This window comes from Neofelis nebulosa, chromosome 16 (genome assembly GCF_028018385.1).
Source record: "Neofelis nebulosa isolate mNeoNeb1 chromosome 16, mNeoNeb1.pri, whole genome shotgun sequence".
NCBI classification, from domain to species: domain Eukaryota; kingdom Metazoa; phylum Chordata; class Mammalia; order Carnivora; family Felidae; genus Neofelis; species Neofelis nebulosa.
This window is the reverse complement of record NC_080797.1, coordinates 12499645-12621196: the sequence shown is the minus strand read 5'-3', so window position 1 is coordinate 12621196 and position 121552 is coordinate 12499645. Positions and strand designations below refer to the sequence as shown.

Sequence of the window (121552 nt, the reverse complement as noted above, 5' to 3'; positions counted from 1 at the left end):
TTCTCCACCCGATGCATTCCTACCCTCCTTCAAGGCCCAGGTGTGAAATCGAAAGGGGAGGCTTTCCCTGACACACACCCCCTGCACCTCCACCCCAGCCCTCTCATCAAGGACCCTGGCTCTGCCAGTGGCTGCACCCCCATCTGCCTCTCCACTGGACTTGCGCTCCTCCAAAGTGGGAGCTGGGACTGGGTCCTTCAGGCCCAGCACAGCGCCAGCGGGTGCTTCAAGGCCGTAGGAAGGTCCCCGGGAAGAGTAGGGCAGCAGGTGGGAGCCTGTTACTCAGGATCAGGCTCTGAAGTTACAGTGTACAGAGGAGAATAGTGAGGGGAAGGCAGGGGCTCACCTCCCTTGTTTACATTGTCACCACTCTCAAGTATCAGAAGGTGAACTCCTACAAGCTCAATGACTCTGCTAGCGAAACAGCAGGTACTATTTTTAGAGCACCTACTGTGTGCTAATCCCTCAAAGCACATCATCTCGTGGACTCACTATGATGCAAGACGCGTGAGGGCAGTGACTTTGCTTTGGCCCCTGCACTGTCCCCAGCCACACAGGCGCTCAGTGAACGACTGTGGAATGGAGAAAGGCTCACAACACGCCAGCAAGATGCATACTAGCATCACCATCTCTATTTAACAGAAAGGAAAACCGAGGCTCAGGGAGATGCCTAAAGCAGCTAGTAATGGCAGACCTATTGTTGAAACGGGCAGATGGAGACAGGGTCTCCCTGCCTTTTCTGCCCAAGCTCCCATTAAATGGGTTGCAACATCCTCCTCCTGAGCAAAACAGTTGTCCTTGAGCTCTCGCTACTGCTTTCTGGAAAAATGCCGAGCTCTTTGCTCCTGACGGAGCACTTGGGTCCATCCAAGCCAGTATTCTGCAGGGAGGGACGTCCCAGGAACATGTCAAGGTGCTCAGGGGCTCTGGACACCCAGGAGCCTCAGTCCAGAGCCTGTGTGTCCCCAGGTCCTCAAAAGTGGCACTTCCTGCCCAGGAGGCAGGGACAGGTGTTGAGGGACACCCATCACACTCCAAGGCTGAGACTTTAAACCTTTTTTTTTTTTTTTAACGTTTTATTTATTTTTGAGACAGGGAGAGACAGAGCATGAACGGGGGAGGGTCAGAGAGAGGGAGACACAGAATCTGAAACAGGCTCCAGCACAGAGCCTGACGCGGGGCTCGAACTCACGGACGGTGAGATCATGACCTGAGCCGAAGTCGGCCGCTTAACCGACTGAGCCACCCAGGCGCCCCATCCAAGGCTGAGACTTAACGTGACCCAGCGAGGTCAGCACGGTTAGACTTCATCTCACAGACAAAGAAACAGAGGCCCAAGGCTTCCAGCAGCTTCCTGATTCTCAGTGCCAGGAAGAATGAAACCAGACGTTTACCCAGATCATCAGGACAGCCTACTGTGTATCAGGCATTTTACTAGAAGGTTCATGCTTGTTATCTAAAATCCAGGACGTCGGAGTTGTCCTTATCACCAGGGTATGGGAGAGGAGTGCAAACATAGAGACAAGCAAGTTGCCCAGCCTGACCAAGGAGGAGAGAGGCAAGCTGCATCCAGATCAGGCCAACTCCATGACCTGGGAACACCCCAATATCCGCCTGCAAAGACTGCTTCTGAATCTAAAGGGCGTCCTAACTCCCCCGGGAAGGAGCTGAGTGACCTTGAGCCAACCACGTGTCTCAGGCCTTGAAGATTAGCGCACCTGTTCTCTTCAATGCTTCTGTGCCCTTTCAGCCATCCCCAAGCCTAGACTTACATCCTTCCTACGACAAGGGTCTCATGCCCTCACTGGGAGTGTCTTCTGTTTCTAGAAACTTCTGACCATTACCATCTTCTTCCTTAAGTCATGCTGAACTTTGCCTCTTGGAGATTCCAAACTTAAATCCATCCATCCATTTGACATATATTTACTGAGCATCTACTTTGGCCTGACCCCACGTTCAGGACTGAGGAGACAGGAAAGAACAAGATATACAAGGTCCCTGCCTTCATGGAGCATAGCTCTGGGAGAGGTTGAGAAGGAAGGCAATACATTAATGAAAGTAAATACATAAAATAATTTCAAATAGTGGGGCTATGAACAAAAAGTAAAGCAGGGTGATGTGGCAGAGAGGCACCATTAGACAGAGTGGTCAAGGAGGCCTTCCTGGAGGAAGTACCTTCTGAGCTCAGACTTGGGGATAAAAAAAAAAAAGCCATGTGAAACTGAGGGTGGGAGCTGATTTAAAATGGTCCATGGTACACAGTAGGAGCTCAGAGAAAGGTGAAGGGGACTTCTAGTTAATCATGAACTGAATGGGGATATTTTTCTCTTTTCTCTCCCAAAACCCCTCTAAAAGGACAATAAAATAAAATGAAATAAAATAAATAAATCCTTAAGGCACAAATTCACAAGGACAAAGAGAATAAGAAAGTCAATGACAGGGACAAGAGGAATCCACAACATTTTTGAAGCTAAAAAATGAATAGACAAATAGCAACCAACTTAGAGAGTGGAGGAGAGTAAAATCAGGGGTTTCAGAGGAGGGGGCCAATCCGAAACCAGACCACGGACATGACAGACTCTTAGAAACACTCAGCCTGAGAGGCACCAGGTCCTTCTGGAGGTGGAGGGGCAGGTGGGAATGGAAACAAACTAAGTTAAGAGTTCGTGAAAGGAGGGACGCCCGAGTGGCTCAGTTGGTTGAGCGTCCGACTCTTGGTTTCGGCTCAGGCCATGATCTCATGGTTCGTGGGATCAAGCCCCACGTTGGCCTCTATGCTGATGGAGCGGAGCCTGCTTGGGATTCTCTCCCTCTCTCTCTCTCTCTCTCTCTTTCTCTCTCTCCCTCTCCCTCTCTCTGACCCTCCCCCACTCGTCACCCTCCCTCTCTGTCTCTCTCTCAAAATAAACATCAAAAACAAAAAAAAGTTTGTAAAAGGAGCAGTTGTGCCTCCCAACTTCCCAGAGACAAAGGTCATGAGCCTCCAGCTTGAAAGGACCCCCTGAGCACCCACCTTGACACAAAAAGGAAAAACAGTCAATTGTTAACTCCTGGCAACACAAATAACACAAAATAGAAAATGTAGTCATAATGGGCTACAGCAGCTCAGCTGGAAACAATGTTGACTTAATCGCAACATTGTAAACACCACACACTGTTGTATCCAAAAATTTTGAGGAGGTGAGATTGGGTGCTTGGGGGAGGAGAAGTACACGGATCCATATGTAAAAGAACGAAACCCTTGGAAGCTATCAGATACTGTCTAAAATTGAAGAGAAAAAGAAATAGCAATATAAGCATGTCATGGAGAGATGAGGAAGAGCTAAAGGGGTTGGAGGCAGTCTCGCTAGAATATCAACTGTGGCCGGAAGGGACTTGGTCTGTTTGGGACGCCGCTGTGTCCTCAGTGCCCAGAACAGAGCCTGGCACACGGTCCACGCTCACTTCCCCACTTCCCGTTTGTCAGGGGCGGGAGCAGGCAGCTCCTGGGTTTCTGTTGTCCTTCCTACAAGCCTCGTAATGCCGTTTAACTTTTAACCCTAGGTATATGTGTTGCTTTAATAAAAATTAAACGGAAACCTTCAGGAAAAATAAAAAGGCCCGTGGGTCTAGAGCATAGTAGCAGCAGGAGTGGGGTAGAGGACTGGAAGGGCACGAGGTTAGGGGTCAGCAGGCCCAGGCTGTGGAAGGCCAAAAGGGAATCATTTTGGAGGATCATCAGTCATTCAGGGACGCTGAGGCCTGCCAGCCACACGCTCCCCAGAAAAGCCACAAGTGCCTCGCCAGAGCCCTGGGGATAAAGACCCCACACCCTCCTCTGCAGCTGGGCCAGTGCTGCAGCCGCGCCCCCGCTGAAGGGCCAGCTGACCCCCGTTCTGACCGCTGCCTGCTTTCTGCGTGGAGTCGGGGCAGGCCATCCGATGCCCTGTGCCCGGGTACGGGGCCCCTTGGCAGGCTGGGCCACCAGGGTCTGGTGGTCTCCAGCGTCTCCCGGGAAGGTGGCTCTGCCTGGGAGGAGGGGGTGCGGTGGAGACCCCGGGCCAGGGTCTGCTGTGGGAGGGCCAAAAAGGGACATACGTGCCCACCAGAGGGGACCCCGGGCAGGGGAGGCCGCTGTGTGGTGGCTCAGTCTCGGCTGGGGCGTGACCTCAGAGCCCAGGGTTGCTCTGAGGGGCCTGCCGTGGAGATCACTGGGGCGGCACAGCCAGCCAAGCCAAGCCAAGCCCGGGGTCTGTCCCTGACAGCACCCTGCGTGGTGCTGAGCGCTTCCCACCTCCCCACGCTAAGAGGCCTCAGGAGGGATCTCCTCGGGACCGGCTGTGCCCTTCCAGGCCTAGAGTCAGGGCGCTGCCTGCAGTCCTGTGCTGGGGAAGCGCCCCTGCCTAAAATGCCCTTGGCCGCCACCCCCAGCCTGCCCCTGCTCCGAGTCAAAGACCCAGCCATCCCATCCTTCCAAATGTTCTGTTTCCGGCAACCACACATCTTCCCGGTATAAGGGGAGACAGGGTGTTCAGGTTGTCCATCCCGGGAAAACTGTCCTTTGGAGGGTTGCAGACGTTCTTTGGTGGAAAGAATCTGTCCCGGGGGGAGGCCCCAGTGAAGGACGGAGATTGATTCAGACATCTGGTGGGCAGGCGGCCACCGTGCCCCCGGCGTGCTTAGACAAGTGGCTTCCTCAGCCCTCCTCCTAGGGATGAATTTCCACTGCCCCGGCTTTGGAGGTTAGTGCATGTGCTTGGGGACTGGGAGAACCCAGAAATGGCAGGAAGGATGTTTGGTCTCACACACTCGAGGTGCTCCCCCAGCCACGGCGTTGTTCTGTGAATGGCTCAGATCTGGGTCCACTGCAGGGGTGGCTGCTGTGACCTTGTCCTTAGACACTGTGCAGAGGCAGGGAGCAAGGGCACTGTCGTGGTAGGAACTCTCCCTTCTGCCGGCTGTTTTCTGCCTTGCTCGAGCCATTGGGAAAGTTCGCCAAAAGTTGCTGCCTGGTTCACGTTGCTCAGTAGGAATGTAGGAAATACTCCCAGGGCGCCTGGGTGGCACAGTTGGTTAAGCATCTGACTCTTGATCTCGGCTCAGGTCATGATCTCGTGGTTTGTGAGTTCGAGCCCTGCATTGGGCTCTGCGCTGACAGTGTGGAGCCTGCTTGGGATTCTCTCCCTCCCTCTCTCTCTGCCCCTCCCCGAGTCACTCTCTCTGTCTCTCTCAAAATAAATAAGAAAACTTTAAAAAAAATTAAAAAAGGAAATATTCCCAACAGCTTGGCCATGGCAACTTGTGGGCAAAGAGGAATGTGTTGCCTTATTTATGCTTTTCTGTCAAACATTTCTGTAGGAACCAGGTGTTATTTTTCACGTGTATTCAATATGTCACGGTTTAATATGTCCCCAAAGCCAATGTTTATCTGATATTTTAATGTAAACAAACAGAATGTCATCATTGTTTGTAACTCTGCCTGTTCTTTACAGCTCAAATCCCACCTCTTACGAGCAGCCTTCCCGCAATACCCAGACCGAGAGCCTCACAGGACCTGACAGCACCTAGTGTCCCCAAACTCCAGAATCTAGTGGTATCAGAGGCTGTGTGTGTGTAGCAGCGTGTGGGAGGCAAAGGGGGACACAGCAAAACTTCCTTGGTTCTAAGCCAGCCCCGCCGTTTCACGGAGGAGTGGAAAACAGTGCCTCTAGGGTTTGACCCTGAGCCGAGTTCTAAGCCGGCATGGCCTCCCCAGCCCCCAGCCCCTCCTAAGTCCCAGCAGATATGTGTTGAGAAAGGAATGACGGTCAGAGACAGGGAAAGCCACAAAATCCACCCCGTCTGCTTATTTCCTGCTAAAATCATCCCCCTTAAACTCAGTTCCAATGCCCCCTAAACTCAGTGGTGTCAAATAACTGTTTTATCACGCTCAGGGCACAGCAGGGGTGGCCTGTGTGTGACCCACCACATCCGTGGCCTCAGCCGGATTCACCACGAGGCCCCATTCACTTCCATGTTGGGCACCCGGGCCAGGAGGACTCCAGGGCTGGGCCCGGCTTGGTCTTTGAACAGGAGCACCTACACATAGCCTCTTCCTGTGGCCACGGCTTCCTCCCCGCCTGGCAGATGGAGACCCACGTGGAAGTTGCGTGACCCTTTCTGATGCAGTGTGAGAAGTCGCACAGGGTCACCTTTGCCTTACTCGTTTTAAGGACCGGAGACATAGACTCTGGCTCACCATGGGAAGAATGTCAGAGAACTTGCAGCCATTTTTATAAAACCTCCACAGCCCTTCTGCAGTCTACTGTGGACGGTGACCATCCACAGAGCCACCTACCACACTTCCCAGTGTGTCAGCCACTCCTAGGGCAGGGCCCCTGGTGGGGACTTCCTTCTCCAGTGAGGAGCTGAGACAAGTCCAGATAGGACAGGAGTGAGGGACATGGTGGCAGAATCTGAGAAAGATCCAGAGGCCTCAGTGGCTGGCAGGAAGAAGGTGGAGGCCGAGGGAGGAGGCCAGAGTGATGAGGCTTCGGGCCTCCCACAGGTGCAGGGGAAGGGTGCCAATCACAGAGATAACACCGGGCTGGGCAGCAGGTGTGGGAAGAGAAGATAGTGAACTTGGTGGGAAACATGTGGAGTTGAAGGGTTTGACAGCCATCTCGTCCTTCTCGGCTGAGCGCCAGTCCACCTCCCCCAGGCCTTCTCGGCCGCTCCAGGAGGAATTACTGCTCCCTCCTCTGGGTTCCCGAAAACCCTGTGCTTATCTTCATCATGCTGGATTGGAGCCCACAAACCCAGGCCTAATGCATCTTGGGTCCCCAGTCTCATTCAAGGGCAAGAGAAAGGCACCCCCCAGGGTGGAAAAACCACGGATGGTCGGTCTCCCTCAAGAGGCTGCCAAGAGTCCCTCCATTCACCAGTGCATGACCCCAGGCGAGTTCTGGGGTTTTGTTAACTGTTCAGTGAGCCTCAGTTTCCTCCTCTGTAAAGAGGAGGTTTTACTGGTACTCATTTTAAAGAGTCAGGGAGGACTAGAATGTGTTTAGCACATACTGCTCAATAGAGGCTTGGCTGTAGAATCAGCCCATTCCTGAGGCCCAGGGGCAGGAGGAGACCTCAGGATCTGGGCCAATTCAGTGGCCTCCTAGGGTCTTGAGCTGGACATGTGGGTTCCCCTGAAGGATGTACCTCGGCCAGGACTTCCCTCAGGGGTGTCTGGTCTGACCCAAAGACAGACAAGCGATGAGTGGATGGGAGGCACTTCCCAAGAACCGGTGGGGCAGCCAGATTTAGAAAAGGGGGGAGGCCTATCCTGACCCCTAAGTTACTCAACACACCTCAGTTCGTGGAATGAGAGGTGGCTTCCCAGAGGAGGGGGAAATTTCAGTTCAAAATCCAAAAGGGCAAAGGTGTGAGAGTGAATCGTGTCTCCACCTCTGTCCCCCAGCCACCTGGGCACCCTCCAGGGACTCCGTGTTCCCGCATCCTTGCACAGACAAGGCAATATCTGGGCTTTCCTCAGGATCCTGCACGTCTCTTTGAGACTTAACATCCCCCTTCGGTGCTGCGTGCCCCTTCATCTCAGCACATGGAGAGCATCCTTATCCGTTTTGCAGCTGCAAAGAATCCACCGCATGTCGCCCATAATGCACTTAGCAGGCCCCCTGCTGACTGGCATTTGGGTGCCTTCTAATACTTCCCATTTACAACGAACGTCCTCACGCAAACACCTTTCCCCACCGTGCCAGGATATCTGAGGCTGGCAGTCCCAGAGAGGGGGTGGCCGGGGCAAAGGGCACCTGCGTCTTAACACAGCCAGATCATGCCTGCCACGTGGCCTCCCACCCCCCACCCGGGGGCCCCAGCAGGGTGTCTGAGTCCGCCTGCTCCCGCCAGGAAGATTTTAATGAATAAAGCCATTTTTATAAACTGCTTGGGTGGGGAGGGCAGCCGGAGAAGCATCACGGCATGGAGGAGGGTCTGGAGACGGAGCATATCAGTCAACAAGCTTGACGGGCATGTCAAGGTGAAGCGGGGGAGGGCATGAGGGACTGCCCAGCGGTATCGTGCTGGTCAGTGAGGATGCGCACATACTGCGCCCAGCAGCACAGAACAGCTGGCCACACAGGTTGGGGCGGGCCCCACGGAAGGGACAGAGCTGTGGGCCCGGTGGGGCCCAGCAGTCCAGCACTCAGGCCGAGGTGACAGCGTGCCTGCGTGCAAAGCCTGCTCTGCCACTCTGACGAGTGAGTCACTTGGTCTCTCCAAGCCTCAGTTTCCTCATCTGTAAAATGGGCCAACAGCCACTCCCCCGAGTGAGATAACTCCCTCAGGCCCAGGGCTCGGCGCCCGCGAGGTGCTCAGGAAACAGTCACCGTTTGCCTCCAGGTGTTCTCGGCCCAGCCTGGCAGTGTGCACGAGCTGGGTGAACGCTGAACACGAGTGCCCGCACACGCCGATGTCCGTGCAAGAGAGCCCGCGGTGGTGTCTCAGTGCCACCCTTCTTGGGCTGCAGGACTTGGGGCGGCCGCATGGGCTCTCCAAGCCTCAGGGGCCTCCCTTGGCAAATGAAATCAGATACCGGGTGCGGTGGTGACGCTCGAAGGAGGGAGCATGTCCGAGCATGCCCGGCACACCAGAGTCTTGGAGGCGGGCGGGAGACGGGAATGGATGTGGCTCTGCGTCATGGGCAGGGCAGGGCGGGCGAGGGTATCTCTGAGGTCTCTTCTGGGCCACCCTCCCCTCCCAGGAGCAGCCCAGCCAAGCAGCCTAGGCCAGCTGGTTGGTTTTGATAAGTGAATTTTATAAGCAACAAACAACACAGAGACGCCTGGGCTCGAGTAGAGGTTATGTCTCCCTCCGGGAGTTGCAGCCCGAGGGGACCTGAGTGTTGGGTTTGGGGGCCCTGGGGAGCTTCCGTTGGCCGGTGCCACTGGGAGTTCCAACCCGAGAGGCATGAGGTTTTGTTCTATCCACAAGGACAAAATAGAGTAATAAAGTAGTCATAAGTAGTCATAAGAATAGTAATGATAAAACCCCCACTCACTGAGCATTTACGATGTTATTTAATCCTCAGAACAAGCCCAAAAGAAAATATTTGCAAAACACATTTCTGATAGAGGGCTCATACCCAGAAGATACACAGAATTCTTACAATTCAAAAATAAGAAAACAAACAACCCAATAAAAAATGTGCAAAAGATCCAAACAGACACTTCACCAAAGAAGATACACGAATGGCAAATAAACACGTGGAAAGGTGGTCAGCGTCATTAGTCACTAGGGGAAGGCAAATTAAAACCACAATGACGTTCTACTACACACCCATTCGAATGGCTAAAATTTAAAACACTGACAATTCCAAGTGTTGACCAGGATCCGCAGAAACCTTGCTGGCAGGGATGCACAATGGTATGGCCACCCTAGAAAACAGCTTGTCAGTCTCTTATAAAATTGAATATACACCTATCTACGAGCCATTCCACTCCAAAAGAAAGGAAAACCTTTCTTTACACACACACACACACACACACACACACCCCTCTTGTATGTAAATATCAATAGCATATTTTTGCATTATAATTAAAACCCAACTGTCCATGAACTTGTGAATGGAAGAACAAATTATGGCATATCCGTCCATGGAATACTAGGCAGCAACTGAAAAGGAATGGGCTACAGATACAGGCAGCAACGTGGCTGAGTCTCAAGCGCATTATGCTGAGTCAAAGAAGCCACACTACAAAAGGTGACATTGGATACAATTCCATTTGTATGCCATCCGGAAAGGTAAAACTACAGTGACGCAAAACAGATCAGTGGTTGCCAGGGACTTGGGGTGGGAGGATTAGCTGCAAAAGGACGTGAGGAAAATTGGGGAGTGAAGACAATATTCTACAGGATGCTCGTGATGGTAGTAAAGGAGCTGTGCGCTTTTGTCAAAAATCATCAAAATTACACTTACGTGTATTAATTTTATGGGGTGTCAACTACACCTTAAAAGCTTGGGGAGGAGGAGGAAAGGCAGTCCATAAATTAAAAAAAAAAAAAAAAAAGCTTTGAGCAGCACAGAGCGGGGGGCGGGAGTGGGGAGATGCGGGGAGACTCAATGCTCAGAAGGGTGACATCATGGGTCCAAGCCCTGATAGGAGCCAACACACAGAGAGTGACGATGAGGCTGGGGGGTGGGGAGGAATAGCAGCTGGGTAGGTCTGGACTTGGGGAAGGGAAGGACTAGAGGAGGCGGCCAATGGCCCTTTGGGGCAGGCTGGGTGGGCCTAGCAGCTGGGGATTCTGAGATTTCAAGGACTGCAGGGGAGGGGGACATATGACAGCTCTAACCGTTCACAGGCCAGCAGGCCAGGAGCCTTCTCACCCCAAACTATAGCTCAGAGAAGTTAGGTCAGCCCTCAGGTCACACAGCAAAGCTGGAGGCAGAGCCTGGCCTCTTGACTCGAAAGTGAGTGCTCTTGCTCTAGGGACAGAAGGAACCTGTCTAGGGACAGAAGGAAGACAGGAATCCCTGAGGACCAGCTTCCCCTGCCCAACTTGATGTGCAACTCAGTCAAGTCACTTCCCCTCTCTAGGCCTCAGTTTCCACCTCTGTAAGATGGGACTCTAACAGAACCCATCAGGAAGAAAGAAAAGGCCAAGACAGAGGAAGTGACTTATCTCCACCAGCCCAAACACCCACTCGCACACTGGATAAGGAAAATCAATTAGGAAGGTAAATCAGCGGCAAAAAGAGGAGGCTCCTTCCTTCTCCCTAGGCCTCAGTTTCCCCATTTGGCATGGGGGTTAATTGAGCTAAATGACAGGTGGCAAACAGGGGGCCATGTTGAGCACCCACATACATTTTGTTTTCCCCCCATGGTCGCTTTCTCCATCTTTACCCCCAACTTTTTTATGAAAAACCTCGGGCACACAAGAAGTTGGAGGCTCAGATGGCCATTGCTAACGCCTGGCCCACGTAGTCTCCTCTCTCGCCACCTCTCTCTCCCACACATAAGTCTCCGTTGTCTTCTGGATCACTTGAGGGTCAGTTATTGCCATCGTAACCTTTTGCTCCTAACCCTTCAGCATGTGTGCCCCGGGAACAAGAATAGTCTCACTTGTAGCCACACTATGATCATCCCACCTGAGAGAAAAGCTGCAATTCCATTTGATACGCAATTCACATTCCAGTCACTCCATTGCCTCCGAGATATCTTTTATGGCTGAATTTCTTTGTTTGAATCAGGATCTAGCCCAGATTCACTTATTCTATTTGGTTTTACCTACACGCCACCCTCCCCCCCGCCCCGCTAATTTTTTATTTTGAAAAAGTTTTCATCCCTGGGGTGGGGGGCGGTGGAAATGGCCAGAGTGGCTCAACAGATGCACACATGGTCTTCACCTGGATACGTCGATTCTCAGGATCTCTCGCTCTCCACCAACCATGTAAGGCTTAGCAGCAGACACACGTAATTGTGTTTGCTAATCAGCTGCCATCAGGTAAACATAAGAACAGCTCAATTTATTATTGATTTCCAGCTTCTGTTGAAACCCCAGGACAGGGGCCGCCTGGGTGGCTCAGTCGGTTCAGCGTCCGACTTCGGCTCAGGTCATGATCTCACGGTCCGTGAGTTCGAGCCCCGCGTCGGGCTCTGTGCTGACAGCTCAGAGCCTGGAGCCTGTTTCGGATTCTGTGTCTCCCTCTCTCTCTACCCCTCCCCTGCTCATGCTCTGTCTCTCTCTCAAAAAAAAAAAAAAAAAAAAAATAGGGGCGCCTGGGTGGCGCTGTCGGTTAAGCGTCCGACTTCAGCCAGGTCACGATCTCGCGGTCCGTGAGTTCGAGCCCCGCGTCAGGCTCTGGGCTGATGGCTCGGAGCCTGGAGCCTGTTTCCGATTCTGTGTCTCCCTCTCTCTCTGCCCCTCCCCCGTTCATGCTCTGTCTCTCTCTGTCCCAAAATAAATAAAAAATGTTAAAAAAAAAAAATAAATAAATAAATAAATGTTTTAAAAGAACAAAGAAAACTTGGGACAGGCTTCCCACATGGCACAGTCAGCTGGAGCGAGCAGCAGCTGCCCCTCTGGACAGGGCAGGAGTCCCCACTCTGCCACAATCCCCATCGCTCCCTTTTGTCTGACACCCAACCTGTCTCCCTCAATCATCCGACCTGCCTAGACTCTGCAGACACAGCTCTTCCTGCTCAATCTCCTCCAGATGATCTCTGAGAGACTGGGTCTTCTCAGGAGGGAGCCATCCTTGTCCTTGGAAAGGTCCCGTCAGGTCCACCTGGTGGCTTGTCCCCTGCTTGGGATACCAGACTGGGGACTCAGCCTCACCTGGGTTCAAATCCCAGCGCACTACCTTACCGCTGGGGACACTATGAACGGTGCTGTCTCTCCAAAGTCCCGTCCCCTCATCTGGATGATCCCTGCTTCACACCCAGGGAGAGCGGGATCACCCACATGCAGCACAGCACTCAGCACGGCGCCTGGCAGAGAAGGAGCTCTCGAGAGACGCTGTTGGTAGCACAAGGCTTTTTGAGAAGACAATTGCAAAGGTAGGCGACAACATCTGTACAAACATTCATCTCCAGGCAGCGAAACATTGGAAGTTGACCTAAACGCCCCACAACAGGGAACTGGTTAATTACAGTATCCATAAAATGGAAGAATCAGCAGCTGAGACAAAGATGTTATATTTAGACGTGACCCAAAGAGCCATCAATAAAGGACTGTGTCTAGGAGGACGGTTAGGGTCTCGTCATCTGTTAATGACATCATGATATTCATCAATGGAAAACGACGCAGCTGGAGCGTGAGGGTACCCACGATGTGCTCATACAGCAGAATCTCTGGGACATACTGGTAAGTGACACAGCACACTTAGCAGCTACCTGCTATCTGGGGGATCAAAATGGGAAGAGAGAGGGGCACCCGAGTGGCTCAGTCGGGTAAGCCTGACTCTTGATCTCAGCCCAGGTCTTGATCTCAGGGTCATGGATTCGAGACTCCACACCGGACGTGGAGCTTACTGTAAAAAAGGGCGTGGGGGGATATACACGTGTATTTACCTAGCGTGTGGAAAAGTCTGAAAAATGCATAAGAAAGAAGAAAAACCGCTTCCCTGTGTGTGGTGGGGAACTGAGGACACAGAAGACGTGGTCATGAGGTAGGTTGTTCTCAGTTACCCGCATTTATTCTGCCTTGGTTTTTGAAACATGTGAACTCATTACCTAGGCAAAAATTAACTTTAAAAATGTTCTCCAAGAGAGGTTGCAGGCTGGCTTAGTCAGTTAGCTCAGGCCATGGTCTCACGGTTTGCGAGTTTGAACCCCGTGTTGGCCCGACACTGTAGACAGTGTAGACAGCCTGCTTAGAATTCTCTCTCTCTGCCTCCCCCCTCCCCCCGCCCCACTCATGCTCTCTCTCTCTCTCTCTGTCTCTCAAAAATAAATTTTAAAAAATTCTTAAAGAATGCTGTGTGACTTCCATATATTAACAAAGAAAAATGCTCACAGTGTATTGTTAAAAGGAAAAAAAGAAACAGTATGAAACAGCGAATATGATTTGATTACATTTGTAAAATATTTCTTTATTTTGGGGTAGACCGCAGGTTGGAGAGGGGCAGAGAGAGGACAGAGGATCTGAAGAGGGCTCTGTGCTGACAGCAGGTGTGGGGCTTGAACTCACGAACCGTGAGATCGTGACCTGAGCCACCCAGGTGCCCCTGACGCTTTTGTTGGAAAAAACACTCTGTGTACAGACCTCCATGAGAGCAGGGGTTTTGTCCACCTTATTTATTCGTTGGGATGTTCTCAGAATCCAGAGTGGCTCCATAAACAGTGGCTCCATAAACACTGAATGAGCAAGCGAATAAGTGAATGAGTGAATGAGTGAATGAATGAATGAATGGCTACAAGAGCAGGATGTCTAGAAGGACATGTGGCCGAACCATGACCCGTGGTGGGCTTTGGAGGTAGGTTTGTGAGGGACTTTTACTGTGTTGATATTTTTGTGTCTCTTCTGAAATTTCTAAACGAGCACCCCTTGTGCATCTAATCAGGAAAGAAGAACAGTAAAGGCATTAAGAGGAAAAGTGAAGGGGCGTCTGGGTGGCTCAGTCGGTTAAGCGTCCGACTTCAGCTCACGTCATGATCTCATGATTCATGAGTTCAAGCCCCGCATCAGGCTCTGTGCTGACAGCTCAGGTCCTGGAGCCTGCTTCGGACTCTGTGTCTCCCTCTCTCTCTGCCCCTTCCCTGCTCGCTCTCTCGCTTTCTCTCTCTCTCAAAAATGAATAAACATTAAAAAAATAAAAAAGGAAAAGTGAAGGCTCTGTCCAGGGACCTGGGAGGTGGCTGGAGTCCAGATGAGGTAAGGGGATGAGGGCTGGCCGGGAAGAATGTTGGGCTGGTGACCAGGACAGGCATCCCCCCACATCCTACCCACACTCATTCCATGCAGGCTTGGTGGAGCTGAGGTACTGGGCGGGGGGGGGGGGGAGAGGTAAGGCCCAGAGAAGGCCGGTGACTGACCTGGGTCTCACAGCAGAGCCAGGATGGACAATCCAAGCCTGTTTGGGTCTCAGCCTCCAACCTCAGGAAGTTGGACACTTGGTGAGGTTATTCACACCCCTTAACTATTTCACAGATGAGGAAACTGAGGCCCAGGGGTATAGAGCTAGAGAGGCTAAGAGCACAGGTCTGGAGACTAACAGGCTCAAATTCTAAATCCGTCACTTTACTCTCCAAGGAGCCTCCTTCTCATGAGGCTTCAGTCCCCCTGTCCCAGGGGAGGCGGGGTGGGGGGGGCAGTGTGGGTGCCGCACCCATGAGCTACCTTCAACTCGGCATTTCTGTGAGAACCACAGAGCTGAGGACAATGGGCATTGGCCACTGTTGTCGCTGTTTGTTTGGACTGCTGCAGGGGTCCCCTGCTTCTCTGCTTCCCTTCCCATGGTCCATCCCCCACGAAGGAGGCAAAGGGATTCTCACAATGGAGGTCATTATACAGTGCCATGGAATGCTATGGAACCACGGAAAGGAACAGGCTGCTGGCAGGCACAGCACCCTGGACTCATCACAAAGACATCATGCTGACTGAAGGAGGCTAACGTAGGTGGCCACGTGCTATGCGTGATTCCATTTATAGGATATGCTGAAAAAGGTAAAAGGATGGGGACAGAAAACAAATCAGAGGTGGGGTGGGGGAGTGGTTAAAGGGGTTCGGGGAGGGGCGCGTGTGTGGCTCAGTCAGTTGGGCATCCGACTTCAGCTCGGGTCATGATCTCGCAGTTTGTGCATTCAAGCCCCGCGTCAGGCTCTGTGCTAACGGCTCAGAGCCTGGAGCCTGTTTCGGATTCTGTGTCTTCCTCTCTCCCTGTCCCTCCCCTGCTTTTGCTCTCTCTCAAAAATAAATAAACATTAAAAACATTTTTAAAAGGGGTTCAGGGGATTTGGGGGAATGGTAAAACTTTTATAACTTGTTTGGGAGTTTTGCTACATGAGGGTATACATTTGTCAAAACCATACGCTGAGGGGCGCCTGGGTGGCTCAGTTGGTTAAGGTCTGACTTTGGCTCAGGTCGTGATCTTACAGTTTGTGAGTTCGAGCCCCGCAACAAGCTCTGTGCTGGCAGTGCGGAGCCTGCTTGGGATTCTCTTTCTCTCCCTCTCTCTCTGCCCCTCACCCACTTGCACTCTCTCTCAAAATAAATACACAAACTTAAACAAAAAAAACTCTATACCCTGAAAAGGGTCGTTTTTATTGTATGTAAATACTACCTGAATTTTTTTAATTAAATTTTTTTTAAATTTTTTAATTTTTAATTAAAAAATTTTTTTAATTAAAAAAACTCCCACAAACAAAAACCTCAACTATGATGGGTACATTGGGCCTCATCTTACTATTCAATGTATTTATATATACTGTATGTTTGAAATTTTCCAATATTAAAAAGAAAAACAAAAACCCTAAGATTGTATCTCTCATCTGCTCAAAACCTTCCCATAGCTCTCTACTGGCTCAGAGTAAAGGCCAAAGTCTTCACTGTGGCCAGCAAGGACCCTCAATCTATCCCTCAGGCCCCTCAGCATCACCCCTCTCCCCTGGCTCCCTATGCTCCCGCCCCACTGGCCTCAGTGGGTTCTTTAAACATACCTCAGGGCCTTTGCATTGGCTGTTGTCTCTGCCTGGATTGCTTTTCCCCTTGCAACATCTCTTGACTCACTTTCTTATCTCCTTCAAATCTTTCATTAAAAGACCTCAAGTCAGTTGAGGTGGGTCCTGGCAACCTTGTCTGAAACTTCCCCCAATAACATGGCCCACATCCCTCCTGGCAGAATCTCTGGGACATTCGTCCCCATGAGATGGAACAACTATTTCTTTCTTTCTTTGCTTATTGTCTCTCCCTCTCCTAGAATGTAAGCTCCTGGAGGGCAGGGAGTTTGGCCTGTTTTGTGTGTCCCCTTAGAATAGTGCTTGGCGCACGTCGGTACTCAATACATGTTTGCTAAATGAAGTAATGAAATGACTAAATAAATGATATCCTTATACATAGGACCGGGTCTCCATGTAGCCCCCCCAGCCCCCAGTCATAGGGGCTTTAAGCAGTCAGGGCTCATCGACCCCAAGACTATTGGGACCCGGCTTTGCTTTCTAACTTCTGGAGTCACACATTCATTCAGCAACCCATCCGCAAGTTCTCCTTCGTGGCCAGCATGCTCTGGGGTCAAAAGATAAAGCAAATCCATTCAACCTGGTATATATTAATTACTCACTTCATCTTTTATTGATCTGCTGCCTTGTTTCCCAAATGATTTCTGCACATTTTAAACACCCCAGCAAGCTACTACATTAAAAAGTAGGAGAAAAAGAAAGGAATCTAAAACAGGTTGGGGCGGGGGGAGGGGGTGGAGGGGGTTGGGGGAGCGCCTGAGTGACTCAGTCAGTTGAGCGGTAGACTCTTGATTTCAGCTCAGGTCATGAGCTCATGGTTTATGAGTTCGAGCCCTGAGTTGGGCTCTGCACTCACAGAGCCTGTTTCGGATCCCCTCTCTCTCTCTCCTGCTCCTCCCCGACTCATACTCTCTTTCAAAAATAAACATTAAAAAAATTCAAAAAAAAAAAAAAAACCAGGGAGGATCTTGGGCTCTTCTGCTAGGCTTGGTGTGCACTGGGACTTGGTGTGCCAGGGACTTATTCAGAGAGGAATCTCCCCTGGACTGAGGCTGGTTGGGAAGCATCAGTGAGGGCTTCCTGGAGTAGGTGATATTTGACTAATAGCACAAGCAAAGGCCCAGATGGGAAACAGCATGGCCTGTTCATGGAATTTCCAGAAGCAAGTGCTTTGGAGACAAAGAAGTCACCTGAGACATATAAAGGTCACATCTTGCTTGCACAGGATTACAGTCAACCCTGACTCAGCTGAGGTCAAGGCCCCGTCTGACCCCAGAATCTCTTTCTGTCTCCTTGTACATAATGACTCACTCCTCGGCCTTGTTTTTATTTCCAAACTCCATGATACAATGTACACTTGTTAAAAAAAAAAAAAAATCCTGCTAGGATATTCTCAATAAATACATCTGACAAAGGACTTACAACCAAACTATAAAAAGAAAAGTCTCCAATAAATCAAAAAGAAGAACAGTAAACGGGCAAAATCCTTAAACAGGCTCTTCACAAAATTGGATATCCAAATGGCTAAGAGTCTTTCGAAGAAGGCTCAACATCATCAGTCATCGGGCAAATGCAACTTAAAGCCACTGAAAGACCACTTGACAGTCACTCATCAGAATGGCTAAAGTTAAAAGATGCCAACACCAAATGGAACTCTCAAAATTACTATTAGGAGCATAAAATAGTATGGCCATCTTGGAAAAAGGTCTGACAGTGTCTCATAATTTGGTCTCATAAAAGGCAATTTCTCTTACACCTTCCATAAGACACAGCATTCTTGGTAAAGACCCAGCAGGAGTGCTACAATACAGACACTGACAGAGGTGTTCAAGAATGTGTTCAAAAGAGGTGTTCAAGATTTATTTGTAATGGTCAAAACCCGAAAGCAACCCGAGAGCAGATAAATAAATTACAGTGTGTGCCCACAATGGAATACCATTCAGTGATGACAAGATAACATGGATGAATCTCACAGATAATGTTGAACAAAAGACATTAGACACTAAAAAGTGCATACTATGATTCTGTTTATGTGAAATTCCAGAAAAATCAAACTAGTCAATGATGCTGGAAGTCAAGGACAGTCCTTACTTGAAAGCGTGGGCCACTGATTGGAAGAGCTGTGAGGGAACCATAAGTGTTCTCTGCCGTGACTTGGGTAGTGGTCATGTGGCAGTGACCTTCAAGCTTGCACCTTAATTAACAAACTAGTAAAGGGTAACCTGTAGTTCATGTGATTCATAAACAGCAGTGGGTGGGAGGGAGCACAGCTTCAAGTGTGAACACGATGAGGGTCGGTCGGAGGCAGGCTGGTCAAGTCCCCCTTTCGGAAAAGAAGTTTGCCACCACTGCCACCATTCCCACAGTCTTGTGAGTCCCTGCCCCTTTTCTGGGACTCAGTTTCCCCAGCTGTGGAGTGGATCCAGAGATCTCCACGGCTTCTTACTCTTCTGTCTCTTTTGGGGTGAGGCGGTATTTCACCCCTATCCCGAACAGTCTTCTCAGGATTGTCCCTCCTCACCAGCCATACCTGCATAAGGGTCGGATACGAAGCACCAAGCCTCCCAAGGTCCCAGCTGTGTGACCTCAAGGTCTTTCGGTGCCTCGGGCCTCTATTTCCTCATCTGTAAAATAGAGTCAAGCATACCTACTTTTCAGGCTTGTGATGAGAATTTTCACTGAGTGCAGGGAGTCGTTACTGAGCGCTCCCTGTAGCTTACCAGGGCTTTGCTATGCACACGCTGTGCACACAGCAAATGCTTAATAAATGGTGGCTTCGAGAGGACGATTAGATTCCCCACGGGTTGTTACATCTTTTTGAGAAGGGGTCCGTGTGGGGGGCCCAAAGTTGCTTGCGGGTCAAACGCAAGAGGGGAAAGGGGTCCTGGTGCAGACGGGGAGCGCGTTGTTTTGTTTGCGGCGGCGAGTGGAACGCGGCCAGCGAGGCGCACGGCCCCTTTAAGAGTCGAGTGGAATGTATCAAAACAAAAAGGTCGCGCGCCCACTGGCTGCGCGCCGCACGTGACCTCACAGCTGATTTCCTGGCCCCCCTCCTTTTTTTTGTTGCTGCCGCCGCCGCGGCCGCCGCCGAGTGTCAGTTTCTGCGCCGCCGCCTGCGGTCTCCCGGCTGCGGGCTGCCGGCCGTCCCGAGTCTCCGTCCCCGCCGCAGCCGCCGCCGCCGCCGCCGCCGCGGGCCCGCGCACCGCTCCGCGCGCCCGGCCCTGCCGAGCAGGCGCGGGCCGCGGGTCCCAGCGGCCGCTGCCCGGCGCGCAGATGGCGCACTCGGCGGCCGCCGCGCCGCTGGGCGCGCTGGAGCAGGGCTGCCCCATCCGCGTGGAGCACGACCGCCGGCGCCGCCAGTTCACCGTCCGGCTCAACGGTAACGCGGCGTCCGGCCCGCCCCCGCCTTTTGTCTGCGAGCAAGCGGGGCCCGCCGAGGCCGCCCCCTAGCTGGGGCGCGCGCCCCCGGCCCGCGGCCCGGGAGGGGCGTCGCGAGCGCGCGCCGCGGGGTGGCCTCCGGCGGCCGCCGCTCGGGTGCTGCTCCGCCCGGCGCCCCGGGATCAGGCCGGGGGCTGCGCTCGCGGGCTTGGTGGGGGCGCGGCCGACTCGCGGGCTGGGGAGGAGCGGGCTGCCCGGGAGAGGCGCGCCCACGCGGAGCGCCCCGGGCAGGCGGGCAGGGGACTCCCCCTTCCCCCGGGAAGGCAAACGTAGAAGTAGGGCCAGCTCGGGTGTTCTGCGGCCGGCACCCTGCTTCAGCCACTCGGGACCCTCACCTGCTCGAGCGCGGCTGTTTCCCGGTGTTGGACACCCCCTGAGGGCTGCCGTCAGTGGTCCTGGAGTGTGGGTCAATGGGGACGTCTCCCCTTTCCCTGGGTGCTAAATGGCTTCTTGCCGCCCCCCGGACTTTAGCTTTCCTGCACCGACAGAGTTGGGAGAATCTTCTGAGCAGATCTAGGGCGGAGGGAGAGAGTGAACTGTCTGCCCCGGTGGGGACGATGGAGGGGAAGGTGTCACCGTCACCGTCAGCCCCATTGGCTCTCAGGCTTTGGCCAAGTTGCCTCATCTGTGTGCCCCAGTTCCATCTTTGCAATGGTAATACCACCAGAGCACTCCTCTCCGCTGGTTGTAGGGATGAAATACAATAATGAGAGTGAAGAAGGCTTAGGATAGCGCCGGCAGCATAGAGCAAGTGCTGATCAGCGTGGCCTGATCACTGTTTTTAAAACCAGAAAGTAAAGTCGAGTCTTCATTTCCTGTAAAGAAAGTTTCCACCACTTACTAACCCATACTCCCTCCTCGCTAAGAGGTCTGGGGGATTGAAAAAAGAATTTTAAAATCCAGGACCATGAACTCCTTGTGCACCGCATTAATAACTTTTTCTTCCCTCCCAGCTGGGCCCCTCGAGGCAGTGTCCAAGCCGGAAGGGCCCTTAGGGGCCATTGTGCCCATTTCTGAGAAAGGAAGGCAGGGGATCAGAAAAGGGAAAGGCTTGCCTGAGGTCAGGCAGTAAGTTAGGGCAGAGCTGGGATAGAATCCTACCTGGTGTGACTCCTGGAATGGGCTTGTCCAGCCTGCCCTTGGAAGCAGTCAGGAAAGGCTGGGGCTGGGGCTGGGGCCTGGACATTTCTCAGGCCCTACCACATCCCTATTACACTATCCCGGTGGTGTGGGCACTATCACCTCCACGTTATGGATGAGTAAACTGAGGTTTGAACCACAGGGACAGTGATTTGCCCCGCATTACCAAGTGCCAGAGCTCAAACCCAACTGACCCTACGCAGCCTTCTTTCCTTGTGGACCTAAGGCCTTTCACCGCCGTGGTGCTCGCTGTGGCCTAGCTGGCCATGACACTCAGGGCTGGCCATTCCTGTGTGGAGGGTCCTTGGGGTTTTTCAGATCCTCTTTTCTGAGGTTCCAGAGAGGCCTCTGGTTCCCTTGGGGGCTTAAGAGGCTCCTCTATACATTCATAGAGACAGAAGAAAAAGGGAACCTTTGGGGTTTTCCTTTTTTTTTTTGCAAATCAGTACAGCCGAAGGACACCCCTCTAGAATTGGCTGTGGTCAAGGCTGGATGTGGGCCTGGCTTTCTTTCTAAACTTGCCTCCTTCCCTTCCCCAGATGGCTAAGTATAAAATGGCCTGGGCTCCCCGGCCAAGCCCCGGGAGGAGTGGGAGGCGGCCAGCTTCTCTCCAGCCTGCAAGGTGGGGTCTGGGTGTGTATATGGGGAGGGGATGGAGATCATCTCTCTCTGGGCCCAGTCCTGCCTCGGCTGCCGAGGGGAAACAGCCTGTCATGGCGGCTCCCGAACCGCAGAGCAAGCCCTGGAGACTGGCTCCTTGTGCCCCTTGAGAGACGTGAATGCCTAGGCGGACAGCCAGAGCAGCCCCAGGGCTCCTGGTGCAGGCTCTGGGGCCATCCCCCCTGGCAGAGCTGTGCTGATAAGCTTCCAGCAAGCTCTGGTTCTGGGTGACGGAAGAGACTGAGCAGCTGCATTCAAGTCCTCGCGGTCCACGAAGGCCCTGGGCATGTGAGGGACGGGGGGAGGGGACACTGCTCTTCCCGTTTTGCAGATGAGGATGCTGAGATACAGGGAAGCGACCGACTTGCTCGAGGTCTTGTACCTGGGAAGGGAAGAGTTGGGATTCCTTCCAGAAGTCCTTATCGAGCACCTACCGGGTGCCGAGCATCATTCTAGATGCTGAGTCCTCATGGGGCTGACAGTCTAAAGGGGTAGTGAACAGTAAAGAAAGCTTAACGTGTCCTAGAAACCAAGGGCCTGGTGAGGAATAAAGCAGGGCAGCAGGAAGGTGTGTTGGGAAAGGGCCGCTGTTTAGAATCAGATGTCCAGAAGGGCCACTCTGGGAAGGTGCCATTTAAGTAAAGACATAAAGGAGGCAGGGAAGGGGGTTCTGAGTGGAAGAAGCAGCAAGAACGGGGGCCCTGCGTTGCCTGGTGTGTATCCAGAGAAATAGGGAGTGGAGTAACGGAGAGGAGGATTTGGGGATCGCAGCAGATAAGATCAAGAGGTCACGGGGTGGGGGTGGGGGGGTGCCAGGGCCACAGAAGCCACTGAGGGCTTGGCTTTGACTCTGAGTGAGGTGGGTGCCTGGGAAGGTCCTGAGCGGAGGAGGCTAGACGGGATGTTCTGGGCTCCTTCCAGCTGCTCCCAGGGGACCAGACTGTGTGGGGCAAGATAGGAGCAGGGAGGTAGCTACTGCACTAGTCCGGACATCGCGAGGAGAGAATGTCTGGGGAGAAATGGCTGGGTCCTGAAGAGACGAAGAAGGAGGCGTGGGTAGAGCATGAGATGATGCCGGAGCTCAGGCTTGTCCCCCACATCCAAGTTCTGAAACACTAGCTTGCGCATCCCCATTTCCCAGGAAACAAGGGCACACGGCCAGTGGGCATCTAAGCCAGAATTGAGCCCCCATCCCTGGCAGGTCCCTTCCTTGACCTCTCCTCTCCCCTCCCAGCCAGGGCCGAGTTTCCCACATGCTGCAAGTAGGAGGGTCATCTGGGGGGTCCTAGAATCCTGGTGCTTTCCACATCCTCTCTGACCCCCATTTTGCAGATGGAAAGACTAAGTCTCCAGAGAGTTGGCAGGTACCTAGAGCAGGGAGGACGGAGAGGATGCCTGCATTGGTGAGAGGACTAACCCAGTCTGTGGACGGACTCGCCTGGGGGACCCGCAGGCTCTGGCCTCATGTGCCTCCTGGCTGTGCTGGGTTCTGCCCCTCGCACTTCTCTGGGTCACAGCCCCGATGTCTGACCCGCCTCGAGCCACTGATGTGTAGCCCCTCCCCAAACCAGCCTCTGTATGTGCAGATGCCCAGAAAAGCCAGCCAGGTGCTTCTTGGGCCTGCCCCCCTGCTCTGGCACCCACTTGTCCTAAGTCTGCTACTTAGGCTCCCAGAGGGAGCAGAGGGCCCGGGTTCCGGCTTTGCCTCTGCTTCAGTTTCCTGACCTGTACAATGGGTGTTTGGATCCACCGGCCCCCGACTCAGCAGGGTTGGTGGCTCTCTCCAAAAGTCCCACATCTCCAACCCTGAATCCTCGCTCCTCCTTCCGGCTCCTCCTTCCGGCTCCTTCCGGCTCCTCCTTCCTCGCTCCTCCTTCCGGCCTGCCAGGGAAAAGAATTCCTCGGTGACCACTTCCCCTGATGGCTTCCCGGGGACCTCGGTCCTCAGTGGGGCCGGATGGAGGGTGCCAGAGTGGAGACACCCAGGGCAGGGCCCCATTAGCAGAACAGCTGTAACTTTCCTCAGAATTAGTTACAGTTCATGATCTCGATGTGATTCTGCGGTCCGGGAGGGTGGTACTGATTGTCCCAAGCAGGAGAGGTAAGGTCTTGGCCACAGAGGTCTCAGGATTGGCCTGAGGTCACCTGGCAAAGCTGGGACTGGAACTCAGGGCCCCACTCTGCCCTGGGCTTGTTCCTGTGGCCCCCCAATGGCGAGCACTGACCCCCTTGCTAGTGAGGCTTGGAGTTCTTGGCGGTTCATGGGACCTGGCCCAGATAAGGGTCTGGGGCCCAAACAGGCGGCAAGAACAGTTCAACAAAGGCTGGGGGGGGTCAAGAGCTGGGTGTGTGTAAGGAGCCGCAAGGCCAGTGTGGCTGGACCAGGGCCCCACCAGGTGAGAGAAAGGATCCAGTGGGCGGACTCAGGGAAGCTGGTAAGGCAGCCGGAAGAGGGTGCCTGTGGACACGTGAGCACTGTCCAGATTCCAGGCACATTTTGAAGGTTATGTCCATGGACCTGCTGAAGGATCAGGTCAGAGTTTGAGAGGAAAGCAGGGCACAGAGGGCCCTGAGGATCTTGGCCTGAGCCACGGGAAGGTGGCCGTTTTCTGGGGCTCTCCAGGCGTCAGGTGTGGGTGGTTGGGACCAGGTGACCTTTGCTGCCTCTCTAAGGCCCAGGTGCCAGGCCACGGGCCAGGCTCCCCAAGACTGTTCACTAGGGGTCTCTGGGTCCTCCCCAGCCTGGAGTCCTGGGTCTGGCCAGGGGGAGAATTCAGTACAGAGCTTTTCCCTCACACATAGCCCACCCACCCTGGTGGCCCCAGATGCCTTTTTGTACCTCTTTCAGGTAGAAAACTCTCCTAAGTGAACTCAGCCCCACATGCTGCCAGCCTGTGTGACTGCCTCTTGGAGCCTCAGTTTCCCCATCTGTAAATGGGGCTGTAAGAACCTTACCCATTTTGTAAGACCGTGGAGAGGATTGGTGTGTGAAGAGAGCTGACACGGGGCTGCCCGTGGCAGGGCCCCACAGATGTGAGCTGCCTCTCATCTCCCTGAAGGCCAGCCTGGGAAAGCCAGGACCCCAAAGCACCTTCCTACTGCTCTCCCTCCTTCATTCGGTTTGCCCCCTCCCCAGCCACTGGTCCGAGAACGTTCCACCTCAGGGCCTTTGCACATGCTGTTCTTAACCACCTGGATAACTCAGCCCCCGCATCTCCTCTTGGATGGTTTGCCTCCTCCAGGTCTTTGCTCCAAAGAGGCCTCCCTGTATACTCTGTTTAAAATGGTAGGCCTTCCCTCTTTGCTGTCCAACTGCTGGCCTCGAGTCTTTTATTACGGTGGTTTTGTTTCTCTGTCTTCCTCCACGAAGGCAGGGTCAGTCCGTTTTCTTCACTGCTGCATGCATAGCATTCAAAACCCTGCCTGACACATAGTAGACCCTCTGTGAGTTTTGGGGTAATTAAGTGGCCAGGACAGGCAGACAGCTCCTCCAGTGACTGGTGACCAGCTCGGGCCCAAAATAGCCTCCTGGTCTCTGCTCTCCTGTACTGGGTGAGCTGGAGTAACTCCAACAGATGCAGGAGCCGAGAACCAAGTCCCTTGCGACACAGCTGGGGCAGGCTGCCGTGGAGGCCACAGCTGGATCCTGGCCACAGCTCAGCCGGCAGAGCCACAGTTGGGACACAAGGAGGAGATGTTGGGGGTCTGGAGGTGGGGGGGGGGAGCAGAACTGGGGCCACCATCACTGGGTCTGAGAAGGGGAAAGGGTGTTCCAGGCAGAAGGAACTGCCAAGGCAAAGGCCCGGCGGCAGGAGGCAGGAGGCATGTTGGGGGCTGGGGAGGGGGGGGCAGGAAGAGAACTGGGCTGAGGCTCCGGAGGCCTGGGTGGCAGTTTCCCCTGGCACTTGCTGTGGTACTTGGATCTCGGGAGCTCAGTTTCCCCATCTGGAAGATGAATTGTAGCCTCCCTCCTGGAGCTCTGGGGAGAAACAGAAAGCCTCCCGCATGGGATCGGGCCCTGGTGCAGTGTCCGACTTGCTGCAAGACCCTGGTCTGGTCATTTCTATCTCTAGGCCTGTCCGTCTTCCACACCCGCCATAGACGGGGAGCCCAGACGGCACTAGGGGTGAATTCTCTGGGATGCTTTAAAGTTAAAACACATGGAAGACAATTCGCTTTTAAAAATTAGAAAGATAGGGGTGCCTGGGTGGCTCAGTGGGTTGAGCGTCCAAGTTTGGCTCAGGTCATGATCTCACGGTTTATGGGTTCGAGCCCCACATTGGGCTGTGTGCTGTCAGCATGGAGCCGGCTTTGAATCTTCTGTCCCCACCCCTTCACCCTCTCGTGCTCACTCTATCTCAAAAATAAAATTTTAAAAACGTTACAAAAATTAGAGAAAGACACTTGGCACTGACATGTTTTCTTTTAGGGGCAGCGATTTGTGTTTTCTAATCTCAGGGCCTTTGCATTGACTGCACCCTCTGCCTGTCCCTCCCTCAAGCACCCCCTCGACTCAGAGGTTTTCTTGGAGGGATCTCCCCAGACTGCCCCCCTGGCTAAATGGCCCCATCTTGCCCCCAACCCACTTTACTTTTTCCTTCGCACACTTGAAACTGTCTGAAATGATAAACCGTGGAGTTGTTCTCAACTCTTGTTTCTCTCACTTACCACGTCCGAGTCATCGGCACATCCTGCTGGCTACACCTGCAAAACACCCTCAGACTCTGATCCCTTCTCGCACCCCCACCGCCCCCACCCGGGTCTGTGTCCCCATCATCACTCACCTGGACTAGCGCAGCAGCCGCCTCAGCTGTCTCCCTGCTCCTGCCCCCCGGTCTGTTCTCCTGTTCTCGAGGCTGCCGGACGGATTCCACGAAGTCATGAGTCACCTCCTGCCCCTCCTCTGCCCACGACCCTCCTATGGCTCACAGCTCACAGAGATCTAAGAGGCTCTGCGGGACCCGTTCCTGTCACCTCCCTATTCTCACCTTCTCCCGCTTTGCCCACACTGCTCCAGCCACCCCAGCCTCCTCACTGTCCCTCAAACACACCACACCCACTCCTGCTTCAGAGCCTTTACGCCAGCTGTTCCCTCCGCCAAAACACTGTTCCCCCAGACGACCCAGGGCTGACTCCCTCTGCTCCTTCCTGTCTCTACCAAACACTCCCTCTGCCCCACCCTCTGCCACGCTACACATTAACTTGTTTTCCTTGTTTATTCTCTGTCTCCCCTTCTAGCCATTTCCACTAGGGCAGGGCTCTTTGTCTGGCTTGCTTGTGGGTGAGTCCCAGTATCAGAAACAGTGCCTGGGGCTCAGTAAACACGTGTTGAGTGGAATGGATGGATACATGGTTGAATGGACAGATGGACCGATAGGACGGCTGGGGACTAGATGGGTGGCTGCATGGCTGAGATGGCTGTGTAGGTGGATGAGTGGGTAGATGGACGGCTGGTGCTGAGGTTGCTACTCAGAGCGTTTTGTAGAGACGACCTCGCTTAGTCGTCCAACTACGTGTGAGGAGTGCTTTCTCATATCCCCACTTTATGGATGAGGAAACTGAGGCACAGAGACATTATTCAGGATCCGACTCTAGCAGCGTGCCTCCAAATGCCCGTCCCTCCACCATTTGCCTGAGTCAGGCCCTGAGAGTCGTCACAGCCTCACCTGTTCACCACCCTCCGTCTGCAGGATGTCACGACCGGGCCGTCCTGCTGTATGAGTACGTGGGCAAGCGGATCGTGGACCTACAGCACACGGAGGTCCCCGACGCCTACCGCGGGCGCGGCATTGCCAAGCACCTCGCCAAGGTAGGGGACGCGGAGGGTGAAGGGTGGGGAGAGGGAGCCGCCCCCGCATTCAGCTAAACCATGGTCCCCGGGGGCTGATCGGGGCCTGTGTCTTGGCTGACGTGTAGATGGGTGCCCCCCGCCCCGGCCAACAGGTTACAGCTGGGAGTATGCAGGCGTCAGGCAGCACACTTTGCCTTCCCCCAGCTCCTCTGGGGCCCGGGTTTCTGTAGAGCTAAGCCTCCTGGCCACTGATGCCTGCCGTGCGTCAGGAGCTCACTGGCTGGGGCCCCAGCACCCGGCATATAGTCCATAGGCGCTCAGTAAATCCTTCCTGAACAAGTGGATAAATGAACGTTCGAGTACATTGGCTTGTGCCGCAACCCCCAACCCCAGCCCCTTCATCCAAAAGCCCCTCGGACCCCAGGCCGGCTGGAGAGCACGTTTGGGCTTCATGCGGGGAACTGCAGCCTGGAACGGAACGGCCTTCCGTTCGTTCTCCCGAGGGCCACTCCAGGCCCACGTTCCCTCCACCCGTCCTTCGAACCTCCACCCCGACCTCGGGCCTCTGTTCCTCCTCCAGCCTCTGCCCTGGTTTAGTTGCTGACCGGGGCCAGCGGCTTGTGCCTGAGTATTTCAGACATGGCTGTCTTCTTCCTTTAAGTGGGACAAGCTGTGAGTTGGTGTGGGGGGGCTGTCCCGTGTTACTGAGGAGGAAACCCCGGGAGTTACCCACCTGGGTAGAGGGGAGGTGGGCCTTGGAGCGGGGTGCACCCCTCCCTCACGGCCTCGGCCAGCCATGGGACCTGCTGGAGGCCCCGTCCGGGACTCCCCTGAGCTGTGCCTGCCGAGGGCACCAAGTGTTCACCGTGTGGCCTCTGACGGGTACCTTGTTGGGGCTTCGGTTTCTTTTTCTGCGAAACGGGAGCAGAGACTGGCGTCTTGTCTCTTGAGGGTCTCAGGTAGTGAGTCCTGAGACGGGGTGTGGACGGTGAGATGCACCAAGGCCTGCTCGGGCACGTGGGGCTGGAGGGTCACGCTGGCCAACCTGGAAGCACGGGGTCCCTGGTAGGTGCTCAGTAAATGCTGCTCCCCTTTCATCAGACCAGCCAACCCCACCCGGGCTGTCTTCCACTTTGTTTCAGCAAACGTTTATTAAACACCAGCCGTGTGCAGCATCCTGCCAGGCACCAGAGGCAGGGCGTGCACCAGACAGGCCCTCGTTCTCCGTCTCGTGAGCTCGTTGGTGCACACAACCACAGCCACAGATGAAGGCCACACACTGGCACCCTCATCGCTTCCCCCACGATTGGCTTTGGGAGCCCTGTAAGAACTAAGCGTGACCTCTGCTGGGTGCGGGGGGCCCTGGGGCGCCCCTGACCCAGCCTGAGGGTAAGGTTCCAGAAGGAGGCATCAAATGAGTGGCCACGTGGAGATGAGGGAAAAGGCGCTGTAGGCGGCAGGTGCCTTGGGAGCACAGAGGCCCTGAGCTCAGCCGGGGCAGGTGCATTGGGTGACAGGTGTCCTGGTGGCTGGGGGGGGGGGGGGGGGGGGGGAGGGGCGGGGAAGGAGGGGACGGGCCAGACCGGCCACGGGGAGGGGGTTCTCCTGCTCCATGTCCACCCGATGCCGTTCACGAGCGCAGAGCTGTGCCCGCGTGGCTGCCTGGGTAGAGACTCCCTCCCAGGGCGGTTTTGAGCGGGGCCTCTGGACCAAGTCCTGGCCTGTTCACTTCACTGCCGTGTGGCCTCGGGCAGCGTACCAAAGCTTTCTGCCTCGGTTGCCCCAACTGGAAGAGGAGGGTGGCGGCAGCACCTCCCACCTTCCGTTGCAGACCAGGCAGAGCATCGGCCGCGGCAGCCAGCTCCCGCCCTCGGGGTCGGGGAGCGGCCCGGGAAGCGCGGCGGCAGGGGTGCGGGCTCCGGGCACTGACCGCCTTTCTCTCCGCCCCGCCTGCCAGGCCGCTCTGGACTTCGTAGTGGAGGAGGACCTGCGGGCCCATCTCACGTGCTGGTACATCCAGAAGTACGTCAAGGAGAACCCCCTGCCGCAGTACCTGGAGCGCCTGCAGCCATAACCCCGGCCCCGCAGGGCGGGAGCCCTCCTTGCCAGACCTCTCCTCACGGCCTTCGCCCTGGCCCTCCGCGTGCTCTCAGGAAACCCGCCCCCGCCCCGGGGGACAGACTCAGAGTTATTTTTGTAAGGACACTCACCTGTGGCCCCTGGAGGCCGCTGGCCGAGGATGGGCAGTGGTCCAGCTACCCCGGTGAAGGGGAGGCCGGGCAGCCGAGGGTCCGGCCGCTCCCCCTCCTCAGACGCTGGCTGGCTTCTCAGAAGGCCACCCGGGCCGTTTGCGGGCAGGCCTGCGAGGGCCTGCCGCCAGGACCGGAGTGTGCTCAGGGGCGTCCCGCGGCCAGTCTGGCTCCCCCCTGCTGTTCCCAGCTCTGTGATTGGCAGTAGGGCCAATTTGGGGCCCCATCTGCCACCACTTACGTCTGTGTCCTTTCTGCAGATGAGGAGGGTGTCCCCCCGAGTGGAGAGGTGCAATAAGAAACCTCGTGTGCCAACTTCCCGGGGGCGTAGCACCGAGCCACGGCTGCCACCAGCACTGCCCCTTCTCTTCCTCCAGCTCGTGTGCCCTGGCGCGGGGGGGCATGCCAGGGTGAGGGGCGAGCCTCCTTCATGTGCAGAGCCCGGAATGGGTGCACACGTGAGCACACATGCACACGCACACACATGCACGCACACACACGCATATGCGCACACACACAGGACACTATGTGCAGGGCTGTGCGTCAGCGGAGGGAGCGCTGGGTGTTCTCTCCGTGGTACCTGTTCCCTTCACTCCTTGCCCCCTGGCCTGTCAGCTCTGCAGGAAATCGACACCCACCCGCTACCCGCCCCCACCCTCCATTTGCCCCATCTGCCTGGAGCCAGCTCCGGGTGTGGCCCGAGCAACCAAGCACTGGGAAGCCCCCCTTCACCAGCCCCTTGGCCACCCGCAGGGTGGGCTTTCTCAGAGATGACCCTTTGGAGCTCGAATGGGAGGGAGGCGAACTGTCCTCAAGGAACCGTCCTCAGCACCCAATGGCAAGAAACATTTCTGCAGAGGGATTTCCTTCATGGCCGCTGGATGTCAGAGCTGCTTTTCTCTTTCTTGGCAAGCTGGTGGCCGGGCACGTTCTGTGGCCTGGCTAGAATTCCGGGGTTCCTCCCAGACCAACTTTCCTGGCCTGGGAAGTGCACACCAGCACCCTTTGTTCTGCCGGCCTTGTGAGCTGGTTAGAGCTCGGGGTCCTGACCTGTGCCCTACTTCCCACAAGGTCAAATCCATGCCCGCTCCTCTGTGGGGCTGGAGGGCGACCCTGGGGTCAGAGTCCCTCTGGGGCTGAGATGTCAGTTAACAGCACATCTGGAGGGGTATCCTGTCCCCTTCGGGCCTCCGACTGGGGGAGGGTTTGGGGAGGTGTGTGTGTTCGGGGTACTGGTTGCCAGGTGACCGCTCCCTTTTCTGTGACTCGCCATGGCATCCACTGGCCTGCGGTCGGCCTTTTCCACTCACCTCTTCGCTTCTAGTCTCTGCACCAAGCTCACCGCTACCACCGCAGCAGCTCAGGGGCCACCTCAGACATTTGCACAGACACCTTCTCACCCAGTGGCAGGAACGTCTAGATCAGCAGGTGCACAGAGGCCCGACAGCCTGCCCACTGGGGGTCCCTGAGCCCCAGAGAGGCACTGCCCTTAGCATCCCCCACCCACTCCACGTGCCAGCCCCCAACCCCACTCTGGCCTCCAAGAACTCCCCGAGGGCTGAGGACACCCCTCACTTTCCCACCGTGCTCCTCAGCTCTGTTTGCGAAGGGCTACCGCGAGGAGTCAGAGAATCGCCTAGGCCTCCCCTGGGCTGGGAGTCCCTGGACAGGAAGAACCCAGCAGGAAGTAGGCTCGGCTGCCGAGTCCCCTCCGAGGCTGGGGGTATCGCATCCCTGGTGCGGTCTGAGGAAAGAGCAGGCTGTAGGCCCAAGAATGGACAGGTGGGCCAGTCCAGGAGCTGGGCCTTCTCCCTCTGACTCCTGAGGCAATGGGGTTGGGGGTCCCCTCCCACTCCCCACCCACACATGCCTTCCCAAGGTCAAGCACAGACTCAGTCATGAAAACTCCTCCCCAGTAGCTCAGCAAGCTGGTGCTGCTTCCCTCCCTGGTCTGCAGGGTGATGTGGGTACCAGGAGGGTACTTGGCCCCAGGGTCCCCCCGGCCCATCCACGGGAGGGTGCCCTGCAGCAGTGGCACACGGGACCCCAGGGCCTACAGGAGCAGAGAGCCAGGTGGCATCAGGAGGGAGCAGCCCTGTTCCAGTCCCCAGTGTGTCCCAGCCCGAACCTGTGTTCTTACAGCAGGTGACGTGCTACACTGGCCAGCACACACACAAAACACTTAGTACTTGAACCAGGGGAAATGCAGGGTCTCGGGGGCCGTGTACAGCCCTGGGCCCAGGAACGGCTCGTCCCCAGTTCCTGCAGGAGCAACCTGGAGCCTCCTCAACTCCGGCTGCCTTAAAGGACCATTGCCCCCACTACGGGGCCCTCAGCCTTCAGCGGAGTCTCAAAGCAACAGCCTGCTCTCTGAGGCTGGGACCCCGCGGTCTGCAGCAGACGTGGGCCCTGGAGCCCCCAGCCCACCTCCACCGGCCTGCCCCGGTGCTACTCAGTCTGTTCCAGCCTCACCCCCACCCATCCGGGGAGTTCCAGGAGCCCTTCCTCAGGAGGCGGGTCACGCGGGCCAGTCCTTGCACCACCCTGCAGGGGCAGGGGGACGCTTAGGGATCCCACCTGGGCCCCCCTTCCAGCAGATCTCCCCCAAAGGCCCCGCGCTGTCCTGCCGTGTCTCACTTTGTGGGTTTTTCTTGCCCAGTCAAAATAGGGGGTAACTCATGTGCCTTTCCTACTCAGGACCTGTTCCATGTGGTGTCTGGGCCAAGGCTGGTCTCCAGACCTGCTCCCTTTTGTTATTTTTCAAGCTCCCGAACAGATTGCATGGCATACATTTCAATAAAAGGTGTGATGTGGCGTGCGGGCCCCAGGACTGCTAGATGCGACAGCGTGGGTGCTCACAGGCCAGGGTGGGGGGCGGCATCTTGCACCTTCCCCATAGCAGTCTGATCCCTGGCCCCCTTCTACCTATTCGATTCGGGAGCCATGGGGTGTGAGGAAGGAAGGGAGAGCAGGCCTGGCAGGCGGTCTCCATTCTGTCCCTGGTCCCTGGCGTTCAGTCGCTTATTTAATGAGCAGCAAAGCCCCCATTTTCAGGTAAGGAGCTCGCGACCGGCACCAGGGCTTGGCTAAGGTCTCCCGGCCAGACACCGGTGGTGTCAGGATCCGGGGACTTTGTCATCCTTTCCCGTGCCGCAGCTCCCACCTCCTGAGGCCACGGCCGTGCTCTCAACACGGCCAGCAGGGCAGCTGGACGGGGGTTACCAGGAAAAGGCTGTGAGGTCCCGTCACCTCATGTCAGCTACTGCTCTTAGGCATGGCCCTCTCCCTGCCAAAGAGCCTTGTCAGGAAATCCTCGTCCAGTGGTACGGGCCCCTGGGGTAAGCCGGGCACTGTGCCCGAGGACTGTGTGGCCCCGTCGTATGTGTGTCCCGCTCCCTACCCACGATGCCACTGCCTGGGGAGGGCGGGACCCTCGAGTGGGAAGTTTTTCTCCTAGTCCTCACTCGGAATTACGGTGCTAGTCCGAACAAAACGGGAAGGCACCACGATCACCAGGCCCTTCAGAGTTTCCGTCTGGCTTCGTCGTCACAGCCATGCCGTGAGATGCCGGTTCTTAGGCCTGTTTTACGGACGAGGAAACTGAGGCTCAGAAGGGGGGAGTCACTAGGCTGCAGCCCACATAGCTAGAGAGCAGGGGAACCAGGATCCACACCTAGCTCCTGCCCTCCTTATGCTACTGTGCTTGTGTGTCATGAGATCTTACTTTAGGTGACAAATGGTAACCGAGGGCAATACACAGATAACTCTTCTGGCAGCTTCTCTGCTCGTTTGGAAGGCCGAGGATGGTTCCGTGCTGAGCTACGAGGGGCATCACTGATCGGGGGGCCCAGCGGGCGTGAGAAGACATCACGTGCAGCTGGGGCATGACGTTCAAGCATTCGCTCACATTGTTCCTTCCTCAGTTCAGGATTCTCTAATCTGCTCAAGTCCAGCCAAGTGTCCCTTGTGCTGTTCTCAGGGCCCCGCTCCTTCCGAGTCAGCACCGTAAAGTGCACGTCAGAGTCTGGCGAGGCTGTGAACGCGACAGACTTGTCACCACAACCAGCGAGATCCCATCCGGGGTTCTGTTTGCAGTCGTATCCGGCCGACAGCTACACGATATCAAAGACGGGCTTTTCTGGCCTCGGATGCTTTGTGGTTTGGTACCTGCGCCTCAAGCCGAGCCCTGGGTTTTCCTCCCTCTGACTCCGGCGCAGCCCCCGCTGCCAGCCCATACCAGAGCATCTGCGCCTGTGGTCCCCATCACGGTGACTGGGGACAGCAGCCAGGGGGGCTCCAGGCCCCGCTTTCCGGCAGCGAGGTCATGCCTGCGCTCCAGCGCAGCCGGGGCCCGGCTCCCCGATCCTTGGAGGCCGTAGCCTGTCCCAAGAACAACAGCGGTCAGTGGAGAGTCAGCAAAACTGACTCTAGGTGCTTCAGACAGAGGGGATTTCGTGCGGGGACTGATTACCAAACCATAGGAAGGATGAGAGGAGCCAGCGTGAGAAGATGACCCAGTGACCCGAAGAGTAGCAAGTGTGGGAAGCTACCGGTGGGAGCCGGTGACGGAGTGTCGCCGCAAGCTGCGATCACTGGGCCCCTGGAAGGGCTTCGCTGCCCAAACAAAACCCCGGAGTACAGGCCCGCAGGTCCCTGCTGCCACCGCCGCTAAAAACACCCCCCACATCCAGAAACTCTTTCACTGCCTTCTAGTCTCCTGCCAGCGCCTCCCTGGGGCAGAAATGACCGGGCAGCCCAATGCTAAGGGCTCTGGGAAGTGGGGCTTGCAGGCGTGACCTCCCTGCGTGATCCAGGGGAGGAAGGGACGTGGATGCACGCAGACAAGTAGCCGGGATAAAATATTCTTGCCAGCTCGGGACGGGGCACCTGCCATCACGCCAGGCCATCTAGACGCCAAGGGCTGAAGGCGGCATGATCGAGAATGACAGGTCCCAATGCCAAGCCGACGCAGAAAGGCTGTTCGAATGGCCACTCCCATGCGGAGGCCCTCAGTCCTCACGACGGTGGTGCCCCAGGGGCTGGCGTGTCATGAGCCTGTAGGAGGTGAAGGGGGACGCTGGCAGGCCGCGAATCAGGGAGTTGGATGGGAGACCTGGGGGTTGAGGTCCGGCAACCTCCTGGATCAGGGAGAGGCTGGAAGGCAGGAGGTCACGGGAGGATCCTTCAAGAGGCTTCTTTCTACAGACTGTCCAGATGTGAGAGGCACTCCACGATGAAGTCACACGTTAGATGTGGGAAGATGCCGAGACAGGACAGGAATAAGCCTCTCCGTGGTCGTTCTGGAATCTAGAATAAAAAGAGTCGGGGAATAAGAATTCACTGGTGTTTCATCTGCTAAGACAAAACGGCCAACTAAAGATAAGAGCCACTTGCCCTCGTTGAAATTTCCCAAGACGCCCGTGAAGGGACAGTCCTCCTTTTCCACGTGGAGACCCCACAGTTCAGAATGCCAGTCCCATTCCCACGTGGAGTAGCCGTTATGTGTCCCCTGAGGACATAAGGGTGAGCAAGGCAGATGGGGCTCCATCTTCAGGGGACCCACAGTGCGTGGCAGAGGGCCCTGGAAGGCTCTCTTGAAGAAGGAATATCTAGCTTAAAAGCTAAAAGAGGTGGGCTTTGTGAAGGGATCAGCGCACAGGCCCCACACGACATGGTCCCCACGGCCTCTGACCTCATCCCCCCCACTCTGTAAGCCACACGGGCTCCCCCACCACCGCTGTTCCTCATGCCTGCGAAGTCACTCCCACCTCAGGGCCTTTGCACATGCTGTTCCGTGTGCATGGAATGCTCTTCCCCCAGACATCCTCAGGTGTCCCTCCCTTGCCTCCTTCAGGTCTGTGCCCAACCGTCACCTTTTCAGTGAGGCCTCCTTTCCTAGAGCCTACCCTGCCTTTCATGTTGCTACCTACCCATCCTGACTCCCTTACCCCTTCTCCACTTTTCCCGGTCATCGCTCACCTCTTACATTGCATACATACCCGCTTTGTTTGGGATTGTTTGTTATTTTCTGTCTGCATCTCGCTGCAAAATACAAGCCCCGCGAAGACAGTATTGTTTGTTTTCCATGTTGCTCGTTTTGGTATGCTCGTTTGGAGATCAGATCAGTGCCTGGCACATGTTTAAGGCTCAACGATACTTGCTGGATGGTTGGATGGATGGATGGCTGGATGGACAGATGGGCAGACAGATGGAACAGTCGGGAGAGAAAGCTCCGAGTAGACCAAACAGCATGAGCAAAGGCCCAACAGCGAGGTGGCTTAGGGCATCTTTTGAAGTTGCCGGAAGTGAGGGAGTGATGGAAGGAGCCTGGGGAGGTGGGCGGGCCAGATGATGGAGAGCCTTGAGGTGTGGCGGAGGCTGCTCGCAACTGAATCTGTCTCCACTCGTGGACACACAGCTGCTGCACCTACCGGCCTCCGTGTGGCTGGCGTGTCCCTGGGCCTGAGTCCTGGCCAATGGAACATGTGTGGAAACGAGCTGGGCTCCTCCCAGGCTCTGTCCTTCTCATTCCACTGCTGGGTGCAGTCGATGGCAAGGCTTCGGGGACAGTGAATCCACTCGTAAAGACCACAGGTCCCTGAACTGCTGCATGGAGACGAGGCCCCTGCCAAAACCAAACTCTTATTTGGGCTTGGGCCGAGCTGCATTTGGGGGCGTGTTTGTTATACCAAATAGTGCGCCAAAGGCGTCTTCAAGTAGGGCGCCTCCAGGATCTACAGCCGGAAATTCGTAGCACGGGCTTAGTGGTCAGGCAGCGGGGACATATTACTGCAGAGTGGGAAGCTGAGGACTCATGTTCTGCAGGGGCCAAATGTTTGTGAACACCGTCCCCTGCGGTGCCTTGGGGGGCAGACCGGGCACCCACCCTGTGGCTCCGGGGCGGGGGGGTGTCCGGTGAAACAAGCTGGATACCCACGCATGCGGCTTTTTCCTTCAGCTCGAGGCGAGACGTGAGGGATACAGGTCTGCAGCCAGAAGAAAGGTGGGTGAAAGCGTTGGAGGCCTTGCAGTTGGAAAAGGCACCTGCTACCGGCCCCAAATAGCAGGGAATAAAACCGAAAACGTTTGAGCCAACAACCTTCTCGGTTCTGTGGGCAAAGGCCTCAGCCGCAGGCCAAGCTCAGGGGAAGTGTTGACTTGGCCTGCTCGCTAATTGTCTGAGAGGCTCGGGAGGTGAAGCATCAGTAAACTGAGACAGAGACAGACGAGTGATTAGAGAGCAAAGCAAAGAAGCCTCCAGAAAGCTATGTTAAAAAGAGAACCTCAGGTGTAGTCCCCTGGAACTTCCTGAAAGGAGAGCTCCCTACATTTTGGAGGAAATCGCTCTTGCCAAAGAAGCCACGAGCCTGCGGTTTGACCCCCGAGCCACGCCTGTGTGGGCAGGCTGCACAAAGTGTACAGACTCCTCCTCGGAGAAAACGGGCCTGGGAGGGTCCTCCCAGAGAGCAGAGCCGGGGCGGGGGGACCCCCGATGCCTGCTCCCTGGATCCCACCGTCGCTGGCCTGGTGCTGCCGCGTGCTCTCCCTTGTTCTGATGAGTTTTACCCACATTCATCCCGTCCCTGTCCCACATCTCATTCTGGTTCAGAGCAGGTAGTAACTTGGCTCTTACTTCTAGATCCCGGGCTGCCGCAGGTGGAGAACACGGTGCATCCCTAAGAGATAGGAGGCCTCGAGCGGAAACGGGGTGTGGCGTGAGGGTGGGCCCCTGGTGGCGGGTGGTGCCAGCCGAGAAGGGGGACGCTACCTCTGGGTGGCCAGAGGGCAGATTGTTGCGGGGACTCAGTAATTCACCAAAACTCCATTTCCTACCCTTCCTGGACAGACTGCACTTCCCGGCCTCCTAGGTGGTTAATGGCAGAAGTGGACGGAGGCTTTCAGAAGGTGGGGCTTCCCCCCACCCCCCCGCCCCACCTTCCCCTTCAGGAAGCAGCTGGCTGCGGGGAGGGAGAACCCAGCTTGTACATCTGATCTCTGAGGCATCGTGCAGTGTCTCTGTTAGACTAACAGAGAGGCCCGGTCCGCTCAGGCATTTCGATTTGTTGCTGAGGCTTATGGGGAGTCATCGAAGGGTTGTAAGCAGGGAAGTGCCATGTTCATTTTTATCTTATGTTAGTTTTAATGTTTATTTATTTTTTAGACAGAGATAGAGCGTGAGCGGGGAGGGGAAGAGAGAGGGAGACACAGAACCCGAAGCAGGCTCCGGGCTCCGAGCTGTCAGCACAGAGCCCGACGCGGGGCTCGAACCCACGGACCGGGAGATCAGGACGTGGTGAGCCGAAGTCAGAGGCTTCACCGACTGAGCCACCCAGGCGCCCCAGCCATGTTCATATTTATTTTAAAGGAATCTTGGCGGCTGCAGTGTGGAGAAAGGATTGCAAGGTGAAGGCTGTGGGTAGGAAGGCAGCTTAGGAGGGCAGGACAGAACCTAGGCCACAACAGGGGCGGTAAGACAGAAACTAGTGGGTTCGGAGTGTTTCGGTCACCTGTCCCAGAATCCCACAGCTGACGAGTGGCAGGGTCGGGATTCAAAATGGAGTCTGTGTGGGCAGAAGAGGGCCCCATGTGGTGTGTGTGCGTGTGTATGTGTGTGTGTGTACACATGGCCCCCAGATTCCATCTGCACTACAGCCAGCCTAGGCCGGAGCCCAGCATCCCTTGCCTGACCATATGGTCTCCCAGCCAGAAAGATCTTTCTAAGACCTCAGTCAGATCACGTCTCTGTCCTGCTCCAAACACTCCACTGCCCTCCCGCTGCGCGAAGGGTACCATCCGAGGGACCCGAAGCAGCCCCTGCTCCCCCCGTGTCCCTCACGTTCCTCCCACTTCAGCCGCACTGGCCTCGTTTCAGTTCTTCAGATCCTTCGAGTCTGTCCTTGCCTCAGGGCCTTTGTACTTCTGTCCCCTCTACCTGAGAGCTTCTTCCTCCACACAGTACCATAATTTAATCTTCTCATTTAGATCTGTTGCCATTAGACAGGTGTTCAGCTGTTAGGAAAACCCAACTCACAGGGGCATTTCCTTTGTCTTATGTACTACAAAGTCTGGAGGAGGAAGGTCCGGGGCTTGTGCGGTGGTGCTGTGAGGTTACTGAAGGCCCAGGCTCTTTTCGTCGTCTACATCCCCTTTCTATGTTGACTTTTGCCCTCCTGATTGTTGCTTCCTGGCCACAAAATGGCTCCCGTACCTGCAGGCATCACAGCCATATTCTAGGCAAGAGGAAAGGTGGATGCTGCCCTTCCTGACCTCGCCATCTAATGGTGCCTCCCTGGGCACCCTTCACCTCATTTTCCCCATCTTATTCTGATCCTGCACCACTACTTGGAGTTTTCTTCCTTGTGTCCTTGCTTGTTGACCAACTCTTGCCACTGAAATAAAAGCTCTCAAAGAATAGGACTGCACCCACCTTGTGCATTGCCAGCCCCCCCCCGCCCCCCGCTGCCGCACAGTCTTTGGAGCGTAGGAATGTTTGTCGAATGAGCGAACAGTTAAGTCCCCTCTAGGGGCCAGAGTCAGGACGCAAACCCAGGTCTCCCACTTCACGGGCTCGGACATCTCACGGAGTGTCTCTGGGACCCTCTCTGTGAGGAATCCAGGCAGCCCAGTCTATTTGCAGGTCCAGGCATATGAACAAGGAGCCTGTGTTTTCAGGCCTGGAGAGAGAGAGAGAGAGAGAGAGAGAGAGAGAGAGGGAAATCCTCCCCTGCTCCCCACTGGGATTTGGGGAGTGCTCCTTACTTAGTGTGAGGCTGTATTTCCTCAAAGGCTGGCTGGCCAGCAAGGTGGTCCTGGGTCGTACGGAGCCCAGAGTTAAATGGCAACATCTCACCTAGGGGGCAAGTGCCCCCCTTTCTGAGGGAGCTTTAGGGGAGCGACAATATCTAACTAGAATCTAATAACCTTTTTTTGTTGTTTTTATTGTATTTATTTTTGTAAGGTCCTGCATATGATACAGACATTACATTTGGATAGTCACATAGAGTTTCCCATTTAAATAAATATATTTCAGTGCTCAAAGAGTGAACCCATCAAGGAGCACTAGTGTGGGTGGACTAAGGGTCTGGCACAAATGCCGATCATCACTTCTACCTGCTTCCAGAACATTTTCATCCCACTGTTTTAATGGCCAAATAATACTCCATCGTGTGGGTTTATCCATTCATCCGTGGGTAGTTCCATCGTTTGGTGACTGTGAATAGTGCTGGCGAGAGCACGGGTGCCCTTTAGACAGCTTTGCGCGCAGCCATCCACCAGCCCACAGCAGCCCAACCCACGGGACCCAGGGCAAGTGTCGTCACCCCACACGTCCTTGTCCCGAGTCAATGTTCCTTTGGATCTCCAACTTCTTTTAGGCTGGATGTTGGCAACGGTCACCGCAGGGCACAGAGACTTGCTACATACGGTGGCCTCAGTCCAAACTAGGCAACAGTGTGTTTCTGGGCAGAGTTGTGTCACCCCAAAATTCATATGTTGAAGTCCGGGACCTCAGAATGGGGCTGTATTTGGAGATAGTCTTCAAAGAGGCAAGTGAGGTGAAATGAGGTCACATGGGTGGCCCTGACCCGATCTGACTGGCTACTTCAGAAGAAGAGAAAATCTGGACCCACAAGGAGACACTAGGAGAGTGTGTGTGTGTGTGTGTGTGTGTGTGTGTGTGCGCGTGGACAGAGGGTCATGTGAGGACCGGTCTGTAGTACTTTGTTGTGGCAGCCCTAGCGAATGAATACACAGTATGTTTCAATGTCCTGGGAATATATCCTGAATCGCCTCCCTTCCCCTGCCATCCCCCAGCCCCAGCCCGGCTGTGAAATCAACATGCGAACGGATGTCTCGCCTACCTCACGCTCCCGAGGGAGGTGCAGGCCATACGATGCACTGCAAAAAGGCACCATTATTAGCAAACCATCTTGGCCCAGTTTGCCTATTTCCTCCTCATATCAACACGGGAACGTTCCCATAGGGGCGCCTGGGTGGCCCAGTTGGTTCAGCATCCGACTCAGGTCAGGATTACACGGTTCACGGGATCAAGCCCCACACCGGGCTCTGTGGTGACAGCACAGAGTCTGCTTGGGATTCTCTCTTTCCCTCCCCCCTCCCCCGCTCACATGTGCGCTCGCTCTCTCTAAATGAATTAACGAACTTCAAAAACCAACACTGGAATGTCACCCGTTTGCGTCACCCTTCGGTATCCTTGCCCCATCTGCCCCAGCCCTGAACTAGGGCTGATGGAAGGCAGCGGCCTCATCCATTTATTCCTCTGTCTCCAGGGCTTTTTCACAACCTGGCACAGAGCAGGTGCTCAGCAAGGATTAGGTGACAAATGAGCGAGTGACATACCTCCCATGGATCACAACTGCTGAGTAGGCTCACCGCTCATGCTGACCGCTATCAGTCTCCACCAAGAAGATAAATTAGGAGCGATCTGTGCCTTTCCCAGACTCGCTGCGTGAAGCTGTGGCAACTGTTTTATCTTAACGGGCGTGAATGGCATGTGCCGGGGGTTCCCGAAGAGTGCGGTTTCTGCACACACACCAGGGCCTTTTCTGCATCCGAGGTGGCCTGCCGATGGGTGGGATGACGGAGGCTCCCCAGGAATATCCTGGAAGGACACTGGCCAGCTGCAGTTGGGCTAACGACTGGGCTTTTGCAGCAGGGAGCACAGGTAGGCCCGCTTTTGTCTCACCAAGTGGAGAGCTGTGCCAAAAGGAGTTTAGGAAGGGGCTGTTCCAGCTGCCTACTGCTGTGTAACCAGCCACTTCACGGAGGCATACAGCAGCAGCCATTTGATCCTGCTCACGCAGTCTGTGGGTCAGGAATCCAGACAGGGCACAGCAGGGAGGGCTTATCTCTGTCCCTCCACGTCTGGGGCCTCCATGGGGGCGGTGTGAAGAGGGTGCCGGTGACGCTTCGGGAAAACAGCCCCCGCTGGTGGGAGCGGAGGGCGGTCGGGCCGTATTTATCACAGTGACAAGCGCCCACAGCCTTTGACCCAGCAAGTTCCCTTTCGGAAATGATCCCACAGGAAGACATGCGCACGGGCACTAGGAAGTTGTGCAAGCGTGCGCACCGCAGCCCTCTCGGAAACAGTAAAAAGACTCCGGGAGGCTGGCTAGGAAAAGCATGGTTCTGGTAAAACAAAGTGGTGTGTGCTGAGAGCGACCTCCAAGATTCGGTGGAGAGAGAAACGCGAGTCCCGGAGCTGTGTGCGTGGCACGCACCCTGTGGGTCAAAGAAAACAGTTGTTTTGAATAGACGTATACCCTTGCCCCGGTCTGGACGATCCGTAGACACAGAAGAAAGGGACCAGCGATAGCTTTAGGAGGAGTCAAGGATGAGGCAATGAGAAGACAGGATACGAGAAACTTATTTTCGCCGCACATTGCTTTGCAATTTGAATTCGATGGGTGAATACATGACCCATTCGGAATGCTCATTTTTGATGCCTCACATCAGAAGTTCAGACCTTCACGTTAAAATATTATACTAAAGGTGTTTATATAAAGGTGTTTAGTATAATATATTATACCAAAGGTGTTTCTGTTTGCCTTTCCCACATGCCTACTACGTGCTATGAAGCATCCGTGCAGTAATTTGTTGAACACATACTTGTTTACCTCCTCGTACAGAAGTGTGCAGTGGCTGGTGTGGGAATGGCGTCTGTGGTTCCCATCCTGCACTTGCCTGTTTAGGCTCTTCTTCGCAGCCAGGACCGGGAGCCTGCAAACCTCATTTCCCAGATGCCCTGGTCAGGTGACCCTGCCTCCAGGAGGCACCAGCAGGGCTTCAGAAGACAGGAGGGAGGGAGGAGCCATCCCAGCCCAGGATTCTGGCGGCCCCTCAGGCCCTGGTGGTGACAGCAGCTGTGTGACAGTAGCACCCCTGAGGGTGTGGCTCTCAATTCCTGCTCGAGCAAGCAGGAATCACGGTTCTGGGAAACGTTATTTCTCCTTTTGCTCCTCTGGTCTTAGGGGCCACAGCCACTCCCTCCAGTTACTAATCTGTGGGTGTCCTCGTTGTTCCCTGGCTCCTCCTGCCCTCCCAACACCTCTGTAAACAATGCCCTGTATTACATTCCTTCTGCCTGAAATACCTAGGGTGGCTTTCCCCACCCCCTAACTAGACACTAACACACAGGTAAAATTATGCCCATTTTACAGATGAGAACACTGAAATTCAGAGAGAGGAAGTGACTTAACCAAAGGCAAACCCAGCACCTCTCCTCTCTCACCATGCTCCAGGTATCCTCATCTCATTTCTGGAAGACATCAAGCTTGCTCACACTCCAGAGCCTTCACACCTCTTCTCTTGTGCGGAACATTCTGTCGCTAGTTCTACATGTGCACACGGTTTCTCTTCATTCAGGTCCTGTGCAAACGTCACCTCTTGAGAGAGAGATCCTGTAGCCACCCACAATCCCCAAGCCACTCTACATCACCCTGCTTGATTTCTTCTTAGAAATTCTCTGAAAATATTTACTCACACTGGAAAGCCCATGAGACCAGGAACGGTGCTTACCTTACTAAATGCTGTCTCTGGTGCCTGAGAGTACCCAGCACTGAATGTGCACTCAATACTTGTTGGCTCTAAGAATGAATGAGTGAAAAGGGTGCACGAGAAGTGCCATTATTTTTGAGCACCAGCGAGGCCCCGCCTTTCCCACCGGCTGGTTGTCTGCTAGCAGTTCAGGGGTCTCTTCAGGAGGCTCCACTGCGCGGGAGGCCACAGGAATTTCAATTCCCACCATTCAGGATGTACCCTCAGTAACTGGGTGCTCAGGTGCTACGAGCTGAGTGAACCAGCCTCCCTATGAACCTTCCCGAAGATGTCTGTGCACTATCAGTGATCAAGAGGCAACATTCTGGGGGTGAGGGCAGGATCTCAGCTCAAGTCAGCAGATTGGAAGCAGATGGCCTGCCAGGAGTTAAGCGCAAGAGCCAGGGAGATGGGAAGATCATGCTAGGTCCACAGCTGTTGGAGCACTTAACATTTCCTCTGTGCTTTAGACGCTGGCCTGGGACCGGTCCTCGTTGACGAAGGTGGCGTTTCCAGAGCTTTTCCTGAGAGGCGCCATAGCGTGGTGTGATCTCTGCAATCAGACAGCTTGGGTTCAATTCCTGGCACCATTCTTGACCCGGCAGGCAGGGTGACCTTGGAAAGTCACTTGGGCGGTTCCCTCATTTGCACAATGAGAATGCTGATAACACCTTCACAAGGCTGTTGTGAAGATGAGAAGAGTTAAAACACTCACCATGTGACACTTGGAACACATAACACTTAGAACAGGGCTGGGCACACATAGCCATCAGCTGTTCTTGTCACCTTAGCTAACATTTATGGATAAGTTCCACACACGTATCATCCTATATCGTGTCCATAGCAGTCGTGTGAGGAGAGCCTACTAATCTCACCGCTGCCTGGCCAACAAGGAAGCTGTGAGAAGCAGGTTATAGAAGCAGCCCCGGATCCAGAATGGGGAGCCATGCTTCAAACCCAGCTGTTCTAGAATCCCCAGAAACCCTCTTAATCACCACACCGGGCTGGAGAAAACGGGCCTATCTGTATAATTGCTCAGAGGTCTCCAGCAGCGTGTTACACATCGGGACTCTGAGGCAAGGTTGTGTGACCCAACGAGAAGAGCAGATAGTTCTGAGGGACCAGACTCAAGTCTAAAGGATAGTTGGCGGGGGGAGGGGGGGGGGGACAAAGGATTGTTGGCTGGGAGAGAAAGACTTTTAGGGGAAACATGAAACAACTAGGGACCTACAAATGTTCTGAATTCGCCAGCCTGGCAAGTTCCAGGCAAGGAGAGGCAGTCGAACCTGGTCAGTTAGACAACCTCCAAACCACGAAGGGGCTTCCAGATTGTGCTAAGGAGCTTGAATTTCATCGCATAGGTGATGAGGGACTGTGAGAGGATTTCAAGCATTTAAATCTACCGCAGAATGTGAGCTGGAAGGAAATACTGATGAATCCTCAGTGGTAAAAGTGCCTTCTACACCTGCCAACCCCCTGCCCAGGCTTGCTGAGCTCCGCCAGAGTTGGATGCTGGGAGCGCTGTGCTTCTTCCTGTCTCTGAATCTGGACATTCTGACATATTAAGAGGTGCTCAAGTATTTATGGAGCCCCCTAATGTGTCTGGCAACGTTGTCTGTGGAAAGCAGGAGAGGGACTGTAAGTTCAAACACTGCAAAGGTTCCGCCCAAATAGCCCAAAGGTTCACGGGAGCCGCATCTAGGAATCCGTGGTTTCCATTTAGTCTCTCCTGACTTTACAGCAGCCTCCAGGCAGGGAAATGCCAGGTGCTGTGCAGGGATCCCGTCGGGGGCGGCGGGGGTGTTGCCCCCCATATACCTTCAAAGACACGGAAATATGCGATTATGCTCACGTCCCCGCACCAAGACACGAGTGGGAGGCGTGGTGGAGACCAAAGGGCCTAAGTTGGCCCACCTAAAATCGGCTTTTCTCTCTACGGGACCATGTTTCTTTCATAGCAATGATCGCGTGTTGTAGTTCTTCCTCTTCTCTGCTTTGAGATTCTCAATTCCAACAGTCTGCAAGCAGGGACTTTCGTGGCAGCAGGGACCGCGTCCGTCCTGTCCCCAGAGCATCCCGGGAGTCCAGAGCATTTGGGGGAATGGAGCGGGAGGAGCGAGGGCCTCCGAGAAGGGCCGGTGGCGCCTCGGGCCCCTCGGTGACCTTAGTGGACAGAGGCGACTGTGAAGGGCAGATCGGGCCACCTTCGCGGAGGGCGAGACCAAGGCGCCGGCTGGACGCGCCGGCTGCGGGGCGGGCGCGAGGGCGGCGAGCGCGGGTAGGACCGACAAGCGACAGGCGGGCCTCACAGCAAGCGCGGCGCCGCTCGGCGACTGCAGCGGGCAGCGCCGGGACGCCTCCCGCGTGGCGCTCTGGGAGTTGTAGGCACTTTCCTTTCCACTCTCCTTCCGCGCTTTGCTCTTGAAGCCCAAGGCCGTACTAACGGGTGGGCGCCTGTAACTCCTAGCCTGTGAATTTTGGGAATTTTAATTTCTAAAAAGGTGTCCTGAATAGAACTCCTCCCAGAGTGCCTCCTTCTACTGGAAGGTTTGAGGACTACATTTCCCAGGCGACGTCAAGGAGGCGGTGCTTCCGGCGCGCGCGATGCATTGTGGACATTGTAGTCCCGTGGGGCTCGATTTTCACCTCCCGGGCAGTCCGGGGATGTGGCCCGGACTACATTTCCCTTCAGTCCGCCCGCTATCCCGAGGCCGTCTTGGCGCGAGACATTTGCGAGCAGAGTGTCTCCAAGATGGCCGCTTGGGGAAGGAGGCGTCTTGGCCCGGGCAGCAGTGGCGGCAGCGCCCGAGAGAGGTGAGATCCGGGGGCCTGTTGCTCTCCCAGGACGAGTGGCTTAGGAGCCGGGGAGCCAGTAAAGCCTCCTGGAGCCGCACCGCTGTCCCTGCCTTCGTACCCGGGCTCCCCCTTCTCGCCCACTCGCCCTCCTCGTACCCCTGCGGGGCACGCGGGGTTCCTGCTCGGGCCGACCCAGGATCTGGGTGGGAGCCGGCGCCCCCTCTAGCTGGGCTGAGGCGGTCTCCATGGAGGGTTCAGGGGAGGTGACGATGGCGGGGCCGGGCGAAGTGGGCCGCGGCCGTACAGGGTCGGGCCGGGGATCGAGGCCGGGCCACGCGGGAAGGATCCGGAGCCCCGCGCAGGCCCGAGGGACCCGCCTAGCATCCCGCGGCCGAGCGGCGACCGAAGCTCCCGTCCCACCTGGCCACGAGCGTGGTCATATTGGCCGCGACCCCTGACGTGGCGAGGAATAGCTCGGGGAAGGGAGAAGGAAGGGGAAACCTTCACTAAGTGGGCCAGCTGCGGGCAGGGCAGTGCAGTCTGCACGTTTATCAGGGGAGCCTTAACCTTCCCCAGTTTGTCTCCCGGGCCGAGAACTGGCCGCTTCCTCGAACCCTCGATGTTTGCGACTTTTCGCGGGTTCTCTGCAAGCGCCCCTGCCGTGGAAGTCCTTTGAAGTGACCTTTCCTAATGAATGGTGTGTGGATACGGAGCTAGGGACTTGTGTCTTCCAAGGTGGATCTCGATTTGTAGAACTGACTTGTAGAAGATGAGATTGGAATAGTTTTCGTGTTTCGTGTTGAATTTACAGTTTTTGCTTCAGGAAAGCAGTGTCACCTAGTAGAAGCCACTAGAAGCTAGCTGTTCAGCTACCAGAAATTTGGGAAAGGATGTGTATTGGTGGAATCACCTGGATTCGACTGCTCAGTCCATTTTGTTATGGCTTGGTTGGTATAGCAGAGGTCAGCAGGAAAGTTTTGTGTTTGCTTTTTTTTTGTCTTTTTGGAGAGGCTTATTAAACAGAAAAGTTGTCTTTCTCTCTCTCCCCTCATCCCCCCCACCCCCTCTTTCTCTCAACTACCCTCCTTTTCCTTTTCTTTGATTCTATCACATTCATTGCTGTTTAGTGCAGATGGCTTTCTCAGCTCAGAAGATTCCTTTTTGATAGTTGTGATAAACCAGCTTGCATTTTATTCTTAAGCTCAGAGTTATCCAATGTTATCAGTTCTGCATTTCCTCTTCCGTGGAAAAGCAGTGAATGGCAAGCAGATATTTTTGTTTTTCCAACTCTCATCTGGTATTTCTTAGATCAGACCATAGGAAGAAGTTAAAGGTTTCCAGATGGTCTTTAAACCTGGCAAACGTCTTCAAGGTCTTCAATCTGAACATTAATCCTTTAGTAATAGGAAGTAACCTGTTGAGAAAACTCAAGAGTATCTGAAAGGCATTTGTCCTTACTGGACAAAAACAATTGAAAGGGCCAAGTGGGGATGCCCCAGACATCATCCAAGGGCCGTGCCAGTACAAGTTAAGCTTTTATTGATCTAAGAAATCAGATACTGGGGATTTTTTTCTCCTTGGTTGGAGACCAGCATTAATTCAAAACTGAGTTTGCAAACCAGCAGCCCAGTGGCTGAATCCAGCCCTTGACTGTTGACCATCAGTTTTAAAAAAGAATTTAAGTTAGTTGCCAGTACTTAGGAGCTGAAAGATTTCACATAAAACTCTCCTCGAAAAGCTGAGTGGTGGCCAACATTTTTGGCCAAGGCAAGTACTCTCTAGTTCATTACTCACCTGACAGCTCGACTCACTGCAGTTACCTGCCTAGTCTCCTTAGGTGTTCAGATTGCAACCTTTGGCCTGGAACTACTCACTCATGCAGATGCTGTATGTGAGCCAGGGTTGGGGTGTCAGGTTTTGTGATTCGGGTGGTACCATCTCTCTTTCTTCCAGATAACGTGGTGTGGCTGGGGGGAGCCCCTCTGTTTGCCTTTGCTGCGAGGCCCTACCCGGGCTCTGTTGGAGGGGACATTTGCCGGAGCCCGGTTTCCCAAAGATCCTCCCACGCTGAGCAGGGGATGGAAACATAACCCGCTGCTGGGCCAGCTAGCTAACTTCTGGGCACACCTCCATCCCTGCTCAGTGGGCGGAAAGAGTGTTCGGGTGGGGCAGGCTGGATTAATTGATTGCCCAGCGCCGCAGATTAAGAGGCCCAAGCATATTATTGGCTCCAGCGTCGGAAATAGGCTGTTTATGGCCCTCTTAAATGAGTTTGTTCCATGTCACATTCATGCTGACTCAAATCTCAGCTTCACATTGTAAGGCCACTTTCTAGAATTGCTTGACACACCTAGTTGGAGTCTGCTTTATGCTGAAACTGAAGGACACATTGCCTGGTTTGGGGCAGGGGCTGGAGCAGAGCAACACTTTGGGCAAACTTTCCAGATTCGCCAGGGCCTGCAAACTCCAAAGCATGACTTGTATTTAAAGGCCCTGCCTAGTGCCAGACTGTCCACAAGACAGCGTTAATGATGGTCCACTTTAGAATACCCAATGTGTGAATTCTTTACCTGGTTCTTGAGTCTAGAGCTGTGTTCATTCAGTAGCCACTAGTCACATGTGGCAATTAAATTTAAAGTAATTAAAAACAGGAGCTCCTGGCTGGCTCAGTCGGTAAAGCATGCAACTCTTGATCTCGGGGCTGTGAGTTCAAGCCCCACGTCGGGTGTAGAGATTCCTTAAAAAAATAAAAGTAAAAAGTGATTCAAAATTCGGCTCCTCAGTCACACTAGTCACATTTCATGTGCTCAGTAGCCACATGTGGCTTGGGACTACCACACTGGACAGCACAGATAGAGAACACATCCATCACTGCAGAAAGTTCTGTTGATACAACAATACTGGTCTAGACTAAAATAGGAGAGGGGTAAGAAATAGCAAAATGATAGCTGCTTGCATGTTGATTTTTCTCTCCACTCCATTAAATCCAGGGAATCAACAGTGTTTGTAATGAAGAACATCACACTCTGAGCTGTAACCTGAATTCTTGTCCAAAATTCAGCACCCTGGCAGCGAGCACACGACACAGATTGCCACTTGTCCCGTCGGCGTCTTTGAGACACGCTTGCCCATCTAGGAAGGCACAGTGCAGGCATCTGTGTGTTCTGCCACTCGGGTGCCAACGTGGACCAGCTCACAGACGGTCCCTCCTGTCCCACTCGGGCTGCTTCTCTTCACTCCCTCAGGGCCTCTGAGCATCCCTGAGTTCTCCGTGATTGTTGGAATGGGAGTATAGCCACGTGCTGTCAGTTCCTGTTTTTTTCATCATGTGAAGAAGTCCTTGATCTGATTCTGACCATGGTGCGAGGCAGCGGCGCTGTCTGAAGACCTGGGGTGTTCAGAGGGCCGTGCAAACTGGACTAAATGCTCAGGTTGTAGTGTGAGATCACCTTTCGCGGCCCTCCTCTCCCCTGGCTTGTGCAGCCGTCGGCGTGTCTAGGCGGCCCGTGCCACGGGACTGCTTCCCCATCTTTGTGTACCACACCTTATTCCCCAGGACTTGGGCCTCCTTTCTGCCGCTTTGTTTCGTATGTGAATTGGACAGACGTGCTCCCGGATGGCTGGTGAAGGGCGCAGTTCCCAGGCCAGCCGAACAGATGGGCCACAAGCCACGTGGGCAGGTGGCTCACATTCCGGGAGTGACATTCTCCTCATTCTGGTCTGATCCTTTCCTTTTAGACCTGAGGCACCTTAGGGGTCTGGGGTATTTTATTTCTCTTGGAAAACTGCCGTTCTGGCTCTAGCGTGTGGTAAAAATGTTTCTCTCCTCCTGGTCTGGATGAGCCGTGTGGGTACGGCATCCGCCCCCAAGTCTCTGGGTGTGCGGCCCTTGACGGTTGTGGGTCCTCCTCAGCTGGCTGCCAGAAGGTGGAGCCCGGCACGGCTGGGCCACACGTTCTGCTCCCAGAAATTGGATGTTGTGTGTTAAGATCATCCGCTGGGGTTCATCCTGTTAGGCACGAGTTTCCATTTTCCTTGATTTACGTGAGCAGTCTGGATTCCGGCAGTGCTGACTTGTGCCTCAGTGGTTCAGTCCCGTAGGCCGCGTTCCGGCGCGGACCCGACTTTCTGAAGAACGGAGGGGCAACTTTGTACCCAGGGACGGGAGGAGGCGGCTGAAGCCAGGCCTGAGTTTAGCTTCTGTGTCCTGGGCCTCAGTGAGCAGGGGCCGCGGGAGGAGGCGGGAGGTGCTCCATAGAGCCGGCACAGGGGAACCTCCCGGCTGCCACTGTGCTCGGTCCCCGGTGCCAGCAGCAGCCACTGGACGGGCCACAGAGTTCTTGGGAAAGCCAGTAATCACTTAGTAGCCATAAGAGTTCTCTAGCTCAGGGCTGTTCAGTAGGATTTTCTGCCACGACAGAAGCGTTGCCGATCTGTTCTGTCCGTGAGGGTAGCCGTTAGCCACGTGTGCGTGAGCATTGGAAGTGTGGCTCCCGCGTCTGAGCAACTGGATTTTTTATTTCACGGTTTTCTTTTTAAGATTATTTATGTATTTATTTATTTTGAGGGAGAGAGAGCACGTGCACGAGTGGGGGAGGGACAGAGAGAATCCCAAGCAGGCTCAGCAGCGCAGAGCCCGACGCGGGGCTTGAACCCACGAGCCAGGAGATCGTGACCTGGGCCAAAGCTGAGCCACCCGGGCACCTTTTTATTGTAGTTTTAATTAATTTAAATGTAAACAGCCGCCTGGGCCTCACATGGGGGCAGTGCTTTGCGGCCTTCGCTTTGGCGTGCACGCCTGACCCCTGCTCCACCTTCACCGCGGCCCTGGGGGAGAGGTAAGGCCTCTGCCCTAGTTGACGCGGGGCGGCCCGGCTCGAAACGGCCGGGTGTCTTGCCCTTGGATACAAAGCCGGTGAGTAACCAGAGGGAACCTGAATCCAGGTCTCTTGACTCCCACCCTTGGTGCGCTGTGTTCTTCCCACGGCAGAGAGCTGCTCGGTTTCCAGAGTACAGAGGAGGAAAGTGTGGTCTCGCGTGGGGCTTCCTTTGAGACAGATGATAATGTCAGGTGCCTGTGGAAGTTCCTCGGCCCGTTTGGAACCGTCCTCAATATTTGGGGCTACCTGCCTGTGTCTTCCTGTACTAATTGCCCCCACTCTTTTCGTTTGTTTTTTTTTTTAATTTTCCAACTTTTTTTTTTTTTAAGTTTTTGTATTTGTTTTGAGATAGACTGTGAGCGGGGGAGGGGCAGAGAGAGCGAGAGACAGCCCCAAGCAGGCTCCACGCTGTCAGCGCAGAGCCCGACGCAGGGCTCAACCCCACGAACCCTGAGATCATGACCTGAGCCAAAACCAGGAGTCGGATGCTTAGCTGCTGAGCCACCTGGGCGCCCTCTTGTTGGGCTTCCAATCCACAATGTACAGTCCTACTGCCTCTCTGGCTCCTACTCCCTCTCTGAGGGAGCAGTTGCTCCTTTTGGTTAGCCAAAAGTGCGTTCTCCTCGATCTGGGGGCTAGAGGGACAGTCCGGCACCTCACAGAGCATAGGTGACCACGTGCTTATTAGGCGGAGAGCAACCTGACATATGGACCTAGTTTCATGTAATTTTCTCCTGTCAGTTATTTCAAATGAGTTTCCACTGTCTTTTTTTTTTTTTTAAGTTTATTTATTTTGAGAGAAAGAGCGTAAATAAGTGGGGGAGGGGCAGAGAGAGGGGGAGGGAGAGTCCCTAGCAGGCTCCGCACCAGCAGCATGGAGCCCGATGTGGGGCCCGAACCCATGGACGGTGAGATCATGACCTGAGATAGAAGTCAGACGCTTAACCGACTGAAGCACCCGGGCGCCCCGCCCTGCCGATGCATTTAGGTGACCCGTCACATTCAGGCCCAGTGCAGGGGATACCGTGACGAAAACACACTCTGCCTTCACAGAGCTCAGGATTGACATCCTCTGTATGTCACGTGGGAGGGAGCGCGTGCCTGGGCCCTGCCTGTGAGCCGCAGGCCCGCTCCGGGACGTAGGCCTGAAGCAGGCGCTTCCGCCACAGTTCGATTAGGTTCTTCTGGTTCTGCCACGACCAGAAGGTGATGGGGGCTTGCGTGAGAGAACAGGGAAGTGGAATTTTCTTCCTCCTCCCTGGCAGGACCGCACGGGTGTGACCCCGGCAGGACACCGCAGCCACGAGATGCTGCCTGTGCCCAGGCTCGCGGTGGCGGGGTGCTTCCCTGGTAGCGTGGGCTTCTCCGCGGGCACAGAGACGCTGCTGGAGCCGGAACTGGGCCCCCTCCCGCTGCCGAGGGCCCGTGGCTGTCTGCCCTCGTCACCCCAAGGGATATGGGCTGTTGAACAAGACTTTTCTTTTTAAGAAAATGCGTGCAGTGAATTTTCCCACTGTTAGAAACCCATGATTCTTTGTTTTCTTTTTTGAAGAATACAGATAACGTCTGAAGGAAAATTAAATCTCAGTCACCTGTTAGGCCACCATCCGGGGAAAACCATTGTTGACCGTTTTCCACGTATTGCATCTTTGATACTTCCCTCCAGGTGTTTTGTCTTGGATTTTTAAAAATTGTATATTAAACAGACCCAAAGTATGTTTCTAATATGTGGAAAGTCATAAACTTGCTACCATACGTCTGGCCTTTGAGAACCTTATGCTAAATGAAAGAAGCCAGTCACAAAAGACCACAAACATAATTGCATTTATATGAAACGTGCAGAATAGGTGAGTCCATCGAGTCAGGAAGGGGACGGGTGCTTGCCGGGGGCTGGGGAGGGGTGGGGGAAATAGGGAGCCGTGGGTTTCTCTTTGGGGTGATGGAAATATTCTAGTATCGATTGTGCTGTTTGTTACACAACTTGGTGCAAGTGCTGAGCCACCGAATTGTACACTCCAAATGGGTGAGTTGTGTGGCCCGTGACTTCTGTCTCAGTAACGCTGTCATTAAAAAGTACAAATCAGAGGCGCCTGGGTGGCTCAGTCGGTTAAGCAGCCGACTTCGGCTCAGGCCACGATCTCCCGGTCCGTGAGTTCGAGCCGCGCGTCAGGCTCTGTGCTGACAGGTCAGAGCCCAGAGCCTGTTTCGGATTCTATGTCTCCCTCTCTCTCTGACCCTCCCCCGTTCATGCTCTCTCTCTCTCTCTGTCTCAAAAATAAATAAACGTTAAAAAAAAAATTTTTTTTAAGTACAAATCAAAAGCACAGTGAGATACAGAAACACCTGGGTGGCTCCGTCGGTTGAGTGTCCGACTTCGGCTCAGGTCGTGATCTCGTGGTTTGTGAGTTCGAGCCCCGCGTCAGGCTCACTGCCGTCAGCGTGTCAGCACAGAGCCGCTTCAGATCCTCTGTCCACCGTCCACCCCACCCCCCGCCCTTTCCCTGTTTACGTGCTCTCTCAAAAGATAAATAAAACATTTTTTAAAAAACAAAATAATAACTTCTGGTGAGGATGTGGAGCAGTTGGAACCCTCATGTTCTTTTGGTGGGAGTATAAAATGACGCAGCCGTGGGGCATGCGGGTGACTCAGTCGGTTAAGTGGCTGACCCTTGATTTTGGCTCAGGTCATGATCTCATGGCTTCACGAGTTAAAGCTCCGCATCGGACTCTGCACTGACAGTGCAGAGCATGCTTGGGATTCTCTCTCTCCCCCTCCCCCCATTCGTGCTCGTGTTCTCTCTCCCTCAAAGTAAATAAATTTAAAAAAATAAAATGATGCACCCACTGTGGAAGACGGTGTGGTGGTTCCTCAAAAATGAAAAGAATTAGGGGCGCTTGGGTGGCTTAGTCAGTTAAGTGTCTGATTCTTGATTTCGGCTCAGGTCATGATCTCAGAGTCACGAGATTGAGTCCCGAGTCAGGCTCTGCACCGAGCTGAGAGTCTGTATCCTTAACATTCTCTCTGCCTGCCCTTCCCCTGCTCACACACCTGCACGCGGATCCGTCTCTCTAAAAAAATCTAAAAAATGAAAAGAATGACCACATGATCCAACAGTCCTTCTAGATACGTATCCAGAAGGATTAAAAGCGGAGAGTTGAGCAGGTAGGTTTATACCACGTTCGCCACATTCCTAATAGCTAGAAGGTGGAAGTGGCCCAAGCATCATGGATGGATGATGGATAGACAAGTGAGGTGTATACATATGATGGAACATTGTTTATTCGTCCTTAAACAGAAAGGAAGTTCTGACTCATGCTGCATAACCTGAATGAACCTTAACATTACGTTAAGTAAGCCAGCCACAAAAGGACAAATACTATATGATTTCACTTGCGTGTGGTACCTAAGGTTATCAGATTCACAGAGACGCAGAGTAGAAGGTGGGGAGTGGGGGCTGGGAGCTGTCGTTTAATGGGGACAGAGTTTTAGTTTCGCAAGATGAAACCGTCCTGGAGATTGGTTGCCCAGCAATGTGCCCTAACGCTACTGAGCTGCACACTTACAAATGGTTAGGACAGGAAATTTCATCTGTATTTCCCCGTGATTTGAAGATAGTTAAACCTGCGTGCTCACCGCTCAGCCTGAGAAGTAGAAAACTAGCATTACCCTGGCGCACATGTCCCTTCTTGCAGGCAGAGGCCACCTCGCTCCTGAATTGTCCTTTCCTTGTTTTTCTTCCTAGTTACCACACATGAAAACGTTCCTAAATGCCGTATCCTTGCGTTCTGTGTGCTTCCGAATGTGTCTGTCCATCTGCGTGTGTTCTGAACCTGCTTTCTCCTTCGCTTTGCATGGGAGGGATTCAGCTGTACCTCTGGTTTCCCTCTCGTGGAGGAACAGCTCAATTTATCGATCCCTTCCCATCAGTTCTGCTCTTCTCGGACAGTGCCACTCAGAACTTTTTTGCGCAGCTCTGACTTTTGGGGAGGTATCTGCAGACTTTGGGGATCCCATGTTTGAGACTACTTCTGTAATTTCAGATCCCTCTGAGAGAAGCTTCCCAGTGGTGCAGGGGACCCCAGGGCCACATGCCGGGCAGGCTGCCAGCTGTGCAGAGACGGTACCCGCACCCAGGGAATGGAGTTTGTCAGGTTGCTTCTTCATTACGGCCACCTTCTCACCACAAAGCCAGTGTTTCCAAGGGATCCCTCTGATGCGAGCACAGATTCAGAGGAGGAGAGCGGAGGGTCTCGGGCCCACTGTGGTTAAAGGCAGAGGGAGGGAGGCGGATCCAAGAGCCCCGGTCACAAGTGCCCGTGACCCTGAGGCCACATCTGTAGCAGCCACCCCAGCTCAGATGGGTTGATGTTCTGCTCCACAGGCTGGTTAAGGGCTCAACGTGCGCATCGATCTCAGCACTGGCAGAGAGGGTGTGCAAGAGCGTAACCCTTACCTCGTGGTAAGTACCACGGAACGTGCTGAATTCGAGAGGTTCAGAAGCCATTTGGTAAACGGGACTCTCCTTTCTGGAGCCACTCCATGCCCCTCCCCAAGTGATAGAATTCTCAGGTCTTTGTACTTCCAGAAATGCGTGTAAAAGCAAGCATGTGCACTAAAGTTCGCATACTCTAATCACTGTCCTGGATTTGGCCTTTTTCACTGATCTCGTAGATACTTTTCCATCACTGCTCTTTCCCTCTCACACTCTTCCTCTTTTTTTTACATGAACTCTTTATTAGGACTCTTACTGGTCATTACACACCTGCCATGGAAAGCACAAATGAAGTCCCTTAAGCCCCAGAGACTCCCAGTTAGCTTTTTTTTTTTTTTTTTTTTTCCCCCATATGCACTTGTGTACCAGGGTTCAAGTTGGGGGTTGGCTGGTAATGCTCTGAAATTATTCAGGGCAACCTTCTAACTAGGCTCCTTCTTTAGTTGGGTTACATTTGACCCGGAAGCAAGCAAGGCACACGTGGGTGGGCCCTGGGGTACCTGGGTGGTGATGGACATGCCTCTCTCCTGGGAGTAGTCAGCCACCAGGTTTCTGAAGTAACTGCCCATGGCAGCCATGTGAACTGAATCCTGTGGTCCAGGCAGCTTTTAACACCTATGTTTGCAGGCACATAGGGCACCCCAGCTGCCACAGCCAGGTGGAAGTTGAGTACTTGATGGGGTGGCCTCTAACAGAGGGGGGCCCCAACGTGTGTGTGTGTGTGTGTGTGTGTGTGTGTGTGTGTTTCGAACCTTGCTATCTCCTTGTATATGTTGGAAATCTCCTTCTCCAGACTTCAGATTATATCCTTTGGCAATGAAACAAGAACAAGAATCCCTTTCCTGAATTTGGGCCGAGTAGTTTGGCTTTGAGAGGATTCGAGAGGGTCAGGGCAGTGGTGTGGCAGTGCCTGCCTGCTGGACTGGCTGCAGAGGGTGCCTTGTTTGAAGGCCCCTGGGATGTTACTTCAGTGTGGCTTACGCTCTTTTGTTTTTGCACTGTGGGCGACTGGTGATGGGTAGGAGTGGGGTGGCCGGCCCACAGAAAGCCGCGGCGGCTTTAGGAAGCTGGCGTGCTCTGGATGTGTATATTGGGGGAGCAAACCCATGCCCACACACACTCCTCTGAGCTGTGGTGTTTGTGACTTGCCGGCAGCTGGAAGGCAGAGGGTGGACGGCCGTCCATGTCCCCTCACTGTCCGTTCCTGTGCCGTCGGGCCTGACGCAGGCACACGTGACAGCAGCGGTGAGACAGGAACCCGGAGGGTACAGGGTCAGGCTCAAAGGGACCCGGAGACACACCTACTCATCTGTGTCAACAAAGGACAGGAGAGTACCGTGCCCACCACGCCCGCCCCTGGGACGGGCTGGGAAAAGGCAGGCGGTGTGGATAAGGATGCCGGCGGGGCTTGCAGAAGCTGGGGGAGGGCGAGGTGGGATCTCCCTGCTGACGGGCCTCCAGAATGGAGCAGTCTGTTCTAGGTCGGTGGGGTTTCAACAGGCATTTCTTATTGGGCCTCACGGTACTTTTTTTCCACCATGTTCAGGATGGCTACAATCTGCTGGGCAGAGAGGGCACCGTACTGAGGTCGAGTTGGGTTTGGTCAGGAACATTCTGTAATCCCAGTCTTGACACCCACGTTCGGCTTTGAACATTCTAGAGGAACCTTGTGGCCAGAAAGGCATCCCTGGACTCGCTCTGATAGTCAGCAGGACACACGGCCTTGGAAGTGTCTCCTCTCCACCACCTGAACGCGCGGCCCGGGAGCAAGCCCTCTCCCTGCCCCTGCACGCACGCGCACAGTCAGCCCCTTACCAGTGACTTACCCGACCAGCGTGAAACCCTGCCTCTCAGGTTGGCGTGTTTGCTAACTGGCTTCTAAAGTGCTGAGTCCTGCCTGGGAGGAAGGACTGAAACAGCCCCATCTCCTCTCTCTGAACGAAAACCAAGTGGAGGCCTTGAAAGGGCAAACCCCACTTTTCCTGTTTTCTCAACTTCCGGTGGACTCTTGTGGAAACAGCTCATTGACCCATCGTGGAGAGGCAGACCTGACTACTGGTGAGCTGCTTTGGCAACGTCCCATGTTTAGGAGGCTTCTTGTCCGACCCCCAGGGAACAACTTCTCCCCAGTGCACTCCGGTTAATTAGGGCCTGTGATTTAATTAGGAGGCTTCCTTGAGCCCAGCTTAATTACAGTTACCTTTTCAGGATAAAGACTTCCCTCTGCCCGAGTCCCAGCCCGTGCCTTTTTTTTTTTTTTTTTTTTTTTTGAGACAGAGAGAGACAGAGCATGAACGGGGGAGGGGCAGAGAGAGAGGGAGACACAGAATCGGAAACAGGCTCCAGGCTCTGAGCCATCAGCCCAGAGCCTGACGCGGGGCTCGAACTCACGGACCGCGAGATCGTGACCTGAGCCGAAGTAGGAGGCTTAACCGACTGAGCCACCCAGGCGCCCCCCAGCCCGTGCCTTTTGCTACAGTGCTTCCCACCCGGATCGGAGGCCCCTCCTGGAGGATGCCCTTCCCCCTGCCCCTGGGGGCACGGTCAGCCTGTTACCAGTGACTTTTCCTTTCTTGTTTTGTTTTTTTTTTTTAATGTTTTATTTGTTTTTTTGAGAGGGAGAGACAGTATGAGCGGGGGAGGGGCAGAGAGAGACAGAGACACCAAATCTGAAGCAGGCTCCAGGCTCTGAGCTGTCAGCACAGAGCCCGACACGGGGCTCGAACTCACGGACCGCGAGCTCATGACCTGAGCTGAAGTCGGTTGCTCAACCGACTGAGCCACCCAGGCGCCCCTAAGTGACTTTTCCTTTCTGATGTGCCCGCAGGAGAGTATTGATCAGGCATTTTCCTAACAGAGTGAAACTGCCTCTTAGGTTTGCTTATTTGTTGGCTGAAAGTAGTTTCTACTGTGCTGAATCCTGCCTGGGGGTAGCAACTGGAAGGAGTGCTCAGGGGTCTGTCTCTGTGGTCTCAGGCTCTGATCGCCCGGCCTTTGTCCTTGAAGTGCGCCCATGACAACCTGATTTTCACCACATCTAACATGTAATTGCTTTCATCTCTGAAGGAGGGCCAAGACCTAGAGCTTCTGGGGGTGACCTTGTTTCACAGCCGCTGAGGCATATGTGAGAGGTGCTCTGCACTGCCTGTGACAGGGGTTAAGTGACTTGATCCAGCCTTGAGCTGTGTCTAGCAGTGCCCTCTCAGAGGCTGGTATAAAGAAGGCTTTTTACCAGATGAACAGAGAACACAAAACTAGGAGAAGCAGTATATGCTAGACAGCAGTATGGAGATTTGGAAAGATCTGGACAGGCTGAAACAAGCCAAATGGAAATGACAAGGCACGTACAGGTCTATATTTAGGTTTGCCCATCAGGGGGTGTGGAAAGACTCTGCTTTGGATGCAAAGTCTGCACTGGAGGGACCTCACATAGGATCCCGAAACTGCCTGCGATGCCCCGTGGCCCACGGTCACAGCCAGCTATCTGGCCTTGACCCAGAGCTGAGTTGTCTGTAAGCATCCAGATTTGTCTTCCGCTGATGAGGGTCAGGCCGCCCGTCCCTAGTCCCAGGGGGACGTCGGATCAGCTCAGCCACTTGAAGTGGGTCTTTGTGAAGTGTTTCTTATACGAACGAGAGGAGGATTTACTGGCAGTAAACACCTACAGAGTCCTGGAGGACCAGGGTCAGAATGGGCCAGAACCTCTGGGGCCCTTTGTGTCGTCCGTACACTAAATTTCAGAGTCACTGCTGTTCTTGAGGCTGCTGGCTTTGGGAAGGGCCGTTGGGGGCTTTGTGCAGCTTGTCCTCTGTTGACGGCCGGAGGAGTTTTGTGCTCCATCATCCAAGGCGAAGGCGACCCTATCTATCTATCTTTTGTCCCACAGGGCAGGGCTGACTCCTTCTAAACTTTGCAAAGGGCAGAGTGTTTGGCTTTGTCGGTCTTAGGTCTGTTGGTTTCCATCAAAGAAGCCTCCTCCTGCAATCGCCCTGATTAACCAAGAGCACGTGTCACTCTGCCGACCTTGGGCCTCTGTGTTGATAAGAATCCGGGCTGAAACCATTCTTTCTTCCTTGGGGCTCCTTAGGGAACTTGGATCTATCCACTGCCTCAGGCTATCTCCCGGGCCCAGTACACATCATAGGCTGTCATCTTCTGGAGAGCTGGGTACCCCTTCTTTCCTGTGTCTTTTCTACATTTCACTAGTAATCATTCTCTCAGAAAAACAATAAAATCTTTCCTATCTTACATATTGGGTTCCAGGGAGGATTAACTCCTAAGTGAGATGTGGTGCCCTCAGGAGCTCAGGCTCTCTGCTGAGCGCCAGGCCCAGACTTGAGTCACGAACCTCTCGCGGCGTCTCAGCGCCGAAGCGTGGTGTGTGTGCCCCTCAGCCTAACTATCTCCTCTCTCTCCCCCCCCCCCCCCCCACTCCAAGGGTGAGCTTGTCGGCCACAGACTGTTACATCGTGCACGAGATCTACAATGGGGAGAACGCCCAAGACCAGTTTGAGTACGAGCTGGAGCAGGCCCTGGAAGCCCAGTACAAGTACATCGTGATCGAGCCCACACGCATCGGCGACGAGACTGCCCGCTGGATCACCGTGGGCAACTGCCTGCACAAGACCACCGTGCTGGCGGGCACCGCCTGCCTCTTCACCCCGTTGGCGCTGCCCTTAGATTACTCCCACTACATCTCCCTGCCCGCAGGCGTGCTCAGCCTGGCCTGCTGCACCCTCTACGGCATCTCCTGGCAGTTTGACCCTTGCTGCAAGTACCAAGTGGAGTACGACGCCTATAAACTGTCCCGCCTGCCCCTGCACACACTCACTTCGTCCACCCCGGTGGTGCTGGTCCGGAAGGACGACCTGCACAGAAAGAGACTGCACAACACGATAGCACTCGCCGCCCTGGTGTACTGTGTAAAGAAGATTTACGAACTCTATGCCGTATGATTTCAGTAGAACAGGGAGAGAAGCAATCGGCCCGGCCCACGAGAGACCACAGAGTGTTCAGATTTGCCACAGTAACAGGTTTTTGCTCTGTGAGGCAGCGGCGGAGCCTGGGAAGGTGTTTGGTTTAATATCTGTTATTTTAAAAAAATAACACAGGTCACAGGCGTACCAAGGGTTTTTCAACTCCTTACACTAAGATATGGATTTCCATAACCCGCAGGGGGTCCGAGCGGTGGAAGTCTGGGAAGACCGGGCGGTGCGCGTTGGCGGCACGGCTGCCGAGGGGATGTGAATGCGCTTGCGGGGGGCGGGGGGAGGTCTTTAAGTATATTGTTTAACTGTACCATCCAGAGCCAACCAGAAGCTATTGACCATTAAAATTATGAGAATTTCAACTTCGGGTGTCTTCTCTTTCCATGACTGCCTAGCTGCTGCCCACAGTCTGCTCTGGGTGGTAGCTCGCCCGGGGCAGCGGTGGGCACCTGGTGTCGCCATCCACAGCAAGGACGGGCCTCGGAACAAGGCAGGCCCAGACCCTTCCCAGAGCGGTTCACCTCTGACGGCGGCCTCGTTCTCAAGGCCAGCACAGCTGAATGCTGCTGGGGCCACGTGGTAGGATCAGGTGACGAGGTCCAGAGGTCACTGGGTTTCCGTTTGGGTCCACGTGGAGAACTGAGGCCTGGGATCCCCTGTCCAGAGCTTTTGATTTTGAAGGACACACAAATGAACATCCGGCACCTGAGCTGTTCCTGAGGCGGACCCTGAGTTCAAGCCCACTGCCCTAGGCTGAGGAAGCACCCTCCCCTCGGCGCCCGTCTCAGTGTTCCCATTCCATAGCAGTCAGGTCCCGTGTCCCCCTCACAGCAAAGGGCAGATTGCACACCATCCTCCATATCCCTGTAAGGTTTCGGATAAATGAAACCGGCCTTTCCACAAAGACACTGGGTTCCCCGCCTTAACTGCAACCTTCCTAAGGCCTGCTCAGTCCTCCCTGAAGAGCTACATGGTACTTCTTTCTGAAGGGTCCATCTTCAAGAAGCAACCTAGTTTTAAAGGCTCTACCAGGAAGAGCTGATACCAGAGAATAACGAAGGGGTGCATGCGGAGGTGTTCAGAGCTCAAAGGGAGGGACTGGGCTATTTATTGTAAGGGAGATTCAGAGCTTTTAAAAGCTTTCAAAATGGACCGTCCATCATCCACAAAGAGTTTGAAAAACTGTAACTCCGAGGAGCCTAGAAATACTAATCACTCATTCGAATGCCGGGTGGCAAAATGGTGTTGGCTACACACTGTCGTTTACGGGGCAGTCGGGCCGTCTGGAGCAAAAGGATAAATTGGTAGCGATCCCAGACAAATAGACCTGGTCTCAATTGTACAGTGCCTGCGGTCCCTTGGGCGTCTGGCTGCCGGCTCTCGAGCCTGCTGGGCCGGAATGGTAGGTGTTTTTGTAATAAACGGCCCAGGTTCGGAAAGGGAGCCCCATGCTCTGCCTGCACATCAGCTTTCCTGGGGCAGGAGGCTAGAAGTGGACAAGTAGCCATCTCGGTGGGTTGAGGGCTGAGCAGAAGCCCTCACCAGGAGAAGAGGCCAAGTGCGAACAAGGTGCCTGAGGCTGCGCTCAACAAACTGATTCTTGTCGGGTGGACTAGCCCAGGTTCTGAGACACCACTTCACTTACAGGTCTCCTGCCAGGGTGAGGGCTTGGCACTGCTGGGGAGCGCGGGGCAGGACTCTCATGTTCCAGGCCTCTACGCGAGCGGCGCCCCAAACTGGCTAGGAAGGGGAGCGGCAGGATCACACCTCCTGCAGCTGGAAGGATTCCCTTCTGTGGGCGCCGGCTTCTCTGTTCCCGTCGCCTTCCCACTTCGACATCGCTGACAAGTGGGTTGTGCTCCTCTGTGACGTGCCACGATGCTCTGGAAGAAACAGCAATTTTTAAGTCACTGCCAACTGAGAAACAAAGGCCAAGTCGGCCGGGCCCTTCTCTGCAAAGTCCACACACGAGCCTTGTGCGTGCCATTTCTGTGAATGCATCGTGCAGTTAACCTAATTACGTGAGTCTTGTTGGAACTGCCCAGTCTCACCCCAGTTTCAGAGGAGAGCAGAGAGCCTTTGTAAAGGTCAACCCGTCAAGAATGCGGGGGGAGCAGACCCTGGCAAGCGCTCAGGGACGGTCTCTCTTCGTTAGTCTATCTGCGCCCTCCAAAGTGTTCACATCTGCTTCAGCAGCTGTCAGGCCCCACTGAAGGGGAGGGAGACTCCTTCCACGGAGCCTGCGAGGAGCCGGGCAGTGCGCCCAGGCAGCTGCGCGCTCACCATTCCATCCAGTCCCTCGCGAGCCGTGGCCGCTCAGCAGTGCGCAGATGTGTGGTGCTGCCATCTGGAAACTCACTTGGTTGTACTTTCCATGCTCTGATTTGGGCACGAAACACAGGCGCGCCTGCTTCTGCCCTCGGACCGGTGAAACACCAGGAGACCCGAAGAGCAAAGTGGAAAGTGCCTTTGAACTTCATCTGCAGGCAGAAGCAATCCAGAACTGAGCTTTTCAACCATACCCAGAATCCCAGGATGAAAGAGAGAGAGGAGAACAAAGCTTTGAGGACAGAAAGGAGAAACTGGAACAGCACCACCACCACCCCAGGCGGCAGATGTTCGTATTCAGACACCGATCTGAAAGCAAGAGTGACATTATCAGGGAAACACAAATCAAAACCACAGTGAGATACCACCTCACACCTGCCAAACGGCCACGATGAACAACCCAGGCGACAACAGATGTTGGTGCAGATAGAGAGGAACCCTTTTGCGCTGCTGGTGGGAATGCAAACTGGTGCAGCCACTGTGGAAAACAGTATGGAGGTTCCTCCAAAAACTGAAAATAGAACTACCCTGCGACCCAGCAATTGCACTATTAGGAATTTATCTAAAGGACACAGGAGTGCTGATTCGAAGGGGCACATGCACCCCAATGTTTATAGCAGCACTATTGACAGTAGCCAAAGTATAGAAAGAGCCCAATGTCCACTGCCCGGTGAATGGATAAAGAAGATGTGGTATACACATTCAATGGAATAACTGTATTCCAATCATGATTTCACTCACATGTGGAATTTAAGATAAAAAACAAATGAACATAAGGGGAGGGAAGAAAAAATAATATAAGAACAGAGAGGGAGACAAACCGTAAGAGACTCTTAAATACAGAGAACAAACTGAGGGTTGCTCTCGGGGGTTGGGTGGGGAGATGGGCTAAAGGAGCGACGGGCACTAAGGGCACTTGCTGGGAGGAGGACCAGGTGTTACACGTACGTGATGAGCCACTAGATTCTATTCCTGAAATCATTAGCACACTATGTGTTAAGTAACTAGGATCTACATTTTTAAAAAATTTTTAAAAAGAGATGCCAAGTTGGGGTCCTGGTCCCCAGGAAAGGGGCCGCGGCCGCCATCCCAGTGGAGACAGCAAGCCCCGCCTTTACCAGGCAGTGCTGTCTCCGGGGAGCCGCGCCCAACTCCAGAGGCCCCCCAACATGGCTTGACGTGCCACACGGACTTTTGAAGAACCCTGAATCGCTTCCCTTTTAGTCCTCTGCGTAGTTTCCAAGGCCGGAGAGAGCATGTGCTGCGGTGCGAGTGGATCTTCAGTACCTCTCTGACCTTGCCAACCTCCTCAAGGGCAGCTGGGCCTCAGCCTTTGGCAGACAGCCAGATCCAGCTAAATTTAATGGTTGTTTGTATTACATTATTCACTATTCATACGGTAGAATATAAGGTTTCTAAAGCTTTAGCAAGTGAGTTGGTTGAGTCTTCAAGAATGTACGGTAAAGACACATCCAGTGGTTTGGGATCTGGCTCAAGTGTTGTATCTAGGTTGAGACCCTGCACGTCTGCTCCAAGTTCTGCGTGCCACCTGCACCCCAGTCAGGGCTTGGGGGGCTCCCAGCCACTGTCACAGTGGCCCCCAAAGCAACCACCTCAACAGTGCGTTTGACGTCTTTTGATGACAGACCGTGTGGCTGCTAAACGTGTGTTCTTTTGAGGGCAGGAGATCGCATCGGCCTCCAGGTGCTGCCCGTTTTGTTTATCGGAGAGAAAAGGGCAGCACTTGGATACGGGCCCTGTTGAAAGTGCCCATCAACAAATGTCCAAGGAGAGATGTTCTCTCATTCCCATTTAGAGGAAAAGCTTTCTTTGTCACTGCCTTTTCCTGAGCACCTGCTGTGCCCTTGGCCATTTAACTCAATGTCACGCTAGGCTTTAGAGTGGCTGCTACTGCTGTCTTGGGTCCGGCTCTTCCCTGGCTCTAAGAGCCCTGATGTGAACAGTAAGGTCTCTCTGTTCCATGTCTGGAGGGAAGTAGATGGTTTATTCGGAAGATGAAGAGACAACCCATATGTCTATATGCACATTTCAACCAGGGGCCCTTGGAATGTTCAGGCCCATGGTGGGAGCTGGGGAAGATCACCAGATCTAACGCCCCACTCTTCATGCTCCTGCTCTCAGGAAACTTGACGGCCTCAAACACTAACCACAGGCTGTGGCTTTGGCCATTTTTATTTCAGGGATAGCTTTTAAAACACAAGCTCCATAGGACCAGAGTTGGGACACAGTGCGAGGTGCCGGTATGATATGCAAGATTTTTATTCCAAGTTGGGAAAGTCATACAATACACCCACAATTTCCACTTTCAGCCTCAATAATAGGAAAAGTTTCATCCTAAACTTTCAATATGAAGTTGATTCACTCATTGAACCTCAACCATGTATTTTTAAGAAATCAAAAAGGTGGAAGCAGGCATCCAACAGGCACAGCTAGCAAATGACTGCTCTCACCAGGGACCAGATGCCGCTTTACAATCCCTCCCCACCTGACCAGGCTTCTGAGTCTTCTTTCCTAGAGGATACACGGGACCATGTGGGGTTTTCCTCTCCCTTTTGCCTGTTTCCTTAATAAATTCGTCTTCTGCTTGGAGTGGGGCCTGGTCTACGGGGCTTGAGGTGAGAGTTTACAGGGGAAACAGGGAATTCCTTTTAGGAACTAAAGCCGGCATCACTTGGGTTATGCTGGAAGACAGAAGGCGTATTAGCCCATTGGTCATGTTGGATGATGGACTGTAGAGCCCTGAAAATGGATATGGATGATGGCTTCTTACGACAGCCTTCTCCCTTGAGTGCTACAGGTGCCTCTGCCAAAACAATTAGGCACGTGGTCCAGATAAGTCAAATATGAGAACTGGGTCAGGTGATGTCAGGATGTCTTCTGTTTTCAAGGCTGAAACACTTTCTAGGAGCTGGCGGAGGCTGGAATTCAAAGGAGGCATAGTTTTTCCAGCCCTTGAGGACTACACCTCTGACTGCTCATTCATTTATTTCAGGTCCTTACTTTAAAATGAGCTCCACATTTGTTCCGTAAGGTTTACCCCTCATCCCTGGGAAGAAGGTTGTTGCCTTTTTGGTTTTCATTCTATTAGCAGAGGCCTAGCCAGGGATCTTCAGTTCAGGACAAGTGTATGTATGTTCCATCTTTCCCACTCGTAAGACAAACATCCAGTAAAGTCTCAACAAACACAGCTGTCCCTTGTCCAGCACCTGTACCCAGGCAGGTGCTGCTTCCCTATCCCACCTCGGACGCGCGACTAGGAGTTCTTGGATTTCCGCTCCTTTCTGGCCCTGGAGGCCATGAGGCTGAAGAAGAGCCCAGGAGCCAGAGTTCGCAGATAAATGGCCAAGGAAGGCAGGAGGTCGGCCAGGATCACATCTTTCTTTTTCTTCCCCACCGCAGCCAGAACATCTCGGGCCACCTCCACGGGGCTTCGGCCTTGGGCTGTGGTCTTGTCCATAACTAAAATAAACAAAACCAAAGAAACACATGAACTTAGAAGCAGAAGTCTCTCTCCGCAGGACTTGAGCTGACATGAACCGATGTCGGCTGAATTTCCCATCATGGGGCCCTTGCCACAGTCTGTCAGGAGGCAAGGGGTTTGCCACCATCCCTGACCATTCCGTACTCCAAAGAAATGAGGAAGCCGTCAGCAGCTCAGTGTGTGTGAGGGGGGAAAGGGGACTGTGGGTGAGATGTGGAAACGAGGTAGATGGGTGACCTTGTAAGTGCTTACAACTGGTGGCTCATGACACAGGCCAAAGGCCAGCCCAGATGGGGTCTCAAAGAGCAATCACACACACACCGATTCCCGACCTTGGGAACTGTTGTCTACCGGAACGCACAACTAAGGGTGTTGCAGCACTGATTTGTCTGGGGTAGCTTGGCCTGAGGTCTGCCAGACAGGTGATAGGAGGAGACTATGACCCCTCATGTGCACGACAAGCTGGCCAGACTGAGAGTGAGGTGGGTCAGGAAGAGATGTCCCAGTTCCCCACATCATGTGGTGACCGGTAAGGAACAGGAAGAAATCCTTGGTTCGTTTTCGGTGTCAGAGGCAGCTCAGGGAGGTTAGGAGGTGTTAGGCTGGTTGACGCCAACTGATGTTCCTTCTTTCCTAGTGATGTGACAATGTTGCCGACCAAGCAGAACCAGTTGGCAGCCAGAGAGGAGAGGCCACTAGCGCAGACCATTTGAAACTATTTGTAAGTTGTCCAAACCGTGTGAGCCTCCTCACTGATATCTGTTCTCGTTGGGTTTTTGTCAACACAGAATTGATTTCTGATAGTTGCTTCTTTTTAAAGGCCATAGAGGGAATTTTTTTAAAAAGATTCTTCTAGGGGCACCCGGGTGGCTCAGCGGCTTAAGCATCTGACTTTGCTTAGATCATGATCTCACGGTTCGTGAGTTTGAGCCCTGCATCAGGCTCTCTGCTGTCTGTCAGCTTGGAGCCCACTTAGGATCCTCCGTCCTCTTCTCCCTCTGACCTTCCCCTGCTCATGTGCACACGCACACACTCTCTCTCTCTCTCTCTCAGAATAAATAAATAAACTGGAAAAAAAAAAAAAAAGGAAAAGAGCTTTACATTAAAAAGAAAAAAAACATTCCTCTAGGGGTTCCTGGGTGGCTCAGTTGGAAAAGATTCTTCTAGGGGCAACTTTGGCTCAGGTCATGATCTCGCAGTCCACAAGTTCAAGCACTGGACTGGGCTCTGGGCTGTCACTGTGGAGCCCACTTCCGGTCCTCTGTCTCCCTCTCTCTCTGTCCCTCCCCTGCTTGCTCTCTCTCTCTCTCAAAAATAAACACTTAAGGGGCGCCTGGGTGGCGCAGTTGGTTAAGCGTCCGACTTCAGCCAGGTCACGATCTCGCGGTCTGTGAGTTCGAGCCCCGCGTCAGGCTCTGGGCTGATGGCTCGGAGCCTGGAGCCTGTTTCCAATTCTGTGTGTCTCCCTCTCTCTCTGCCCCTTCCCCGTTCATGCTCTGTCTCTCTCTGTCCCAAAAATAAATAAAAAACGTTGAAAAAAAAATTAAAAAAATAAAATAAAATAAACACTTAAAAAAAAGAGATTCTTCTAGGTATAAATAAGTATGAACCTCTCTAGCTCTATGCCTCTATATGGTTTCCGCTGACTTGCTGAGTGAGCGCCTATCCAGGGCATGTGCAGTTCAGGTCTGGCCGAGGTGGGGTGCAAGAACAGGAGGCCCCTGGTGAACACCATAGCATAGGCCCAAAAGGTCACATCCAGGGAGGCAGGACAGGCAGGTCAGTACTTAAGAGGGAGGCAGGCCCCACGCAAGTGTGGGAAAGCAACTCAGTTCCCAGGGCAATAGCGTGCATGGGTCACCTGACCCGGGAGGCTGGCCTGAGCCTGCACGCTGGGGCCGGGCCATTCAGCCCACTAGTGGTGACTGCAGGTCAGCTCACCACATCTTCGGCTGAAGCGAGATGGGAGATCTGAGACCGGTACACCCAGCGTCACCCCAGAAGACTGTGCTCTTTCCTTTGAGTATCCTGAAATCAGTCATTTCTCAAGCACACTGAGTGGGGAATCTTTTGGGGCAAGCAACCCATACTTTCCATGCGATTAATCCACTTTAATTCTACTTTAATTCACTGAGGATGGGTTAGCGGAAAGTCTGGCAGCATTTCAGCTTGGCCCTCAAAGTCCTTTAAGGACTGAGTCCTGGCCAACAGGGACCCTGTTCCAACAGCTGCAATGGTGATGCTCAGGCTAAGGATGGCTCGTGGTAAATGACCATTATTCAACAGTATATATAACCAACACCCATACATCAAGTTTTTTAGTTTTAAAAATTATATTCCAGGGGCGCCTGGGTGGCTCCATCAGTTAAGCATCCGACTTTGGCTCAGGTCATGATCTTGCGGTTCCTGAGTTCGAGCCCTCCATCCTTCTGATAGTTCAGGGCCTGGAGCCTGCTTCAGATTCTGTGTCTCCCTCTCTCTGTCCCTACCCTGCTCACACTTTGTCTCTCTCTCTCTCTCTCTCTCTCTCTCTCTCAAAAATAAGTAAACATTTTTAAAAAAGGTTTTTTTAAATTATATTCCAGGGGCACCCTGGGTGGTTCAGGAAGTTAAGTGCCCCACTCTTGGTTTAGGTTCAGGTCATGATCTCATGGTTCGTGGCATGGAGCCCCACATTGGGCTCTGTGCTGACAGCATGGATTCTCTCTCTCTCTCTGCCCCTCCCCCACTCATTCTCTCTCTCTCTCTCTCTCTCCCCCTCTCCCTCTTTCTGTCTCTCTCAAATAAATAAACTTAAAAAAATTACATTCCAAATGAAAAAGAATCAAAGAATCATCAGGTGAGAGAAGCACATCTCGCTATCGCCAGCCGACAGCTTTTCACCGAAGAAAAGAGAAACTAGGGCCTCACCTCCGTATTTGGACCCATCAGCAGTGACAGCATTTACAGAGAGGTTGGTGTGGATGTAGCCAGGGCTGATGACAGTCACCTCGATCTCATACTGTTCCATCTCGGCACGAAGACAGTCAAAGAATGCCTGGGTTGCATGTTTGGAGGCCGCATCTGCAAAGGTTTGTGGCCAGAGATGCAGGTGAGGGCGAGGGCCTGAGACAGGCCCACATATTCGTTCCCATTCATTCGCTTTTACTTAAAAACTGATATTGCAATTTAAGATTACAGTATTACAGCCGTGTTCCTTTCCTGACTTAGGGAAGTGCAGTGTATACGTGTTCTTAGGAAATACCCTGCTGTGTAGGAGTAAAGGAGCATCATATTCCTCACCCTCTTTCAAATGATTCAGGAAAAAAATTATAAATCATATATACACACCTACATGCATATATACACACAACACACACAGAGTATGATAAAGCAAATATGGTCAGATGTTAACAACTGGGGAATCTACATGAAGGCGACACGGGAGTTCCTTGTACTGTTCCTGCAACTTTTAAGTCTGAAATTATTCTAACATTAAGAGTTAAAACATATATATATATATATCACAACTCAATGTCTAATGAGTGAAACATTTAAGTGGGACAGAGGATATAAGAGTCAAAGTCTTCCTTCTGTCTTCCAATTCCATTCTCCAGAGATAACCTATGCTAATGGTTTCTCAGCATTTACTTTTGAGATACTCTATGTACATATATGTGATTTTACACTTAATTTTTTTTTTAACAGAAGTGAGCTCTACTGTTTATATTATTCCTGCCAGTAGCTTTTTCCCCCTGGTGATACAGACCATATAGCCTCTGTGGCACCCGTGCAGGCCCACCATGCTCTCCACGGGCCACCAGACTTCAGGGGTTGGAACTTCCGGGCTTGTCTCCAGGTCTCGTCACTGAACAGAGCTGCCAGTGAGCATCCTTGCATGCACGGGAGTGTGTGTATAAAATCCATGCTTAGCTTTCTTATGTATTTTGTTTGACAAACTTCCATGAGGTGGCTTCATCTGGAAGAGCCATCGATCCTGCTCCACTTGGGAGAAGTCGAGCCACGGCAGCTTGTCGGCCACGGCTCCACAGTGTGGTGAAAGGTGCTCTGAGGGGGGACAACAGTGACCTGACAATGACATTCTTGGGAAACACACAGCATCTCCATTGAAAATCAGTTTCCTCCAATTCAGAGTTCTAAGTAGCTTAGCCATGGGAAAGGGGCATCCATCAGCCGAAATGGCAGGAAGGGAAAAAGCATGGAAGTGTCCCGGCAAGGCACGTGAGAGAGTCCGGCGTCGGCCCTCCCTGTGGTGCCTTTCTCAGGCCAGCACCTTTGGTGTGGGCCGAGCTGCTGGGGGCTGGACGAGGGGTTTGCGGGTAGGTGGGTGGAGAGAGCTGCTCTTGTCAGCTGTGATCCCAGGGGTGCAGCCCAGGCCCAAGGATTGAGAAGAGTCACCCTGGGGGGGGGGGTCCCCAAATAGAAGGCTGCACCCTGATGACTACTCTCACAGAGTCCCAGGCCATAGGTCCTCAGCCAGGCTGACTTATCACCATCGCCACGGCGGTCACTAGTGAGCCCCTCCGACCTGCAGGGCACGGGGCTCGACAGGCCACCTAGATCATCCCACCAGCGGTGGGAAGCGGGTAAGGCCGCTCTCCCATGTCATAGTCAAGAAGACTGCTGCTCACCAGGGTTAGCTAACATGCCCAGGCACAACGCCACACTCAGTCTGCTCGTCATAAAGCGCCCAGACCAACTCTGCGGGACCTACTGCAGCCACAGGCCAAGTGGAGAACAAAATTCAGGGAGATTAAGTCAAAGTAAAGTTTGAAAGTAATTTAGTACAAAGAATATATCCTTTACCCTGATTTATCTATTATTAACATTTCACCTCATTTGTTTTATCATTTGTGATTATATTTCTTCCTGAACCATTAGAGCTGTCTTAGAGAGCTGTCCTGCGCTGCCGGGAGTCAAAATGGAACGCTGGTGAGCAGGGAAATAACAACCCCAGAAACAACTATGGATGGAGAACCCCACAGTTCACAAAGGACTCTTGGTCTCCAGGTGTCTCCTCTCATCTTTAACACAGCCTTGTGAAGTGTGTGCGGTAACCGTCAGTCTCTTCACAAGCAAGGAGACAGAGGGTCAGGGACTTTAAGTTACTTGCCTAAGGACACGCGACTAGAACCACAGGCAAAGCAGGGGTTTGTATCTGGAGAGAAAGAAGATGTCTTTGTCACAGCTCCGGTTCAGATAGCGTCCGGCCGGATGTCTGGTACGGCCCTCGCAAAGTGCTGACCCGGCTCTGCCCTCCCTCCTTTCGCTGCCCAGCGCGCAGCTGCGCCAGGCGGAGGCCCGCACTCGGAGGTGAGAACAGATGACGTCAGCACTGACTGCACAGGGCAGAGCAAAGGAAGGAGTTCCCCAGGCGGTCCGTGAAACCACCTTTGAAATCTTTCAGCAAAACAGAACCAGGCTCCGTCTGTTTGCCGGTACAACGGGGCGGTAGACAGCGGAGTGAAATGATATCTCAGAACTCTGGCCCAGTCACTCGTACGTGGAGGTGAGTGTGCCAACCGGAAGTCAGTTTGGCAGGGTTAATTTCCTGGTCCTGTTTAATACTTCCACCTTTGGGAATTTATCTTACTGAAACCCCCCCACGAGTGCCCAGAGATGTAAGTATTCAAGGAGGTTCTGGGTAGCACATCATCGGTACCGGTCAAGAACGGAGGGCACGTGATCCTCACGCGTCCAGGAAGATGGCTCAACAGCTCACGTCGTATCTACGCGAGGCATTACTACTATACCGTCTGGTGGAATTAATTAGCAAGCCACAAAACGGTATGTACAATGTGATTCCGTGTTTGTACGCTACCATGTGTTTGCTCACATGAGAAAAGTTTGGAGGCACGTGCCACAAAGCGACCCAGCGGAAGTGCCCGTGAGGACGGTGCAGACCGACAATGAGACGGTGGCTAGCGCGCACAGCCCTCGGCCCGGCACCGCTCGGGCGCTTCTCCCCCAGCGCTCAGAGAGGAACTCAGTCTTCCCGGCGGCTCCTCTGGCCTGGGACTGGCCCTGTCTCCCTTCTGCAGCTGCGGACTGGGGGTGCGGCGAGGACACTCGCACGAGGTCACGCGGGGGAGAGGGGGGTGGGTAAGGAGTGGAGCTGCCATCTGAAGCCCGGCCTGCTCAGAGCACATTCTGATCAATTCCCTCCCACACTCGGTATTGAGTGTCTGCCCAGCGACACTAAGTGTGTTATTTTTATAATCACGAGAAAACATTAGGGAAAAGCATAGGGGAGAGAGACTAGGAAGTACTCACATGCTGATCGGAAAGGAATGCTGATTTTGCCCTGGATGCTGCTGATCGCAACAATATGGCCTTGTCGCCTTTTGATCATGGAGGGCAGCAGTGCTGAAGAAAGAGAGCAGAGGCTTTAGGGCAGGACTTCTCTTCTGGTCACCACAGCTAACGCTGACAGGAGGCGAGCTTGCTTATTGTATGTAGTCAGAGCCAGGGAGGTGAACAGGGAAGGCTTCTCAATGGGGAGCACCACGCTTCCTTGGGACTCTCAGGTCCCCTGTGCCCAGCAGACTGCCAACAGGAGGGAGGAGGCCAGTGGAGGACTGGGAAGGAAGCAAGGAGGGAGGCAGGCAGAAGCCTAATCACCAGGAACAGTCAGTCAGCTCAGTCACCTTTTCTAGGCAGAGCCTCTACCCTTGAGTGATACCCATGGCTGGACATAAAAATATCCCCACTTTGTATGGGTTTGCAAACACCATGAAGAGGAAATGGCGGGGGGGGGGGGGGAGAACAATGCTGTATAAATAAAGCTGTCACTGGGGAGAACATCTTGATTTAAGGCTATAAAGCAGATAAAGAAAATCCAAGTGAAAGCCTGGAGAAAACAAACACCCAAGCTCTAATGACAACACCCATTCCAGGGTAAAATAGATGGAGACGGGCAACATTTAGCTAAAAAGGAACCAAGTAAAGTGAAAAGAACGTCAACATAGCAGTGCTCCTTTTTCTTTTACTTCAGGACTGTTACCTTTCGTTAGAGCAACTGGGCCAAAGTAGTTTGTCTCCATGACTTTCTTGTCCACGTCTGGGGTAGTGTCCACAATGGCGCCTCGGTAGCTGATGCCAGCATTGTTGATGAGCACATCCACGTAGCCGAAGCACTGCAGGATCTCAGCTGTTGCTGCAACTATGGCCCCAGGGTCCGCAAGGTCAAAGGCCACCGTGTAAGGCTTGTGTGTCTGCACCTGGTCAAATGTGACAGAAACCGAAGGCATCTTCAGAGTGACAGGCATGTGAACCACATGTCCCTGCTTTTCAGAGGGTGGGGAGTAGCCCGCTGGGCATGACATGCTCAGGCTCTAGCACCTGTCTTCCAAAGAAATGTGGCCTGAAGGATCTTGCCTGTGGTGCTCACGCATGACCTGGGCAACCTGTCCCCTGAACTGAAAATGACTACTAGAGCCAGACTCCCCTTGCTGCCCTGTGCCAGCATGGTGCTCTCCGGTACCATTACATCTCAACAGAGGCTCTATTCTTCTCGGGTTAAGCCACTTTCATTCATTTGTTCATGAAACATTTTTGTTGTTGTTGTTGTTAATATATCTTCTATGTGCCGGGCACTGGGGACAGGGCAAAAAGCAAGACAAACATGGTTCCTGTCTTCTAGAAGCAAACTGTCTAGTGAAGAAGACAGAGAGATTCTCTAATTGTAAAGAACGGGATGCCAGAGAAATGAAAAACTGAGCCGTCTAACTTACAGGACTTCCCAATGGAAGTGAGTTTAACAAGAGGCAGAAGGAGTGGGGGTATGAAATGAGAGAAGATGGCACAGTAGGAAGTTCTAGGAGTCTGTCTTTCCCCCTGGACGCTGTACTAGCAGAAACTCTCTGATATGACAATTTTGGAACTCTGTAGTCTATCTGATGCTTGCAGCTTCCGGGGCAGTGCTTGGCTGGCAAGTTATGGATAATCTGGGTCAATTCTAGCCATCAGCTTGGTGGTAGCTTTCCATTCCCCACCCCCATCCCTGTGGCAGGCCGCTGTAGGAAAGGCTACCCACATCTCTGGTGCAGCTTGAGGATGCCAAGGTAGGCAATGAGGACCTTGTCTCCAAAAATCAGGATTGCGTTCTGACGGTGGATTGCTGCTCTGATCACTGAGGCGCAGTATGGATGCAAGTTGCATTATTTTAACCACTACTAGCTAAAATAGTTTCCAATAGATTTAAAGGAGTTACACTTATTATTCTGATATTCAAAAATATAAATAAATCCCCAGAAAACACACCTGAGGAAGCCTAGACAATGGACTTCCTAGACACAGATTTTAAAGCAAATGTCTTAAAAGATCCTCAAAGTGCTAAAGGAAGACATGGAAAAAGTCAGAAAATTGATGTATAAACAAAATGAGAATATCATTAAAGAAACAGAAATTATAAAAAAAAATTCTGGAGCTTAAAAGTACAATGACAAAAATGGAAAATACCCTAGAATTTCAAAAGCAGATTTGAGCACAGAGAAGAGAGAATCAGTGAAACTGAAGAGAGGACATCTGAAATCACTGACACTGAGAATAAGAAAAAAAGAATAAGGAAAAGTAAACAGGACCTAAGGGATCTGTGGGATGCCATCAAGTGGACCAATAAACACACTGTGTAAATCTGAGAAGGAGAAAAGAGAAAGGGGAAGATAGAATATTTGAAGAATAATTGCTGAGGGGCCTGGCAGAATGGCTCCCTCAAAGAAGGGTGGCGAGAAGGGCCGCTCTCTCATCAATGAGGTAGGGACCAGAGAACACATCATCAATATTCACAAGCACACGCATAGAGTGGGTTTCAAAAAGCCCCTTGGACACTCAAAGAGATCCAGAAATTTGCCATGAAGGAGATGGGAACTCCAGATGTGCACACTGACACCAGGCTCAACAAAGCTATCTGGGCCAAGGGAATAAGAAATGTTCCATACATGAGTAACCATGTGCGGTTGGTTGTTCAGAAAACATAATGAGGATGAAAATTCACCAAACAAGCTCTATATGTTGGTCACCTATGTATCTGTCACCACTTCCAATAATCCACAGACCATTAATGTAGATGATAACTAATTGCTGATTGTCAAATAAAGGTATAAAACTGGGAAAAAAAAGAATTGCTGAAAACTCTCTGAACTTCATGAAAGACATGAATCTACACATCAGAGAAGCTCAACATTGAGTTAGGTAAATTCAGAGGCCCACTTGAAACATTATAATCAAACTGTCAAAAGACAAAAACAGAATCCTGAAAACAGCAAGAGAGAACTACTTCTCACATAAAAGCAATTCTCAATACAATAATCAGCTGATTTCTAATCAGAAACGTTGGAGGCCAGAAGACAGTGGATTGATATATTAAAAGGGCTGAAAGAAAAAAACTGTCAACCAAGAATTCTGTATCTGGCACAACTATCCTTCAAAAATGAGGGAGAAATTAAGATTCCCAGATGAACAAAAGCTGAGGGAGTTAGTTACCACTAGACCTGCTCTGCAAGAAATGCTAAAGGGAGTCCTTCAGGTTTGAAATAACAGAAAGCTGAACAGTATAATCCAAAACTATAAGAAGAAATAAAGATCTCCAGGAGAGTAAATGGAGGGGCAATTATGAAAGCTAGTATTATTGTAATTTTGGTTTGTAACTCCACTTTTTACTTTCTACATAATTTAAAACACAAATGTGTTTAAAAACTATTATTAATCTGGTAATGAGCAAGTAACATACAAAGATGTAATCTATGACATGAGTAACAGAAATGGGGGAGGACAGAGCCGTACCACAGTAGAATTTTTCTATGCCATTAATCCCCTTAGAAACCACAAACAAGGGGTGCCTAGGTGGCTTGGTCGGTTAAGCGTCTGACTTCAGCTCAGGTCATGATTTCACGGTTCGTGGGTTTGAGCCCCACATCGGGCTCTGTGCTGACAGCTTGGAGCCTGGAGCCTGCTTCAGATTCTGTGTCTCCCTCTCTCTGCCCCTCCCGTGCTTGTACTCTGTCTCTCTCTCTCAAAAATAAATAAACATTAAAAAAAATTTTTTTTAAACAGAAACCACAAACAAAACAGCTGTAAAATATACACATAAGAAAATACAAAGGAAATCAAAAACACTTCACTACAAAAAAATCAACTAAACACAAAAGACAGAAATGCAGGAAATGAAGGACAAAAAAGCTGTAAAGTATACAGAAAACAAATAGCAACCTGGCAGAAGTTCCTCCTTAATAGTAATTAGTTTAAATATAAATACTTTTAAATCTCTAATCAGAAGACAGATAAAATCTGGAATTTCTTTAAAAAATCCAACTATACGCTGTCTTTAAGAGACTCATTTTAAATCTAAAGATACAATTATCTTGGAAGTGAAAGGATGAAAGAAGGATATTCCATGTAAATAATCACCGAAAGAGAGCTGGAGTGGCTGTACTAATATCAGACAAAACAGATTTTAAATCATAAAAGGTTACAAGAGACAAAAAAAGGATATTGGATGTAGGCATACCTGAGAGATATTGCAGGTTTGCTTTCAGACCACTGACAGCAACTATCTCAATAAAACAAGTCAAATGAGTTTTTTGGTTTCCCAGTGGATATAAAAGTTATGTTTACACTATACTGTAGTCTATCAGTGTGCAATAGCATTATGTCTAAAAACAATGTACATATCTTAATTTTAAAATATTGCTAAAAGTGCCAACCATCATCTGAATTTTCAGTGCGTTGTAATCACTGATCACCATAACAAATTAATAATAATGAAAACGTTTGAAATATTGTGAGAATTACCAAAATGTGACACAGAGCTGTGAAGTGGCCAAATGCTGTTGGAAAAATGTCTCTGATAGACTAGATTGACACAGGGTTGTCATAAACCTTCAATCTGTAAAATACACCATATTGGCGAAGCACAATAAAATAAGGTAAGCCTGTAAGAATAAAAAGATAGTCATTACAGCAGAAAGATATAACAGTTATAAATATCTATGTACCTAATAACTGACACTCAAAATATGTGAAGCAAAAATCAACAGAACTGAAGGGAGAAACAAACAGTTCTACAATATTTTGATATTTCAAAACTCCACTTTCAATAATGGATAGAACCACCAATCAGAAGATCAATTACAAAATAGAGGACTTGAACAACATTATAGACCAATTGTACCTAACAGATGTATACAGAACATCCCACCCGACAACAGCCTAATACATATTCTTCTCAAGCACACATGGAACATCCTCCAGGAGAGACCATATATTAGGCCACAAAACAAATGTCAACAGATTTAAAAAGATACATATCATTTAAAGTGTCTTATTCAACCACAGTTTAACAAAGCTAGAGATCAGTAACAGAAGGTAAACCAGAAAATAAGCAGAAATTAAATAACACACTTTAAAACTACTGACTCATAAAAAATAACAAGGAAAATTAGAAACTATTTAGACACAAATGAAAATGAAAACACCACATAGCCAATCTTATGGGTTGCAGAGAAAGCAAGGCTAAGAGGGAAATTTATACCTGTAGTTGGCTACATTAAAAAAAAAAAAAAAAAAAAAACCCAAGATTTCAAATCAGTAACATAACTTTACACCTTAGCGAACTAGAACAGAGCAAACTAAACCCAAAGCTAGCAGAGGAGGGAAATAATACAGATTAGAGAGGAGATTAAAAAAAAAATTCAGAGTAGAAATAAAGAAAATCATGAATGCAAAAGTTGGTTCTTTGAAAAGATCAACAAAACTGAAAAACCATTAGCTAGACAAAGAAAGAGAGGATGGAAATAAATTAGAAATGAAAGCCTGGGTGGCTCAGTTGGTTAAGCATCCAGTTTTGGCTCAGGTCATGGTTCGAGTCCTGCGTCAGGCTCTGTGTTGACAGCTCAGAGCCTGGAGCCCACTTCGGATTCTGTGTCTCCCTCTCTCTCTGACCCTCCCCCACTCATGCTCTGTCTGTCTCTCCTTCAAAAAAAAAAAAAAAACATTTAAAAAAATTAGAAATGAAAGTGGGTCCTTACCTAGATAAAAAAGATTATACTATGAATGACTGTATACCAACAAATGAGATAACCTAGAATAAATGAAAAAATTCCTTTAAACACACAAATTACCTGACTCAAGAAGAAATAGAAAATCTTAGCAGACATATAACAAACAGGTAGAGAGATTAAAGCAATAACTTAAAACCTCCCAACAAAGAAATGTCATGCACCAGATGGCTTCACTGGTGAGTTTCACCAAACTTTAAAGAACTAACACCAACACTTCTCATACTCTTCCAAAAAACTGAAGAGGAAGGAGAGAATACTTCTTAATTCATTCTGTGGGGCCAGCATTACTCTGATACCAAGTTCAGATAAAGACATCACAAGAGAATTATAGACCAACATCCTTTATGAATATAGATGTTAAAATCCTCAACAAAATACTAGCAAACCAATTTTAACAGCATTTTAAAAAGATTATTCACCACAAACAAGTGGGCTTTATCCTAGGAATGCAAGCGTGGTTCAATGTAATAAAATCAATCAATATATCACATTAATAGAACAAAGGAAAAAACCCCATAGGATTGTCTCAATTGATGCAAAAAAGAGACTTGACAAAATCTAACACCCTTTAATGATAAAAACTCAGAAAACCAGGAATGGGGGGGGGGGGAATTCCTCAATGTGGTAGAGGATGTTTAAGAAAAACCTATAGCTAATATATGTTCAATGGTGTAAGATGGAAAGTGTTCCCCCCACGATCAAAAACAAGACAAGGATGCTTGCTCTCACTGCAGCTATTCAACACAGTACTAGAGTTCTAATCAGAGCAATTACACAAGAAATAAAACGCACCAAAACTGGAAAGGAAGAAGACAACTATTCATAGATGAATGTGATTCCATATTTAGAAACCCCAAGGAATCCAGAGAAAGCTATTACAGCTAATATAAGTCAGTTCAGCATAGTTGCAGGGTACCAGGTCAACACACACAGATCAGCTATGTTTCTACACACTAGCAATGAATAATCTGAAAAGGAAATTAGGAAAGAAAATCCATTTATAATCGCACCTAAAAGAATTAAATATTTAGGAATAAATCTAGCTAAATAGGTCAAAGATTTGTATGCTAAATAAACATTACAAAACACGGCTGATAGAAATTAAAGGAGACCTAAATACATGGAAAGACATCTCACATTCGTGGACTGGAAGACTTAACATTGTTGTCGATACTACCCAAAGTGATGTACAGATTCAATGCAATCCCTATCAAAATAATAGCATTTTTTTGGAGGAAATAGAAAAAAATCCTAAAATCCATGTGGAATCTCAAAGGTCCTTGAGTAACCAAGACAACACTGGAAAAAAAAAAAAAAAAAAAAAAAAAAGAACAAAGCCGGAAGACTCACACTTCCTGGTTTCAAAACTTACTGCAAAGCTACAGCCATCAAACAGTGTGGTACTGGCATAAAGACGGATATACAGACCAATAAATAGAATAGAGAGCCCAAAAATAAACCCTTGCACTCATGGTCATGTGATTTTTGACAGGTGTGGCAAGACATTTCAAGCAGGAAAGAACAATGTTTTCAATAACTGGTGCTGGGAAAACTGGATATGAACATGCAAAAGAATGAAGTTGGAACCTTACCTAACACCATACACAAAAATTAAATCAAGTGGATTAAAGACCTAGATGTTGGTGTCAAACTATAGAACCGCTTAGAATAAAATATCAGGGAAAATCTTCGTAACATTAGATTTGGCAACAACCTCATGGATATGACACCAAAAATACAGGTGACAAAAAAAATAAATTGAGCTTTGTCTAAAATTAAAAGCTTTTCTAGGGCACCTGGGTCGCTCAGTCGGATAAGCATCTGACTCTTGATTTTGGCTCAGGTCATGATCTCACCACCATGAGACTGCGCCAGGCATTGGGCTCTGGGCTGACATTGTGGAGCCTGCTTGTGATTCTCTCTCTCCTCTCTCTGCCCTTTGCCCCCCTTTCTCTCTCTCTCTTATGCACTCAACAATCCCTCTCAAAATATATAAACAAACTTTAAAAATAATTACATTACGTTAAAAACTTTTCTTCATCAAAGGATACTGTTAAGAAAGTGAAAAGAAAATCTACTGAATGAGAAAAAAATCTTTGCAAGTCATAGATCTAATAAAGGATTAATATCCAGAATATACAGAAAACTAAACTCAACAACAAAAACAGTCTGATTAAAAATGATGGGAGAAGGACTTGAAACACGCTTCTCCAAAGAAGACATACAAATGGTCAGTAAGCACATGAAGAGGTGCTCAACATCATATGAAATTACGGAAATGCAATTCAAAACCACAATGAGATGCCCCTTTATATCTCCTAGGATGAGTATAATTTAAGAAAATAATAAAAAATGGAAAGTAACAAGTGTTGGCAAAGATGTAGAAAAAGCAAAACCCTCGTGCACTGCTGGTAGGAATGTAAAATGGTATAGTTGCTGTGGGAAACAGTTGACAATTCTTCAAAAGCTTGTATATAAAACTACCTATGACCCGGCCATTCCACTCTTAGGTACAGAGTCAAAAAAAGTGAAAGCAGGGACCCAAACAGATATGTGCACAGGTCCCTTCACAGTAGCATTATTCATGACAGCCAACAGGTGAAACAACCCTAGTGCACGTGAACAAATTAACGGAGAAATAAAATGTGGTATAAATGTACCAAATGTGGTATATACGTGCACTGGAATATCACTCCGACATGGAGTACTGGAATGAAAATGGAATGAAATTTTGATACATGCTATGACAGGGGTGAACCCTGAACACATAAGGCTTAGTGAAACAGCCAGACACAGAAGGACAAATACTGTATTTTCCACTTATACAAGGCATCTAGAAGAGGCAAATAAGTAGAATAGAGGTTTCCAGGCACTGGGGAGAGGGGAGGAAGAGTGAATTCTTGTTTAATAGGTATAGAATTTTTGTTGGAGATGATAAAAAGGTTTTAAGTATAGAAAGTGGTGATAGTTACACATACTCTGAATGTGTTTAATGCCACTGAGTTGTATACCTATAAATGGTTAAAGTAATTAGTATGACGTGAATATTTTATTTAAATGTACATCTTTCTATGCATGTAAATACTATGTCATGTACATTTTCCACAATTAAAACTTTAGAAGTCATGGCCAACCTTCCCCCGACCCCCCACCGTAAAGAGATGACTAGGTATTATTTAGCCAGGTAAAGGCGGAGGGGAAGCGTTCACAGAGGGAACCGCCTAAATGAGCAGTGTTAGTAAGTGGCAGAGAGGGGATCTGAACCATCTGACAGTTCTCCCTCCGCAGGCCGTGGGGACCCATTGCCTACCCTGGCACCGAGTGACCACGTGGGTGCCCTGCACATGCAGCAGCCCAAGTGGCCACTGTCTCCTCAGATGCCTGCAGACAATGCGCTGCACCTCGTGCCCACGGCAAACACACCCCTGGGCTCACCTTGGTGGCCAGAGAGGCAGCAAGTTCTTTGGTGAGCTCTTCCAGGGCCTCCCGGTTCCGGCCACAGAGCACCAGCCTGGCACCTGCGGTGTAGAAGACTTTGGCGCATTCTGAGGGAAGAAGAAAGAACCTTGTCAGCTGAGGAGATTCCATGCCTTTCTTCCCCGGTGCAGGTCAGTCCAAACTTACCCGATGTTTCAGAATATGAATTTGTTTCTTCACACGCTCTACACATGTGTATTCGCTCCTGCTGTGGACCAGGCATGAAGCCAGGAGTTAAGGCCCCAATAATAAATGAGCTCTGTTGTTGTCCTGAGAGAGCTCAGGGTCAGTGGTACAACAGACATCCACAAGCCAAGAGGAAGGCTGAGGCTGGTGGACAGATTTGTTAGGTACCATGCTCAGAACTTTCCATAATGATCTTTAGCTCTGAACAACCCTGTGAGCATTATCCTCATTTTCACAGCTGAGGAAGCTCCAAGAGGTCAAGTGATACACTCAACGATCAGGCAGCACCAGCTACTGCGAGACCGTGGTTTGCCGAGGCCTGCATTCTGGCACAATCTAGGCTGTTTCCCAAATCATTTCAATGTAACAGGTACAGATCTATGGGGGGTAGATGGTTCCTACAAGCACAGGGGGCACGGGACTCTGTTGAGAAGGGATGGGGGGCCCTACCCCAGTCCTGAGGCCTGAGGGGCTGTTTCTCTGGAAAGCGCTTAAGGCTAAAGGAGCAGAGTTTGCAAAGCACCTGAGGGGCCATGGACAGACATATCTGGGACACAGAATGTCAGCCTTGCTAGGCTGGGAAATGACAAACAAGTCAGAAGAGCTGAACGTGCCGAGTGCCTACAACAGCAAAGGATCAGTAAGGGAGGCTGTGTCTAAGAGGCTGCCTCCGGCTGGGTGAGAAGAGGACTTGTGGCGATCAGGCTCTGCTGAACCCACTACAACATTCCAGGCAACAAGTGATGAGGACATCAACTGAGACCAAGGTACCTCTATTCGCGTTCTTTTGGTGGCAAGAAAAGAGACCCAACACACACTGGGGCAAAGCAAAAACACTGACCAGGAGGATGCTGGGATTGTTCAAGAATGAAGAGGAAAGAGCAGAGTGGCCAAGGCTGGGGAGGGGCAGGAGTGGTGGCTGCCCAGGGCCCCCGGCAGCAGGAACCAGGTGCTGGCAGGGCTTTTCTCCATTTCATCTCCTGGGTCTGGCTTCCCCTCATCAACACAGCTCCCCTCACTCTGGGAGAGGGGCCTCTGACTGAGGCAGGCTCTGTGGCCAGCTGCGGTGGGGTGGCATCTCTAAGACTAGCCCAGCAAGGGTCACAGGTAAGTCCCCTGAGGCCCAGGGGGCAGTGTAGGGAGGGGAGACCTCCAGAACCAGGACTAGACTGTGGGGAATATTGAGAGATCAAGTCTGTCAATTCCCGGTTGGGATAGGAGGAGGTTGTGAGTCCAGACAGGGTGTACTGGTCTGATAGTCCTTCACCCACAAAAGTGTCAAAAGCTAGAAGGGCTCAAAACAGGAAGGGAAAAGAAACTCCAGCATCCTTCAGGAAGACAGAGAGAAAGTTCTTTTGACATCTAGACTGTCTTGTTGTGCAGAGCCCTCTCTTTTCACTCTACAGCTCCTCCTTTAGCTACTCTTAGAGCTTTCACTTACCATCCTCAGACCAGCACCTCCTAGTATGTCTCCAGGTGGACTTTTCTGGAAGGAAGTGCTAAGTGGACTAAACCGAGGGATTTTCAGGTGCGCTATATCACCTTCTTTGAAGATCTGGTTGGTCTGTTCACTGGCTCATCCTGACAAAGGGCACAAACCCAGACAGAGCTGCAGCCCTCACTCTGCTTGTCCCCACATGGTCTGGTCAGGGTCACAGCTCCTGCCCAGCCTGCCTTGCTGTGCTTTCTCAGCAGAGCAGCAAACGCCTCATAGGGGTGGGGGTGGCGGCTGCCCTCAAAGCCAGACAGCAGCATTCCTGAGGCTAGATCTGGCTCATCTGGTTTACAAAATCATTCCAAAAGATGAGGAATCTCTGGCACGGCCAGCCTCCTCACCCCATTTCATCCCGACGTGACTGACACAATGGACGTGTCATAAGGTGCCCCCACAGGGTGCAGACACGCAGAACCAAAGGTGGGGAGAGGCACGCTAGCATATAAACAGCTTCTGGAAAATGGTCACGTACATTCTGCTTAAGCTTTGCTTCCCAGCAAAGCCAAAACAAGGAGGAAATTAAAGTCTGTGTAGGGAGTGACAGAAATGAAAACAACAGATTGCAAGGATTCCACTTTTCATTTCTTGAAAAAGCTGACGCAGGGAGGCAGGAGGGTCAAGGGAAAAAGGAAAACAGTCCCGAAGTACCATTTATCTAGCTAGCGCCGCCAGATGATTCCCCAGTGCTGCAGGCACTCTGGGCCTCCTACATCAAGATAGTTATTCACAACCTCAGGGCTGAGGCTGGCTAAAGTGGGTATGCAGAACATTCTGTTCCTTTAGTCAATGGTCTTACTGTTTTACAAGGATAAGCTCATGTAGCTTAAATATACAAAATAGGGGGGAAATACAGAAAGCTATCTGAAGACTGTCACAATTCGGACTTTCAGAGCAGCTGACACGGCAGGCAGGCAGAGCAGAGCCACCAAGGGCAACCCGTGGCCTTCCTCCTCTGAAAGCTAAGGTGCAGCAGCACCTCCTTGGGAGTCACCAACAGTGGCGCCTGTACTTGCAACGGCTGGGTGAGAATCTGTTCCCGTTCTGACTGGCTGGAGTGGGGAGAGATCCGTGGACTCTTGTCCCTAACATGTTATATAGGACACAATGTAAGCAGGGTGATTTGGAATTTGGGAAAAGGCTGACCTAATATAGGAGATACACACACACACACACACACACACACACACACACACACACACGTATTCTTTTTCTTTCAATTATATTTTCTATTCCCTTCCCAGTCTTGGTTTCTAGAAGAGGAACCGCAGAATGATAAAGAGGACAGTGTCCTTCTCCAACATTCCCATATCAGAGTACCTGCAAGTTACCTTTCCATCCCAGCCAACTCTCAAATACTGTTCAAGGACTTAAAAAAAAAAAAATGCTTCTCTCTGAGATCAAGAGAAGTGGCTGCTGACTACCCTATATATAGTAGCTGAGTAAGGTCAGAGAACCGACTGTGGCAAAGGGCCTGGAGGCAGCTGTCCCCACGCAGGTCTAGATATCTAATGACAGGCCCAGAGTTCACCCCCAGAGATCTCATCTAAAACATCATAGCAGCATGCGGATGAACCTACCTACAGCTTTCCCAGGCTCCCCCTGGCTGCCCGCAAGCCACTTACCCGGCAGACGAGACCCCATCTGCTCCTTTATGTTCCTGCAACCGCCAAGTGCTTCCCACCCCCGCACAACCATGCTGCTCCCTGCTCTGGGCCCATCTGCAACACCCTCCCTGTTGGCCCGTGCTTTCCTTTCCCTGGCCATCCCCCCCACAGGTGATACAAGACGGAGTCCTGGAGTCAGACATGGGGTTTGAATCTAGAAGTCCTAGGGCAAGTCTCTGAATCTTAGCTGCAAGGATTCAGGGAGATAAAGCACAACCCAGCCCATTCGTCTGCCGGGCCTCAACGGGAGCATCCGTTACTGAAATGTCAATATGCTGAGGTAAGTCCTTGCCCCTCTCCATCAGACTGTGAACTACCTGAGACCAGGCACCCTGTCTTTTATTTGTCCCAGCACTTTGCCCAGAGCCTTGTAAATCAGAGATGTTCCATCAGCGCTGGCTGTGCTATGGTACCGACGGACAGATGCAGCAGGGATGGGGTTACCACGACTCTGGATGCCTCTCGGCCTTCTTCCATGGAACTGAGCCTCCATGCAGATGATATACTGGTGTAGTGTGCTCCGTGTGCAGGTGCTGAGAAGGAGGAAGCTCCATAGGACGTGCCTGCATTTGTCCTTGGTACTATGCCAAAGTCAATGCACATGTGTGCAAGGGAAATGACGGCAGCTCTACAGACTCATCTGTACGAGGCAGGGGGCGGTGACTGACTCTGGGCCTGTGACCCGGCACAAAGTTCCTGGGGCCCAGAGGCTCACCGCATTCACCAAAGTAGACGGAACTAACCCGGAGAACCTAGGTGAGGCACAGCTGAGGTATCATTTATTGTCTCCAGTCCCGCCAAGGCCATGCGGGACAGCTAGAGGCACAGCCCCAGTGACAGGAAGGTGAGGAGAAGGGGACACCAAGGCCATGAACTAGGGATGCTGGCTAAATCCAGGAAAAGGCACGTTTCGTTTGGCCCTCACAGAGATAAAAATGTTTTTTTAATGAGTTGTCATATTTGAAAATAGGGAGGCTTCACATAAAAATCCCTATTTCCACAGCCAGCAGCTGCCCACTTAGACGAGACACGTAGTGTCCGGTTTGCCACAGTCTTCCTCGTGGATTCTACCCCCCACACTGATGCTGAAAGTCAGGGACCATTTCTCATTGCACTTAAGCTCTTGCTTCTTCCAAGTGGACCAGAGACAGTGACGTACTCTTGTTCCCCAGTCACCTAGCCTGTGTCACTTATTTGCACCTATGCAGCCGAGCTGCTCCTCGAGTCTGGGCCAAGTTCCCTGCCCCTCCTGACAGCACTGGCCCCAGGACCCACCTCGCCCCAGGCCTGAGGTAGCGCCTGTAATGACCACCACAGCGTTCCGGAGGTAGGCCTTCATTCGCATCCGCTGCAGCAGCTTGAAGAGGCTGAAGATTCCCACACAGCCAAAGAGCAGGGGCAGGATGGCCGTAGAGGTGATAAAATCCATGACCCTCACCTTCAGCAGACTCTTCCTGAAAGAACCCAAATCCAATGAATTTGTGACAAAATAGGAAAACTCAAGGGACCTGCCAGCCCTCCTCCCCCTCGACTGATGATACAGAGCCCAGGTTTCTCTTGCGCGGACTTTAGCTCTGAACCCAACAAATGTCTTTCTGGGCCCCGTGCTCTAGGCTGACTGCTCAGCATCGTGGAACTTGCTTTCTCTCACTCTGGCTGACACGAGCAAAGAGCAAAGCCACAGACCTCGCGATGCCGCTCAGAGGCGCACAGCAACCCCAGAACAAGCTGAGGGAGCCATTCGGCACAGCACCCAGTTACTTGTGAGTATTCCAGGAGGCTCTGGCCCGTCAACGCTCACCTGAATCTCCTTCAGAAGCCTATTTAGGGGAACTTAGGTATGCCCATTATCATTTTCAACCCCTGTTTGTGAAACTAGAAAACAATTTTTAAAAAGGAAAGAGAAGGGGCGCCTGGGTGGCTCAGTCAGTTAAGCATCCGACTTTAGCTCAGGTCATGATCTCACGGTTCGTGGCTTCAGGCCCCACGTCGGGCTCTGTGCTGACAGCTCAGAGCCTGGAGCCTGCTTCAGGTTCTGTGTCTCCCTCTCTCTGCCCCTCCCCTGCTCCCACTCTGTCTCTCTCTCTCTCTCAAAAATAAACAAACGTTAAAAAAAAAAAAAAAAAAAGGAAAGAGTATACCAATCCATATACTCCTCCCTAACCAGATAGATGTTTCTGGATGGGGTGTCCTCTGGATGGTCTCTGCGATGGCCCACAAACATCCTCCTGGCCACAGGCCTCACAGACACCCAAAGGGAATTCAGTGCACAGGGGAGCTGCCCTTTGCCAGGCATAGGCACAGACTTAGGCTGTGAAGTGGGCTGTCCGGCCGTGCACCGTGCCAGGCTCCCGCTGAGCATTCGCTGGTGAGCCACCGCCAGCCGGATGAAATCAGGGGGCCACAGGAGTATTTGTGCATCTGTGGCAGTCAGTTCTTAGGAAACACATCCATTCCTTACACAACCGCCCCAAATTTCCTTGCTCCCCCAACCTTCCTCGATTCCTTGTCACTCATCCATGCCCCTATGCCGAAAGCAAGCTAAGAGAGGAGGGAGACACAGGATTAAAGGAAGGTCAAGAATGAGCTAGTGAGGAGCAACACCATGTCTGTCACTTTGAAAGAGATGCCCTGTAAGGCGATTTGACACACGGGCTGAGTCTATTACACAAAAGGCCCACCACCCACAGTCCACCTCCAGGACCGGGATATTATCGGCATAATAATCCTGTCCAGGAAGGAAGAGACTGGAAACCAAAAGCAGAGCTCCTGCAAACCAGTCTAAAGCTTTTAATTATTCATCAGATTGGAAGTAACTACATAAAAACCATCACCCACCTGCTGAATGCCCCATGTCCTCAACTCCATATATTTAAAAAAATACATTTCTGTTTCCATTCCCAAAACAACATCACCTCCGTGGACACCATGAAGCCAGGAACCCACTGAACCCCAACATCGATCTACTTATAGGCTGAGTTGGCTTTGATCCTGAACCTTAGGATCAGGGTGAGTTGTCCCGACGTAAGTTAAACCGCTCGACTGCAAAAGAGTTCTGCTCGGATTTGAACTGTCAACTCAACTAGTTTAGTATTTGGTTTATTTTTTCATCTGCCTTTCCAAATATATCCAATTTCTTGGTCACCATAAAAAAATTACCATTCTTAGCAAACACCTGTAAAAATGACTGTTTCCCATCAACCTCCACTTATTCTACTTCTGAAAAATCCCCAACTACTGTCTGCTAAGTGGTTACACTTCCCTCTCACCCTACACTGTGTCAGGCCTGCACTTGGATGGACGGGCAATTAAAGTGGCTTCTAAAGTGCCCAGCTCTTTTCCAGGGTACTAATGGCACCATCCCCTGCCCATGGCTGGAAGCCGAGGCCAGGTGTTGGAGCTTACAGGTCAGGCCGAGTCCCAGGGGGAAATGCTAGGACCCTAGGACCCTCTGTCTGGCACCTGGGAAGTACTCAGAAGCAGGTACTTAGAGCAGGTACCAGTGCCTCCGCAGTTTCATGGGTTTGTGAGTGCTGCCTGGGGATCTTCACGGGGCCACCCCTGAAGACCGAGGCTGTAGGAGTGTTTCCCGAGGATGGGAGGGATGAATTCTCAGGGGGCAGGAATGATTGCCAATCTGTTAGTGTAGCTTTACCAGAAGACTATAGCAATTAGAAAACACAGGTAGACCCCAAGGTAATTATGGCTCAGAACTTTCATGTAATAAATTTTGGGGTAGAGAGCTTTCAACCCAGCAGGACGACCGTCCAGGAAGAGCTTGATCCCACTGTAATCCCAGATCCTTGTATCAGGCAGGTCCCCAGGTGGACCACCCTGCCTGGCCCAGAATTACCCAGGACCCGGCCACTGCCCAGGATGACCAGGGAGGTGAAGAAGGGACTCATGAAGGGGAAACAGGCCTCGGCCCGTGGGAGGGGGGGCCCAGAGCTCCATTGGGTCAGCTGGGTGGAAACAGGTCTGCATACTCCTCCACAGGCCCTGGAGACCAGAGTCTTGTGAAGCCTGCCCGTTTCAGACTTTCAACCCGGGGCTGAACCAGAACTCCACTGAAGGCTACGGGGGCCTGTTGCCCCTCAAATTCAGAGGCTGCAGAGACCACATGGAAAACACTAATGATGGCAAAGTGACGGCAGTGCAGGAGTTAGAAGGATGAACCCTCGAGCAGCCTGTCTGGGTTCCCATTCTGGCTCAGCCACTTACTTACCAGCCTGGGTACGGGACCTCACCACTCTGGGCCTCAGTATCCTCATCTGCAAAATGAGGGCGTGTGAGTGCCCACCTTGCAGGTTGTTGTTCTGAGGTCAGATGAATTAATACGTGGAAAAGCGTGCACAGTCTCTAGGAAAGGGGAAGTGCCCGGTAAATGTAGTTGCCGTCAGCATCATCATGACCCACAACTAACTAAAAGCTCCTGACCCAGGAACTGGTCTCACCGCAGTCAGATTCCCAAGGTTGTCTGAAAGAGTCCCTGGTTTATGAAAACTGGTTTCTTCCAAATGAAGGAAATTAATTAAGCATAGAGCTCACTGGAGTTTAATTTTTATATCTTCATAAACCCTTTGGTTTAATTACATTAACAAGTAGGAAAAAAGACACCCCAACTCTGTCAGAAGTCAGGATCCCATATGCCAAGGTTTGTGTTAGAAAATGTGGCTGCCAGAAGAGTTATCGAGGCCAACACAGCAAGGAGAGAGCAGACAAATTTCAAACCGCCCCTGCCACCCTTTCCTCACGTCTGGGGAGGAGCGGGATGAACACCCATCTAGCCAGGTTCCCCCCAGAAGACGACGACGCTCCCAACAAACCGCATTTTCATGCACCTATTTAAAACTCAAGCCATCAATCTAGGTCACGAAGAAAAGAGAGAAAACTACACACCGTCTGGTACACTTCTGGAATTCCTTGAGCACCTGACACAACATCGCATGCCCGCCTTGGTCTCCTGGCCCTGGGGACCACTTTGCCTGAGGCAAATATGGCACCACGTTAATGGGATCCATCCTCGGCCCACGGGCCGGCTTTCTGTGGGGAGAGCGCACATCTGCATTCAGTCTGGCGAAGTCATTAGAGTCAGAATGCAAAGTAAATTAGAAATCAGCACCAGTTGCGCCCAGCTAACTCAGGGTGATGATGGTGGCGAAAGACATTCCAGAGCAAAAGCCATTTATTTGACAGCATCACATTCAATTTCAGGGTAGGTATTCAGGTCACTTTCCTGACCAGGCGAAGGCAGTCATACTGACGATCCCAACTCTCCGGGAGTTTCTCAAGTTCGGAAAGACCTTCCCCCTCGCATCCCCCTCTGCAGTGCACGTGGCCATACTGATGGGCCGCTGGGCCACCAGGCCTCTCCAGTCTCTGAGCATCAGCTGGGCCGGCTCCTCCCTGTCTCACCCTCAGCACTCAGGATGTTCAAGAGAGCGAGGCATGGAGATAACTCAGCCCTACCGCCTTGCTGTGGTGTCCGGGGGCATTCTCCAAGCAAAGAGACAACTTCAAAGTGGAAGAAAGGAATTGTGTCCTGGCTGGCCACATTTCCAGATTAGGAAGTAAATCTCTTCTGTAAAACGGAGTCAGAGGGGGCCTGTGTACTTTGAAAATGACATTTAAGAAGGATTTTAATGTGTTTACAAGTTTTGCCTTTTATACCAAAATGCTCAACTGCTAGTTTCAGACAGAACTGGGAAGGCAGGACTGACGGCATAAAAGAGAGTGGGGGAAAAAAATCTAGCTCACAATTTCTAGCATTTGGAGATCAGCTCGTAGATAGAAGGGATGGCCCAGCATCGCTGTGAGCCAGAGCAGAAAGTAGGGCAAGTCACAAAAAGAGAGTGAGGTCAGAAAAGGAAAAAGGCAAGATAGCCTCCCTTGAATAGGAACCACAGATCACACATGGTCTAGATGTGCGAGTGCACTGCCTAACAGAAGCGTATGCACTCACAGTCATGTCTACTCTCTTAATTGACAGGGAAGTGACCTGAAGCATGACCTTCCGGTAATAAGCCACATCAACCGGCATGTAGAAGTTAGAGAGTTTAGGCATTCACGCACTAAGCTCGTCCACCTGTATTTTCACATACCACAGGCTATGGAGCTCTAGACCTAAGTTAAAAGAGGGTAAAGGTAGAAAAGTTACTCGTGGGTGAGTGTTACATGGGCCTGGGCAGCCAGAAAGTTCATGGGTTCTCACTGTGACCTTGAAATTCAGCTGTTCCCTTATTCTACTGAGACATTCCTTTTGGAACCTCAAACTAGAAACAAGACGATCTCCAAGAAATCAACTCTGCGCAGAAATGTCACTTTAACGTTATTCCATTCCTCATCCTTTAGCCACAATTCTACGCTGCATTTCACAGATGCAATCTGTTCCTGAGATTCCTTTCTTCTCTCGAGCAATTATAAAAAATAATTTGAACCATCAATAAAAACAAGTTGTGGGAATCTACTCAGAACCACACATAGAAATTAAACCATTAACAGCCACATCTGAAAATCAAAAGAGGGTATCCAAAAGCTCTCCACAGTTCAAGAATAAAAATGATTTCAGGTCTGAAAGAAGGATTAGTCATGGAATAATCTGCCATGTTATGCACAAGAAAATAGGGCTAAAGGGCAGAGAGGAGTTCCAACTGGAAGGCAGGACGCTGAAATCATGCGGCAAGGAGTGGCTTAGTATCACCAAAAGCAGTTAGGATCCCGTTCCCACAAACCTACACCCGCTCTTATATTTCGTAACTGAAGACCAGCTCTGAACAGCTGATCTACCAAAGGTGACATAAGCTACGGGTCATGCTTATGACCCATATCTGAAAATACGTATCTATTTTCAGAAAGTAAAAGCAGAGAAAGCTGCTCTTTTTCGGTCTAAGCACATGAGCAGCAGCAGCTAAGGCTGTCTTCAACTGGAAAGAAAAAACAATATCCTACCTCAAATGCCAGCTACTTTGCCAGTGGCGGGTCCTGGTGCCAGCGTCTTCTTTGGTCTTTTGACCTGGGACAGAGTGACTAAGAGTATAGGCCAGAGGACAACTTCAGGTCAGCAAGCCCTCTCTAAAGCGCCGGAACGGGCCACTGACAAGTGACCTGGAGGGTGTACTTTGGGATGCCAGCCTTAGGGCCCCCAGTTTAAAGGAGTGCCGGCTGGCATTAGTCAAGATAAAACCAAAAGGGAGGCCTGAGACTATTCCAGACCGGGCTCCTGAGCGCCCACTCCCGGGAAGAGCAACCACGCTGAAGCGAGCCCTGCTCCCCAGTGAGACGCTGAGCACACACGCTGCACAGCAGCCCCAGCCAGGGAGGGCGGGAAGAGAGGAGCCAAGCACAGCTCCAGACCCTGCAGGGCAGGCTACCTACACAAGGACAGGGCACGTTTATTAGAAACCGGAGTCTTAGTTCTGCTTTTTAAAAACAGCACTCATGATGCCTACCTAGGACCTTGCCACACACACACACACACACACACACTCACACACACACACACACAAAACAAAAATTTCGGTGTCTAACATGCTTTATAAAATGAGTCAGGTATTACTGGGAGATGCAGGAGTGATCCCACCCACTTTCCTAGAAAACACACAAGAGGCCCTGACAGAAACCAGACAGCAAGTTCACTGTGAGGGTGAAGCAGAAAAGGCACCAAGTTGGCACTTGGGGAGCTGGGTTCGAGTCCACCACGTCGTGTACTTGCTGGGTGACATGGGCAAATTTACCATCTGCAAACGTGTACTGTAATTTCAAAATGGGGATGGTTATTCCAATGAGAAAACACATAGGGAGCATCCTGTACATGCTAATGTTCTGAACACACATGGTGCTGACCCCTAAACTCACCGAAGAAAGGAAATTCCTGGAGAAGATCTGCGGAAGGAACTAGGCAATGGCAGCCAAGCAGGCGGCTTCGAGGGTTATTCGTGTTTAAGTATGTGTGGTAAAAAGACCAGATGGATTACTTTATATTCACACCTCATTTATCAAGCGCCATCCTGTATCAGGCTCAGCTAGGACTGGGGTGTAAGGCAATGAATGAGGTAGACATGGTTTCTGACCTTGTGGAGATCACAGCCTAGATGAGGAGGCTGATGACAAACAAAGAAATACAAAAATTAAGTGATTAGAATTGTGATAATGAAAGAAACAATCATTGTAAAGCCACATAGTGGTGGCCTGTCTAAAGGACAAGCCTCACCTGAAGCTTTAATTCAAAGTCAAAACAATTCAAACCACTGTGCTGGCCACACAACACACAACCTGGCCCAGGGCAGCTTCTGGTTTGTGACTCCTGAGTTTTAGATTATTACCTAAAAAAGTACATACAACAATATGAATATGACAAACAAGGTGCCATGTAAACATAAAGTCAGGAATCCAGTGTGTTTCAAAGGAGCTGGTAGGGCTCAAACCAGACTATCTAACAGGAACTGGGCCTGGGCATGAGCTTCAGAAATAATCATACAACACAGTTACTCACAATGTTTGTATTCAAACTTGAGCACAATTGCCCTCCGTATCTGCTATGGTATAGATTCATTCTACAAACATTTACTGAGCACCTACTATGTGTCGATTTTTCCAGGGTCGGTGGTATAGTGAACAAACACAAAGTGAATCATTGTCCTCATGGAGATGACATATCAATGGGAGAGACGAACAGTAAAAAAACAAATAAAATGTACACTAGAAGGATTCTAGGACAGGGTACCTGGGTGGCTCAGTCAGTTAAGCATCTGACTTCAGCTCAAGTCATGATCTCACGGTTCGTGAGTTCGAGCCTGGCACTCCGCTCTCATCGCAGAGCCGCCTCTGCCCCTCCCCCCTCTTAAAAATAAAATAAAACAGGGGCGCCTGGGTGGCGCAGTCGGTTAAGCGTCCGACTTCAGCCAGGTCACGATCTCGCGGTCCGTGAGTTCGAGCCCCGCGTCAGGCTCTGGGCTGACGGCTCGGAGCCTGGAGCCTGCTTCCGATTCTGTGTCTCCCTCTCTCTCTGCCCCTCCCCCGTTCATGCTCTGTCTCTCTCTGTCCCAAAATAAATAAAAAAAAAAAAATGTTGAAAAAAAAATAAAATAAAACATTTTAAACAAAGAAGAAGAAGAAGAACAAAAAGACGAAGAAGGATGCTAGGATAGTGGTGGAGTAAGAAGCACCAGGAATCTGTCTGCTAACGTCCTCAATAATCGCCCTGGCAGAATGTTTGGTATAACTGTATATTTTAGAACTCTGGAATCTATTGAAGGCTTGCAAATTCTCTGAGAAGGCTTGTCTGGTAAGTTGTAGTTAATTTCAGTCAATTTCAGCTGTAAACACAGTAGCAGCTACACAGGCTCCACCTCAGGGACATGCAGCTGTGCACCAGATCCTGGCGCAACACAGCCTGCTGGAATGAGGGTGGGCAAAAAAGACCCTCTGCTCCCAACATTATGGATTTGGGCCTGACTGCTGATTGCTGCTTTCTGATCACAGAGGTGGGCCACCATTGTGGTTGCACCTCCCTCCACTGGAGCAAAGCATCTCCACCTCTGGATGAGGTGACGACCGGCTATTTAAAGAGCTGGCAGCATGTTATCCTCCCTTCACTTTCCTCTTTTTCTCCTTTTGGGAGCCATTAATTAAAGAGTTGGACATTCAAAAGCAACTGAATGTGTGGGTAAAATTAGAAAGTGACCACGCATGTCCAAGGAAAGTAGGCTTTTAGAAAACTAGGCTCTAAGAAAGCCAGGCTTTGGAAAGACCTGAGAAGACCTTAAGTTTATATATCATGCTGATACCTGGCACAGACACATCCTACAAAAACAGGGAAGCTAATTAATTAATTAACAAAAAAGAGGAAACACTAGGGAAAAGAGAAAATCTGATTCCAGAGTTACCACGTTATTAGATTCAAATGTCCTGTTTTCAACAAAAAAGTCAAAAGGCATACAAAGAAATAGGAAACCACGGTCTATTCAAAGGGGAAAAGACAACAGAAACTGTCCCTGCAAAAGACCTAAAGATAGGTTTACTTTATAAAGAAAGATATTAAAACAACTGTCTAAAGATGCTAAAAAAAAAAAAAAACTAAAGAAAGATGTAGAGAAAGTCAAGAAAATAATGTATGAAAAGAATCGAAGTATCAATAATGAGACAGAAAAAGAAAGCAAAATGAAACACTGGAATTGAAAAGAATAATAACTGAAATGAAACATTCACTAGAGCAATTCAAAGGAAAATTCGAGCAGGCAGAAGAATCACCGAATTTGAAGACAGGACAATGGAAAGTATTGAATCTAAGAAACAGGAGAAAAAAAGATTGAATAGAAGTGAACGGAGTTGTAAGGGAATCACAAGACACATCAAGCCGACCAACATACACATTATAGAGGCTTCAAAAACAGAAAAGAGCAAGGGGCAGAGGGAATACTCAAAGAAATAGGGGCTGAAAACTTCCCCACTTTGCTGAAAGACACGAATAAAACACCCAAAAAACTCAAGGAGCTCCAGGTAACATGAACTCAAAGAGAACCATACCAAGACATATCATAATCAAACTTCCTTAAAGGCAAAGACAGAGACTTGTCAAATATAAGAGATCCTCAATAAGATGATCAACAGATTTCTCGTCACAAACTTTGGCCAATATAACGAAGTGGGCACTATACTCAAAGTGCTAAAAGAAAAAATTGTCAACGAAAAATCTTGTATCTGGCAAAATCGTCTTTCAAAAGTGAGGGGACAATGAAGACATTCCCAGATAAACAAAAGCTGAGATAGTTTATCAGTAGATCTGCTCTGCAGAAATGTTCATGGAAGTCCTCTCCTACAAGGTGAAATGAAAAGACACTAAACAGTACTTCAAAGTCATATGGAGAAATAAAGATTTCAGTAAAGTTATATACATGCAAAACTATAAAAACTGGAATTATTACAACGGTTTGTAACTCCACTTTCTATTTTCTACATGCTATAAAAGATACATTTTTTAAAAACAGTTTTGTTTAAAAGCTAATCTTATTGTAACTTTGTTCTGTAACTCTGAATCTTGTTTCCTATATAATTTAGGAGATTAACGCATTTTAAATTATTAGTTTAGTCTTTGGGACACACAATGTATAAAGACGTAATTTTGTGACACCAACAACCAAAAGGGGTAAGGGCTATAAAGGAGAATTTTTGTCTGTTATTAAAGTTAAGCTGGTATAAAGTCGAATTACAGTGTTACAACATTAGCATGTTAAACATAACCCCGATGGCAACCACAAAGAAAATTACTATAGAACATACACAAAAGGAAATGAGAAGAGAATCAAAACGTTTCGCTACAAAAAAAATCAACTACATGTAAAAGAAGACAGTAATACAGTAAATAAGGGGAGGAGAGCAGAAAACAAATAGCACAACTGCAGAAGTAAGTCCTTCCTTATGTAATTACCTTAAATGTGAATGGATTAAACTTTCCAAAGGACAGAATTTGGCAGAATAAATAAAAACACATGATTCAACTACATGCTGCCTACGAGAGACTCACTTAAGACCCAAAGACACAAAGAGGTTGGAAGTTAAAAGATGGAAAAAGATACTCCATGCAAATAGAGACAGAGACAGAGAGAGAGAGAGAGAGAGAGAGAAAGGAGGGGTGGCTACACTAATATCAGACAAAACAGGCTTTAAATATATGAAGTAAAAACAGACAAAATTGAAGGCAAAACAGATAGTCCTACAATAGTAGTTGGAAACTTTAATATCCCACTCATAATAATGGAAAGTACAACCAGACAAAAGATAAGTAAGAAAATAAAGGACTTAACACAATAACTAGGTCTAAAAGACGTATTAAACACTACCTAACAACAACAGCATGCACATTATTCTCAAGTACACATGGGACAATTTTCAGGATATACATATGTTAGGCACAAATTCTCTAAGTAGTCTTTTTTTTTTTTTAATGTTTTTATTTATTTTTGAGGCAGAGACAGCATAAGCAGGGGAGGGGCAGAGAGAGAGGGAGACACAGAATCCAAAGCAGGCTCCAGGCTCTGAGCTGTCAGCACAGAGCCCGACGCAGGGCTCGAACTCACGGACTGTGAGATCGTGACCTGAGCTGAACTCGGACACTTAACCAACTGAGCCACCCAGGTACCCCTCTCTAAGTAGTCTTAATATTTGAAAGATAGATATCATACAAAGTATCTTCTGTGAACCACAACAGGATAACGTTGGAAATCAACAAGAGATATAAGAAAATAGAAATAAATAAAAACAAAAATATAATATACCATGGGTGCCTGGGTGGCTCAGGTGGTTAAGTGTCTGACCCTTGATTTCACTCAGGTTATGATCTCATGGTTTGTGAGATTGAGTCCTACATCAGGCTCTGTGCTGATAGCATGGAGCCTGCTTAGGATTCTCTCTCTCCCTTTCTTTCTGCCCCTCCCCTGCTCATGTGTGCTCTCTCTCTCTCAGTATAAATAAATAAAGTTAAAAAATACACATATATATGTGTGTGTGTTTTTAAATATGTATTATATATATTAAATATTTATTATTATGTTAAATAAATATTATACACACACACACATACATACATACATACACACATACATCAAACTTATGATATACAACAAAAATGGTGCTAAGGGGGAAACTCATAGCTGTAAATACATACATTACAAAACAAGAAAGATCTCAATGACCTAACTACAATTAAAAAAAAAAAAAAAACTAGAAAAAAGAACAAACTAAAGCCAAAGCTAGCAAAAGAAAGGAAATAATACAGATTGGAACAGAGATAAATGAAACAGAATAGAAAATAGAGAAATCAATGAAACCAAAAGTTGGTGCTTTGAAAAGGTCAACAAAATTGACAAACCTTTAGCTAGCTGGGCTAAAAAAAAAAGAGAGACGAAGAAAAGACTCAAATTACTAAGACCGGAAAAGAAAGTGAGGACATTACTACTGATTCTACAGAAATAAAAAAGGATTCCAGGAGAGTACTATGAACTTGATACACCAATAAACTGTATAAACTAGATGAAATGGACATATTCCTAGAAACACAAAACTACCAAAACTCAATTACTAAGAAATAGAAAATCTGAATAGACCAGTAACTATTAAGGAGACTGAGTCAGTGATTAAAAAAAAAAAGTCAACAAAGAAAAGTTGGCTTCACTCATGACTTGTACCAAACATTTAAAGAAGAACTAATACAAGCCCTTGAACTTTTCCAAAAATATTGTAGAGAACACTTCCTAACTCATTCAATGAGATCAGCATTACACTGATACCAAGAAAAAAAACACCATAAAGAAAAAAATCTAAAACCAAAAGAAAAAAAAAAAACTACAGACCAATATCCCTTTTGAAAATTGATGCAAAAATCCTCAACAAAATATTAATAAACAAAGCTCAGCAGCATATTTTTAAAAATATACATCATGACCAACTGAGATGTCCCTGAAATGCAAGAATGGTTCAACATATGAAAACTGATCAATGTAAAATATGCCACATCAACTGGAGAAATAAAACCACATAACCATCTTAATTGATGCAGAAAAAGCACTTGACAAAATTTAACACACTTTCATGAGAAATACACTCAACAAAATAGGAACAGAAGTAAACTACCTCAAATTAATAAAAATTATATATGAAAAACCCACAGCAAACATCACACTCAATGGTAAAAGACTGAAAGCTCTTCCTTTAAGATCAGGAACAAAGCAAGGATGCCCACTTCACTCCTTCTATTCAACATAGTATTGGAATGAGGCAAGAAATAAAAGACATCTAAATTGGAAAGGAAGAAGTAAAATTATCTCCGTTTGCAGATGATATGATCTCATACATAGGAAACACTAAAGACTACAGAAAAGGTGTGAGAATAAATAAATACTACAAAGTAGCAAGCTATTAAGTCAACACAGAAAAATCAGTTGGCATTTCTATATCCAAACAATGACTAATCTGAGAAGGAAATTACAAAAACAAATCTACTTACAAGATAGCTGAAAAATTAAATACTTAAGTATTTACTTAACCACAGAGGTAAAGACTTATAAAATGAAAACTACAAAATACTGCTGAAAGAAATTAAACAAGATATAAATAAATGGGAACATATCCCATATTCGTGGAGTAGGATACTTAATATTACTAAAATGTCAACACTACCCAAAGTGATCTATAGATTCAATGCAATACCTAGCAAAATCCGAGGGACATTTTTCCGAAATAGAAAAACCCATCCTAAAATTCATATGGGAACTCAAATGTCTCCAGACAGCCAAAACAATCTTGAAAAAGAACAAAGCTGGAAGACGCCTATTTCCTGATTTCAAAACAAGGCTACAGTAATCAAAACAATGTGGTTCTGGGGTGCCTAGATGGCTCAGTCAGTTAAGTGTCTGACTTCGGCTCAGGTCATGATCTCATCGTTCATGGGTTCGAGCCCCGCGTGGGGCTCTGTGCTGACAGCTCAGAGCCGGGACCCTGCTTTGGATTCTGTGTCTCCTTCTCTCTCTCTCTCCTCCCCCACTCACGCTCTGTTTCTCTCTCTCTCAAAAATAAATCAACATGAAAAAAAAATGTGGTTCTGGCATAAAGACAGACGTATAGACCAGGGGGATACAACAGCAAATCCAGCAATAAACCCTTCCATATATCATCAAATTACTTCTGACAAGGGTGCCAACCTCAGTCAATGGGGAAAGGACAGTCTTTTCAACAGACGGTGCTGGGAAAAACTGATATTCACATGCAAAAGAACAAAGTTGGACCCTTACCTTATACAAAAGTTAACTCAAAATGGATCAAGGACCTAAATGTAAGACCTAAATCAATAAAACTCTTTGAAGAAAAAACATAGGGCAATAGCTTCACAACATTGGATTTGACAGTGATTTCTAGGATACGACTCCAAAGACACAGGCAACAAAAGAAAAACTACACAAACTAAACTTCATGAACATTTTAAAATTTTGTGCGTTAAAAGACACTATCCACAAAATAAAAGGAAATGTACAGAATGGGAGAAATATTTTCAAACCATTTATCTAATAAGGGATCAATATCCACAATATATAGAGAACTCATAAAACTCAAAACAAAACAGGTGTGCCTGTTAAGTTAAGCTCCTGACTCTTGATTTTGACTCAGGCCATGATCTCATGGTTCATGGGTTCAAACCCAGTTTGGGCTCCAAACTGACAGTGTGGAGCCTGCTTGAGATTCCCTCTGCCTTTGTCTCTGTCTCCCTCCCCCCACCTCTCCAAAATCAGTAAATAAACTTAAAAAAAAAAAAAAACTCAAAACAAACAATCTGATTCAAAAATGGGCAAAGGACTTGAATAGACATTTCTCAACAGGAGGTATGAAAATGGCCAGTAAGTACATGAAAAGATGCTCAGTATCACTATTTATTAGTGAAATGCAAATGAAAACGGTGACATAGTACCTCACATCCACTAGGGCGACTACTACCAAAACAAAAACAAAAACAAAAACAAAAACAAAAACAAAAAAACAAAAACAAAAACAAACAGAAAATGACAAGTGTTTGGACAAATGTAAAGAAGTTGAAACCCTTGCGCGCTGTGGGTGGGAACATAAAATGGTAGACATGCTGAGAAAATAGTACAGAGGTTCCTCAAAAAAATAAAAAGATTTACCATATGATCCAGCAATTCCACCCCTGGACATATACTGCGAAAAATCAGACAGAGTCCCAAAGAGGTAAGTGTACACCCATGCTTACAGAAGCATTATTCACCATAGATAAAACACGGAAGCAACCCAAGTGTCCATCAACCAGTGAACAGGTAAGCAAAATATAGTATACATACAATGGAATAGTATTCAGCCATAAAAAGGAAGGAAATTCTGCAATATGTTACAACACGGATGAACCTTGCAGGCATTATGCTAAGTGAAATAAGCCAGTCACAAAAGGGCAAATACTTTATGATTGCACTTATGTGAGACATTCAGAGCAGTCAAATCCTTAGAGAAAGTTGAATGGCACTTGCCAGGGACTGGGGTGGGAGCAGGAAGGGATGGGGGTTATATTTTAATGGGTACAGAGTTTCCATTTTACCAGATGAAAAGAATTCTGGAGATGGACGGTAGTGAGGGTGGCATAACACTACGAATGTATTTAATACCACTGACCTGTACACTTAAAAACGGTCAGGATGGTAAACTCTGTGAGGTGCCAGCTTGGCTCGGTCTGTGGGGAGGGCAGCTCTGGATCACAGGGTTATGAGTTCGAGCCCCATGCTGGGTGTAGGGATCACTTAAAAATACAATCTTAAAAAGACAGTTAACTTTACTATGTGTATTTTATCACAACAAAAAAAGAAAAGTAGGGATGTCACTCACTAAGGATTAAACACTAAATGCTGTCCAATTTCAAGCAGGCTCGTGGTTGAAATCAGATTATTTTAAATTCTAACAAATTGCTGCCTTAGTTTCCTCACAGATTTGGATAGATCCTCTGTCCCTGTCCACCATCTTTCAGACAATCTGCCTCACTGTAATTTACTGAGGATGATACTTCACCCTGAATTCCAAGTTATTTTTAGAATTGAAAAACATTATTGTGAAACTTGACTAGGAAACACCCTTTATTCTGAAGCAGTTTTTACAATGCTTCTACTTAAAACTTGTAAAGCATGGACTCTTATGCCAGAAAACATTAAAAAAAAAAAAAAAAAAAAAGGAACTTCACCAACTGAAAGGGCAAAAGGAGAAGGAAAGCATAATAACCTGAGAGGGGTTTTCCATAGCCAGCTTCTAAGATTTCATTTAAAAATAGCCCAGCAAGTGCCCTATCACCTTATTTTCATAGTGTCCTAGCAAATAGCTCCCTGAGACACAGCTATGTCTCCTCAGGACAGGCCCAAGGTAGGGAGTCAAACAAACTATTTCTTTCACTCACTCTTTGCTTTCCCACTCCCCCCACCCACCCAACCCCCGAACAGATTTTTTTCGCCTTATTTCTCTCTCAGAGCCTTTTTGGTCTTAAGAAAATACTTGGCAAATTCCAGAGTCTATATTAAAAGGAAAAAATCCTTCAGATTGACAACATCTTTTACACGTTCACCGTATTTGTGGTCACAGCGTGTAACAGTAGAAGGGCTATCTTTTAAACTGCATTTAAATATACGCTGTGACATAACGAAGCTTTTTTTTCTGATGATGTAAGCGTTAATAAGCTTAGCCACAGAATGAGGTGAAAACAACAAATTTTAAAGTCAAATTTATGAGTCAAGAAATGGAACATGTTCTTTCATTCCATGGCAAAATGCCGATGGCTATTGAGGTTGGGCACTGGGTATATGGAGGTTCACTGTACTATTCTAGTTTTGTGTATAAAGATACACAAAAGCATTTGCATAATGTCTACTTCATCCTCAACTTTGCCAGAATGAAGTTGGAAAAATGAATAATTAGCTACACTGAAAGTGTCAACTTTGTAAAATAAAATTAGCTAATAAAAACCATCAACTAGAACATCAAAAGGAACAAACTGATCAATGTTAAGTTACAGTGGCATCTATGTGGGACAGCATGGTGGGTGGGGTCTTGATTTACACCGTTCCTGGGACTTGAGACCAGGTGACTACAGAGTAAATCACCAGACTTTTCCAGGCTTCCTATGAGCTGGCTCCAAGCCACATTACTCATCGTAGTCTGATAATCACTACTTGCATTAGAAGCACCAGTTAAAATCCAGGTCTAAGGCCCCACCCAGTGTAGACCTTTGAAATCAGTAATACCAGAAAGGGTGACACCTGGGAATCTGGACTCTTGATATCCTCCTCTGATGATTTTAATAGATACTAAAGTTTGAAGCCCCTGAAGATCTCTACAGTTGTCTACCAAGAGAAATGTGCCACCCTGGGAGTGACAAGGGCTGTCTGCCAAACTCTATTCACGGGGACAGGAATCTTTTCTAGATTCCATCAACAGGAGTCCAGAAGAAGCTCCCAGCAAGGCCTCCACCCCAACCCCAATGCCCAACCTTACTACCCCCATCTGCCCAGAAACTACTGAGACCAATCTCATCATAATTTTTATCCCTGTTTACACCAGTCACCACAGGAAGCCCAGACCCCTTGAGACAACCCTCGGCTCCCAAACCACTCTGCACTCCCTTCTGATCCCGTCTCCCACTCTTCCCGATGTTAAACACGTGGTCCTCTCGGTCAATCAGCAGCAACACCACTTGTGTCTTCGACTCTGAATAGTTCCTTCACCTTCCTCTTCTAGCAACGTCTGGCTCTTCCTGAGGACAGATTCCCCCTGCAGACCTCTGCAGTGGTGGCTGCTGTCTCCCCCACGTCCCTCATGAACTAGCTCCTCCCTAGTACTCCTTCTTTCTCCCTAAGACTGCCCAGCTGTGACTCTTCTGTGTCACACTGGGTCACTCACTGCCCCTCCTTATAATCACCCGCTTTCCTTTTGGTCACCGCCCCCACCCCCACCGTTACTGAAAAGATTTTAGCCACTCACTATTACTCTCTTCAGGGCATTTTCTGTCATTATAATTCCTGGAGATTGCATATACACATATACACAGCCTTCCACCTGCCCATGCCTTAGTTCCGTGACCCTGTCCTCTATTGTCTTGTCTTCCACCCACTTCAGCCACTCCCACAGCCAAAGAGAAGCCCTTTATAATCTTCATTTCAAACACCCCATTCTGGCTACCGCCTTTCTCCTTTGCGAATTTATTGCCTCACATGTTACATCTAAACATGTTATAAACCCAAGAGTGTTAATAATTATTGCTGCTTTAATACAATCTTATGACTTTTACAAAAGTTAAGAGAAAATGTATTTATACAGTCTTCTTTTTAACTTTTTTTAGGTTTATTTTTCACAGAGACAGAGACAGAGCATAGGTGGGGGGGGGGGGAGAGAGAGAGACAGACAGACAGAGAGAGAGAGACAGAGAGAGACAGACAGAGAGAGAGAGACAGAGAGAGAGACAGAGAGAGAGAGAGACGGAATCCGAAGCAGGCTCCAGGGCTCCAAGCTGTCAGCACAGAGCCTGATGCGGGGCTCAAACTGACGGACCGCGGACTCATGACCTGAGCCGAAGTCGGACGCTCCACCGACTGAGCCGCCCAGGCGCCTCTACAGTCTCTTATAGCTACCCACAAGTTAGTCATTTCCAGGGCTCCTTATTTCTACCTGCAGATATACAGTCTGGAGTCATTTCTTTTTGGTCTAAGGGACTTGGCTTAGTATTTCTTGAAAGGGAAGTCTGTAATCAATAGATTCTCTCAGTCTTTGTTTATGTGAGAATATCTTTACTTTCGTGTTTGAAGGATAGTTTCAGATATAAATTTTAATATAGAATTTGGTGTTGACTTTTTGCTTTGAACATGTAACTCCACTGTTCTGTGACTACCATTCTCTTTTCAATTATTCAATTTATACACTTTATTTTTTAAAGCAGTTTTAGGTTCATAATAAAACTATATCCCTTATCCTCACAGATGCCCAACTTCCTCCGCTATCACCATTTCCCATCATGGTGGTAAATCTGTTACAACTGATGAACCTACACGGACACATCATTATCGACCAAAGTCCACAGTTTCTATTACCCTTCACTGTCGGTGCGTATTCTGTGGGCTTTGAAAAATGTATAATGACATGTGTTCACCACTGCAGTATCATACAGAATAGTTTCACTGCCTTAAACATCCTCTGTGCTCTGCTAATTCATCCCCCTCCCCCAACGCTGGGTACCCATTGTATTTCTACCGTCTCCATAGTTTTGCCTTTTCCAGAATGTCAGATAGTTGGAATCATACAGTATACAACCTTTTAAGACTGGCTTGTTTCACTTAGCAATATGCATTTAAGGTTCCTCCATGTCCTCTGATGGTTTGGTAGCTCACTCTCCTTTCACACTGAATAACATTCTTTTGTACCACAAAAAAAAAAAAAAAAAAAAAAAAAAAGTCCCGTATGTCTCACAGTTTATTCACCTACTGCAGGACATCTTGGTTGCTTCCAGGTTATGGCAATTATGAATAAAGATGCTAAAAACATCTGTTTGCAGATTTTTGTGTGGACATAAGTTTTCAATTTGCTTGGGTAAATACCAAGAAGTGCAATTACTGGATCATAGAGTAGAAGTATGTTTAATTTTTTTTTAATTTCTTAAGGCTTATTTTTGAGAGAGAGAGAGAGAGAGAGAGAGAGAGAGAGAGAGAACACGGTGGAGGGGCAGAGAGAGACACACAGAATCCGAAGCAGGCTCCAGGCTCTGAACTGTTGGCACAGAGTCCGACACAGGGCTTAAACCCACGAACCATGAGATCATGACCTGAGCCGAAATCGGATGTTTAACCCACTGAGCTGCCCAGGCGCCCCAGAATATGTTTAGTTTTATTAAAAAAAAAAAAAAAACCTGTCAAACTGTCTTCCAAAGTGGCTGTGACATTATGCATTCCTGCCAGCAATAAATGAACGTTCCTGTTGCTACATATCCTTGCCAGCATCTGGTGGTGTCAGTGTTTGGGATGTTGGCCATTCTAATAGGTGTGTACTGATGTCTCACTGTTGTTTTGCCATTCTCCAGTGACATATGATGTTGCACATGTTTTCGCATGTTTACTTGCTATCTGTATATCTTCTTTGCTGTCTGTTCAGTCTTGCCTAAATTTTGAGCTGTTCATTTTCTTACTATTGAGTTTTAAGAGTTCTCTGTGTATTTTGGATAACAGTCCTTGATCAGAGATATGTCTTTTACAAATATTTTCTCCCAATCTGTGATTGTCTTCTCATTCCTGACACTGTTTTTCCCAGAGCAGAAGTTTTTAATTTTAACGGAGTCCATATTATCTTTTTTTTTTCTTTTTTGAGAGAGAGAGAGAGAGAGAAAGAGAATCTCAGCAGGCCATGGACCACAGGGCTCGATCCCACAACCTTGGGATCATGATCTGAGCTGAAATCAAGAGTCGGACACTCAACCAACTGAGCCACCCAGGAGCCCTAGGTTTTCAAGTATTTCTTTCATGGATTGTGCCTTTGGTGTTGCACCTAAAATGGCGTCATTAATACCCCAGGTCATCAAGGTTTTCTCCAACACTATATTCCAGGAGGTTTATAGCTTTGTGTTTTACATCCAGGTCTATGGTCCAGTCTGAGTTAATTTTTGTGAGGGGTATAAGGCCTATGTCTAGATTCATTTTTTGCATGCGGATGTGCAGTTGTTCCAGCACCATTTGTGAAAAAAACTATCTTTGTTCCATTGTATTGCCTTTGCTCCTTTGTCAATGACCTGCTGACCATACCTTTTGTGGGTCCATTTCTGGGCTCTCTACTCTGTTCCATTGATCTTTGTCTTCTTTCACCAATACCATATTGTCTTGATTACTGTAGCTTTATAGTCAGTCTTGATGTTGCATAGTGTCATCTTCCAACTTTGTTCCTCAGTTATCAAGTTGGCTATTCTGGGTCTTTTGCCACTCCATATAAATTTTAGAGTCAGTTTGTCAACATCCACAAAATAACTTGCTGGGATTTTTATTGAGATTACGTTGAATCTATAGATTAAGTTGAGAAGAACTGACATCTTGACAATATTGAGTCATTCTATCTGTGATCATGGAATATATCTCTATTCATTTAGTTCTTTTATTTCATATATCAGAGTTTGGTAGTTTTCCTTAGATACATCTTATATATATTTTGTTAGACTTATACTTAAGTATTTTGTTTGGGGAAGGGGAGGATGCTAACGTAAATGATATTGTCTTTAGTTTCAAATTCCACTATTCATTGCTGGTATACAGGAAAGTGATTGACTTTTATGTATTAACTTTGTATTCTTAACATAACTATAATTCCTTATTAATTCCAGTTGTTTTTTTAACTGATTCTTTTGGGTTTTCCACATAGACAATCATATCATCTGCAAGAAAAGACAGTTTTACTTCTTCCTTCTCAAACAGTACATTTTTTACTTCCTTTTCTCATCTTACTGCACTGGTTAGGACTTCCAGTACTACACGTTAAAAAGCAATTGTGAGAAGGAACATCATTGCTTTGTTCCTGACCTCAGCAGGGAGGCTTTGATGTTCTCAGGCAAGTTGAAGTTCTTTTCTATTCCTAGTTTGCTGAGATTTTGTTGTTGTTGTTGTTGTTGTTGTTGTTATCACGAATGGGTATTATATTTTGTGAAATGCTTTTTCTGCATCCATTGATATGATCCCATAATTTTTCTTCTTTAGTCTGTTAATGCTATGGATTACTTAATTGATTTTTCAATGTTCACCTAGCCTTGCAGGCTGAGATAAATTTCACTTGGTCATAGTGTATAATTATTTTTATACAACCCTTGATTCGATATGGTAATATTTTGTTGAGGATTTTTGCATATATGTTCGTAAGAGATATTGGTCTGTACTTTTATTTTCTTGTAATGTCTTTGGTTTTGGTATCAGGGTAATATTGATCTCATATAGTGAATTAGGAAGTATTCCCTCTGCTTCTATCTTCTGGAAGAGACTGCAGAGAATTGGCGTGATTTCTTCCTTAAATGTTTAGCAGAATTCACCTGTGAACTCATTCAGGTCTGGTGCTTTCTACTTTGGAACATTAATTATTAATCCAATTTCTTTCACAGATAAAGGTCTATTCAAATTGTCTATTTCCTCTTGTACGAGCTTTGACAGATTGTGTCTTTCAAAGAATTGGTCAATTTCATCTAGGTTATCAAATTTGTGGGCATAGAATTGATAATATTTTTATTATCCTTTTCATGTCCATGGAATCTGTAGTGATATCCCTTTTCTCTTCTGATATTAGCAATGTCTTATTTTTCCCCTTAGCCTAGCTAGAGGCTTATCAATTTTATTAATCTCTTCAAAAAATCAGTTTTGGGTTTTGTTGATTTTCTTTACTGATTTCTTATTTTCAATTCCACTGATTTCTACTCTAATTATCATTATTCTTATTTTCAATTTGATTTGTTCTTCTTTTTTCCTAAGGTAGAAGTTTAAATTACTAATTTTAGATTTTTCTTCTTTTCTAATATATGTATTCAATGCTATAAATTTCCCTGTATGCACAGTTTTCACTACATTCCACATATTTTGGTAAATTAGATTTTCATGTCCATTTAGTTAAAAATATTTTTAAATTTCAGATGTCTTCTTTGAGCCATTTGTTATTTAGAAGTGTGCTGGCACCTGGGTGGCTCAGTCAGTTAAGCATCCAATTCTTGGTTTCAGCGCAGGTCATCCCATGGTTCATGGGATCAAGCCCTGCATCCGGCTCTGTGCTAACAGACTAGAGCTTGCTTGGGACTCTCTCTCCCTCTCTTCTTCTCCCCTGCTCGTACATGCTCGCTCTCTCTCAAAAATAAATGAACTTAATTTTTTTAATGTTTATTTTTGACGGGGGGGGAGAGAGAGAGAGAGAGAGAGAGAGAGAGAGAGAGAGAGAGAGAGAGAGAGAGAGAGGATGACTGGAGGAGGGGCAGAGAAAGAGGGAGACACAGAATCTGAAACAGGCTCCAGGTTCTGAGCTGTCAGAACATGTGGGGCTAATGTGGGGCTTGAACTCATGGATAGCGAGATCACGACCTGAGCCGAAGTCGGATGCTCAGCTGACTGAGCCACACAGGCGCCCCCAAAATAAATGAATAAACTTTTTTAAAAAAAGTGTGTTGTTTCATCTCCAAGTATTTGGGGCATTTTCCAGCTATCTTTGTTACTGACTTCTACTTTAATTCCAATGTGGCTTGAAAGCAGACGTTGTATGATTTCTACTCTTTTAAATTTGTTGTGTTTTAGGACCCAAAATGCGATCTATCTTGGTGAATGTTCCACGTGAAGAATTTGTAATCTGCTGTTTTGGGATGAAATATTCTAACGTTGGGGCGCCTGGGTGGCTCAGTCGGTTGAGCGTCCGACTTCAGCTCAGGTCATGATCGCACAGTCTGTGAGTTCGAGCCCCGCATCGAGCTCTGTGCAGACAGCTCGGAGCCTGGAGCCTCCTTCGGATTCTGTGTCTCCCTCTCTCTGCCCCTCCCCAGCTCATGCTCTCTCTCTCTGTCTGTCAAAAATAAATAAACATTAAAAAAAATTTTGAAGAAATATCCTATAGATGTCAATGATATATAGTTGACTGATGGTGCTGTGAACTTCAAATATGTTCTTACTGATTTTCTGCCTGCTAGATCTGTCCATTTCTGATCAGAGAGGTACCGAAGTCTCCAATTGTAATAATGGATTCACCTATTCGTAGTTCTACCAGTTTTTCTTCATGTACCTTGACACACTGTAGTTAGGTGCATACACATTAAGGAATGTTATGTCTTTGGGGAGTATTGACCCCTTTATCATTATGTAATGCCCCTCTTTATTCCTCATCACTTTCCTTACCCTGAAGTCTGTTCTGTCTAAAATGAATATAGCTATTCCTGCTTTCTTTTGATTAGTCAGCATGATATATCTTTCTCTATCCCTTTATTTTTAATCTATATGTGTCTTTATATTTAAAATGAGTTTCTTGCAGGCAACATACGGTTGGGTCTTGATTTTTAGACCACTGATGTTTAGAGGGATTATTGATATAGTTAGATTGATATTTATCATATTTGTTACTGTTTTCTCTTTGTTGTAATCATTCTTTGCTCCTATATTTGTCTTCCACACTTTTTCTACATTTTGGACTTTTTGTTTGTTTTAAGTAAGCTTCACACCCAGTGCAAAGCCCAATAAGGGGCTTGAACTCATGACCCTGAGATCAAGACCTGAGTTGAGATCAAGAGTCAGACACTTAATCAACTGAGCCACCCATGCACCCTTACATTTTGGAGTTTTAACTGAACATTTATATAATTCCATTTTCTCTCCTTTCTTAGAATATCAGTTATGCTTTTTTTAGTGGTTGCTCTACAGAATGCAGTATATATTTATCACTAATCCAAGGCCACTTTCAAACAAAACTATACCACTTCACGGATAATGCAAGTGACAAAATATTCCCAATTCCTTTCTTCCATCTATCATTGCTGTCATTCATTTCACTTATACATAAGCACACACACATACATACACACACACAAATTGATATGTCTTACCTATTATTATTTTGAGCAAACTGTTACCTATTAGGTCAATTAAGGATAATAAAAATAAAAGTTTTTAACTTTCACTTATACTTTCACCGACATTCTTCCTTCTTTGATGTAGATCTGAGTTTCTGACCTATACCATTTTCCTTTTCTGAAGAACTTCTTTTAACATTTCTTGCAAGGCAAGTCTAGTGGCAACAAATTCCCTCAATTTTTGTTTGAAGTCTATTTCTCCTTCACTTTTGAAAGGTATCTCCCAAGGGTATAGAATTCTAGGCCTTTTAGGGACCCTGGCTGGCTCAGTCAGCGGAACATGCAACTCCTGATCCTAGAGATTACTTTAAAAATAAACAAAAATTGGGGTGCCTGGGTGGCTCAGTTGGTCAAGCGTCCAACTTCAGCTCAGGTCATGATCTCATTGTTTGTGAGTTCGAACCCCACGTTGGGCTCTGTGCTGACAGCTCAGAGCCTGGAGCCTGCATCTCCCTCTCTCTCTGTCCTTCCCTCGTTCATTCCCTTTCTCTCTCTCTCTCTCTCTCTCTCTCTCTCTCAAAAAATGAATAAATGTTTAAAAAAAATTTTTTTTAAATAAACAAAAATTTGAGGCACCTGGGTGGCTCAGTCAGTTAAGCGTCCAACTTTGGCTCAGGTCATGATCTCACAGTTCCTGGGTCTGAGCCCCATGTCAGGCTCTGTGCTGACTGCTCAGAGCCTGCAGCCTGCTTCAGATTCTGTGTCTCCCTCTCTCTCTGCCCCTCCCCCACTCATGCTCCGTCTCTGTCCCTCAAAAATAATAAATAAAAAATAATTAAAAATATTTTAATAAACAAAAATTTTAAAAATATATATTTTTTAATTCTCAGCTTTTTTCTCTTAACACTGAAAATTTCACTCCATTCTGTTTTTGCTTACACAGTTTCTAAGGAGAAATTAGATATATTTCTTTGTTCCTCTATGGGTAATATATATATACATTTTTTTTTCTGCTTCTTCCAAGATTTTTTTTCTTATCTCTGATTTTCTGAAGTCTAACAATAGTATGCCTAGGTGTTGTGAGGTTTTCCTGACATTACTTTACTTGGTGTTCTTTGAGATTCCTGGATTTATAGTTTGGTGTCTCAGATTAATTTGGGAACATTCTCAATCATTATTGCTTCAAATCTTTCTTCTGATTCTTTCTCTTTCTTTCCTCTGGTATTCCAATTATGCATATGTTACATCTTTTGTAGTTATTTCACAGTTCTTGTATATTTTTCTGTCTTTTTGCTTTTCAGTTTTGAAAGCTCTCATTGTCACATGCTCAAGCTTAGATATTCTTTCCACAGCCATGCCCATCAAAGACATTCTTCATTTCTCTTAGAGTGTTTTCTATCTGTAGCGTTTTTTATTCTTGCCTAGATTTTCTATCTCTCTGCTTACATTACCCATCTGTTCTTGCATGTTGCTTACTTTTTCCTTTAAAGTCCTTAGCATATCAATTACAGTTTTAAAATTCTCAGTCGGATAATTCCAACTTCTCTGCCATATCTGACTCCAGCTCTAATGCTGTTCAGTGTCTTCAAACTATGTTGTCTTTCAGTATGCCTTGTAATGTTTTGTTGAAAGGCAGATATGATGTGCTGGTTAAAAAGAACTGCAGGAAATAGGCCTTGAGAAATGCAGAGGCAGTGGAAGCATACCATGGCTCTGTGGTTCTATCTAGTCTTTTGGTGAGCCCATCTCCCAAACCGTTAACTTCGTCAGTGGTTCTCAGGGTTTTTTCCCCTCCCTAGATAGGACAGGATGACTAGAGGGAGATGGGAGTTGAGGATTTCCCTTTCCCTAAGTAAGTTCTCTAGATAAAATAGTTTCTTCTGGGGGCAGGTCTTGTTAAGAACAGAATGCTGTGACATATTTCAAAACAGTTACTTTTCCCTCCCCATACCAGAAGCACAAGGGAATTTTTCTCCAATATTCAGTATGAGGGCCTTGTGGAGCTTCTTAAGTTAAAACTCATCAAACTGTGGGGCCCTCTTCTGACTGGGTCCCTCCACAGTTTTTAACTCTCAGACTTGTTCACACTGAGCCTCCAGCAATTTGTCAATTACAGTTCAGACTTTCTTACCACTCCAATAAATGTGATTCTCTGTACCTGTCTCACCAATTTTGGTGGCAACAGTTTGCTCTGTGATCTCATGATTCTGACAGATCCTAAGTGTTGGCTGATTTTTCCATCTGTTCAGCTTTTTGCTTGTTGGGATTGGAAGGGCAGCTTCTAAGCTCCTTACATGCTGAATAAGAAACCAAAAGTTCCAACACCATTCTTTAAGATGAAGTTAAGCCATTAATCATATGGTTGTTCCCGGTATGTGAAAAAGTAATTTTTCTCTTATTGCTTTTAAGTTTTATCTTTGCCTCTCAACAGTTTTACTATGATGTATCTCGGTGTGAATCTTTGTGTTTATCCTACTTGGGGTTTGCTGAGTTTCTTGGATATATACACTGATGTTTATGGTAGCCTGAATAAAAATCCCTCAAAGATGTCTACATCTTAATCCCTGGAACCTAGGAGTATATTACCTTATTTGCATGGTAAAAGGAACTTTACCGATATGATGAAATTAAGGATCTCAAAATGGGAAGATTATCCTGCATTATCTGGGCAGGCTCAATACAATCACAAGAGTCCTCGTAAGAGGGAGGCAGGAGGGTTGAGTCATATGGGTAGATGTGACAATAGGAGTAGAGGTTAGAGTAACATGAGGAAGGGGCCCTGAGCTAATGAATGCTGATGGCCTCTAGAAGCTAGAGAGCAGGTAAAAAGATACCCTTTAGAGCTTTCAGCAGGAATACAACCTTGCTGACACCTTGATTTTAGTCTGACCTCCAGAACTATAAGATAATAAATTTATTGAGTTTGAAGTTATTGCATTTGTGGTAATTTATTACGGCAGCAACAGGAAATTAATACAATGTTCTTTATCAAATTTGGGAGTTTGGGGACATCATTTCTTCAAATATTTTTTCTGTCCCATTCTCTCTTCTTCTGGGACTCCCAAATGATAGTACTTGATATTGACACACAGATTTCTGAGGCTCTATTAATCTGCCTTCAACCTTTACTCTTTTCGCTTTTTTTCCCCTAGGTATGAGTCACCCTTTCCTGTTTCTTCAACATGTCTTATAAATTTTGGTTGAAAATTGGCTATTTTAGATACCACATTGTTAGCAACTCCAGATTCTCATTTTCCCTTCTGGAGACTGCCAGAGTAGCTGACTTTTAAAATTTGTTTAATAACTTGCCTGTGTTAAACCTGTAGATTTTGTTTCACTCAGTGTAGCCACTGATATCTCTGCTCAGTTTTTCTTTTTCTTCTTCTTCTCTTTTTTTTTTTTTTTTAACGTTTATTTATTTTTGAGACAGAGAGAGACAGAGCATGAATGGGGGAGGGTCAGAGAGAGGGAGACACAGAATTGAAACAGGCTCCGGGCTCTGAGCTGTCAGCACAGGGGCCCGATGCGGGGCTCGAACTCACGGACCGCGAGATCGTGACCTGAGCCGAGGTCGGCGCTCAACCGACTGAGCCACCCAGGCGCCCCTCTTCTTCTCATTTTTATTTTTATGTTTGGCTTCCTACTGAGGGTAGACTCTGTATCTGAGTATCGTAATGGTCAACAGTACATGTCAGGGTTTGTGCCCAAACACCTCAAAGCAATACAGCTTCTACCCTTTGCAGATAAATCTGTGTGTGGTATGGGAAGTACCTTCAAAGTTCAGGCACATTTTAAGTCTTCCTCAGCTTTTACTTTCCATTAAGCTTTCTTTAACTCCTCTGTATTTGCACACCGTCATCCAGGGATATATATAGATAGCTTGTGCCCTCCCTAGTCAACTATGCTCATACATGTAGCTTTCCAGTCATCCAGGGTATTTGGGGGTTTATCAAACCCATCTACGGCTGTCTCACTTATAGGACTTGTCAAATTTCTAACTAGTCTACTGGTCCACTGCATGCCCAACCAGGGCCACAACCTAAGACTAAGTAAGCGGTTGGCCTTCCCCACTCACTTCCCAACAAGATTACTAGCTTTATTGACAAAGATGCTGGGCATGGTTTTTTGTTTTCTCTCCGTTCCAAATAGCTTCCTCTGACAGTGAGACAGGTGGTCTTCACCACCTGCCCCACCCTGGTGGAACTACTGAACTAACTGAGCTGGGGGTATGGGGTGGGAGTAGTGCAGACAAGAATGACACAGATTCTCACTGGTCTTACCTAATGTTCAGTGCTTTTTCATGAATAAATGCTTCTCAATTGTCTGTCTTTAGTCAATTCCCAGACCTCTGAAATGCTTCTTTTTGACAATTTTGTCCTGTTTAAAGTTAGTTTGGGGAGGGCAAATTTGTAACCTCTTCACCATACCAGAAGTCTTCCCAGCCCATCCCAAGGACTTCATAGAATTTTTTTCTACTGATAGAAATTAAAACTGATGATGATAACACAAACCTAATCAAACGGAAATTATTTCTCTCAAATATCCTATCTGAATGTCTTCATAGTCAAATACTGCAGGTCACTTAGAAACTTTCAAAAGAGACGGCTTGTAAGATGTGATGTGTGGCCAAGTTAAATTTAAAATGTTGAGGGGAAAAAAATAAATTTCAAGTTTATGGGAAGAAAGACAAAAGAGACTAGATCACTGTGAAACTGCTTCTTGTTGTAAGAATTCACATTTCCTCACTTTCCCCAGTATCCCTGGCCTGGTTCAGTTGCTACAGTTGTCCAACCATGCCTTCCTTCTAATACAATTCAAAACCAAATTTTGTTTCTTACGATTCAGTGTTTTTCCCCCAACAAATAATTTCTCTTTAAATTTAAGTCTGTCTTGATTTTTACCTAAGATCAAGTTTCCAGCTACCATTTTTCCATTGAGATATAAATGAGAGGTGTGAATAATAATTTAAAATTATTTATATGATACAGCACACTGTCTTTGGAACCAGGCAGACTTAAGTTCAAATACCAATAATCAGACTAACTAGGTAAGTATCTCTAGACAAGTTACTTAATAGTTCAGCCAATTTCCTCATCTGCAAAATATGCCTAATACCTGTCTCACACAGTTGCAGGAAGGATTAGAAATGATAGCACTTATCTCTACAATTGCTGGGTTATCTACTTAGAAAGTTGCTAAGGAATGTCAGGGTGAAAAGAACCAAGAGACAAAATGGATAAATTAATCTTCCTTGCTATGTCCGGCGCTCATGGGTGGCCAAATTAACTATTTTAATTTCCTTCTCTTTTATCCCCTTTTTCATTAATTGGGACACTTCTACATAGTACAATATTCTACCACACAGTAAGGAACACAACAGTTTCCTACAAAGTGGCATTTAAATTTTATTTTTTTAAACAATTTTTTGGAGCTTTTACTGTCCAGGAAATATTGTCTGAGAAAAACTTAAGTACCATAGTTTTTAAACTTGTATACTGAATTTTTAAAATTCTCCACCTTTTCTCAGTGCAGAGTCCTTTGAAAGCCTTATAAGTGTTGAATTTGCTAAAGTACAAGTTTATACAGGTAAACTGTGTAAATGATATCAAGAGATCCACAAACCCCCTGGAGTCCATCTGGACACGAGTTAGAATACACCTACCTTTGCTGGCAAGTCCTTCTTCAAGGCAAATATTCAGCTCTTAAACCTGAATGAATTAGTACAAGTGGATTTGCAGAAGTCTAGATTCCCTAAACTGAGGCAGTCCAGAATTACAAATGAAATGCAAATCACTGTAATCACTACAATGGTGGAGCGACTGATTTGGAGTCAAAATGTTGCCACCGTTTACTTTCTGTTCCACAATGCAACTTATCATCCCCTTGGGATCCCAGCTCCCCTACCAATAAAATAAGGAAATAATCCTCATTCTACACACATCTTGAGATAGTTATGAGCTGAGGAGTAAAGAGGTTCACAGTTCCTTGTACACTACACAGTGATGAGAGAGGTCCACTGGCATTACTTACCCTGGCTGCTAAAACATCCTGCTGTTGCATGTTTACCTCACGTGAGTGTTTCTCAACCTGAAAGTATGAGATGAGATGAAGAAGAAAGCCCAGAATTGTCTGATGCCTCATGCCAGAGTTCTTGGAACCCCTGGTTGTACGTGATCTGTCCACACGTGGTCTCTCCCTGGTGGCCTAAGCCCCTCAATTCGTCTCTCTGTTTCCTGTGTCAGATATAAAGTGGATGTTCGGTAAATACTGCTGAATGAATGATGAACAAACGGACAGCCTGTGTGAAATGAGCCAACTGAGCCCTAACAGCACCTGGGGCTCCCTCCTAGTTTTCAGGAGCTAGAACGTCAGGCCCCAATCACTATCCCAAAGAGTCAGTGGAGAGCAAAAACGATACCACTTTGGTGCGACCTACCAGACTGGGCCCTTGGGAGGTGCATGCGCAGGTATGTGAGAACCACTCTTTGTCACAATCTGTAAATCTCCAGGTTGAGAAGAGAGAAAAACACTCACCCTTTGTGAAGATCCGGAAAGGGACAGGAAAAGAGGAACAGTGCTGCTTTCAGATGCTTTTTATGTGTTACAGAATGCTGTAAGATCTAATGTCACAATCCTTCATTCCCTTGAAAATGTGGTACAAATTACTACGTATCCCAACTCCTCAAACCAGAAGTACGTTTCTATATCTAACATAATCTCTTACCTATTCCGTGATTCCTTCTGACACACGACTTTAATAGAGTGAAACAATATTACACAGATGTCCAAATTATACTTTAAAAAAGTAACTTTTAGCTTGCTACCATAATTGGCTATTGTATGAAGAAAAATATTAATAACGATTACTAACTTTTTAAGGTTTGCAACGTCCTGGGTTACATACTCCATACCCATGATCTCATTTCATCCTCGTAGCAATCCTATGGGGTAGGTATGATAGCTATTTGCATTTGCTAAATGAGAAAAGCACCTGAAATCACACTGCTAACAAATGGCAGAATAGAGATTTGAACCAGGTATTCAGATTCTAAAGTTCACATTAACTATTAAGTACATCAAATAAGGTGTAAATAATAATTTTAATAATCCTTTGGTTGGAGCCTAAAACAGGAAGAATTTTAACACTGTCTAGGAGATGAACAAATCCCTATACTCAGCTGAAATCACCCAAACAAAATACAAAAGCTTTTATGCAAGAATGGAATGTAAACAAGCTAATTGCCTAATAGGAACTCAGTACAATTTCCTTGATTCAGTTGAGCAAATGTTTTAAGCCAATCTGGACTATAATACCATACTCGGAGAATTGAGAAGCAACGGCGGTTTCCTAATATCCTTTGCGGTTGAACAACTAAGTACTACTCACATAAACCTGGAGAAACTTACCTCTCCCTTCAAAACTTCGTGTTCCTAGTACAAACGTGACCTTAGCAGTAAGTTCAAACTACTGTAAGCAATGTTCCATTAATTCAGCTGCTATCAGCAGACCTCTCCCTCCATAAGCAGATGAGTAGACAAGTCTCAGGTTACCATGAACTTAAGATGAGAGGGAGAGCTCAAGTAGAATCTAAAATCATTTATTCAATTTCCTACCTTGGTGGGTGGCAAGAAGCTTCCAAGCTAAATTTGCATGCCATTCAGGCTCAATTTTCATCCTCATGTTTATGGCTTTCCAGAATAGATTAATGCAGAGTTCATTTCTGCATTAAAATCATAACATTACCCACAAAAGAAAGGTCTCATATGTGGATGACTGGGGTTAAAAATAAGAAAACAGGCCCCAAATGGAGTCACGTAAGCTAAGCCCCACATCACCAAACCGAGTCTTAATTACAGTCTCAGCCTCTGCCAGAAATGGAATCTTAAACCGATCAGGAATCATCTGGTGAACACTAGTGACGTAATTTGTCTGACAGACCCCTAGCTCCCCTAAAGGAAAGTGACCTTGCCAAAACCAAACCACTTTTTGCTAATATAACTTCCTTGTTCCCACTCCCTTCTGCTTATAAAAGTCTTTTCATTTTGTACAGTTCTTCAGAGCTCCTCTCTGTCTGCTAGATGCAATGCTGCCTGATTCATGAGTCACTGAATAAAACTAATAGGACCTTTACTTTTTTTTTTTGAGAGAGAGAGAGCGCACGCGCAAGTAAGCAGGGGGCAGAGGAGCTGAGGGAGACAGAGAATCTTAAGCAGGTTCCATGCTCAGCGTGGAGCCTGATGCAGGGCTCAATCCCACACCCTGGGGTCATGACCTGAGCTGAAATCAAGAGTCAGATGATCAACCAATTGAGCCACCCAGGCGTCCCAAGCTAATAAGATCTTTAAATTTTACTTACCTTGAATTTTGTTTTTTAACAGTGGGTAGGACTGAGAAATGATAGTTTTGGCTGGAAACCACCAGCAGGATCCAGATCCACATTTTTCTTTAAATCAATGTGTAAGAAATTATGGGCTAGATTTGGCCATTTGAGGGCATCCTACCTACACTCAACTACATGGAACTCACTTAAAAGTCATCTTCAGAATTATCCCCCTTCTGTGTGTGCTCCACTCCAACATTTTACTGCACTGTAAGTATAAGTAAATTTTTAAAATTGACCTTTCCCTGTTGCCAAAAGGGAACGAGATCATTTTTTTCTCCCTCTTTTTTCTTAGAACATTTTTTTTTTAAGCTAGTATTTATAAAGTTTTCTTCTGTCCCTTTGATATGTATGCAAATCTTTTTAAAGGCTAAATAAGCTAGCTGCAGAACTCAGGAATAATTTTCCTGAGAGTCCTAGAAGCCTTTTATTTTATTTTATTTATTTTATTTTATTTTAATCTATTCTATTCTATTCTATTCTATTCTATTCTATTTTAGAGAGTGTGAGCAAGGAAGGGGAGAGGGAGGGAGCATCCTAAACAGACTAGCACAGAGCCCAGTGTGGGGCTCACTTGGGGCTCAATCTCACCATAAGATCATGACCTGAGCCAAATCAAGAATCAGATGTCTGACTGAGCCACTCATGCGCCCCGAAGCCATCTCTTTTAAAGAACTTACCAAATTCAACACCTGAAAAACAAATAATCCAATGAAGAAATGGGCAGAAGACATGAACAGACACTTTTCCAAAGAAGACATCCAGATGGCCAACAGACACATGAAAAGATGCTCAATGTCACTCATCATCAAGGAAATACAAATCAAAACCACATTGAGATACCACCTCACACCGGTCAGAGTGGCTAAAATTAACAACTCAGGAAACAACAGACGTTGCCGAGGATGTGGAGAAATGAGAACCCTTTTGCGCTGTTGGTGGGAATGCAAACTGGTGCAGCCGCTCTGGAAAAGTGTGAAGGTTCCTCAAAAAATTAAAAATAGAACTACCCTACGACACAGCAATAGCACCACTAGGAATTCATCCAAAGGATACAGGAGTGCTGATTCACAGGGGCACTTGTACCCCAATGTTTATAGCAGCACTTTCAACAATAGCCAAATCATGGAAAGAGCCCAAATGTCCATCAACTGATGAATGGATAAAGATGTGGTTTATATACACAATGGAGTACTACGTGGCAATGAGAAAGAATGAAATCTTTGAATTTGCAACAACGTGAATGGAACTTGAGGATATTATGCTAAGTGAAATAAGTCCAAGAAAGATATGTTTTCGCTCATATCTGGATTTTGAGAAATTCAACAGAAGATCATGGGGAAGAGAAGGGGAAAAAATAGTTTCAAACAGAGACTCTTAAACACAGAGAACAAACTGAGGGTTGATGGTGGGAGCAGGGGAGAAGGGAAAATGTGTGATGGGCACTGAGTAGGGCATGTTGGGATGAGCACTGGGTGTTGTATGTAAGCGATGAATCACGGGAATCTACACCTGAAACCAAGAGCACACTATATACACTGTATGTTCGCTAACTTGACAATAAATTATATTTTAATTTTTTTTTTTCAATGTTTTTTATTTATTTTTGGGACAGAGAGAGACAGAGCATGAACGGGGGAGGGGCAGAGAGAGAGGGAGACACAGAATCGGAAACAGGCTCCAGGCTCTGGGCCATCAGCCCAGAGCCTGACGCGGGGCTCGAACTCACGGACCGCGAGATCGTGACCTGGCTGAAGTCGGACGCTTAACCGACTGTGCCACCCAGGCGCCCCAATAAATTATATTTTAAATAAATAAATGTAAATATCTAGGAAGACAGTGCCTCAGCTCCCCATCAGGGTAGGAGTTTAGCCTACACACCTCTATTACCTGCACAAAGAAATCAAAGATGTTTCATTTTACCTTCAGATAAAGGCAATTAATTAGTACAGATGACCACAATTACCAGCTGAATTTAGGATGAACTATGAAAGCAAGTACATCAAATGCCACTGTCAAGTCTTCTTAAAGATTACCATTCATCTTGAGACTTTATATGTAATGGATTGTAAAAGAGAGAATTTTTTTTGTTTTTGTAATCTCATTAGCACACTACTTGTGATGTATCCCAGTCTGGGTTAATGCTCATTCAGTAATAAAACTAGTTTCTTTCATTACATATTTGTGAAGATCATTTCTTACGTAGGCAGATTTTATTTTCCCCACATAAACGTGTAGAAATTCTATTCTCTACTGGGCTACCTTACTGCCACTTTCCCAACCTTGATGACCACAATACAAGAAAAAAAAAATCCTCCCTGACAAGAGTTTGTTAGGGATTTAGCCCATTACTGTCATCTGAGTGCCAGATACTCCTATATCATTGCCTCTGTGACACCTCCACTTGGATTATTTCAAAGACACCTTTTCCAAAACTGAACGCATGTTCTTCCTTCAGGGTTTCCTATCATGGAAGCACAAGCCGGAAAATGAAGAATTAGCCCTGACACCTCCCTCTCCCTTCTCACCCCAGAGTGAACATATTGTCAAGCACTATTGATCCTACCTCTTAAATAGTTCTCAAATCCATCGACTTTTGCCTCCACTGAGGAGCCAAAGTGATCTTTTAATAACACAGACCCACTGATGCTACTCTCATGACTGAAAATTTTCAATGGCTTCCCACCATTCTTAGGATAAGCCTAAATCCTTAGTATGACCTATGAGGCCTGCATGGTCTGACCCCTGCTACCTCTTCAACCTCATCTTCCTGACTCCCTCTCTCTCTGCCCTCCAGCCCCGACTGGGAGCTTAAACTCCATGACAACTGAGACTATGACTATTTGTTCATGCTATATCCATAGCACAGTGCCCAGCACATAATAAATGCAAAGTAAATGTATGTCCAAAAATAATGTTGATAAAACAACTGCAGCATCCTAAATGGAAGGCAAATAAACATTAAAAATTATGCACGGTGAAGGAAAAGAATGTCCTTATATATTTGTACCACAGGTGGCTAACACAGGGTGTGGACCATAGTGAGGCTATAAAATGTTCGTTAAATCATTTTGCAAACCAGAGACAATATGATGAAACAAAACATTGGCACTCAGTTTTTATTTAGCATTATAGGGCAAATTACCGATGCCAATCACATCTCATATTTAGGTATTTATCCCTCCTCTCATCCCCAATATCCATCCTGTAGGCAACCAGAGGTCTAACCACATGTTTGAAGAAGG

General features: G+C 48.9%; 3 protein-coding genes, 2 long non-coding RNA genes and 1 pseudogene across 18 annotated transcripts; 3 read left to right on the top strand and 3 right to left on the bottom strand.

Moving 5' to 3' along the window:
• Window positions 1-17982: 17982 nt before the first annotated feature.
• Window positions 17983-19168, bottom strand: LOC131497127 (uncharacterized). The gene is made up of 2 exons (XR_009254781.1): window positions 18869-19168; window positions 17983-18772 (listed from the first exon to the last, which is right to left on the bottom strand). It is a non-coding gene; the product is annotated as an uncharacterized LOC131497127 (long non-coding RNA).
• Window positions 19169-19233: 65 nt separating this feature from the next.
• On the top strand, window positions 19234-32240 carry NATD1 (N-acetyltransferase domain containing 1). Of its 5 annotated transcripts, XR_009254775.1 has the most exons (4): window positions 19234-19527; window positions 27077-27195; window positions 28320-28566; window positions 29135-32240. XR_009254775.1 is itself a non-coding variant. In XM_058703140.1 (3 exons), the coding sequence occupies exons 1-3, from the start codon at window positions 19422-19424 to the stop codon at window positions 29249-29251; spliced, it is 342 nt and encodes a 113-aa protein (XP_058559123.1). In that variant the 5' UTR covers window positions 19247-19421; the 3' UTR covers window positions 29252-32240. The 5 variants fall into 5 exon arrangements, 4 of the variants coding, with proteins under 4 accessions (XP_058559123.1, XP_058559122.1, XP_058559121.1 ...); XM_058703140.1 differs by lacking the exon at window positions 28320-28566 and having other exon boundaries at window positions 19247-19527; XM_058703138.1 differs by lacking the exon at window positions 19234-19527 and having other exon boundaries at window positions 25240-27195; window positions 28320-28500.
• A 173-nt stretch (window positions 32241-32413) lies between these two features.
• LOC131497126 (uncharacterized) lies at window positions 32414-45530 on the bottom strand. Of its 4 annotated transcripts, XR_009254779.1 has the most exons (6): window positions 42963-45529; window positions 42676-42812; window positions 42054-42375; window positions 40818-41666; window positions 35426-39100; window positions 32414-34733 (listed from the first exon to the last, which is right to left on the bottom strand). It is a non-coding gene; the product is annotated as an uncharacterized LOC131497126 (long non-coding RNA). The 4 variants fall into 4 exon arrangements; XR_009254777.1 differs by having other exon boundaries at window positions 42054-42812; window positions 42963-45530; XR_009254778.1 differs by lacking the exon at window positions 42676-42812 and having other exon boundaries at window positions 42963-45528.
• Window positions 45531-45672: 142 nt separating this feature from the next.
• On the top strand, window positions 45673-60499 carry TMEM11 (transmembrane protein 11). 5 transcript variants are annotated; one of them, XM_058703152.1, is made up of 3 exons: window positions 45715-45794; window positions 48767-49207; window positions 59588-60499. In XM_058703152.1, exons 2-3 carry the CDS (start codon window positions 49200-49202, stop codon window positions 60102-60104), a joined length of 525 nt encoding a protein of 174 aa, XP_058559135.1. In that variant the 5' UTR covers window positions 45715-45794; window positions 48767-49199; the 3' UTR covers window positions 60105-60499. The 5 variants fall into 5 exon arrangements, with proteins under 5 accessions (XP_058559131.1, XP_058559135.1, XP_058559130.1 ...); XM_058703147.1 differs by lacking the exons at window positions 45715-45794; window positions 48767-49207 and adding exons at window positions 54709-54808; window positions 55039-55116; XM_058703148.1 differs by lacking the exon at window positions 48767-49207 and having other exon boundaries at window positions 45673-45794.
• A 4228-nt stretch (window positions 60500-64727) lies between these two features.
• On the bottom strand, window positions 64728-116568 carry DHRS7B (dehydrogenase/reductase 7B). 3 transcript variants are annotated; one of them, XM_058703143.1, is made up of 8 exons: window positions 115957-116568; window positions 92703-92947; window positions 86124-86302; window positions 81462-81571; window positions 72971-73187; window positions 72241-72333; window positions 68878-69030; window positions 64728-65945 (listed from the first exon to the last, which is right to left on the bottom strand). In XM_058703143.1, the coding sequence occupies exons 3-8, from the start codon at window positions 86275-86277 to the stop codon at window positions 65740-65742; spliced, it is 933 nt and encodes a 310-aa protein (XP_058559126.1). In that variant the 5' UTR covers window positions 86278-86302; window positions 92703-92947; window positions 115957-116568; the 3' UTR covers window positions 64728-65739. The 3 variants fall into 3 exon arrangements, with proteins under 3 accessions (XP_058559126.1, XP_058559127.1, XP_058559125.1); XM_058703144.1 differs by lacking the exon at window positions 92703-92947; XM_058703142.1 differs by lacking the exons at window positions 92703-92947; window positions 115957-116568 and adding an exon at window positions 91797-92128.
• On the top strand, window positions 74378-75957 carry LOC131497125 (large ribosomal subunit protein eL31-like; annotated as a pseudogene).
• Window positions 116569-121552: the final 4984 nt, after the last annotated feature.

Coding starts and splice junctions, on each gene's coding strand:
- TMEM11 (XM_058703147.1), top strand. Junction 55,117..59,587: donor AGCGTAACCCTTACCTCGTG/GTAAGTACCACG, acceptor CCCCACTCCAAG/GGTGAGCTTGTCGGCCACAG.
- DHRS7B (XM_058703143.1), bottom strand. CDS start 86,277: ATGGATTTTATCACCTCTACGGCCATCCTGCCCCTGCTCTTTGGCTGT. Junction 81,572..86,123: donor TACCTCAGGCCTGGGGCGAG/GTGGGTCCTGGG, acceptor TTCTTCCCTCAG/AATGCGCCAAAGTCTTCTAC. Junction 69,031..72,240: donor CATTCCTTTCCGATCAGCAT/GTGAGTACTTCC, acceptor AAACCTTTGCAG/ATGCGGCCTCCAAACATGCA.
- NATD1 (XM_058703138.1), top strand. CDS start 29,417: ATGGGCAGTGGTCCAGCTACCCCGGTGAAGGGGAGGCCGGGCAGCCGA.